General features: G+C 53.8%; 1 protein-coding gene across 2 annotated transcripts; it reads left to right on the top strand.

Moving 5' to 3' along the window:
- The first annotated feature begins 25,333 nt into the window (after nt 1-25,333).
- FHOD1 (formin homology 2 domain containing 1) lies at nt 25,334-88,727 on the top strand. Of its 2 annotated transcripts, XM_077831123.1 has the most exons (23): nt 25,334-25,528; nt 48,824-48,930; nt 49,713-49,777; nt 59,282-59,349; nt 60,934-61,039; nt 62,347-62,441; nt 64,655-64,766; nt 68,086-68,180; nt 68,439-68,582; nt 69,497-69,726; nt 70,226-70,333; nt 76,225-76,358; nt 77,008-77,124; nt 77,754-78,595; nt 79,829-79,981; nt 81,709-81,891; nt 82,405-82,524; nt 83,596-83,757; nt 83,973-84,163; nt 84,580-84,772; nt 84,861-85,023; nt 87,003-87,179; nt 87,692-88,727. In XM_077831123.1, the coding sequence occupies exons 1-23, from the start codon at nt 25,352-25,354 to the stop codon at nt 87,772-87,774; spliced, it is 3,825 nt and encodes a 1,274-aa protein (XP_077687249.1). In that variant the 5' UTR covers nt 25,334-25,351; the 3' UTR covers nt 87,775-88,727. The 2 variants fall into 2 exon arrangements, with proteins under 2 accessions (XP_077687249.1, XP_077687250.1); XM_077831124.1 differs by lacking the exons at nt 25,334-25,528; nt 48,824-48,930; nt 64,655-64,766 and having other exon boundaries at nt 49,725-49,777.
- The last annotated feature ends 13,753 nt before the right edge of the window (nt 88,728-102,480 follow it).

Raw genomic sequence — 102,480 nt, 5'->3', positions numbered from 1 at the left:
CCCCGCCCCCCCGGCTCCCGAACCCCCAGCTGCACCCCTCCCCCCCGCCCCAGCCCCTCAACCCCCCCCGCCCCCCCGGCTCCCGAACCCCCAGCTGCACCCCTCCCCCCCGCCCCAGCCCCTCAACCCCCCCCGCCCCCGCGGCTCCCGAACCCCCAGCTGCACCCCTCCCCCCCGCCCCAGCCCCTCAACCCCCCCCGCCCCCGCGGCTCCCGAACCCCCAGCTGCACCCCTCCCCCCCGCCCCAGCCCCTCAACCCCCCCCGCCCCCCCGGCTCCCGAACCCCCCGCCCCAGCCCCTCAACCCCCCCTTCCCCCCCCGGCTCCCGAACCCCCAGCTGCACCCCTCCCCCCCGCCCCAGCCCCTCAACCCCCCCTGCCCCCCCCGGCTCCCGAACCCCCAGCTGCACCCCTCCCCCCCGCCCCAGCCCCTCAACCCCCCCGCCCCCCCCGGCTCCCGAACCCCCAGCTGCAACCCCCCCGCCCCAGCCCATCAACCCCCCCTGCTCCCCCCAGCTCCCGAACCCCCAGCTGCAACCCCCCCGCCCCAGCCCCTCAACCCCACCTGCCCCCCCCGGCTCCCGAACCCCCAGCTGCAACCCCCCAGCCCCTCAACCCCCCCTGCCCCCCCCGGCTCCCGAACCCCCAGCTGCACCCCTCCCCCCCGCCCCAGCCCCTTCAACCCCCCCGCCCCCCTGGCTCCCGAACCCCCAGCTGCAACCCCCCCGCCCCAGCCCCTCAACCCCCCCTGCCCCCCCGGCTCCCGAACACCCAGCTGCACCCCTCCCCCCCGCCCCAGCCCCTTCAACCCCCCCCGCCCCCCTGGCTCCCGAACCCCCAGCTGCACCCCTCCCCCCCGCCCCAGCCCCTCAACCCCCCCGCCCCCCCCGGCTCCCGAACCCCCAGCTGCAACCCCCCCGCCCCAGCCCATCAACCCCCCCTGCTCCCCCCAGCTCCCGAACCCCCAGCTGCAACCCCCCCGCCCCAGCCCCTCAACCCCACCTGCCCCCCCCGGCTCCCGAACCCCCAGCTGCAACCCCCCAGCCCCTCAACCCCCCCTGCCCCCCCCGGCTCCCGAACCCCCAGCTGCACCCCTCCCCCCCGCCCCAGCCCCTTCAACCCCCCCGCCCCCCTGGCTCCCGAACCCCCAGCTGCACCCCCCCCACCCCAGCTCCTCAACCCCCCCTGCCCCCCCCGGCTCCCGAACCCCCAGCTGCACCCCTCCCCCCCGCCCCAGCCCCTCAACCCCCCCTGCCCCCCCAGCTCCCGAACCCCCAGCTGCAACCCCCCTGCCCCAGCCCCTCAACCCCCCCCTGCCCCCCCGGCTCCCGAACCCCCAGCTGCACCCCTCCACCCCCCAGCCCCAGCTCCTCAACCCCCCCTGCCCCCCCCAGCTCCCGAACCCCCAGCTGGACCCCTCCCCCGCTGACCCAGCCCCTCAACCCCCCCTGCCCCCCACGGCTCCCGAACCCCCGAGCTTCACCCCTCCACCCCCCGGCCCCAGCTCCTTAACCCCCCCAACCCGCCCCCGAACCCCCCAGCATCACCCCTCCCCCCCGGGCCCCAGCTCCTCAACCCCCCAGCAACCCCCCACCTGCCCCTGAACCTCTCAACTTCACCCCTCCCCCTCCACCCCCCCAATCCCAGCTCCTCAGCCCCCCCAGCTCCCCACCTGCCCCCGAACCCCCAAGCTTCACCCCTCCCCCCAAACCCAGGTCCTCAACCCCTCCAGCCCCGCACCTGCCCCCGAACCACCCAGCTTCACCCCTCCCCCCACAACCTCAGCCCCTCAACCCCCCCAGCCTCCCACCTGCTCCCGAACCCCCCAGCTGCACCCCTCCCCCTCCACCCCCCTAACCCCAGCTCCTCAACCCCCCTGCAACACCCCACCCGGTTCCCGAACCCCCCAGCTTAACCCCTCCCCCCCGGCTCTAGCTCCTCAACCCCCCAGCCCCCCACCTGCCCCCGAACCCCCCCGCTTCACCCCTCGCCCCCAACCCCAGCTCCTCAACCCCCCCGGCCCCACCTGCACCCGAACCCCCCAGCTTCACCTCTCCCCCCCGCCCCAGCTCCTCAACTCCCCCAAACCCACCCCCAGCTCCCGACCCCCCCAATTTCACCCCTCCCCCGGATCCCAGCTCCTCAACCCCCCCAGCCCCCCACCTGCTCCCGAATCCCCCCGCTTCACCCCTCCCCCTCCTCCCCGGCCCCAGCTCCTCAACCCCCCCAGTCCCCCCACCTTCCCCCGAACTCTCCAGCTTCACCCCTCCCCCCTGGCCCCAGCTCCTCAACCCACCCAGCCCCCCACCTGCCCCCGAACCCTCCCAGCTTCACCCCTCACCCCCGGCCCCAGCTTCTCAACCCCCCAGCAACCCGCCACCTTCCCCTGAACCCTTCAACTTCACCCCTCCCCCTCCACCCCCCCAACCCCAGCTCCTCAACCCCCCAGCCCCCCACCTGCCCCCGAACCCCCCAGCTTCACCCCTCCCCCCTGGCCCCAGCTCCTCAACTCCCCCAGCCCCCCACCTGCCCCCGAACCCCCCCAGCTTCACCCCTCCCCCCCAGCCCCAGCTCCTCAACCTCCCAGCAACTCCCCACCTGCCCCCGAACCCCCCAACTTCATCCCTCCCCCCCAACCCCAGCTCAACCCCCCCAGCTCCCCACCTGCTCCCGAACCCCCCAGCTTCACCCCTCCCCCTCGGCCCCAGCTCCTCAACCCCCCTAGCCCCCCACCTGCCCCCGAACCCCCCAGATTCACCCCTCCCCCTCCACCCCCCCTAACCCAAGCTCCTCAACCTCCAGTGTATCTTTTTTGAGACGGGGCGACCATATCTGCATGCAGTATTCAAGGTGTGGCTGTACCATGGATTTATAGAGAGGCAATAGGATATTTTCTGTCTTATTATCTGTCCCTTTCTTAATGATTCCCAACGTTCTGTTCGCTTTTCTGGCTGCCGCTGCACATTGAGTGGATGTTTTCAGAGAACGCTCCACAATGACTCCAAGATCTTTCTTGAGTGGGAACAGCTAATTCGGACCCCATCATTTTATATGTACAGTTGGGATTATGTTTTCCAATGTGCATTACTTTGCATTTATCAACACTGAATTTCATCTGTCATTTTATGGCCCAGTCACCCAGTTTTGAGGGATCCTTTTGTAGCTCTTCGCAGTCTGCCTGGGACTTAACTATCTTGAGTAGTTTTGTATCATCTGCAAATTTTGCCACCTCATTGTTTGCCCTTTTTTCCAGATCATTTATGAATATGTTGAATAGGACTGATCCCAGTACAGACCCCTGGGGGATACCAATAGGACTAAATCAAGAACTGCCTCTCCTCTGGTGGGTTCCAGGACTAGCTGCTCCAAGAAGCAGTCATTTAAAGTGTCAAGAAACTTTATCTCTGCATCCCGTCCTGAGGTGACATGTACCCAGTCAGTATGGGGCTAGTTGAAATCCCCCATTATTACTGGGGTTTTTATTTTAATAGCCTCTCTAATCTCTCAGAGCATTTCACAGTCACCATCACCATCCTGGTCAGGTGGTTGGTAATATATCCCTACTGCTATATTCTTATTATTAGAGCATGGAATCACTATCCATAGAGATTCTGTGGTACAGTTTGGTTCACTTAAGAGTTTTACTTCGTTTGATTCTACGCTTTCTTTCACATCTAGTGCCACTCCCCCACCAGCACAATCTGTTCTGTCCTTCTGATATATTTTGTACCCTGGTATTACTGTGTCCCATTGATTATTCTCATTCCACCAAGTTTCTGTGATGCCTATTATATCAATCTCCTCATTCAATACGAGGCACTCTAGGTCACCCATCTTATTATTTAGACTCCTAGCACTGGTATATAAACACTTTAAAAACTTGTCACTTTTTAGCTGTCTGCCATTACATGATGTAATTGAATGGGACTTTTTGCATTTGACTGTTTCTCATCAGATCCTACCCGTATTTTATTATGTTCCATCCTCTCCTCCGTATTAGGACATAGAGAATCTCCATTAGTAGATCCTACCCTAAGGGATGTCTCTGACCGAACCACGTGCACCTCCGCACCTGTCGGCTTCCCCCAGCCCTTAGTTTAAAAACTGCTCTACGACCCTTTTAATGTTAAGTGCCAGCAATCTGGTTCCATTTTGGTTTAGGTGGAGCCCGTCCTTCCTATACAGGCTCCCCCTTCCCCAAAAGTTTCCCCAGTTCCTAATAAATCTAAACCCCTACTCATCTCACCCACGCATTGAGACCCTTCAGTTCTGGCTGTCTAACTGGCCCTGCGTGTGGAACTGGGAGCATTTCAGAGAATGCTACCGTGGAGGTCCTGGATTTCAGTCTCTTTCCTAGCAGCCTAAATTTGGCCTCCAGGACGTCTCTCCTACCCTTCCCTACGTCATTGATACCTACATGTACTACAACCACCGGCTCCTCCCCAGCACAGCACATAAGTCTACCTAGATGCCTTGAGAGATCTGCAACCTTTGCACCAGGCAGGCAAGTCACCACATGGTTCTCCCGGACACCACAAACCCAGCTATCTATATTTCTAATGATCAAATTGCCCATTACTAATACCCGTCTCTTCCTAATAACTGGAGTTTCCTCCTCCGGAGAGGTATCCTCAGTGTGAGAGGATACCACAACATCATCTGGAAGGAGGGTCCCAACTATGGGATCATTTTCCTCTGCTCCAGTTGGATGCTCTCTTTCCCTGAGACTTTCATCCTCCTCAACAGCACAGCGGCTGCCAGACCTGGGGTGGAACCATTCTACTGTGTCCCGGAAAGTCTCCTCTGTGTACCTCTCTGTCTCCCTCAGCTCAGCCACTCTGGCCTCCAAAGCCCGTACCATGGTCTCTGCGGGCCAGAAACTCCTTGCACCAAATGCACACATACGCCACCGACCCATAGGGCAGGTAATCAGACATGCTGCATTCGGTGCAATAAACTGGAAAGCCCCCACTCTATTGCTGGACTTCTGCCTGCATTCTCTTTTTACTCCTGAAGCTCATTCCTTTGTTGTTGTTGTTTTTAATCAGCGGGTGGCTTTGGCTTTAAGTTTACAGATAGCCCCTTCTCAGACTTCCCCTCTGAACTCCCTCGCGAAACTCCCGTTAGCTGCTCCTGTTCGCTAGCTCACTAGGCCACCCACATACCAGGCCCCAGCGTAGAGGGCATACCTGGGGCTGGAGAAGAAGAGGGAAGGGACATAGCCAGGGTGCACTGCACTCCAAATATTCACAGCTACCCACGGCTCCTAGACCACGGCAGAAATTTAAGCGGCCCTAAGGCTCCTCTAACTTACACCGAAGCCAGGTAAACCCCGAGTGCCCCTGGGATACGGGGAGCACATGCCCAGAGGTGGCTTAAAGCTTGGTGCTTTAAGAGAAGAGCTGAGAATCGGGACCCAGGTCTCTATATATAGCTTTCAGACAGTCTTTGTGAGTGCCAGCTGCTGACTTTGCAAGGTGCTTCATCTCCTCTTGTGTCTGGGAACAGGACCCTTTGGAGGAGAGAAAGAAAGGACAGCTTTCTCCTCCGGCTTGCTACCCTCGGCCTTTCAAGCAGGTTATTGCCCCTGTGATGTGCCAGACAGCTTAGCAATGTGACAAGACCGACAGTGGATGACACTCTTCTGCTGGGATGCTGGTCAGGGAAGTTCCTGGGTTTTCTTTGCTCCCTGATTAGGCCCAATTCACTCCACTGATCAGAGGGAGCAGCAGAAATTTAACAGAAGCTGCCACCTCCCTGCCAGTTTACTCTTTTCAGGAAAAGGAAGTGTTACCCCACGGTACCTCTTCCTGTGCAATGAGGCGTGACCCATACCACAGCAGGCTGGGGTCAGGGGGAACGAAAAGCCCCATCCAACTGCAGTGCAACGTTGCGAGTGCCCATGATCCTGCTGCAGGGCACAGATAAGACTCACACCTTGGTGGCTAGAATTACTTTCACAAATACACTGTCAGTTCCTGCGGCCTGACCTTACACTTCGTGACCTCGGACCAGGCAGCATCGCCTTCATCGGGGAAAGCACGGATTTGGATCTGTTTTTCTACTTTTTTAATTGTTTCATGCATCAGACCTGAGCAAAGGCAAGAGGCTTTGCTGAAGACCTTTCTTGCCAGCGTGATGTATGATGCTTCCCTGCACACAGTGGCTCCAGCCGCCATGGGCCCCTCGACCAGTTCTGAAAAAGAAAAGGTTTGCAGACCTTCCCCCCCCACACCTGTTTATTACTGTGTCATTTTAATATGTGCTCACAACTCGTCACCATGCTGTGACCAATCACATCTGAAGTGGTAATAATGCGGCATTTAGATTTTCAAATACAGCCGTCACTGCTTAAAGTGATCAATTTGGTGCAAGAGCGATGACTTGCTAGCATGAGTTAGCATCTTCCCATCCCGCCGTGGAGGTGCCAGGGTACACCTTGTTTCTTGCCTTCTCAAGCCAATGTAAAAGGGTCTCTTAACATGCCCACTTTTCCCATCTCTTTTCGTTTTGGATGTTCCACATGCTTCAACAGACTTCCCCGTTTGTTCAAGAGTTTACAGAGAAATGGCTGAGAGATGCTGTGATGGGGCATTCACCCCATACTTGTCCTGAAAGGGTTAAGGCAGATTGATGGGGCGGGGGGGGGGGGTAGCTAACCCAGCAGGCCAGAGCTGAGAGGAATCAGGAGGCTAAGCAATCCCTTGACTGAAGGAGGCAGCCCAGCTGGAGAGGAATGAGCTGCATTGGGTTTATAAGAACAGGACATGGGTGGCAGAAGGGGGCTGATGGGAAAGGCTGCAGTCACTCCTTAGGAGAAGGGAGGTTTGTTTGGACAAGTAGTCCTTCATTATGCCCTGGGAGCGGGGAGTTAGGAGGCTGGCAAACCTGGAGAGGGCTCAGGGAAAATGGTAAGGTCTAGAAGGGAACAGACCTTGACTGCTGGCTAGAGGGTCCCTGAGCTGAAACCTAGAGGGCAGGCCTGGGTCCCCCCGTCAGCCACTGAGTAGTGATCTGACGGGAGGGCTGAGGCAGCAGAAGCTTGTGGCTTGAGAGAGGGCTGCAGACCAAGTGGGAGAGGTGGAGAGAGATGGCGTACAACTGTGGGAAGGGGAGTCGACCTGGTGAGGCAGTCCCCAGAACGGCCAGGAAGAGGCGCTGTCCTAGCAGTAAGTGGCATACTCCTGTCACAGACACCATGTCTCGCAGCAGCTTCTCATTAATGACTCCATGGATTACAACAGCTGGTGATGCTGATAAACAATAAGAGGAGAAAACTGTGTGTGGCAGGGCTGGCCTTACCATGAGGCTGCCTCAGGTGCCAGACTGGGATGGGGGGGGCACCACGAGGACCCAGAGTGTAGAAAATGGTGTCTGCAGCTGGTGCATCTGTATCCTCTCCGCTCGAGACGCACAGAGATGGGGGAGTGCTGGGCTGGAGGGAGGAGGGCACAAGAGACAGAACAGGCAGGCAGGAGAAAAGGGGAGCGGGAATAACAGAAAGCAGAAGGCACTGCAGGGAGAGAGAGGAGGAGGAGCCTCTTATGTCCCTCTCTAGCCCCCAGGAGCTAGACTGTTAACCCCAGCTTCTCAGGGAGCTTCCTGTGTCCTGCTGCTTCCCTGGACCCACTTGAGGAGAACAGGCCGTCAACTGAAGCAGCAGGAGCCAGTTAGGCCCTAAGACACTGATATCTTCCCTCACTCAGGCCCTGTTACCAGCCTGCTTATTTCTCCCCTTCAACTGAGTGTTGAGAGCCACTCTAGCTGGCACAGAACAACAGCCACAAGTGAAAGAAGAAAACGCCCCTCTGGGGCAGCATTCAGAAAAAGAAAGCAAAGGAAGCTTTTCTACCTAAGCAGGAAGGAGCTCTCCTGAGATACATAGACACAAATGTTCACGGTGAGCCTTCCGGCCCCAGGGAGGATGTGAGTGGTGAGGAGATGCCTGATCTTCCAGTCAGTCAGAGAGCGGTGACCTGGCAGCTACTGCAGCATCCATATCTCCATCTCAAGTGGATGTAACCATACACAGTCCTGAAGAGAAGTGTAGATCAGAGAAGAGTGTGGTGGAGGCACAAGAAACAGCTGCTGCTGAGTTTAGTTCCTTAAGTCTAGAGGATCCAGGACTGTGGACCCACTTGAGCAGTAGCCTGAGGGAGTTCCTTGTAGTGCATGGGCCACAGCAGTGAAAAACTTCATGTTCCCCAAAGATAATGAAAATAGAAGATTCCATCCAACACATTACTGGCGTGAAATCCCCAATGGTGACAAAGTGGAGAGGCCATGGCTTATGTTCTCAGAAACCCAGAATGCTGCATACTGTTTTTGTTGCAAACTCTGCCAGTCTAATGTTCCAGCCACATTGGGTTCTACAGGAACAAAGGACTGGAAAAATCTGGCGTGCCATGAGAAGGCAGCAGATCACCAGAGAGCATTCCACAGGTGGAAAGAGCTTGAGATGAGACTACGGTTAAAGGCCACCATAGATGATCAGCATCAAGAGAAGATTGCATCAGAATCTCTTCACTGGCAAAATGTTCTGAAAAGGCTCGTTGCCATTGTGACAATGCTTGCGACCCAAAACCTAGCCCTGTGTGGCACTGCAGATCAGCTGTATGTGCCAAACCATGGAAACGTCCGTAAAATTGTGGAGCTGATGGCTGAGGTTAATGCTGTTCTCCAGGAGCATCTAAGAAGAGTCACCACCCAAGTCGTGGTACACACACCACTACCTTGGAAAAACAATTCAAAATGAGATCATACAGTTACTGGCAACAAAAGTCAAACAGAAGATTGTGGCAGATCTGAAGTTGGCAAGCTATAATCTGTTATTCTGGACTGACTTTAATGGTGCGTTTTGTAACAACAACAGAACTGAGTGAAAATGTCCCTGCAATGGTGACTGTCAGAGAGCATTTTCTAGAGTTTATTGACATTGATGATGCTACAGGAGCTGGTATGACAAATGTGCTTCTTAAAAAGCTGGAAGATACGGGAATTGCGATAGCTGACATGGGAGGTCAGGGCTATGATAATGGTGCCAACATGAGAGGAAAGAACAGGAGTGCAGACACAGATCCGAGAGTTAAACCCTCGAGTTTTTTTTGTCCCGTGCAGTTCTCATTCATTGAACTTGGTGGCCAGTGATGCAGCATCAGCTTCTAGAGAAGCATCAGCTTCTAAATTCTGCTGAATTTTTTAATGTAATTCAAAGCATCTATGTATTTTTCTCTGCATCAACTCGTCGATGGCAAATTTTGAAGCAACATCTGGGAACATCCTCTTTGACACTGAAACCACTGAGTGCCACACGATGGGAAAGTCAAGTGAGGCGATAAAGCCTATCAAACACCAAATTGGGAAGATAGATTATGCCATAATTGCCATGATGGAGGACAATGCTATGACAGGAACTGTTCGTGGGAGAACAGTGGCAGAGGGAAATGGAATCACAAGAAACATACATAACTTCACATTTCTGTGTGGCTTAGTGTTGTGGCATGACATACTGTTTGAAATAAATGTTGTAAGCAAGAGACTTCAAGGTGTTGACCTTGATATATCTGGAGCAATGGAACAACTGGACAAAGCAAAGTCATACCTACAGTCTTACTCAGATGAAGTACCTCAGATGAAGGATTTCAAAACGTTCTGAAGAGTGCGCAGAAGTTGGCAGAGGAACTTCACACTGAAGCTATTTTCCTACCCATTCAAGAATACAAGAGTCACCGAAGAAGAAGACATTTTGATTACGAGGCACAGGATAATCCCATAAGAGACCCCAAACAACAATTCAAAGTTGAATTCTTTAACCAGGTGCTAGATTGTGCAATACAGTCAGCTGAAGAACATTTCATGCAGCTCAAGGAACACAGCAGTATATTTGGGATGTTGTAGGATATTCCAAAACTCCTCACTATACCTGAAGAAGACCTACACCAGCAATGCAGGGCACTAGAGACAGTGTTGACACATGATGACATGCGTGATATTGATGCGAGTGATTTAGGTGATGAACTGAAAGCCCTTTCAAGGTACATTTCAGCAGGATCAACTCCAAAGGCTGTTCTGGAATATATGTGGACGAATAAGATGACCACCTCTTTCCAAAATGCTTTTGTTGCTCTGCGCATATTTCTAACACTTTCTGTAACAGTTTCCAGTGGAGAACGCAGCTTCTCCAAGCTGAAGTTAATAAAAACACATCTACGCACCACAATGACACAGGAGAGGCTAGTCGGCCTTGTAACCATCTCAATAGAGCATGAGCTGGCCCAGACTGTGAACCTTCAGCAGGAAGCAGTTCAAATCTTTGCAACCAAGAAGGCAGGGAAAGCACCACTTTGATTATTCAAACAGATAAAAATGCCAGTGTTTACTGTGCAGACAAGAACGTTACATTTGCTGTTCAGGCGTTTGAAAGTGAAGTGTTACTTAACATTTTTGAACAAGGCATTTTAAGTTTAGTTCTCCTTTACTGGGGTAGGTAGCAGAGCAGTACCATGAGAGGAGTAGAACAGGAAGAAGGCAGAATTGAGACCTTTCAAAGTTTTGGCCCAAGCGAGGGGACATGGGGGCATCATTTGAGCTCTCCGCCTCAGGTGCCAAAATGTCGTGGGCCGGCCCTGGTGTGTGGTGTAGTCGTTTGCCATGTTTTTGAATGGAATATTTGAGGCTGTTTTGCAGAGGGTATGTTGAAATGACTGACAACAGTTTGAACCATAGGTGTGGTTGGCCCGTATCTTTATTTGGTTTTGATGGCAACCGATGCAGAGTATCCCTTGCCCTCAAGCCATGGCTGTCAGGGGCTCCAGCACAGCATGCCCCCAGTCAACGCCACACTTCTCAACAGACTGTTTTCAAAGATGTAAACATCTGCCGAGATTCAAGTGGCAAAGATTCCCTAGTAAGAAATCGACTGCACTGTCACATTCCTACTTTCCATACATCAACCACTGAGCAACATTCTGCACTCATCTAACGGCAGAGCGATGAAGCGGCTACATTTTGTTCTAGCCTTGAACGGTTTGATGTTTTCTAATGTTCTTTTGTTCTGCGAGAAGCCCCATTATTGATAAAGGAAGGAGGTCAAATTACTGTCGCCTTTTCTCCCAACATTGCAGACGTCATGTCATTAAGCGGGCAAAACCTGCTTTCACAGGCTAGATAAGATGCTTCCAAAGCTTTTGAATGGTCATTGCCAAAAATACAGGCAGATTTTACAGTGTGTTTTATACACCACAGCACTGCAAGCTTCCTCTGCAGAAGTGGTTGGTGGCTCTCTGATAGCACTAAAACCATTCTGCTGCAAGTTTCATCTGCAGCAGTAACAGACGTGCCTCACTGCTCTATGGACTCACCAGAGCCATGGTGCTGCGAGCTTCCTCTGCAGCAGTGACAGATGTGCTCAGCAGCTGTGGAGTCGTGCCAGGGTGCCTGTCACGGGATAGGCAGGTTTCAATATTTCACCTTTTCTGGCCTGGAAAAAAACTGTACTAATCAGCTGGTCTCTACTTTTAACAAAGCAGCAGCAGCAGCCCTCATTCTTTAAAGAATTGCTTGGTTAATTTTCAGCCAACCGATTGGCAGATTTTCCTCTGAAATCTTGACGGTTCAGGGGAAAGTAGCTTTTCCCTGCGACACACTAGTGCTAATGAGCTTGCACATTGGGCAATGTTTCCAGAGATGCTGAGTGGCTACTGCCATCAACAGGAGCTGTGGGCAGCTGCATCTCTGGAAATCAGACTCTGGGTCTTCCCCAGCCAGGCACAACCAAACCTCTCCCATAGTCGGTCTCTGCAGCTGGCCTGAAAGAGAGGTGGCTTATTCTTAGTGATGGGCTCTGGTGTTTACATCTTGCATGAAGGAACTGGTTCTAATCTGGGGATGGGAGGTGGACAGTGATGACCAAGCAGCCAGGGCAGTATTTGGGTAACACCAGGAGAGCAGAGGATGCTATTGTTTGACACTACATGGAATAGAGTTTACAAAACAAAGCCAGTGAGGGCCCCAAGGAATGACCACTGCAGCCAGGCTGACCTAATTGGGACCAGAGTGAAGGGGGCCTGTCACAGGGTGTTAGGGGGCTTATTCCTTCACCCACTTACTTCCCTGGTCCTTCTCGCATGAACAGAGAGCAACAATACCCGAAGTCCAAAGGTGCAAACAATTTGATGTTTATTGGGGTGAACTTCCAGCAAGCATGATTCCAGTTTCTTTCCTTAGTGTCCTCCTTCCCAGCTCTGACACCACAGAGCCTTACCTGTGTCCCTGTTCCCATTCCTGCCCTTAGCCAAACATGATTCCAATTTCCCCACCTCCATTCCCTGTTCCCATTTCCCCCTTTAGCAAAACATGATTCCAATTTCCTTACCTCCATTCCCTGTTCCCATCTCACCCACCCACACACCCACCCACTTCCTGATTGACTGCAGACTATATAGCAAAACTTGAGTTCTGCTTAGCTATACCTTAACCAATCATTTTCCTGAAATTTAACTAACCAATCTTAACATATTGTAACATGATTATGTAACCAATTATATCCCACCACCTTAATTAGTTTACACCCAGCAAAATTAATTATACAGCAGACAGGAACAATCACAGAACCAGACAGAGATTATACAGACAAACAATAGCAAAGTGGGAACTATAATGACAAAACAATACAGAAGTGTGGATTTCACATCCCAGCTATTGATAAGTGAGTTCTTGCCAGACAGGATGCTATCAAACTAAAAGTTTCCTTTTACATCTTCTAGGCACTTCCCTTTCTCTGGAGGTGACAGACATTATCAGGACAGGATTATATCCTAACAGCCCAAGAGCACCTTCTTTCAATGTGACTAGTTTGGAATGTGAGGAGGTGACCGGTCGCTTCCCAGCTTATGGCTGCCTCTGCTGCTTAGCCAAAGGCCTTAGCCTAAGCACAGGGCCTCAGACTGTCACAGTAAGAGAAGGCCCTTACAGCAGCAGACAGTGATTTTGATTCTTTCTTTTATACCTCTATAACTAGCCAAGTGATAAGAATACACCTAAATTCTTAGAGTATAGTATACTATATCCTAACAAAGGGTAGCTGAGAGGGGGTTCAGGCACCCAGCCAAACTGTGACAGGGTCCCAGCAACCTCAGAGGGAGGGATACGGAGGCTGACTCAGTAACCGGCTCTGCACTGGCCTCAGGGTGAATCAGGCCCACAGACCCCAAGTTGAGTTTGCAGGGCTGGTTGTCAGATCCCCACCCGCACACAGCGGACCCAGAAAAGCACCGAGTTCCACAGTGCCACTGCTAAAAAGACCCTTCGTGGAGTAGAAGTAAGAACTCTGCTTGGGCAGCATGTGCCCAACCCTCAGGCACGAGGAAGATGAGAGCTGGGATATGGCATATGCATAGGCCCCCCTATTGCCCTGTATGGGGTTAGACAGCCCTCCAGAGTATGTGAAATACAACCTCACAATGCTCTGCCCTCAGTCTTCAGGCTACTCTCACCTAGAATGAAACTTAAACTGTAGCTGCTCCATTTCCCAGACCTGAAGAAGAGCTCTGTGTAAGCTCCAAAGCTTGTTCTCTCACCAGCAGAATTTGGTCCAATAGAAGATGTCACCTCCCCTACCTTGCCTCTCCAGTATCCTGGGACCAGCCCTGCTACAACGTGACTGCACCATTATTATTTAACAGAGACAGCTCAAGGAGGAAGAGCTGTTTGGGGACAAACAGGCCAAGGCTGAATGACGAACACAGCAGATGAATGGATAGTAGGTCTGTGCACACTGAACCGTGGAATGCAGCCACTCCTCTCTGCTGTTACACTATTACCACAGTCGTTTGTGCAACAGGACCCTCCACCTGGGCTGGGGGGGAGCCTCGCAATAAGTCTTGTGAAACTTTCCAGTGGCATGTCACAGCCCCCCACAGTGACCAGCCAGCCAATTACAGGAGCCCAGCAAGGTGGGGGGTGTGTGGGTGTGTCAAGGTTTCCTGTGCCAAGTAGCAAGGGGATTAATTTGCAGAGGATTCTTTGCAGGGGGAGAAGGGCAGCTGCTGAGCTCCATTCTCTGTCTCTGAGGCTGTTGTGTTGCCAGCTGGCCCGAGGCTGTCAGCTTCCGGCCCAAGCAGCAGCAAGACACGCCTGGTCTCTGCAGACGAGGCAGGACACAGATGTGTGGAAGCATCTAGTTACCTTGGTAATGTGCAAAGGTGCAGGGCTGTGGGCTTGTTCACCTGCCACAGGCCTCCATTGATAGGTCGTTTATCTCCTCTGCTCCTTGTCCCTAGCAATGAGGTGCTGTTTCGTTCCCCTGTAGTCAGTGGCACTGGCCCAGGCCTCTGTTCACTATAATCATCCCTCCATCTTTCGAGGCTGCTCCTGGAGCTGCCCTGGGGGCCATTAACTCCCCCGTCTCCCCTTGCCCTAGGACGTGCCTGCCTTGCAGCCCCCTGCTGGAGAAACCCATCACTGCAGGCATGCCTCACCTCAGTCCCTTCGGCCTTCTTCACGCAGGCTGGGGCTGACGCCATGGCCAGGGATGTTGTTAGTGTAGGTCCGTGGGTGCAATTGCATCAACAGAAATCAGACCCCGATTAACCAGTGTGCACTTGCACAGGGCCCCCATCTCAGGTTTGGCCCAGCTGCCCCTCTGTCATGCTGGAGGGGCATCCGGGCCAAATTTGAGTGAGTGGCACTGGAAGCCGGCGCACAGGGTCACAGCGCTGCTCAGGTTTGGCACCTGCCATCGATAGCATGGGAAGCAACGGGACCAGGCCCAGATCCCACCATCACCATCGCCGGCATCATCACACCTGGTGACCCGCCAGGCGGAGAGCCAGGAGGTCGGAGTGGGACCAGAGGGACCCCTTCCATTGGCAGCTAGAGCTCAGGGAGAGGCGGCACCAGGCACAGGCCCCACCGGAAGTTGTGCACAGGGCAAATCCCCCTCATCACTGCAGTGAGGGCAGCAATCCCAAAGGCCTGGGCCTGCTCTGACTGAAAGGGGCCAGGACATAGGCAGTTTTGCCTAGTAGTCACTGCTAGGCTACGGTCTGCCCACTGGGGACAAGAGTCACTGGGCCAGAGTAGAAGGAATCGCCAGGCCAGGTCCCCCAAACGAGAGTCGGAGTCAGGCTGAGGTCAGAGAGCAGAGGCAGTACTGGGCTAGAATCGAGGTTGAAGTCAGGCTGGGAAGTCTGGCATTGCAGCAGGGCAAGTCAGTGCGGCTGCCCAGACAACTTCCTGGGGCAACCCCTGGGTTAAGTAGGGGCACTTGGCCAATCAGAGGGCTGCAGGATACTGTCGCTCTGGGTCTCTCGGCAGGTACTTCCTGTGGCACCTACTCTCCCAGTGCTCCCCGGGCTTTCCTGGTGGCACTGTGGGGATATCAGTTGCCCCAAGCTCTGTACAATGGGTTCCAGTCCTTGAGTCCAATCCTGACCTCTAACGTTGCACCCATTGACTCAGGAAGCTACATCCACCTGTGGTTTAGCCTTCCAGCTAGGTCAATAATTAAAACTTCCCTCCCTCTGGAATAACAAAGTCTAACGCCACAAAGAGTTCTTTCATCCCGCTTGGGCTCCTCTACAGCCCACCTTCTGGGCTCCTATGATGGAATGTACCCCTGTATTCACATGCTACTGTCATAATCTTTGTACAAAGTATGCCTTGGGAGGTATCATTTGAAAACTAATAACTTGCGGGTCAGTCACATCATGGTGAAATGTATCTAACATTATATGGGAAGTTATGAACATAAGCTGAAAACATGACTGACGTGTGTTTACCAGACAGGTCTAGGAAGTGGGTGAACCTGTTTTTCAAAGACCAAGGACAAGTCCAGCCAGGTGTTAACAAAGCTGGTGTGCCATTGTCTACCCCAGGGATTGGCAACCTTTGGCACGCGGCCCACCAGGGAAAGCCGCTGGCAGGCTGGGCCGGTTTGTTTACCTGCAGCGTCTGCAGGTTCGGCTGATCGCAGCTCCCACTGGCCGCGGTTCACTGTCCCCAGCCAATGGGGGCTGCGGGAATGGTGGCCAGCTCATCCCTCGGCCCGCGCCGCTTCCCGCAGCCCCCACTGGCTCGGAACGGCGAACCACGGCCAGTGGGAGCTGCAGTCGGCCAAACCTGTGGACGCTGCAGGAAAACAAACTGGCCCGGCCCGCCAGCAGCTTTCCCTGGTGGGCCACGTGCCAAAGGTTGCCGATCCAGGGTCTATCCAGTGGCTATTCTTTGAAAGGGGGCAGGAACAAAGAGATGTGATCTTAGCAAACAACAGCATAACACCTCTTCCCCACCAGACTCCATGTCTCCTTGCTCTCAGCTGGAGAGAACTTTTTCTAGGGGTCACTCTCAGGAAAATGCATTTCAAAGGGTGACTGAACTATAAAAGTGAGCGGCAAAAACATCCCAAGTTCTCTCTCCCTGTCTCTCTCTTTCACCTTAAAAAGAAAAGGAGTACTAGTGGCACCTTAGAGACTAACCAATTTATTTGAGCATGAGCTTTCGTAAGCTACAGCTCACTTCATCGGATGCATTCACCTTAGGGGACCAAAAAAACCACAACCAGTTGTTGGACATTGGGAACAGATCCTGGCCTGAGAGCTTGGTCAGCAATATTACTGGAACATGTGGTAAGGGCTTTCACCTTGAATCAAGTCTAAGTTGTTAAGTTTAGAAAGCCTTTTGTCTTTGTTTTTCCTGTAACCATTTCTGACTTCAATGCCTCATTACTTGTGCTCACTTAAAACCTCTCTGTAGTTAAATAAACTTGTTTTATGCTTTAATCAAAACTAACTCAGCATTGTGAACTGTGTGGGTAACTCTATTTAAAATGGCAAGCTGTTCCATCTTGATTCCCTTTGGGGGCCAACAGACCTAATACATCTCACCTGTCCAGGGGAGGGCCGGACAGTGCTAAACACACATTTTGGGGGAAAGATCCAGGGCTAGGAGTGTGTTGGGGTCCCTCTATAAGTAGTAACCAAGGCTGGTGGAAGCCAGAGTGTGACTGGTGTGTGCTGACAGGCTGCTGGGGTCAGAGCTGCTGGATCAGGGCTGTGGCTAGACACACATGCTCAGGGCGTGATCTGCTTGCTGGCAGGCTGATTGAGAGCGACGCAAGCTGGAAGCTACACCAGCAAAGCATTGTGAGGCACCTAAGGTTATAAGGCACGGATTACACCCCAGAATGTCATAGCTCCCTTTAAGTCTCTTTGCTTTGGGATTGAACGCTGACTACTTGGCTACTTCCCTGGAGTTTCCTGCTTGTTCTAGAACCTACTACAGGGCTTTCCACAGGAATCCAGCTCAGTCCTTGCTATTCTTCCCTCAATCTGATTTTTCTCTTGCTTTTAAAAGGCCCAGGTGTTTTATCAGGCTGTCACCTGACCCCAGTTAAACTGGGAGGGTGCTAATTATTCCACAAGTGGGGCTGATGGAAAAAGGATGGCTAGTCCAGGCCTCCTGGCCCTGCACTGGTAAAATAAGCATATCACATTGCGTACTGTCTCCCCATTTCCCATACTCACCTAGCAGCTGTGAAGAAGGGGATGCAGAGTGTTCTTCATTTTTTCTTTGGTAGATCTTGTGTGGTGCTCATTATTGATACTGTTAGGAATTCACTGACAAAAACAGCATTACTGCAGCGTTAAATTTGTCCAGTGGCATCTCGTGCCCTTCCAGAACATTGAACTACTAGGATGATCAGGGGAATGAAAGGCCTGTCTTATGAAAGGAGATTGGAAGAGTTTGGCTTGTTCAGCCTAACCAAAGGAAGGCTGAGAGGGATCGATTGCTGAGAGGGGATCAGATTACTCCCTGACGTATTCACAGAGAACAAACACCAGGGAGCGAGAACTATTGAAGCTAAAGGACAATGCTGGCACAAGAACAAATGGATATAAACTGGTCCTGACCAAATTCAGTCTGGGAATTAGAAGATTTCTAACCATCAGAAGAGTGCAGTTCTGGAACTGCCTCCCCACAGAAGTTGTGGGGCAAACAATGTAATTAGTTTTAAGAGGAAGCAGGACAAGTTTATGAGTAAAAAGAAAAGGAGGACTTGTGACACCTTAGAGACTAACAAATGTATTTGAGCATAAACTTTCATGAGCTACAGCTCACTTCATCAGATGCAAATTTATGAGTGTGATTGAATGACAGGGTTGCTTGTGATGGGTGTGTGTGTGTGTGTCAGGGTCTGGTTTATATCTTATGTTCTTAAAAGCTCATGCTTCAGGATTCCAGCTGGCCACTGGCTGGAGTCAGGAAGCGATTCCCCATCCAATGTAATATGGGGGGGCGGGGGGGAGTTGATGTACTTTTTCTGAAGCCTATGAGATGGGTGGGGCTGGAGATGGGACATTGGAGAGTGTGGGCCAGGCTCTGAGGCGGCAAACATTCTCTCTCTCAGGTGCTTGTCTGGCTCTTCTTCACATGCACAGGGTCTAACTGCCATATTATCCCCATACACTTTGTTATAGTGGGATGGGAATAATGATCATGCTTTCAAGTTTTTGGCATGTGTAGTTACCAACAGGACAAGTGAAAGAAACCTCAGCTGTGGTCTATGTCCCAAAAACTTAAGGAGGGGAGAGAAGACTGGTGTGACTCTCTCCTTCTCCACCCCTCCCTCACCAGCCCCAGCAACCTATAGCCCCCCCCCCATACACCATGTCCAGTTCACCCTCCCCTTTCCCTCCCATTCAGTACTTAGCAATTTGGTAGAATCTGAATGTCAAGAAAAGCTGTTTTATTTAGGGGGCTATATTCTGGGAACATCTCACTCACAAAGCCCCAAATTTGGATCACTAACCCTACCCTGCACCCCTATGAACCACAGCAGATTTCAAGATAAGCCGAGGAAGCATTCCAACTTTAAAGGTCTGTTCTTCCAAGTGTTCTAAACAGAAAAGTCTTCTCCATCTTAACTGTATCACAGCTGGTGCTCCACTCTAATACTGTATTAAATTAATTATCGGCAAGGGTTGGGCTATATCCAGATCCCCAGCACAGGCCAATCCTGAAAGCATAGGGGGGCTCTGGGAGGCATGAAGTGGCCCATTCATCTCAATGGTATGGTCTCCCTTGAATGAGAACAAGTGGAGAGCAATACAGCCTGAAAAAGAGCTCTGAGATATGTGAACTGCTCCATTAATCTCAGTGCGTGCCCTTATTCACCCCACCCCCTGGGGCCAGTGCTTGAAAGCCTGTGAGATGCCTGTCCTCATCTTCTGACCCCAGTCTCAGCAGTGTGTTCTTGGTGCATGTTCCCAGCATGCCTGTTCTCAGCTCCCCCTGCAGAGAGGAAGGGCTTCCCCCTTTGCCAGATCACGTGGGTGACAGGGACATGGGCTCAGATGCTTTCAGAAGGAAGAGGGCCCTCAAATCCTGGCTCACAGAGAAAAGGGCTTACACCCTCCCAGAGGGAGAGGGGATCGATCCCACATTGAGGGGTGGTCAGGGAAAGTGGCTTAGACACTCCTAGAGGGACAGGAGTCCCCAGGCCCACATGACCCAGGGGGAAGGGAGAGGGCTCAGATAATCTCAGAAGGACAGGGACCCACTGATACCTGCTCATATGAGGAGCGGGAAGGGAGAGGGGAATGGACCATGAGAATGGCAAGGCCCCCAGATCCCTGATGGTGGGGGTATGGGAAGGGGCTTAGATACCTACATGGGAGGAGTACTGCTGCTCTGCTGTAATACTAAAACACTGACTATTTTCAATTATTTCTACAATATTCCAAGTGAATACTTCAGTTGAATAGTACACCCTACTGTCCTACATTCGCAGGAGCCTTAATGTGTGAGAACTGCTGCAGTGGAACAGACCAACAGTTCACCCGGTTAAGTATCTTGTTGCCCACGTTAGAAGTGCGAGGGGAAGGTGGAAACCTCTCTCTAAATGAATCCATTCAGTATCAGACTGTTTGGGGAGATTTCTTCCTGATGCTGGTGCTGAGCAGCTCATTCCCTGACTCAGGAAGGTTGACAAGAGATACAACCCTAGTATTCCTTTAGCTTTAGGAGACAGACCTCCAGGCATCCTTCCAGAAAGGCCAGACAGGCTCCTTGTCATTCCTTACTCACACCAACCTCAGCATCTTCTCATAGATCCTGATTCTCCAGCAGCTCTATTTACCCAGCACCCTTTGGTTTTCCTTAATCACAAGGCTTTTGAGGGCTGCTTGCTACTTCTGTTCCACTTTGAGCTCTGTCCAAGCAGACTCTGTCTTAGCCACTGTAATGGAATGCTAATCTGTATTATACTGTTCAACCACTAGGTAGCACTGTATGCACTATATCTTATCTAAACCAGCCTCACCGCATCTGGCAGAACATTAAAGGAGTGTATGAACACAGCTGGAGTGTATAAGCAAGCTCTGTAGCCAGTCCACAACTGGTAGAGGAGTATGACAGGAGTCAGAAGTGAACTAAGAACAGAAACAGATGGAAAACAGCAAAGGTTGCAGATAGAAGGAACAGGATGCAGGATCTCATCAACATGCCACTCTTCAATGCCCTAGAGAACGTCAGCTTTGACAAACCTTCACGATAGACAGGCTCAAAGCAGTGTTTTGCAAGTTTTTGAATTGCAATCAAATGCCACAAAAAAAAAACCTGGTGATATACAGGTATCTAATGTATGCTATGAGGAAGCAAGGCAGAACATATCTTTAAATCCTTTGACTTTACTGAAGACAGCCACAAAGACAACTATGAAAGGGCTCTGGCTATGTTTGATGCATACTTTATATCTCAGAGAAATGAGCTTTAATGAAAGAGCATGTTTTCACCAAAGAATTCAAGAACTAGGGGGAAATGTTGAATGTTTTAAGAGCTCTGCATGCACTGGCTAAACACTGTAATTTTTAGGAATGCAAAACATGAAAATATCAGAGATGGGCTGGTTATTGGGTTAACAGATAAACCCAAAGCTACCTGACAAACCTAAAACTAGCTAAAAGTCATTATTATAAAACCCCTAAAGCAACGAGAGAGAACTCTCAGGCCAAGAGGGATAAATTCCAGCCTACATTCACAAAGTGTAGAAAAAGTCATATCCCAAGAGATGATGCATGACCAGTCAGAGGTACATGGTGTAATAAATGCCTGTAATATAGACATTTTGCAGCGCTTTGCCCCACCAAAGCAGTCAGGGAGTTGACTCATATTACAGACGAGCAAGAGCTAATGTTTCTAGGATCTATCACTTGTGATGAAAGAGCCTGACTGGAGAGTGAACTTGAATATTCACGACAAGACTATAAACTTTAAAACTGATTCAGGAGCTGATGTCATAGTCCTCTCAGATGGGACCTACCATCACCTTCAACCCCTCCCAGAGCTGAAGTCACCTGACACAGCTCTGACTAGCCCTGGAGGTATTCTGAATTGCATGGGGCAGTTCACCAAACAGCTTACAAAGACAAAAGCTTTGCATTCAGATTGCATGTGATCAAAGGACCAGAGACCAACACCCTATGATGGGCCTAGTGAGAAAGGTAGAAGAACTCGATGGAATATTTGGTGATACTGGACTTTTGACAGGAGATCCAGTACAAATAACCTTGAGACAATGCTGCAACATATAGTGTACATAAACCTCACGATTCCTCTTCCACTACTTCATAAGTGGAAACTGCATTAAAGAGAATAGAACGATTGGCATAATTGAGAAAACTGCAGAGCCAAAAGCATGATGTGCCCCAATGGTACCAGTTATAACAAAAAATGGAAAAATATGAATCCGTGTGGATCTTAAAGACAATGAAGGAATTGTAGGGAAAAAAATCCTCTTGACACTAGATGACTTGTTCCCCAAAAGTGAAAAGAGATACAGTATTCTCCAAGCTAGATGTCTCAAAGGGATTCTAGCAAATTCCTTTAACCACAGAAAGCGCTAAACTAACTCCATTTATCACACCCTTTGGGAGATTTTACATTTGAGGATTACCAGTGCACCTGAAATTTTCCAAAGAAAGAGGGCAGAACAATTAATGATCACAGGAAGCCACAGAATCTCCTTTGTGCCCTCTAGCGCCTCTTGCACCATCCAGACTTCTGTGATAAATGATTATTAAACCAAGAATCATATACATTAGGTTCTTCCAGTTCCAAAGAACCAGACACACGCTCCAGGTCAACATATACTTTAGATTTCACCCAAACCCATGCTGGTAGCCAATTCTTTAGTAACTAAAACCTAAAGGTTTATTAATATACAAAAAAGGAAGCGTTATTAAGAGGTTAAAATTAATCATACACATTACAGGTGGTTTCACAGTTTGCAGATCAGGTAAATAGCAGTGATGTTAAATCTGCCAGTTTGAAATAAGTCTCTCTGGTTCATCCCAAATATTGGGGTCCTCAGTCCATTGTTCTAAACTCTTCTTTGTCAGAAATCATAATCCAGAAATGCAGAGCAGGAAAGAGGCTAAGAAGTGATGTCACAGTCTCCACTTTTATATCCTCAGCCTATGTGCATGGAAAGTTACTAGCACAAACATGAAGTCTCGGATCACATGTCCTTACATGCCATTGCTGAGTCATGGGTCATCAGTGTCAGCCTGCCTTCTGAGACGTCCTCAGGAGGGCTCACTGAAGAGTTTATTCTCTTTCTGGGCCATCAACACATGGCTGACTAGCCTTGATGCAAATCTGTCTTGTGGGTGATATCCAGAAACACAACACATTTGAGATACAAACACATAGCAAATCTTCATAACTTCAGAGACCATGATGATACAGTGATTTAAATAGGAAAATAATACTTAGCACCTCATAACATTTTCATCGATACCTTACAAGGCATACTTGTATAAGACGGATCACAATTGTGCACCAGTGGTGACACCTTAGTGTCAACATGGTCATCTTTCTTTTTATACAATGTCACAACCACCTCAGACAAGCCCAAGCAAAGACTGGAAGTTACGGGATGGAAGCACTTGGTACACAGAGATTTCTTATGTTGATGTCAGAAGCAAGATCTGAACAGCTGGTTCTGAGGCAAACTTTGTCTTTATAGGCAAGTGTGTAATGAACAAGCTGGCGTGTATAAGCATGTACCTCTCGTAGTTCCCCTGGCTGTCATGGGCCCTGCACTGCTAACAGATAGCAGAGATTCTCCGTCAGCTCAGGCATCAGGGCCCTGTGCTTTGGTGCAGTTGATGGGGATTCTGCCCCAGCCACAGCTGTGAAGCTCTCCAAGTCTGTTGTGCGCAGCACAGGGGCACACGGCGGTTCCAACTGGCTGTGGAACTGGCATAAGAGAGCTGTACCTCCCCGAGTTACTCCTTCGCCATCCCAGTGCTCAGTGATCTGTTCAATGCAGAGAAAAGGTTGTTACAAAAACTGAAATTTGCAATCCATGTGAGAGTGACAGGGGCCATCATTTCATCAGCAGCTGTGAAAAATGTGCATTGCTAGACCCCTCCGCTGGAATTCCAGCCTGGGAATCCCCAGGTCCATGTTGCTGAGCACATGTGAGAGCTGCGGTGTGCTCGCTGCCATGTGGGGCTCTAGGGTGCCTTTCCTCCTTGCCACCACCCCATGCAGTTGTTTCAGGGTCAAAGGTTTGTCAACAGCCAAGGGGCAGAAATCAGCCTTGTGTGCGCCAAAGGCCCCAGGATTGCACCGACCTTGTGAGTGGCCTGAGCAGTGCCCTGTGGGTGTGTCAGTGCCACGTTCAGCCAGGCCTCGCAAGAGCCACGGTTGTGCCCTAAGCAGGCTGGCTCCTCAACAGAGGAACGCTGGCCAGGGAGGAGTCTGTTTAAATTCCAAACAGCCTCTAGTGGGTACATCTGGCGATTAGCAACTTTCAGGAGAGCCTTAGCCCCAGGTGCCCCTCTCTCCTACAGCCGGGAAGGGCTAGGCCCCAGGCTGGCGACACGGTTCGGCCAGGACTCAGCCCTGCACACAGGTTAGGGAACTGGGCAAAGCCAGTGGCGCATGGCGAGACAACGGGTCTGGGGAAGGCAACAGCTCCATGCTGAGCTAACCGCCCACACAGTCCCTTATGGCACAGATCCGTACAGCAGCGAGCACATTTCATGTATGCTCCACCACGTGACCCCACTGGTGCACCCCTTACCTCCTAGTGCCTATGGTGACGCTCACCTACCCCTTTCTCCCCTAACCCCTGTGCCTCCCCCCACCTTCCCACACCCCTCCTCCCCCTGCCCCCTTCTCCCCCTGCGCCCCATCTCCCTCCTCCTCTCCCACTGTGCCCCCTTCCCCGCCTCCCTTCTGTGCCCCTCCCCCTACGCCCCCGCTTCTGATGCCCCCTCCTCCCCCCTGCGCCCCCTCCCGAACCCCGCCTCCCCCTCCCATGCCCCACTTCCCCCGCTCCCTCCTCTCTCTTTGCACCCCCGCTTCCGATGCCCCTTCCCCCTCCCGAGCCCCCCCGTGTCCCCTCCCGCGCCCCCTCCTCCTCCTCCCCCCCGCGCCCCGCCTCCCCTCTCCCGCACCCCGCTTCCCCGCCCCCTCCTCTCCCTCTACACCCGCGCTTCCGATGCCCCTTCCCGAGCCCCCCCGTGTCCCCTCCCGCGCCCCCTCCTCCTCCTCCTCCTCCCCGCGCCCCCTCACGAGACCCGCCTCCCCTCTCCCGCCCCCCGCTTCCCCGCCCCCTCCTCTCCCTCTACACCCGCGCTTCCGATGCCCCTTCCCGAGCCCCCCCGTGTCCCCTCCCGCGCCCCTTCCTCCTCCTCCTCCTCCCCCCCGCGCCCCGCCTCCCCTCTCCCGCACCCCGCTTCCCCGCCCCCTCCTCTCCCTCTACACCCGCGCTTCCGATGCCCCTTCCCGAGCCCCCCCGTGTCCCCTCCCGCGCCCCCTCCTCCTCCTCCTCCTCCTCCCCGCGCCCCCTCACGAGACCCGCCTCCCCTCTCCCGCCCCCCGCTTCCCCGCCCCCTCCTCTCCCTCTGCACCCCCGCTTCCGATGCCCCTTCCCCTCACTCCTGCGCCCCGCTTCCCCCACCCCACCTCCTCCTCCTCCTCCTCCTCCTGGCACTTGGGGCGGCTGGTCCCCTACCTCCAGCAGCCGCACGTAGCTCGCCGGGCCCGGCTCCCCCTCCCCGCCAGCCGGCGCCCCGAGCCCTGCCCGCGGCTGGGACAGCCCGCCCCGACCCGGGGGGTGCGCCTGAGGCCGCTGGGCCCCGCCCCCCGCCCCGCAGCGCTGGCCAATCGGCTGCTCTGTAGTGGCCGGTCGCCCCGGTTACCGGCGAGCGATTGGCCGGGGGCCGTAGCCCCGCCCCCGGCCGGACGCGGCGCGGGCGGGGCAGCGGGCTCGGCCGGGCCCGGCGGCCGGCGCGCGGCCAGTGGCGGCGGGCGGGCGCGCGGGGAGCAGCGCGGCGCCCATGGCGGCCGGGCCCGGCGCCGCGCTCTGCCGCGTGCAGTACCTGGACGACCGCGACCCCTTCGCGTGCGCCAGCTTCCCGGAGCCGCGCCGCGCGCCCGCCCACCCGCTGCTGCAGGCGCTGCCGCTGGGGGCGCAGCTGCCCGCCCTGCACCGCCTGCTGGGCGCGCCCCTGCCGGTGAGCCGCGGCCGCGGGCCACCTGTCCTGGGGCGGGGCGGGGTCCGTGCGGCGGGGGGGGCCAGATGGAGTCGGGGTGGGCTGGGCTGGACGAAGCGGGGGTAGGGTCTGCCCCGGGGGGCTGCACAGAGGAGGGGCTGGGGCAGTGGGGCCCGCATGAGGTCGGGGGGGCTGGGCTGGAGGAAGCGGGGTACTGGCAGGCCCCGGGGGGGCTTAGTGAAGAGGGGAGGGCTGGGCAGGGGGAAGCGAGATGGTGGGGGGGGCCTGCAAAGGATCGAGGGGGTGCTGGGCTGGAGGGACCGGGGTAGTGGTGGGGCCTGCATGGAGGGAGGGGCGCTGCACGGCTGGGGGGGGGGTTCTGTGCGGGGGGAAGGAAGTGGGGTCAGGGCAGGTCCTACGTTTGGGCTGGGCTTGGTCGGTGAGAACATCCCTATCTTGCTGCCTCTGGCCCGTCCTTCGGCCCTCAGGGAAGGGTTTACAGAGTGTGTCGGCCGCGCTGGCCGGCGTACGTTTTCCCCATCCCCACGTCGCTAGGCTGGCACAGGTTTGTGCCTAGGCTCTTGGCAGGAGCAGGCCTTGGAACTGAGCCATTGCAGCGAGTTGTTTGGGCAGTACTGGGAGGGACCAGGGGCTGGGCCAGTGAGGATGGGGTGTAGGGATTTGTGCCCTGACCGCTAGGAGCTGTCTCCTAATTCATGGAGGAGTTGGTTGGCGTGTCCTTTGGTTGGTTCGAAACCTTTAGTCAGGTGAAATCCGTTCAGACTGGATTTCTCGTGGAGACCTGGCAGCGTCGGGCAACTGTACTAGTAGACTTACAACTGGGAGACATTGCTCCTCGGTGTCCAAGCTCAAATCCTTTCGATAAACCCCCCTATGCACACAGAGAATGGAAACGGTCAGCGTAAGGTCTTGTATTTAAACATAGCCTATAGCTTGCTGGTTAGGGCCTGGTTCCGCTATTCCTGTGTAGCATAAATCAGGAGCACACTGCTGGAGGGACGTTTAACAACCACAGGTTTAGCTGTGTTCTGAAACGTCCTCTCCAGTAGCACAGGGCCCCCAACACCAAGCTGATGCATTGACTGAGAACTGACTTGAAGGAAACAGTGATGTCTTCTGAGTCACCACCACTGCTTCCTGTAACATCTGGAGTTTATATAATGCTGCTTGTACAGTGAGGATTGGGAAGCTGATAACTAGAGTCTGTTAACAGTGACTGAACGGGCAAAATTAAAGGTTTCAAAGTAGCAGCCGTGTTAGTCTGTATTCTCAAAAAGAACAGGAGTACTCGTGGCACCTTAGAGACTAACCAATTTATTTGAGCATAAGCTTTCATGAGCTACAGCACACTTCATAGGATGCATGCAGTGGAAAATACAGTGGGGAGATTTATATACATAGAGAACATGAAACAGTGGGTGTTACCATGCACATTGTGATCACTTAAGGTGAGCTATTACCAGCAGGAGTGTGGGGGGGAAAAACCTTTTGTAGTGATAATCAAGGAGAGCCATTTCCAGCAGTTGACAAGAACGTCTGAGGAACAAGAAAAGGAGTACTTGTGGCACTTTAGAGACTAACCAATTTATTTAAGCATAAGCTTTCGTGAGCTACAGCTCACTTCATCAGATGCATACTGTGGAAAGTATAGAAGATCTTTTTATACACACAAACCATGAAAAAATGGATGTTTACCACTACAAAAGGTTTTCTCTCCCCCCACCCAACTGGAAATGGCCCAACTTGATTATCATACACATTGTAAGGAGAGTGATCACTTTAGATAAGCTATTACCAGCAGGAGACTGGGGTGGGGGGAGAAAAAACCTTTTGTAGTGGTAAACATCCATTTTTTCATGGTTTGTGTGTATAAAAAGATCTTCTGTACTTTCCACAGTATGCATCCGATGAAGTGAGCTATAGCTCACGAAAGCTTATGCTCAAATAAATTGGTTAGTCTCTAAGCTGCCACAAGTACTCCTTTTCTTTTTGCGAATACAGACTAACACGGCTGTTACTCTGAAACCTGTCTGAGGAACAGTGAGGGGTGGAGGGGGGGAATAAACATGGGGAAATAGTTTTACTTTGTGTAATGATCCATCCGCTCCCAGTCTCTATTCAAGCCTAAATTAATAGTATCCAGTTTGCAAATTAATTCCAATTCAGCAGTCTCTCCTTGGAGTCTGTTTCCGAAGTTTTTTTGTTGAAGAATTGCAACTTTTAGGTCTGTAATCGAGTGACCAGAGAGATTGAAGCATTCTCCAACTGGTTTTTGAATGTTATAATTCTTGATGTCTGATTTGTGTCCATTTATTCTTTTACGTAGAGACAGTCCAGTTTGACCAATGTACATGGCAGAGGGGCATTGCTGGCACATGATGGCATATATCACATTGGTAGATGAGCAGGTGAACGAGCCTCTGATAGTGTGGTTGATGTGATTAGGCCCTATGATGGTGTCCCCTGAATAGATATGTGGACACAGTTGGCAACGGGCTTGATGCATAGTGTCGGACTTTCTCAGCCGCCGCATCAGAGGAAAGTTTGGTCTTTGTATTCAAAGCGAACAGTGACATCGACCACCAGGGCTGTTTCATCTTTGACAAAAACAAGGTCTGGTTTTTGTAGTTCCTTATTGGCAGTGTACAGATGTGGTTCTTGATAAATTGTCCACTTAAGTTTACAGGCTTCTCGTGTGAGTATTCCGCTATTCATGGTGCCACAGTAGCTCTTAAACGCAGTCTGGAAAATCAGAACTGGTGTAAAGAAGAGTGAGATTGAGCAGGACTTCTGGGCTGTCCTCACTTTCTTGAATAGCGCCCTGCCATTTTTAGCTTTCCCCTGGGCACAAGTGGGAGGAAACTCCTCGGAATTATCCTACTTCTCACAGTGCAGCACCCTTTGACTATTCTTCAGTGTCAGCTGTGAGGATGAGTGTCAGCTCCTCTTTTTTTCGCATGCATCCTTAGCCATGTTGGTGCGTTAGCTGACTCATGTGGAGTTTCTATCCTGTTGACGGGATGACAAGACCCCTGAACTGCTGGCTAATGAGGCATGAGTGTTAACTCTCCTCGCGGTAGATAGCTTGACAAAGGATTGCGTGCTTCTCTGAATAACCTAGGTATTCTATGGTATGTTTCCTACAAAGTGCATCCCAAAATGGTCCAGAGCTGGATGAGGCAAAACATTGAGGATAACAGAGAGGAGGTTTATGAAGTCTTCTATGGAGGGTTTGTAAATCAAGGCAAGACTGGCCCCTGTAAGGAATGGGAACCAGCAGATGGGGTTGACGTGGTCATGCTTTGAATGTATGAGGAAATGGCAGCAGTATTCTGGAGAGCAGGAATGCTATGTGGGGGAGTGGCAGTAAGTAGATCGGCCGTCTGATGGTCCAGGGACAACTACATCGAACACCTCACTAGCCACCGGCCGTGCCAGGAGACAGTACCAGGAGAAACAGAACGACATCGTGCATCAACTATGAGAAGGGGACCGAGAGTCTTTTTCCACTGGACCATATGAACTGGAATCATAAACTCACTGAACGTTAAATCTCACCAAATGAGGGTAATTCCATCCTCCTCATCGTATCCACTCATTATACTCCACACCTGAACATAGCCATTATATGAACAACGTACCCCCATATCTCAGTGTCTGTGCTTTGACCCATTAACCTTTTACCCCAAATCAGGGATATTACAGATTATGTATTCCTTACGCCATCCGATCCTAAACCGAACTGCGCGCCCCTTGATAATCTGTACCTCATTTCCTGATAACCAGAAACTTCTATGCTTAAACTCTGTACCGTTTTCTTTTTATTTTAACATCATCTTAATAAAATTATTAAATAAGACAAAAGGTGCTGAAGGCCTAGTTGAGCCTGTTGTCAGAGGTGGAGTTGGGGATAAGCAGATTTGCAAGCTAACAGTGACTGGCATATGTGTGCACATTGAGGCTTCAGGGCAGGGGTTTCTGGAGTGATTATCTAGGCCCTTCTGCAGTGCAGGCTAAAATTAACTGGAAATTGTCTGGTTTCCTTCCTGGCACTCTTAAATGGGTTATCCGGGAGGAAGTGGACAGGCGCTTAGAATGTACTCTACTCCAGTGGGAGCAGGGCCCTGAACATGGCAGAAGGCTTTGCGCTTTTAGTGTGCAGTTATCCAGTCCAGCACTGTTCAGAGATTCCAAGGCCAGAAGGAATCATTCTAGTCATCTGGTCTGACCTTCTGTAAACAGGCCTACTGCTGGTCTGTGGGAATGAGCTGCTGGAATCTCAAATTGTCCAGCACACCATAGTTTCCATGTTCCATGGTATCTGTATTATTTGACAGGTTTCAGAGTAGCAGCCGTGTTAGTCTGTATCCGCAAAAAGAAAAGGAGGACGTGTGCCACCTTAGAGTCTAACCAATTTATTTGAGCATAAGCTTTCGTGAGCTACAGCTCACTTCATTGGATGTACCCGATGAAGTGAGCTGTAGCTCACGAAAGCTCATGCTCAAATAAATTTGTTAGTCTCTAAGGTGCCACAAGTCCTCCTTTTCTTTTTGTATAATTTTGACTAATTCTGATCTTCGGTCTGCCTCGTCTGGGCCTGGCTGCTGTAGCATTCTTCTGTTGAGGCACATCATGGCATGTGATGTGGTGTGCTACCCTGCCTTGTGTGTCTGCTGATTTAGAGAGAAATCAAATGGGTAAGAATTAAAGAACTTCAATTTTCCATAGGTCAGAGTGCAAAAGGAAATCTAGGGAAAGCTAGCTGTAGTGGAAAGATGGTAAACGTTTAATATCCATTGCATACAAGTGTCTATTCAGGGGAAACAAAGGTGTAACACAAAGGCTTAATGGCTGCAGTGCTGAAACCCCTGAGGCAGTGTTGCTTAACAGCCGGCTAGGAGCACCTAGGTAAGGCCCTTTGTTTTCAGGTTGTATTTTAAAATTTCCTGAGATTTTATCGGCGTTTGTTTAAAAACAAATTAAAAATGGGTGAAAATCGGTTAAAAAAAGAACTTCACAGTATTCTGGGTAAATACTGGGGGACAGGAGGACAAAAAACAACAACAGAGAACTATAAGAATACTTCTGACCCAGCTCCCCGCTCTGGAAGATGAGGTGGCAGCTCAGTAACCTGGGTGGCCTCGATTAGTGAGCTACTGTCTCCTTCCAAAGTGGGGAGCTGGGTTCGGGGAGGTCTGGGCACTTTGTTTTGTATTTAAGTGGTTCAAAATTGCAATGAAAATCAGTAAAAGCTGCATGATAGCCTTTGTAAAACCTGGGACATTTCTGGTAAATGCCCCACATGGAAGGGGGTTAACATGCAGGTTCAGGTAGTGTGAATAGAAAACTCTGTAACTCAAAACAGGAGACCACTTACGCTGTCCTATTCTGTACTGCTGCCCCCCTTGGCAGCAGGGAGCTGTTTATGTTCTGTTAACAAAGAAACTGCTTTGTGAGGCCAGCAGACATAGTTATCCAGGTGAAACTTATTAACCAACAACCTGCTTTCCCAAGGGCAGTGAACAGCTAAGCAGGTAGTGCCTCGTCTGCACTGTGTTGCCTTTACTTGTTGGAGAGACGCGTGCAGTTGTCTGATCCAGAGCACAGAAAGGCAGAGACGGCATTAAGTGTCTGCTAGCTTTAAGCAGTCCCATCCGCAGCGGCACCACCATGTTTTTGTGAGGAATCCTTCCTTGGGATGGATGATTGTACCATGTCTTCTCAATGTCATTGGTGTGTCTTATCAACGTATTCAAAACTCTGGGGTGAAGATGAAAAAAACATATTCAGTAAAACATCCCATAAATCCTCATGAAATCTGAGAGGTGAACTAAAGAAATAATTCTGGGAAGCGTAAATAAGTGAGGGATGGAAAACAGGGAAATTAAATGGAATCCAGCAGAAAACGATACACTGCTGATCTACTGGTGATTCTAGACTTGCAAAGGTATGGTGGGCCACCAGAACAGCTTCCTGCTGCCAGAACTAGCAGTGACTTGGCATCCCAGTTAGGGGCTGGAGGGAGATCTCGGTCCTCTTTTTCTGGACACTACCCATCTTATTTGTGGGAAAAGGTTCAGGACTGGAGACGAGAGCAAACTGCCCCATTCCAATGTGGCATTTGCTAAGGACAAAGGAATGCATCACAATGATGCATTGTTCAAAAACCAGCCAAACGCTCAAGCAGCACTAGGACATAAAGGCCAGTGAAGTGGGAGGGGGAGGGGAACCCTGCAAGGTGCAGAGTTTGGGATCAATTCAGATAAACACCCAGGCTTTAAATACTTATCTGAACTGTATTTGAAGCTCCATCCCTAAGTCAAGCTGGATGGCCATTCCTCTTCTTTCCCCATAACGCCTGGAACCATTCCATTGGAGTTGGACTTCCCCTACACTTTTTACCTGGGGGGGGGATTGGGTTTTCACTCACCTCCAATCTCATGTGGGCAGACAGCAAGCCTACTCTGCTCTCCACTGTTTTTGTGGCACTTCCACCATCTCTTCCCTTCAAAGGTTTCCCTTTCTCGCTCCTTCCACTCCAATTGCTGGTTATTTTTGTTTCCCCTGGAGGACAGATTGCCTTCCTCCTATGGCTCTAGGGTAGTTTACTTGTTGCTCCAGGGCCAGATGATACTCTTCTCCCGCCCCAAGGATGGAGCAGTGCTTTTCCGATTTTGCCTGCCTTGCAGCCAGGCTGAGTGTGGGAGGCATGCAAGGGAGGAGCAGAAGCGGCACAAGATGCGCTCAGTCAGTTGCTCTAAAGGAGAAGAGGACTCGGCCTGCTGCCCACCACCGCAGCAGCCAGCGGTAGAGGTGAGGGGAGCTTCTCAATGCAGGAGGCCGGAGTATGCAAGCAGGAAGCATGGGCCAGATACATTTGACTCCCACATGAGCTTGGCGTGTGTGGATAACAGAACTTGTTGTTAAACCTTCCTCTGAACCAGACACGTGCCCTTTCAGCCACATCTTCGTTTTTCTTGGACTGAACCAGCAGTGTCATGTCATGCGATATTTTTTCAAGGGTGACCAAGTGGAGTTAATTTGGGAACAAACAACAAAAGCGATGCCTAACGAAGCAAACAGATCTCTGGCACGGATTTTCCTCTCTGAGCCGGACTCTGTGTGTAATAAGATCTTTTATGTTGGACTGGAGGGGATGTTATAACGGTTGTGGCAGGAGAGATTTCGAGAAGGGACGTAAATCTAAGTGGGGTAAGGAAGACTTGGGAGCCTGTCAAGGCACATTAGGCTTTTGTAGAAAAATATCCCACAGGACCCTGGCAGTGATACTCTTCCCTTTGTCACACTGCCTGAAATGTTGTCCCTGTTGAGCTATCTTCCAGGGTTTCAAGTTTCATTGTCCTTAGCAAACTCTGGCGGGTGGTAGGACTCTGCTCCGTGATTGGGGTCAACTCGCGGGAGCCTCCTCATGGCCAGGCGTGGCAGCTCGCTCTCTCTGTTGGGGTCTCCTGCAGATGGCTACTCCACCTCTGCCCCAGCCTGCCTCTTCCTGTGCTCCGGCTCTCCAGCCAGGTCACTTTAAAGCCTCCCCCTTCTGGGCAGTCTGTGAACAAAAAGCAAGGGGAATTAACCCAAATAACCTGAGTTAGCCAGGGAGAGAGGGGTACGCCTCCCTCTCGGGACGTAGGGGGATCTGGCCCTCCCTGTCAGGCAGTGGTTGTTTGGGAAGCTCCTGCCTTCCCTCGGCCCTGACGGTCTGTTCTTTCCCTGCTCTTCCCATGGCAGCTGTTCTGCTCCCCTTTTACCTCCCCCGGCCCATCCAGCCTGTGCCGGCCTGGCAGGTGTGGTGGGGTGGGCCTGGCTCAGCCCAGAGCAGCTCCTTAACCCCTTGTTGACCAGTGTGGGGTTTGCATGCTCCATCACAGATTGCAACCCCTCTTTTTACCATATGCTGCCTTCACGTACTCCAGTCTTCTTAGTGTGCCCACTGGAGTTTGTACGCCCAGGGTGGACTCTTGGGCCTACTAGCTTCCAGTTTTCTGTCATTTGAGATCTTTAAGTCCTTATAGGGCTGCAGGCTTGGCCTGGAAGAGCCATCATTTGTAGAGTGGCATCTTTTTGGCAAGAAAGCATCAGGGAGAGGGTGGCCCTGGGGCACCCTCCACCTTGCCTTGGAGGACAACCAGCATTGTAAAGTGCTGGTTTGGGTCTTATCTTTAATACCATTCTGGGTGCAACACATCCCCTCTGAGCAAGAAGTATTGAAACCTCCAGTAGACTAAGCCTGCTTAATTTATTCACAGCCAAATTTTTGGGTCTCCTTTAAAAGCCTGTCTGCATTAGAGAAACGTGCACCGGTGTCATTACATCAATATCTTTACCCCAAAGTAGACTCCCAGCACCAGTGTAAAGTGGGGTTCACGCCGCTAATTTATCAGATTAAGTTGCCCAGAGGTGTCCCTGGGGAAATAGCGGGTACTAAGCATCCTCCTCTACGTTGCAGCAAAACTGGGCTATCCAGCCCCCTAGCACAAGCATTGTGGTACTGTCTTTTCACCCAAATGTAGTCCGGCTTGTACTTATCCTCTTTCAGAGACTGCTGTTGGGGAGGCAGCTGACACAGCTTAGAAGAGGAGGTTTAGGCACCTGTGTCTTGAAAACAGAAGCCGAGCTAGGGTCTGTGTATAAATCACAGATATAAACTGGATACCAAATAAGGGTCCTGTGTATTGAGACTGAAGTATGTAAGCAGGTCTGTCATTCTGATTCAGCAAATGCAAGCAAGTTGTCAACACCACCACTTGTTCCCATCTGTCAGACAGCAAAGGATAGGTTACAATAACTAGTGATGCCAGAAAAAAATACCATGGAAATGCACCAGTGTGACAATCTTAGGAGCTCTCTACTGGTGTCTGGTATTTACAGCCTTCTTTTTAAAAAACAAATGTCTAGCCTTTCTGCTTGGGTAGAAAACCACTGTGACATAAACCAGTGCAGTGCCTTCTAACTCTGCAGGTGCACAGAATAAAACAAAGCCACTGCCATCCCATTCGTCTCAGCAGGGAGTGAGTTCTGAAACCTAATAACGGCAGCTTAAATGCCAATATTTTAAACTATTTAGTGGTGGTTGGTCATAGCAGAAACATCCACTTGGATGCAGGGATTTCTTCTGAACCTGCCGGGGTGGCCAGGCACCTCACACATGGAGCAAAGGTTGTGTTCTTTGTCTCTGTCCTGCGAGCCAAGTGCTTGTGGGCATTGCTACTCTGCAATCACGGCATGGCAGACTTTGGGGATATATCAAGTGATATGTCAGAGTTTCTTTAAATGCACTGCGGGGGTTGAAAAATAAGAGCACCGGTGGGGTCATTAATAGCACGGAAGAGCTGGAAATTATTGCTAGTTACTGAAACAAATCACAGGAGGTGGAAGTGACTTCTTCACACCTGTGCAGGATAAAAAGAATATTAATGGTATGTCCATGGAGTGTGCCTTTGTGTGATAGCGAACAAGCCAAAGGAGACCAGAATTATGGTGGAAAGCAAGTATCTAGACAGAAGTGAGCAAGGCAGAGGGTAAAGACAAGGTGACGTTCTTGGTGCTAGGAGGAGTAAATGGGTGAATCATTACCTTTAATAAGTTTTGGTAATGGAAAAGTACCCGGTGCTCAGAAAACAGTGACTGTTGTTCCAGTGTTCAGGAAGAGGCTGTAGGAATACCTGTATTAGGAAAAGGTTTTTAAATATTTGGGATATTGTAGCTTACGGCTACATTTGGAAAAGTACAAGCTAATAGGTATGAGTCAGCTTGGATTTGTGAAAGACAATTCATGTCCCAGATTGCTGTCTAAAATAACTATCCTCCTGAGGTTTCTGTTCCTAGATTCCACTATATACCCCTGATACTTGTAAGAAGCTTGTTCAGATCCCTTACACACATGGTTCCAGGTTTATTTGGGGAGAGGAAAAAGAGCAGAATTAGTCATACGTTACATCGGGACTGCATCCAGCCTGGAACGCTGGGATCTGCCCTATGGACTGCAATCACTGTACATGCACCATAGTTAGGCATGAGCAGTTAGCTTTTCCTCCTGGGCCACCGAAATAGGGTAAAGAGCAAACACTTGAGCTAAAAACACCCTTGTTGTTTGGGACTGCTTAGAAAAGTTATGCCTCAATTTCCGTGTCCCATATAACTCTCCCCTTCACAGCACTGATTAACTGGGGACAGAATAAAATGACATTTTCCCAAATTTCGGGCCTTGTATACAAGAGAAAGTTGTGTCAGTTTAACTAAATGTGTGTGGTTTTATAAAAAATAAAATGGTTTAGTTAAACTGGTGCTAGCCCCTGCATAGGCACTCTTAATTTAGTTTAAGAGTGGCTGATTTTCGTTTGGCTTATGTCTATTCAATATTTCCTTTCAGAGTTTTACAGTTAGCAAAAGTGTGCTTGGAAATGCTTGCCCCAGCCACTTAGAGCTTCCTGGTGGGAGAAGGCAGCACCATTGTCCACCGTGGAGTTTCCAGGGACAATTGGGGACGCTTGAACCCCATAATCTCTACTATTGCTTTCCCTAGTAAGACACCTGTGTGTTTACAAAGTGTTAATATCCATTTGGGAAGGCGGCTGTCACTTTAAACTACCCAGGCCATCCTGTCAGACTGGTGAAAGGGCCATGGTCAGAGCTTCAGCCCTAGGACTGATCTTCCTGTATGCATCACTTGGCAGAGTCTGTGCAGTTCCCACACCCTGAGTGTCAGGTTTCAGCTATTGGGGTGGAGAGTTGGGGTTTAAAACAAGCAGGGAAGTTCTTGTATTCCCTGTAGCTTGGCTGTGTTTAACATGCAGCATCCTGTCTGTGCTCACGCTGGAGTGAAGTCTGTGTTCATCTCTGCAGAAATAACAGGCAGGGCGAGTAGCTTCATTAAGTTCTGAAACCTTTCTCTCATGGCCGACTGGAAACTTGGCATTCCATCTGCAGCTGCTGTGGGAAGACAGCGGGTGGGCTGGCTGGGAGAGGAGGCCTCACCATCCTGCACTGAGCTGCTTCTCTTGTTGCTGTCCATACCAGCAGGGCTTCGGACCCTTTATCTCCATCTCTGTTGCTGCTGACTGTAACCTTTGGTCTCCCAGCTCTCATGATCAGCTAACTGTTCCCAGGCCCCTGCTGCCTGTAGCCTGTATCTGGGGATGCGTGAACATCTTGGGATATCACCTTAACCTAGTGTGCCAGATCAGTGACCCATCGCTCCCTATCTGCCTCCCAGAAGAGGTTAGAAGATAATTCCCCTGCCAGGATGTGTGACGCTGAAGCCAGTTCAGTATTCCCTTGAATCCACGTTTAAAGTGATAGGCTATTTTAAGATTATTTCACAGATATGAGTTCTTAACAGATTTAAACTGAGCTCTCACACTGACTCAGAGTAGAGACCTGGTTCTGTCCCAGGGACTCCTCTCCCCGTTACAGCAGTGGCCCTCACCTGACTGCTTCCAGCAGTGTTACAACAGTATCTGGACTTCAGTATTTCTGGTCGGGGCTTTTGCTGTGAGTGCGTCCCAGAGCCTTGTTTGGGTGGAAGGAAAGGAACCAAACCTAGACCCTGCTGTTTTCACTGCCCTTTCATGCAGGAATTCCCTATCATGGGAACTGCCTGTAAAGGGTTCCCAGGGCAATGCAGCTCGTGAGCCGACTGGAACAGCATGTCCCTGTCCCCAAGGGTTAGCACTAGGAGACAGCAAGCGCCTGGGGTAGAATCCAAACCACGAATGCTGCGGGTGGAACTGCATTCCTGCCGCGCTCACATGAGAAACTGGCATCCAAGTTCCTGCAGCAGCCAGGAGGGCTTGGCCTCCCCAGTAGGCTGGTCCATGTAATTAGGCCCCCTGAAGCAGGCATGGACATGGATGCTGACCTGCCTGCAATTTAGCTGTTAACACACTGCAGGGCTGCTAGCGAGGCTTGAGCACTCCTGGGAGGAACTGGGGGGGGAGGCTTCCCCTGCTTACTCTGTGTCAGATGACTCCTGGGAGAGGGATGAGTTCCATGTTTAGTTACAGCCCACGGGCTGGGATGCGAACCTGGAGTCGTGTACACCCCACCGTCTGCAGCACAACTCCCATAGTGACAGGAAGAGGTTTGCACAGAGATCGAGAAGCGAATATGGCCTTTATGTAGGAAGTAAATCTCTTCATCGGCATGTCTCTGCTCAGCACCTCATTGTCATATTCTGCATCGGTCAGTGAGAAATGCCTGGCTTAGGGTGACCTTTTTGGCTATTTCTGTCCTTTATTTCTCTTCGGCCCTCCTCCCCCTCCTGCCTTTCTCAGTTACCCTCCCTCTGCCCTGGCTTTGTGTCTCAGCATTTCCTTTCATGCAGCAGCTCCCAATTTCTACCCCTCCCTTCTCCCCTGGGTTTCACTCCCAACCCCTTCTCCAGTCCTTTCTCCACTAACTTGATCAGCAAAGAACTAATTAATGTGGACATTTAATAGGTCCTCTCCAGGCATGAGAGTTACCACCCTCGTGAGACACTAGAGAGTTGTACCGCTGAGTCACTGATTCAGACAGACAGTACGGCTTTGGGTACGCTGGGTTCCCGTTTGAATGAGTGTATACATGCTTTCTGCATAACCAGGAAGGGATGGAAACATGCCTTGTTAAGTGAAAACTCAGATTCTGCAGAATCTGCATGTCGTGTGAGCCGCACCAGTATTTCAGTGCGTCAGGTGACCATGGATTAGATACCCGATGCAGAGTGAAGCCAACGCTACTTGGTTAACAGTGACAATCTTATAGCACGTTGTAAAGCATTTGGGGATCCCCTGGGGATGCAGAGTGGCATATAAACCACGTAAGAATCCCATCAGCACCCAGTAGTGACACAGCAGTATTGCCAGTCCCACGTAGTCACAGACCATTAGTCAGGCCTTAGAAATGATGAGATTGACTTAAAGGTCACAAGGCCTTTAACAATGATACATTTTGGGCTGCTTTCTTTGGCCTCTGGTTTTGAGCCTTTGAGTCGCTCTGGAGTCCTATTTTCAAGCTTTTCTCTGCAAAGAGGAGGGCAAGGAACTTACTTGCATTTTTAAATGAAAACTGAGATTGTCGTCTCATCATCTGTAATGACTCCTGGAGCTGGGGCTTAATTAAAATAACAGATGTTACAAGGATTGTGACAAAATGCCAGAGCTGGCAGCACTGCAGTTTAGGTTGGAACAAATCAGTTTGAACCGACTGGTGGAATTGAAGTTGGCAGAAGGCCCCGTCATTTGCAGTGGAATATGAGAAGGACCGGGGGCACACCCCAGAAGTGTTCAGAGGTATAGTTTTACATCACTCTAGCACTACATGAATGCATCAGTTGACAGGAGAGGAGAACAACAACTCTTGAATCTCCACCACCATGTCCTTCCACGCCCGCGTGATCCTTGGCATTGCCTCCCCAGGTACTGACCCAGCCTGATTCCTTTCAGCGGAGGGAATGGCTGAGTCACAGCTTGCAGCCAGTGGCTGCTGTTGACAGGTTACCAGATGTGACTCCTAGCCCAAGAGGGGAAGGAGTGCTCCCCGTGTGCAGATATTGTTGGGGTCTGCCAGTTGGAACATAGTCTCCAAAGAAGGGGATCAGTACTCATGAGTTCCAGCTCCTAGTCTTGTGCCCCATCCACTAGGCCATGCTTCTTCCCCTGCTCCTCCCCCACCCGCAGCTACGGGAAGCATGTTTTGGCAGAGGGCCCGTGATCCCAACTCTAGCTACATACTTCAGACAGAGTGGTGAAAAGAACAGCCATTGTTGATAGAATCATAGAGAGAGAGGGCTGGATGAGATCTTGAGAGGTCATCTCGTCCAGCCTCCTGCGATGAAACAGGACCAAGTAAACTTAGACCATCCCCGACAGATTTTTTCGACCTGTTCTTAAAAGCCTCCAATGACGAGGACTCCACAACCTCTTTTGGAAGCTATTCCAGTGCTTAACTGCCCTTAGAGTTAGATGGTCTTTCCTAGTATCTAACCCTAGCTGCAAATTAAGCCCATTACTTCTTGTCCTACCTTCAGGGAACATGGAGAACAATTGATCACCATCCTCTTTGTAACAGTTCTTAACATACTGTTATTAGGTCCCCTCTCAGTCCTCTTTTCTCAAGACTAAACATGTCCAGTGTCTTTAACTTTTCCTCATAGGTTTGGTTACCTAAACCTTTTATCATTTTTGTTGCTCTTATCTGGACTCTCTCCTCCTTGTCCCCCTCTTACCTAAAGCACGATGCCCAGAATTGGACGCAGTACTCCAGCTGAAGCCTCACAGTGCCACATAGAGCAGGACAGTAACTTCTCGTGTCTCACTCCTGTTTCATAGATACTAAGGTCAGAAGGGACCATTATGATCATCTAGTCCGACCTCCTGTACAACGCAGGCCACAGAATCTCACCCACCCACTCCTCCGAAAAACCTCTCACCTATGTCTGAGCTATTGAAGTCCTCAAATTGTGGTTTAAAGACTTCAAGGAGCAGAGAATCCTCCAGCAAGTGACCCATGCCCCATGCTACAGAGGAAGGCGAAAAACCTCCAGGGCCTCTTCCAATCTGCCCTGGAGGAAAATTCCTTCCCAACCCCAAATATGGCGATCAGCTAAACCCTGAGCATATGGGCAAGATTCACCAGCCAGATACCCAGGAAAGAATTTTCTGTAGTAACTCAGATCCCACCCCATCTAACATCCCATCACAGGCCATTGGGCCTATTTACCACGAATATTTAAAGATCAATTAATTGCCAAAATCATGTTATCCCATCATACCATCTCCTCCATAAACTTATCAAGTTTAATCTTAAAGCCAGACAGGTCATTTGCCCCCACTGCTTCCCTTGGAATGCTATTCCAAAACTTCACTCCTCTGATGATGAGAAACGTTCGTCTAATTTCAAGTCTAAACTTCCCAATGACCAGTTTATATCCATTTGTTCTTGTGTCCACATTGGTACTAAGCTTAAATAATTCCTCTCCGTCTCCGGTATTTATCCCTCTGATATATTTATAGAGAGCAATCATATCTCCCCTCAACCTTCTTTTGGTTAGGCTAAACAAGCCAAGCTCCTTGAGTCTCCTTTCATAAGACAGGTTTTCCATTCCTCAGATCATCCTAGTAGCCCTTCTCTGTACCTGTTCCAGTTTGAATTCATCCTTCTTAAACATGGGAGACCAGAACTGCACACAGTATTGCAGGTGAGGTCTCACCAGTGCCTTGTATAATGGTACTAAAACCTCCTTATCTCTACTGGAAATACCTCGCCTCATGCATCCCAAGACCACATTAGCTTTTTTCACGGCCATATCACATTGGCAGCTCATAGTCATCCTATGATCAACCAATACTCCAAGGTCCTTCTCATCCTCCGTTACTTCTAATTGATGCCTCCCCAGCTTATAACTAAAATTCTTGTTATTAATCCCTAAATGTGTGACCTTACACTTCTCACTATTAAATTTCATCCTATTACTATTACTCCAGTTTACAATGTCATCCAGATCCTCCTGTATGATATCCCGGTCCTTCTCTAAATTGGAAATACCTCCCAGCTTTGTATCATCTGCAAACTTCATTAGCACACTCCCACTTTTTGTGCCGAGGTCAGTAATAAAAAAATTAAATAAGATTGGTCCCAAAACTGATCCCTGAGGAACTCCACTAGTAACCTCCCTCCAGCCTGACAGTTCACCTTTCAGTAGGACCCGCTGTAGTCTCCCTGTTAACCAATTCCTTATTCACCTTTCACTGTTCATATTGATCCCCATCTTTTCCAATTTAACTAATAACTCCCCATGTGGCACGGTATCAAACACCTTACTGAAATCTAGGTAAATTAGATCCACTGCGTTTCCTTTGTCTAAAAAATCTGTTACTTTCTCAAAGAAGGAGATCAGGTTGGTTTGGCACGATCTACCTTTTGTAAAACCGTGTTGTATTTAGTCCCAATTACCATTGACTTCAATGTCCTTAACTAGTTTCTCCTTCAAAATTTTTTCCAAGACCTTGCATACTACAGATGTCAAACTAACAGGCCTGTAGTTACCCGGATCACGTTTTTTTCCCTTTCTTAAAAATAGGAACTATGTTAGAAATTCTCCAATCATACTGTACAACCCCTGAGTTTACAGATTCATTAAAAACTCTTGCTAATGGGCTTGCAATTTCATGTGCCAATTCCTTTAATATTCTTGGATGAAGATTATCTGGGCCCCCCGATTTAGTCCCATTAAGCTGTTTGAATTTCGCTTCTACCTCCATAGCCTTATTCCCATTTGTCATGCTACAATTATCCCTAAGATCCTCTTTAGCCTTATTAAAGACTGAGGCAAAGTATTTGTTTAGATATTGGGCCATGCCTAGATTATCCTTGACCTCCACTCCATCCTCAGTGTTTAGCGGTCCCACTTCTTTCTTTGTTTTCTTCTTATTTATATGGCTGTAGAACCTTTTACTATTGGTTTTAATTCCCTTTGCAAGGTCCAACTCTACTTGACTTTTAGCCTTTCTCACTTTATCCCTACATGTTCTGACCTCAGTAAGGTAGCTTTCCTTGCTGATCCCTTCCATCTTCCACTCCCTGTATGCTTTCTGCTTTTCCTTAATCACCTCTCTGAGATGCTTGCTCATCCAGCTTGGTCTACAACTCCTGCCTATGAATTTTTCTTCCTTTCTTGGGATGCAGGCTTCCGATAGCTTCTGCAGCTTTCACTTAAAGGAATCCCAGGCCTCCTCTGCCTTTAGAGCCATAAGTTAATACTCCTCAGAACACAGGTGGGCAAACTACGGCCCGTGGGACCCTCCTGGCCGGGGAGGTTCACCCCTGGCCCCTCCCCCGCTGTCCCCCCTTCCCGCAGCCTCACCTCGCCACCGGCACAATGCTCAGGGTGGGGGGCTGGGAACTCCTGGGGCAGTGCAGCTGCAGAGGCCAGCCTGACCCGGTCTCTGTGCTGCGGCATGGCAGCGGCAGCGTGGCCCGGCTATCGCGCTGCCAGCCACCGGTGCTCCAGGCAGCACGGCAAGGGGGCAGGGAGCAGGGGGCCTGGATAGAGGGCAGGAGAGTTCGGGGTGGTGGTCAGGGGGCGGGGGTGTGGATAGGGGTCTGGCGGTCAGAGGGCGGGGAACAGGGGGGTTGAATGGGGGCAGGGGTCCTGGGGGGCAGTCAGGAAGGAGGGGGGCGTTGGATGGGGCAGCGGGGGGGCAGTCAGGGGCAGGGGTTCCAGGGGCAGTCAGGGGACAGGGAGAAGGGTTGGTTGGATGGGGCAGGGGTCCCGGGGGGGCAGTCAGGAAGGAGGGGGGCGTTGGATGGGGCAGCGGGGGGGCAGTCAGGGGCAGGGGTTCCAGGGGCAGTCAGGGGACAGGGAGAAGGGTTGGTTGGATGGGGCAGGGGTCCCGGGGGGGCAGTCAGGAATGAGAGGAGGGGTTGGATGGGGTAGTGGGGGGCAGTTGGGGCGGGGGTCCGGAGGCAGTCAGGGGACAGGGAGCGGGGGTGTGTGGATGGGGCAGGAGTCCCAAGGGGGGCTGTCAGGGAACAGGGGGGGTTGGATGGGGCAGAAGGAGGTGGGGGCCGGGCCACGACCCCTTCCCCTAACTGCCCCTCCATACAATTTCCAAAACCCGATGCAGCCCTCAGGCCAAAAAGTTTGCCCGCCCCTGCCTCAGAATGATGTTAGCCTTTTTTGTAACTGCATCATATTGTTGACTCGTTGAATTTGTGATCCACTCTGACTAAGGCTACAATTATGTCATGGTGGCCACGGAATCCGTGACTTCCGTTGACCTCCATGTCATTTTCTGCCCTGGGGCTGGAACTCCCAGCCAGTCTCACTCACTCAGCTCCCAGCCTGGTGGGGGGACTCCGCAGCTGCCCAGCCCTGGTGGGCAGCTGCGGGGATCTGGGAGCCCCAGCAGCAGTGAGTGCTGAACCCACCTACCCCTTTTGCCACGGGTATTTTTAGTGAAAGTCAGAGACAGGTCACAGGCTTCTGTGAATGTTTGTTTATTGCCTGTAACCTGTTGTCATAGCTATAAAGGGAAGGATAACCACCTTTCTTTATTCAGTGCTATAAAATCCCTCCTGGCCAGAAGCAAAACCCTTTCACCTGTAAAGGGTTAAGAAGCTAAGGTAACCTCGCTGGCACCTGACCCAAAATGACCAATGAGGGGACAAGATACTTTCAAACCTGGAGGGGGGGGAGAAACAAAGGGTTCTGTCTGTCTGTGTGATGCTTTTGCTGGGAACAGATCAGAAATGCAAGCCTTCCAACTCCTGTTAAGTTAGTAATTAATCTAGCTAGAAAATGCATTAGATTTTCTTTTGTTTAATGGCTGGTAAAATAAGATGTGCAGGATGGAATGTATATTCCTGTTTTTGTGTCTTTTTGTAATTTAAGGTTTTGCCAAGAGGGATTCTTTATGTTTTGAATCTAATTATCCTGTAAGGTATTTACCATCCTGATTTTACAGAGGTGATTCTTTTACCTTTCCTTTAATTTAAATTCTTCTTTCAAGAACCTGATTGATTTTTCATTGTTCTTAAGATCCAAGGGTTTGGGTCTGTGTTCACCTGTACCAACTGGTGAGGATTATTATCAAGCCTTCCCCAGGGATTGGGGGGATATTTTGGAGGAAGACGTCTCCAAGTGGTCTCTTTCCCTGTTCTTTGTTTAAAACGCTTGGTGGTGGCAGCATACTGTTCAAGGACAAGGCAAAGTTTGTACCTTGGGGAAGTTTTTAAGCTCAGCTGGTAAGAATCAGCTTAGGGGCTCTTTCATGCAGGTCCCCACATCTGTACCCTAGAGTTCAGAGTGGGGAGGGAACCTTGACACCTGTCCATGACTTACTAAAAATATCCATGATAAAAACTTAGTCTTAACTATGACCCTTAGATCCTTTTAAGCAGTACTACAACCGAGTTAGATATTCCCTATTTTATTTTTCCTTCCTAAGTATAGTACTTTGCACTTGTCTTTATTGACTTTCATCTTGGTTGGAACTGAGATGCAGCCACAGATTTGCCAGCCTTATATAGGGTCATAATATAGATTAGTAGGTGTGAGGGACCAATGTGATCAACTAGTCTGACCTCCTGTATAGCATAGGCCAGAGAATGTCACCCAGTGTTCCTGCAACCAGTCCATAAAGTGCAGCTGATCTAGGGTAGGTTATGTTCAGAGAGACATCCAGTCGTGATTGAAATATCGATGGAACCACTGAGGTAGCTTGTGTCTTTGCTCTTTTTGCCACACTGCCAATAGGAAGGAAGAAGGTGAGCATGACCGGGTCCCAAATAAGCATTTAGAGCAAATGTACCAGGGCTAGCTCCATCCTTAGAGTTGCTCTGGCTAGGTTCTGGCGGTGTCTGCTGCCCACCACAGAGAACACCGCTGGAGGGCTCTGGGAGCATTTAAAGAGATACCTACCTCATTCCTGTACACTGCTGGATAGAAAAGATGCATTAAAACTGTCTGCTTTTTTAACGGAACCAGTGAACTGGGTTGGCAAGTCCTTCTCATAGTGATGACACTAACAAAGAATCAAACAGACGTGATTTGGCTTGTGACTTGGCATAGCAAGCTACCAAGGCCAATAAGGCCCTGCCTTCCAAAGGCCCAGCGCGAGGGCACGTAGCTGGATCTGTGGCATGTGGGGCTGGGCTTGCAAAGGGTCCCCTCCCTGATGTCAGTGCAGAGTGAACCTTCCAGACCACGAGAAGGAGCTGTGATGTGGGATTTCCTGTCCGAAAAGAGCCGGGATTCCAGGTTACACCCAATCCCTGCAGGCTCCCCTGTTACCCATGGATTGATTTTGGTGTGTCAGCTGAAATGGATGTTTGCCAACGGTTACTGGTTGAAATCAAATGCTGCCAAACCTACCTGTGTGTGCTGGAGCCAGAGCCCAGTGTGCTCTGCCTCCTGCTTCCCCTCGGTCGCCTGACGGTATACCAGAAGGAAGTGACTTGTATGTCACAATGTGGAGAGCTGGGGTTGAACACTCCCCTTTCTATGGAGGGTGCTTTGCCCACCCCAGCAAGGGTCTCTGTGACACGCCCTGACCCCAGAGCAAGAGTTCCTGTCACACACACACACCGAAGGAAGTATGGGCTGGATGAATGCACTATAAGCTGGGTAGAAAGCTGGCTAGATTGTCGGGCTCAACGGGTAGTGATCAATGGCTCCATGTCTAGTTGGCAGCCGGTATCAAGTGGAGTGCCCCAAGGGTCGGTCCTGGGGCCGGTTTTGTTCAATATCTTCATAAATGATCTGGAGGATGGTGTGGATTGCACTCTCAGCAAATTTGCGGATGATACTAAACTGGGAGGAGTGGTAGATACGTTGGAGGGGAGGGATAGGATACAGAAGGACCTAGACAAATTGGAGGATTGGGCCAAAAGAAATCTGATGAGGTTCAATAAGGATAAGTGCAGAGTCCTGCACTTAGGACGGAAGAATCCAATGCACCGCTACAGACTAGGGACCGAATGGCTAGGCAGCAGTTCTGCGGAAAAGGACCTAGGGGTGACAGTGGACGAGAAGCTGGATATGAGTCAGCAGTGTGCCCTTGTTGCCAAGAAGGCCAATGGCATTTTGGGATGTATAAGTAGGGGCATAGCGAGCAGATCGAGGGACGTGATCGTTCCCCTCTATTCGACATTGGCGAGGCCTCATCTGGAGTACTGTGTCCAGTTTTGGGCCCCACACTACAAGAAGGATGTGGATAAATTGGAGAGAGTCCAGCGAAGGGCAACAAAAATGATTAGGGGTCTAGAACACATGACTTATGAGGAGAGGCTGAGGGAGCTGGGATTGTTTAGCCTGCAGAAGAGAAGAATGAGGGGGGATTTGATAGCTGCTTTCAACTACCTGAAAGGGGGTTCCAAAGAGGATGGCTCTAGACTGTTCTCAATGGTAGCAGATGACAGAACGAGGAGTAATGGTCTCAAGTTGCAGTGGGGGAGGTTTAGGTTGGATATTAGGAAAAACTTTTTCACTAGGAGGGTGGTGAAACACTGGAATGTGTTACCTAGGGAGGTGGTAGAATCTCCTTCCTTAGAGGTTTTTAAGGTCAGGCTTGACAAAGCCCTGGCTGGGATGATTTAACTGGGAATTGGTCCTGCTTCGAGCAGGGGGTTGGACTAGATGACCTTCAGGGGTCCCTTCCAACCCTGATATTCTATGATTCTATGATACAGAATTCAGAACACAGGAGTGAGATAAGAAGCTGGGCCGAGGGTGAAGATGGTTCCATCTGCGTGAGGTGGGCCGTGGGAGTCGGAGGCAGAGGCAGCATCTGGGCAAGCGGCTCTAATCCTAGGCTGAACTGGCCGGGAGCTGCCCTTTTCCCTGGCACTGTTCAGTAACGGAGCCTCCTTACGGTGGCTTTTCTGACTCTCAGACTTTCCTCCACAGGGCTGACATCGCCAGTCCCTGCTTGGCACTCTCCCCATTGCCCTGCTGGAAGGGGGCATCCTCTCTTGTAGGAGAGAGGGGGGTTCTTACCACTGTCCACTGCAGAGCGTACCTGGCTTGAGGCCAGGGCCACGTGCCCGATCCCCTGGAGTGGTTGCATTGTGGCTCAGGAATGGCTGACCCTGCTTGGAGCCCTTTAGTTTGGGTTGTGAATACTGCACAGCCAGGAGGCTGTGGTTTTCATGACTTGCAGGAAGCGGCCAGGCAGCGATGAGTATGAGTCAGCGTGCCGGCTTTGTCAGGATCATGGTGGTGGGTGAGTCACCAGTGCCTGTGTGTACTCAGGGTGTGTGCACATGTCCCTTTGCCATGAGTCCAGGCTGCAGCTGGCTGCATCTCTAGGGTGTGCGTTGGAGGGATGGGTCGGGGAAAACTGCTAGCACCTAGTCGCTATTTTAGGTGCTGGCATGGTGTCCTCTTCTCTCATCTCACCCCCACTGATGAATTGTCCCTCTCCCACTGCTCCTCTCTCTAGGTTGTCTTTATTCCCCGCCCCCTTTCCTTGGGGACTCCTTTTGGGCCTCTTTCCTCACCTGCTCAGTCAGTGGGCTCTGTAGCTCCTTGCTCAAGTGCTGTAGAGATGAGGGTACCAGTGCATTTCACCCAGCTGCCGGCACAGGACTGTGATCTAGCAAGGGAAGCAGTGACTCTGAAATAGATCCGGGGGAAGGGTAGATAATCAGCTGAACGTGAGCTCCCCATGGGATGCTGTGAGCAAAAGAGATAATGTGATCCTGGGATGCATCAACAGGGGAATGGTGAGTAGGAGCAGAGAGGTGATTTTACCTCTGTATTCGGTGCTGCTGCCACCACTACTGGAATCATGTGCCCAGTTCTGGGGTCCACAATTCAAGACAAATGCTGATAAATTGAAGGGGGTTCAAAGAAGAGCCACAAGAATGATAAAAGGATTAGAAAACCTGCCTTATAGTGATAGACTCAAGGAGCTCAATCGATGTAGTTTAACAAAGCGAAGGTTAAGGGTTAACTTGATCCCAGTCTGAGTTCCTACGTGGGGAACAAATAGTTAATAATGGGCTCTTCAGTCTAGCAGAGAAAGGTCTAACATGATCCAATGGCTGGGTGTTGAATCTAGACAAATTCAGACGGAAAATAGGGCGTAAGTTTTTAACCGCGAGGGCAATTAACTATTGGAACAATTTACCAAGGGCTGTGGTGGATTCTCCATCACTGACCATTTTTAAATCAGGACTGGCTGTTTTTCTAAAGCATCTGCTCTAGGAATGATTTTGGGGCAGGTCTCTGGCTTGTGCTGTACAGGAGGTCAGACTAGATGGTCGCAGTGGTCCCTTCTGGCCTTGGACTCTCTAAATCTGGTGAGGGGAAGAGAGGACAGGAATGTGGAGAAGTGGCCTGTGGAACCCCAGCCCCCGAGCCTGGGGGATGAGACGGGACTGAATGCTATTGCTGAGGGGACGCAGAACAGGAGTTTCTGGACTCGTGGGTGACTTGCACTCTGGCCCCCTAGAGCTGAACTAAAGTGTCTCAGTTAAATCTTCAGCGAGCCATTCCCAAGGCACCTCATGGCTGTGCAAACCCCACAAAAGGGGATGGCAGCAGCTGGGTGTGAGGGAATGGCTAGGAAGTTGCATGGTTGAGAGGCGGGGGGAGGTGGTCTGGGAGTCAGGACTCCTGGGTTCTACTCTTATAGCCCTGCTGCTGACTGGCTATTTGTCCTGTACAAGTGTACAGTGGCAGTATAGTTATTGGGGTGCCTAACACTGACCCTGCTCCCCACAACCTCACTATGCATTCCTCCCTCCCATTAGCAAGCACCATCACTGATCTGTGGGGGGCCCTTGTGTTTGCAGCTGGCGGACTGTACGCTGCAGGTCTCACCATCTGGACAGTACCTGGATCTTGATCTGTCCCTGCTGGAGCAGAAAGATGAGCTGGAAGGCTTCTACGAGGAGATCAGGTGAGTTGCTGGAGTCGCAGATATACCTGTCAGAACCGAGTCAGTGGGACATGAATCACTGTTTCCACTCAGGAGACTGCCCAGCCAGACGACATGACCCTGCTTCCCCCACCTTTGCCTTCTCCAGATGTCCCCATGTGCTCTGCTCCTGTAAAACACACGGAGTGAGACTCTGGTGCAGGTTCCTCTTCTGCCTGCTCACCAGGCTAGAGCAGACAGGTGAGGGGCCTGCGGGGGAGCAAGAATGCCTGGAATTGGGGCTGGGACTTGTAGAGTCACTTGGAGGATTGACTCCTTTGCCAGCTACTTCCTGGATGTTAAACAGAGCCCGTGGGCCGAGAGCCTGGTGACAGACCAGTTTTGGTCAAACTCTAGGGCAGTCTTTGGGGAGTGAGGGACCTTGGACTTGAGGTGCCGCAGCAGAGCTGTGGGGAGAGATCAGGCCTGGAAAGCAGGAGCAGCCGCAGATCAGGGCGGAAGTACACTCGCAGAGGTGCGTGGAGGCCACAGGACAGTGCACTAAAGAACTGCCCCTCTCCCGCCCCACCTCCCCCTGTAACTGCATCGATTTGGTTTCCTGAGGGTGGCTGTGATGATCGTCAGGGGAGTGGAGGTGCTAGGGCTGGAGCTCTGGTGCTGAGTGTGGAGGCAGGCTGATGCCCATTGGTTGGCATCGGTCTGGGCCTTGCTGACTTGCAGGGGCTGCAAGCAGGCCCTGGCTGCCCACGAGTGAGGCTATTGGTGACATTCGTGGTGACTTACCTGCATTCCTCTCATTCCAGCAAAGGGAGGCGGCCAACTCTGATCCTGCGCACGCAGCTCTCCGTCCGAGTCCATGCCATCCTCGGTGAGTCCCTGATAGCCAAGGGCTCTGGGCCCAGCCCCTTCTGTATTTCCCAGGGCCTTTGCCCTTAACTGGCCCAAGGCCACTCGAGCCAGGAGCACTGTGACATGGGGCTGTGTGGGGCTTGGCTAATCTGGCCCGTGGGTCAATTGCTGAGTGCTCCTGGGGGCTGGCTCCTGACTCCCTTTCCCATGAACCTCTGAGCTCCAATGTTCTCTCTGGCTTCATCTCTGTCTGCCATGTCTGGGTTTTCCCGCTCCTGTCACTGCCACGGCTAGAGATGAGCAACTGGGCGAGGGGGGACAGACTCTAAGGTGGCATGGAGCATTCTCTCTCAGATGCTTGGCTGGCTGGTTCCTGCTCGCATGCTCAGCGTCTAGCTGGTTGCTACCACATCGGGGGTTAGGAAGGAATTTCCCCGGGTCAGATTGGGAGTGACCTGAGGAGGTTTCGCCTTCCCCTGTGGCGTGGGGTGTGGGTCACTTGCCAGGATCATCTGGGACATCTCACTTCATCCTTTCCCTGCCATGGCAGGGGCCTCAGGCACCTAGGTCCTTCCTGTTCTCTCCTTGTGGCACGTAATAACCTGGTCTCCTGTGGGCTGTGATACTTGGGTTGTTGGGTTCAGTGCGTGGGTGCTGGTGGCCTGTGCTGTATAGGAGATCAGACTGGAAGACCTGGCCTTAAATTCTGACTCGGGTCAATGTTCCTCATGTGGCTCTTGGGGCTGAAGGGGTTAATTGTTTTCAGCACGAAGAGCCCAAGTACAGTGTTTTTGCCTGTGATACTGAAAACATGCCGCTACAAATATTTCGGGTCGCTTAGGCAAGCTCTAAATATAGACTTGGAAAGTACAAACAACTGTCTCCTGTGGCCAAGTACCCCGACAGAGGGTCAGGCATCCAGTGCTGGGAACGAGCATGGCTCCTCAGAACTGGGAGTCTCTCCGTTCCTGAGCTTGGTGGGGGGATAACATATATCGCACAGGGGGTGCTGTGTTAGCGAGACCTAGAGCGGCCGCCCCTTTCCTGCAGCCTGGGGCTCTCCTGCTAGCAGCCCAAGGGGACATGGGGTGTGCTGCTCACTCTGCATGGGTCCAGCTCCTAAAATGAATTCAGTCCTTTCCTTGCATCGTTCTTCCACGTGGCCAACTGCTGCAGCTGCCCTGGGATGCAATGTGGGAGGGGAGGTAGGCCTGCACTGGGAAGACTTGAGCCCCTGCTCTAACCTGCTGTTCTGTGCAATAGGAGCCCAGGTGATAACTGCTGAGTAGGTTACCAAGGAGCTCTGTCAGCCTAGACTAGCCTTTCCCAAACGGTGGGTCCCAATCCATCGGTGGATCCCGGAAGGGTTGAGTGGGGTTGCACGTACCCTGAAGGTGCTTTTGCTTCCCCTGAGGAGCCTTTACCTGGACAGCGGGCCCAGGCCTGGGAAGGTGGAGCATCCCCCTCTGCCTTTGTGCCCGCAGTGTCTACCCTCTCCCGTCTGAGGTCAGGGCTCTGCTGTCGGGACTTCCCAGGCTCTGGCCAGGTTAGGGTCTGCTCTGCTTTGTGTCTCTGCTGCTCTGACATTCCAGCGACTGGAGGGGGCAAAGGTCACCTGAACTGCAAGTTAACCAAAAGTCCTAATCAGCGTTCCTGAAATCTTCTCGGAAGGCTGCTGCTTGCCTCGTTAGAGCTTCTGCCCAAGCCGCCTCGGGATGCTGTAGAGCTCAGCTGCATTATGCTTTAATAAGTACTTGTTAGACAGCAGGAATCAAGAGGAAACCAGCTGGATAGCTATAAAACCCCCAGCTGCATACACTATGCTGCAGGACGTCAGCCCGACACCATGTCATGGGTGCATTGAAACAGCAGCATTCGCAAGTCAGCTCTGACAGTGATCAAGTGCAGGATTCCAATCTGCGCTGGGCAGAAGCTTTCATCTTGGCCAAACCAAACACGTGAGCTGCACTGCTCTGGTGCAGCCATCCCTGTGGTCAGCGAGAGAGGAGTGTTAGCTAGAAGCCTTGCTCGCTCCAGCCACAGTTTGCAGAGGAACCTTCAGGGTCAGGGTATCAGAATCTTCCTTTCTTTAGCTGGAAACTGGACTTGTGACCTAGATGTGTCAGGCATGCAATGTGCAAATCAGGCTGCTTACAGAGCAAAAACGAGGCTTGCTGCTGTCTTTGCACACAGACTTGCTGCGGGCTGGCTGCTGGAGCCTGCTGCAGCTGTAGGGTTCCTAAACTACTTTCGGACACTGATTCATTTGCCCTCTCTTGCCCTCTTCCTGACTCGCCTTTGAAGTCTGCAGCACATCCGCTGTAATCCGATTGCTGATGAAACCTTATTTACCTGGATACATTGTGGTGTGTTTGTTGCTCTTTGGGGGAGACCTGTGACATGCAAACTATCTCCCAGACCTACCAGATGGGCTCTGGCGGAGACACCATTGAATTGGCCTTCTCTGGCTGCTGCTAGCAAGGGTTATTTGCGTGGTGTCTGCAGCAGGCTTGGTGCTGCCGGCACAGGAAGTCATGTTCATTTTTCCTGTCCCTGACACATGCGGAAGGATGTGTCTGAACACCAAGTGCCTCCTTCACGTTCCTGCAGAAAGATGAGATTTGCCCACAGCTCTAACCCAGCAGGCCTGGCGAGAGAACATGCTAACTCTTGGATTAGTGGGGGTCCCCCTAAATTTGGTAAACTTTTATTTTGCCAGCTTGGGCAGTGGCATGACCTGACTGTCTTCTCGGTGTCTCCAGACCTTCGTCCCTGGCATCTGCCTTGCTTCCAAGTTTTCCATTAGATCAGCAGGCATGGCATGGCCCCCACCTCCTCAGACTGCTGGGGAATGCAGCATTTCCATTAGCTCCTGGCTGCTGGGTAGTCAGCTGTGGGGCAGGCCCTCGCCCCATAAGCTTTCTTCAGCCTCTTTTTATTCCCTGAGGTTGTGTTTGTCGAGTCACTATGTTTGCTGCACAGCTGGAGCCCCTCCATAGAAGGGTGCCATTGTCTTTAATGGTACTCGGCCCCTCTGAGCTAGCAGCAGACCCCTCAGCTCTCACTGGCATGTGGCTGTGGCCCCATTCATTTAAATAAGAGCTTTCCGGCAGGGGCTAGCTTCAGACCTAAAAATTAGTGAGGAAGCCCCCACAGAGAAAGGATGGAGTCCTGGCACAAAATAAAAATGGATTCTCCATTAAGAGGCTGTTAGGTGACTGGCAGCTACTCAGAGCTGGGGGATTTGGAGTGGGCAGGTCCGAGGTCGCTGTTGGGTGCAGGCTTCGCTGCTCGTTGGCGGGGATGGGGATGGGTGAAGTTTGCTGCTAGCCCTACGCTGTTTGCTTACAGTAGCAGGGACGTAGCTGCCCTGGTGGCCCGTGGTGAAATAAAGCTGTTCAGGCCAGAAAGACCAAGGTTACCGATCCTTGGGTAGCGCCGTCCCCTCCGACCGAACCCTGACCTACGCGGGACACGGCAGGCTGCCTGCCATGTGCAAGTCCGCAGGGTGACCCTCCCTCCTATCCCCATACCCAGGGGTGTGAGAGGGGATAGGGGAGTGTGTGGACATGGGCCCTGCAGAACCTCTCGCTCAGCCCCCTCCGACTCCACCCATGTCAAGCCCGAGCAGGCCTAGCCATCTGGTAGTTGCTGCTTCAAGATGATGCAGTGAGCCGTAGCTCACAAAAGCTTATGCTCAGATAAATTGGTTAGTCTCTAAGGTGCCACAAGTCCTCCTTTTCTTTTTGCGAATACAGACTAACACGGCTGCTACTCTGAAAGATGATGTATGTAAACTCCACCCAGCTCTCTAGCCCCTCTTACGCCCTGCTGGGTGTGTGACGGAAGCAGGCCTGGCTCTGGGGGGGGGAGGGGGGGGGAGGAAAGGCTGGTTCTCGGTGTCAACAGATTTGGGCTGTTTTCTGTTCCCCTTTATTGCTCCCTCTGTGCTGTTTGAACACCTCCTGTGGCCCAGGGCAGTGCTGCTCCCCTGTCTCTGGAGGCCCCTGCAAGTTGAGCCCTTTTGTGCACCGGGTGTGGTCAGGGCTGTGCTTAGGGTTTATGAAAAGGAGGACTTGTGGCACCTTAGAGAGGTGCATACTGATGAAGTGAGCTGTAGCTCACGAAAGCTTATGCTCAGATAAATTGGTTAGTCTCTAAGGTGCCACAAGTCCTCCTTTTCTTTTTGCGGATACAGACTAACACGGCTGCTACTCTGAAACTTAGGGTTTTTGGGGCCCTGTGCAGTATTATGAAACGGGTGCTCCTATGCCCGGTGGCAGCCCGGGCTTGCATGCGTATTTTAGATAAGGGTGGACTTTTGAAGGATTTATTTAAAAAACGATATGTCTGAAGATCCAAGCATTTAAGGCTAAAGATGAATACTCAGATTGTGCATCTACAAATCTGTGCAAGGATTTTTTAGAGATGTGATTTTTATCATCTTCACCAACACACTAATCAATATTTTTAAAGCAAATATTTAACTAATGTCCTGTAGGCTAACATGTTCTGAGTAAATATGACAGTAATGCACAACTGGTTTTGTCAGTAACTTCAGACAGTATATACCTGGGGGTTGGCAAATGCCTGTTAAATGGCTTCATTACCACTTGAATGGCTCTCAATGGTTTCAATGTTGTGCTAATCGGTCTGGCAGGCTGGAACGCTTTTTTCCCTTTTAAGTACTAGATCCCCTCCGGAGGAAGACTCGAGGCTGCAGCAGCCAGCTATGGTGGGAGCCTGCAGGAAGGGTCAGAACAGGGATAGGAAAAGGTGGAAGGGTGGACGCTAAGACCCAGGGGTGCCCCAAATACTGCGTATGCCTAAGGACAGCCCTGGGTGGGGTGCAGAGGGGAGATAGATGCTTTCTGCCAATGCATGTTACCTTGGATATACCTGTCTGCCATCATCTGACCCAACCCCCAGTGTGTCCAGAACTAGCTGGGGTTCCTCCCACTCTGACTGACTTCAGGAAGGAGACATTTCACCTAGGTCCCTAGTTTGTCTCACAGCTGTGTAATGACAGCAGCGGATCTCAGAGGGAGAAGGGGCCAGGGGTGGGAAAGTCGCCTCTTGGGGGTGAGAATCAGAGGACTCTTGCTCAGGAAGGGCTATCTGGGGCGCTCTCTTGCAGGGACTCTAGAAGAACGGGGTGAAGGGGAGTGCTCCTTCCTCTTGGAGTACAGAAAGCACTGTCCAGGGACTCGCTCCATAGGACATGCAGATCTGCATCTGTTGTTCCTGTGTTCTGATCTCCATAAGACATTGAGCCTTGTGCCACTGATCTGTCCCTCTGGGAGCTAAGAGGGATAATCAGATCTCATGCTGCAGGACATCAGCTGATTGTGCCAAGGGTCAGGAAGGAATCTGCCCCATGTACAGAACTGTACAGCTTGCCAGGTGCGGCAGGAGCGGTTTTCACCTTTCTTGGACACATCAGTCGCTGATCGCTCTTGGAGGTGGGATAGCGGACCAAACGGAGCAGTGTCTGACATGATGTGGCGGATCCGGTGCTGCCTGGATTTACGTGTCTGCACTTTCCACCTGTGTCCCGCAACAATGCCATGGACCCTCTATGTTGAGAGCAGACTAGTGCTTGATTTTCTGCAGTGCCTTCCATCTGCGGGAGTGGGCAAAGTGCTTTGCTCAGCAGAGACTGTGCCGGCAAAGCACTTGTGCTGGGCAGGCTGGCCCCTGGCACAGCCCAAGACACTAAGCCCTGACGTGCGGTCAGTCAGGATTCTGCCATTGTGTCCCAGGAGTGTCACCTTTCACCTGGATGGAAAGAGCCACCAAGTCTGTCCTAGGAATGGCCCTCGGACTGCCCCAGGGGGAAGCCAGTGGGGGCGAGCTACCTTGGGCTCCTGGCCAGGGGAGAGAAAGAGGCCATGCTTCTCATCGGAGTTCCTGTTTCTTCTCTGCGTAGGAAGCCAGGGGAGATATTTATAGCCTTGTTATGCAAAAAGAAAAAAAGAAAGAAAACAGGAAATTGGCAAGTTCCAGATAACCCGCCATTGCCGGGCTGTAGCTGCTCCCTGGCTGCTTCCCCCAGACCCCAAGGCTGACAGCAGGCCCTGAGGGCCACAGGCTCCTCTTAGTGCTCGGGGGAGGAGCCGCAGCAGGGGCTGCCTGCAGCCAGTGGCTCCAGGAGCTTAGCTGGGCCTTCCCAAACAGAGCAAACTCACCTGAGGGCTGAGACTGAGCAGCGACCTTTCAGCCCCAGGAGACTTTTCCACACTTACTCCGAGCTGAAAGTGGCGGTTGAGACTGGAGGGAGGTAGCTCTTGTCTTAGCATCCCTGCAGTTCCCTGGTTGGGAGCCGAGGGGGAGGATGTGCACCGCTATGGGGCAGATGGGGCAATATGTCGCTCAAGTGCAGCTTGCGGCTGGGGGAAGGATCTTGGACTCTGCCTTAGAGCCCTGCGCAGGACTATTGTTTTTAATCCCACTCCCGGGTTGTTTCTTCCATTTTCATGCCTCTCCCACCTGAAAAAATCTTAGATCCCTCAAGAGAGACAGATTTCCCCCCCATGCGACTAAAGAAAAGTCCATTAACATATTACAGGGGTGGCCAAACTGTGGCTCGCGAGCCGGATGTGGCCCTTTTACAGTTAAGGCGCAGAGCCCCCTATTCTCCCCCCCGCATTCTCCACCTAGCAGACTGAGGGGAAAGCTCAGGGCTTCTGCTCTGAAGCTGGGTGGTGGGGCTAGGGGCTTCTGCCAGAGACGACTGGTGCCTGCTGAGAGTGGCGGGTACAATTTAAAGGTTTGCCCCCCCACCCCAACAGCTTGATTCACCCCCCCCCCCAGCACCCTCCCATTACCCGCAGCGGCCGTGCAAGGAGGAGGCCTGGCGACACCATGTGACTGAGTAGGACCAGCAAACCTTGGCAAAAATCTGCGGGGGGCACATGACCCCACATGCCCCTCCGCCATGTGTCATCTTTGGCTTCTGCCCCGTGGCTTTAGGCCTGCAGGGAGCTGAAGCCCTGAGCCCTGGCTGGCACCTCCCATGGGGTTGAAGCCCCGAGACCCCCCTCCCTGCGTGGCTGAAGCCCTGAGCCCTGGCAGGCGCCTCCCATGGGACTGAGGTCCCAAGCCCCGGCAGGCGTGCCCTAGCTCTTGAACTTCTGAAGATTGCCATATGCGGCTCGGGCAGTCAGTAACTTTGGCCACCCCTGACATATTGTCGATATAAACGGAATTCAAACACAATTTTTACCACGAAAAGAATAAAACAAATCTTGCTTTACACCATGTTAAAAAAATACTTCAACTCCTGTTATAATAGACATCAAATCTCATTCTATCCCTCCCTTAAATTTAAGTATTAAAACCTTTATTTAAAAGAAAAGGAAAGAAAAACGTGCTTTACGTCACTGCAATTCTGTGTATGACAAACTGCTGCTGTGTATGTCCCACCGAATGTCAAAACAGATTGCACCACCATTGTGCCTTCACGGTACAGGTGTTTTTAAAGGTTATACTCATTACGTTTCAGAGTAGCAGCCATGTTGGTCTATATTCGCAAAAAGAGAAGGAGGACGTGTTAGTCTCTAAGGTGCCACAAGTCCTCCTGTTCTTTTTGCGAATCGTTAAGTTGTTTAAAAATGTTGTAAACTGCATAAGCATCGCTTTTAGAACTCTGAAACTTACCTTCCAAGTTATTTGTCTGTCAGGGTTATTACTACTTTTTGGGAAACGTTTAATGGAAAAACTGCTCACAGCCTAGGGTTTTGATAGTTTGAGCCTCTTTTTAAACTTTATTTCTAAGTGATTAAATTAAACTGCAAGTGTACTGGCGTGGAGTCTGTGGGCTGGAGCCCAGGGAGTGGGTACAGGGAACGCAGGGCTCGGGGGAGGTGGTGGCTCTGGAGCTTATGGGGACAGTTCAGTTCTTAGGTGGTTGTGATGTCGGGTGCTTTCTGGCTGCGGGCCCTTGCCAGGGGGAGAGCACAGCGTAGCTTCTCCTTGCACACCCTCTCAGCTATGGGGTGGAGGGCACTGTCTGCACAAGCCACTCTGTAAGCTGTCGGGGCGGGAGCACCCTCAGACTCCTGAGCAGGAGTGCCGTGTCTGCATCAGTCTCCTCAAAGCATCCACTGCAGCTGGCAGGCTCAGGAAGTGCTTGTTAGCCCTGGTTTTCCGATTGGGTAATTTCCTACGTACGGTGTCTAGCTCTGTCCTGCTGCCCTGGGCTGGCACTTAGCTCATCCCGTTCGTGTCTGGCTGCCCCCAGGAGCAGGGTGGGTGGTCTCGTGGTGGTGCTTGGCCTGAATGTGTGTCGTTCTGCAGGGGTTCATAGAATCATAGAATATCAGGGTTGGAAGGGACCTCAGGAGGTCATCTAGTCCAACCCCCTGCTCAAAGCAGGACCAAACCCCAATTTTTGCCCCGGATCCCAAATGGCCCCCTCAAGGATTGAACTCACAACCCTGGGTTTAGCAGGCCAATGCTCAAACCACTGAGCTATCCCTCTCCCCATGGCAGGTTCTCGCATGGCAGGTGCTACCCTGACTCCAGAGGGCTGCAGCATACACAGAGCAGAGCACCTCCCTTACCGGGGCGTGGGGAATGGACCGGCTCAGGGAGCAGGACACAGGCCTTGCGCCGTGGGATGGAGAATGGGATCCAGAGCCTTCCCCTGGCAGGAACTGGTTCCAAGCCGGCCCCAGCTGGGTCACTTGAAGGTTCTTGAGCCCTGTGCTAACGGGAGGCCTGTGATGCCCTGGGGGCGCCCCTCCTGGTGCGAATGGCACTGCCTAGGTTTCGGACTCGGCACAAACCCGCTGGGCTGGGAGATGAGGGGTTACCACAGCATGCAGACCTCAGCAGGGAGAGGCTAAGGAACCTGGCCCCATCCCCTCCCAACCTCCTCCCTGCTGCAGCACCCTGGGGCCCAGCCGGTGGGCTTCTCTTGCCACCACCCCGAGGGGAAGAGATGGGTGCATGGGACCCCTTGGGAGTCAGCTGAGGGGCGCCTGCCTGTGCTGGGGGGGCCTCTGGGTTCTGCAAACGGGAGGAGCCGGCCGTTGCGGTAGGTGGCAGGCGCCGGGGTAGGCCAGGAAGCAGGACTGTCCCGCTGGGCAGAGCCGGGCAGCCTCCCAGCTGGAGCCCTCGAAGCCACATTGCAGCACGGGTGGCCCTCGGCCCCTGGCTGGTTCAGTCCCGGGCATAGCGGCCTCTGGCCTGCACGTAAGTATGGGCAGCCAGCTTCGCAGGCGCAGTGCCCCAGCCCGTCTGTGTCACACCCCTTCCTTGCGGGGTGGATGTCTCCAGCTTTGATCCCTGCCCCAAGGTGAAAGTCACGTCAATGGCACCAGCCACCCTCCGTCCCCTCTCAAAGGGAGAGAGAGCCCTGCTGATCCCTGCTGGGCGTGGAGCCTGGCCAGCGTGTGCTCTCCCCCTCTGCTCCGGCTGCAGCAGGGAGGGTTCGTTGTTTTCCCCATTGCTGGGGGATGCTCCAGGGTCCGTGTCCCCACCCCCCGTAATGCAGCAGCTGCGTCTTCTTCCTTTCCAGAGAAGCTGTACAACTCTCAAGGGCCGGAGCTGAGGCGCTCCCTCTTCTCCCTCAAGCAGCTCTTTCAGGTACGTTCCCCCAGCCCCACTGTGAGGCATCGTCCCACCCCGCAGCCCAGTGACCTCAGGCCCTGTGGGTCTGTGCCCAGGGCCATGTGTGGTGCAGGGCTCCAGGGGGGCAGCTGGTCATTCTGGGACAGTATGGGGGGCCTGTGGCATTAGGGGATGCTGGGGGATCCCATCAGACGAGCCCCCAAGTGCTGGAAAGTGATACGTGCCCCCATGTATCCTGCCTTTCCGAATGCCTGATTCCTGGTGTCCCCAATTCCACACCGAGGGAGCTGCAGGGCATAGTGCCTGGGGAGTGGGGGCTCTGGCAGTATGGGTTTGTTAACCCAGCCCCTGCCCCCAGGGTGGCTGCAGATTTGGGCTGGTGCCTTGAACCGCACCTGTCAATGCCTGCAACACCCCGCTGTCCCACTGCTTCTCACCCAGCAGTAACCAGTGGGGTACAGCGCAGGGACCGCCAGGACTGGTCCCTTCTCCCCCCACCCACAGGGTATAGCTAAGCTCCTTTGTTTTCCGTTTTAAGTCGATTTTTACTGAAAAATTCCCACATTTTACAAAAAGTCGTATTCATTTTTTTCTGATTTTCACCCTACTTTTGTATCCTTCAAATGTATAAAAAATAACTTGTTTTATTAGGAAAATACACATCTTATTAAATGTATTGTATCACGATAATACATTAGTCTGTGCGTATATGCAAAGCTGCCTGGTGAAGGAAGGCTCTGTATTTGTCTAGAAGATACACACAATAAGCAAACAGGCAAGTTCTGAAGTGCGTGTGCGTCTGTATGTGCTGATGAATCTCATGCCCACCACGTACACATTTCAAGCTGTTAGCAGATAATGGTTTAAAGATTTGACATGCTAAAATGGGAAGAAAAGAGAAATCTGTATCAGAACATGGTTCAGAAGACAAGGAAGTATTAGAAAATAATAAATAAAAAACAAAACAAAAACAGGAGAAAAGGGTGACGTTGAGTGTATGCACTGCAAATGGTGTGGCTCAATGTCTAAATGTAAATATTTATAGGCTAATAGTTCTAAGTGTACACCAGTAAACTGTTTATTCAGAGCAAAAGTTTTATTTAGGGATTAGAGATATTATTTTCTTAAACTCCGAGGTGGCACTGTGTTCTGAGTTCGGTCTTCGTTCTGCAGCAAACCACATTGATGAACGGAATTCAAAGCATTCATCTGCTGAATACTTTTTTCCGGTCTTTCTGTCTACCAAAATAAACCCTGATATTTACCCAGAAAAACGAATAGGTTTTTTTGCACTGATTTTCACCTGATTTTGTAAATTCCCGAGGAAAATTAAGTAAAATAAAAACTGAGAACATAGGGCCCTAGGTACAACACAGCCACAGCCGGCATTGGCCCCTTGTCGGACCACACCACCCCTAGCTGTCGGGTATGGGCAGCCCTTGGGCTCTCCTTCTCTATCAGTCTTGCCCTGTCTGCTCCATCCCTGCCTTAGTGGGGGTACGACTAGGGCCTGTTTGAGCCTCCTGTCCCCCTGGAGCCGTGACTGTGGGGTCTGGACCCCTGGGGGTGGATCAGTGTGATCTCTGGTTTGTGCTGCAGGAGGATAAAGACCTGGTGCCAGAGTTCGTGAACTTGGAGGGGCTGACATGCTTAATCAAAGTGGGGGCCGAGGCCGACCAGAACTACCAGAACTACATCCTGCGAGGTTGGTGACAGGACTGGCCCTCTGGCCTGCCCCCCGGTAGGGCCCAGATCCACTCGCCTGCCTATCTGGAGCCCTCTGGTTTGGAGGGAGGGGAGATTTTGGGCCTTGAGCCCCCAATGGCCCAGAGACACACATGCTGGGTGTGGGAGTCCCAGCCGGAGAGGGAGGACTGCTCGGGGGAGGTGGCAGGCATTGTAAGCTCTGTCCCTCTCTGAGCCGTGTCTCTGCACCAGGCCCAGCCTGCCGGTGAGCTCTGACCAGGAGCTGTGCGAGACGGCCCCCTGCACCGCGTGGCAAGGCGGGTGCTGAGCCCTGCTGAGCCTTGCCTCCTACTGCTTGTGACCGGGGTCCTAGTGGGGGCCAGCTGTGGTCACTCAGTTAGGGTGAATGGAATGGGACAGACAATCCCCAAAAAGCTGGTGGATATTCCAATACTTAGATTACCAAGACGGCATAAAACAGCTTCTTTATTACCTCACTGGTTACTCAGAAGTCCAAACAACACAGTTCCCTTAAAGTGATCCAGCCTCAGGCCTCCATCCAGGTACCCACGTCAAATATGATGATTTCTGAAAATCTTATTTCATCGTATAAAAGAAAAGGGTCTACCAATCCTGAAGGGTCGGACACATCACCTTCCAGTTTACTGAATGTTTCAGATCTTACCCAAATACACGCTCCAGACAATTCTTATTAACTACACTAAAATTTATTAAAACACAGCAGAAAGAGAGTATGGTTAAAAGATCAATATACAGACAGACTTGAGTTCAATTCATTGAGGATCAGATTCATAGCAGAGATGGTGAGCTTCGCAGTTGCAAAGAGTTTCTCTAGAATTCAGTTCATAGGTTACAATCCAGTGTCCAAATCTCATATTCAGGGTGTAACAGTATAACTGGGACCTCAGTCTTGCGACTCAGACTTCCCTGATGAAGTCTAAGCAGATCTGAGATGAGAGAATCAGGACCTTAGGATCTTTTATACAATTTCATGTCCCCTTTGGCAAGTTCAGAGTTCCTCGAGGAACAAAAGGTAATTAGGATGACACAGGACATTTCAAAGAGAGATGAATACCGAGATACCTGTGTTTACAATTCAGTTAAATGCTAGGATCTTCTTTTGATCTCTGAATTATCAGAATACAACATAGACAGGGACTGTTGATTACATTATCCACCCTACTCATACACATGTAAATACCCAAAAACACAAACCTGATCTCCTCACTGTCTTTTGAGGGATATTTGTTTTGCAGGATGTTTACCCCTTTCTAGCCGCGCGTCACACTGCTCTTTCCCTCACAGCGCTGAGCCAGATCATGCTGTTTGTGGACGGGATGCTGGGCGTGATCGCGCACAGCGAGACTGTACAGTGGCTCTACACGCTCTGCGGAAGCATGGTGAGTGACACCGAGAGCACGCCCCGCGATTGCTGCCTACTCCCAGCCTCCACTCCCTCTGCTTTATTGCAGCTGGGATTTGTCCAGGGGAGGGCTTTCCGTGCACTGGCCTTGCACTTTCCATGAGGAGCGTGCTAGGGGGTGGGGCTGCTGAGTGCTTTTGCACTCCCTGCCCTGAATCCTCTCCGTGTGGGTAACCTGCCTGCTCGGTCACCCCCAGTGCCAGGCCTGTGCCTCACTCCCTGTCCAGCTGGGCTCTGCACGCGCTTGCTGAGGGCAGGTTAAGCAGTGCTCTGCCCCGGGCTATGTTTGGTGGCTTATTATCTAGATACCTGCAGAGCTCAGACCTTGTGCTGTGGGGGCTGTGCGCACATGTATTCCAGAGCAGTCCTCCTTTGAACGATGGTCCCTAGGTGTATTCCACATGTGGGCACGCGTGCGCCATGCACCTGAGTCCGGCATTTCTTCAAAGCGGTGTCCGTAGACTCGCCTCGTGCTCCCGACCGACGGTACAAGAGGCAGTGCAGGTCGACACCTCTCCAGTTCCTTCTTACTGCCGCAGGGCCTGAGTCCCAGGATTCAAGAACTGCGTCTGCTGCCCTCGCTCCTTCTCCATCAGCAATGAGCATCACTGGTGCCTGTGCTGTCTGGATGAGGCACGTATCTCTGCCAAGTGCAGGATCTGTAAATCCTTCCTGCCCAGAACTGGAGGCCTAAGAGCTCCGACTGAAGAAGCTCCTGATGGAGGAGGCTATGAGGCCCCGCGGTGACCCGGGCGTCATTGTCGGTACCAGCTTATCTATGCAAAGACCATCCGGCTACGTCAGGCAAACCGGGCCCTTCAGGGACTTCTACTGGAACACTTTGGATTCCGGGTCCTATGGAGACCTTTGTAACGTCGGAGGATATCTTCCTCCCCTACCTGCAGTCTCCACTCCTAACCCAAAGCAGGAAGGATTCTACTAGACGCTGCTACCTGGCTAAATGGTGGCCGTTTTAGCATCCCCACCAGCATGCGCTTGATACTGTGGACACTCGATTTATCCATGGCAGGAAGGTTGTGGGGACAAGCCATATCCTCACCAAGGGTTTCTAAGTCAGTTTCAGAATGCATCTGAGAATGCTACAACATATCAAAGTTCCCCCCCCCGGGTGTTTCACAACTTGGCACAAGCTGCCTCCCCAGCATCCTTATTGGATGTCTGCAGGGTGGCGACGTGGATTTCAGTCTACGCTTTCGCTTCGCACTGTGTTCAAACTGTCAGCAAGAGCGGAGGCAGCCATAGGGATGGCAGCACCTCTGCTGCCAGCTTCCTCGCACCCTCCTCCGGTCTGAGTCCTGCTTGACAGTCACCCGCATGTGCAATACACCTAGAGACCAGCCCTCGAACTAGTCGTGTTGGTTACTTACTGTAACTGGAGCTTCTTTGAGCAGTGTGGTCCCTATCTGTATTCCACCCCTGCACTCCGTCCCCTCTGCTTTGCATCCGGCCGGAGCAGCATCGACCTGCCCTGCCTCTTACACCCCGGGGCGGGAGCGCGAGGAGAATTACTGCACACGTGTGGGTCAACGGCCAGGGCTTTGAAGACGTTCCGGACTTGGGTGCAGGGCACTCGCGTACCCATGTGTGGGATACCGATAGGGACCCCATGTCTCGAAGAACCTCCAGTTACAGCCAGTAACTTCCATTACCTCAGTTGGCGTGTTTGAAGACGTGCCCAGGAGGGCTCGCTGGCACTCGGTGCGTTTCCTACCTGCCTAAAGGGATCCTGGTAAAGGGGGTCCCTTTGGGGGCCTTTCTCATTGAACCAGAAGCTGTAGAGCCGCCCGCATGTCCTGCTGCAAGTGGAGTTTGACACTTCAGGGACAAAATGTGCCCAGCCGCAGGCAGACGTGGGCTGTGAACAAGGTGGCCTCCCCCAGTGCACTTGGCGGAGCTGCCTGGCCTGACGGAGACGCGGCAAGGACTAGAAATGCAAGCTCGGTCTGGGGGCTGCCTCTGCTTTGGCCGGCACCAGCCCTCAGAGTCTGTTCTCTGTGCAGCACAGCTTGCTGGCTGAAGTGCGGCCCTGATCCTGACCAGGAGTCGCCCGTCCGGCACCAAGAGCATTGTGTGCTAGGACCTGACCTCTCCCCTCTGCACTGAGGACCAGGGCAGCTGCTGCGAGCTCCTCACACCCCACCCCTTTAATATGCCCCTCTGCCTCCCCAGTACCGCCTGGTGGTGAAAACGGCGCTGAAGCTGCTGCTGGTGTTTGTGGAGTATACGGAGTCCAATGCCCAGCTCCTCATCCAGGCTGTCAACACAGTGGAGCAGGCTAGAGGTGAGCACGGCAACCCCCCGGTGCCTGGGGGAAGCTGGCTGGCAGGCTGTGAGCTGCAGTGCGCAAACACTCGGGATTGAAATAGGGGTGCCCTGGATGGGTCCCCTCATTGGGTCCCCCCACAGGCCCCCCTTTCACAGTAACAGCACACACGCGCGTCAGACTCAGTCGCACTCAGGCCCTACACACTGCCCGGGTCAGCACTGCGGGGCATGCCGGGCGCACAAGGCATTGCTGGTAACTGAACCCTCATGCTCCTGAGGCAGGGATTTGGGCGCATGCGATTCAAAAGGCTCGGCTATAAACGTCCCATCGTGCTGCATGCCAGCTGAGCTGGTAGAGGAGCCCAGGGTGCCCCCAGGAGCCCCAGCTGGCCGCACGGCGCTCCGATGTTCTGGAGGCTCAGCAGCAGCTCTGTGCTTCAGATGGTAACTTGCTGCCCTCCCACCGTGCCCTCCCCGTCCTCAGCCCGGTCTGCTGCCCTGTCTCAGGGTGCTCTGTGCTGATGCCCCGGCCTGCGAGCTCCCCATCCAGCCTGAGCCTTGGCGTGCCCGGGGGCTGGGTTGTTCATTGAGAAGATAGCTGCCACGGGACAGGAAACCTGCCACCTTAACTCTCCAGCCTCCTGCCTGCCTGCCATGAGAGCCGTCTGTTCCCGGGGCACGCCGCTTTCTCCAGCAACGCGCACCCATGCGGCTGCTGCAGCTGGCCCCCGCCCTGGCGAGCCGTGCCCAGGCTCTGGGTAGGACTGTGAGCCCCAAGGAGAGCGGGATGGTCCTGTGGGAGGGAAGAGATTAAAGTGCCGCCCAGTCGCATCCTGCAGAGGGTGACTGGCCAGGGATGCCCCAGGCTAGGGGCAGTGTCTCAGGCTGGAAAGGAAGCTGCCAGCGCCCTGTGGGGTTTACAGGGAGACCCGCTGTACTGGGAGGAAGAGGGTGTGCGGGTCTCGCCGGGTGGCCTGGGTCCTGATCTCGGGGCCCTGCGTGAGCCTGGTGCTCCGGCTCAGAGAGCCGCTGGGCCGTGCTGGCCTGCGCGTGGTGCTACAGCGGCCTCTGGTGGCCGGTCGGGGTGTTGAAGTGTCTGTCCTAGTGGTGAGTGCCCTGCGATCCCCAGGCTGCACAGCCAGGCTCCAGTTACCCAGTCCGCACTGGGGCCGCACTCGCCTGTGTGGCCCTGGGACTTCTGGGGCACGTCCCCGGCTGCTTGGTGCTGCGGAGAGCGGAGGTGTTCCGCCCCAGGGAATTGTGGGGGAACTTGTCTGTCCTGGGCACGTGGGAGGAATTGCGGGAAAGCAGTGGAGGACTGTCAGCCGTCGAGTGGCTGAGCCAGGGTCCTCTCTGTGAAGTTGGGCCTGTGACCAGCCCGAGCGAAGGCAGAGTTTGAGCTCTAGCTACAGTTGCAGCCAGGCCAGCTAGCCTGGGTTTAAAGCAGCAGCACACTGAAGCGAGCGGGGGATGAGAGGGGGGCGACTCCCGGGTCGGAGCCCGGGTTAACTCTGCCGTGAAGACGGAGAAGGAGGGGAGTAAAGCTCGTGCAGGGATCCTCCTTCTGCATGAGGTATCGCCATGGTGCAGGCTGTGCTGGGCCTCTGGTAACAGGTGGTGCCTGGGCGCCTCCGTCACACCAGGGCCGTGCATGCCCTGAAGGGGGCAGATGGAGTGCAGGGCCATCCCAGAGAACACCTCGCTCTGGACTGGCTGTCAGAGAGCCAGGTTCCAGCCTGGTGCGTCATGCTGCCTTGGGCGGGCCTGCTGCAGGGGCTGGCAGCTCCCAGGGGGCTCGCGGCCATTCTCAGGCCAGCCCCACGGAGAGCACGCTGCAGTGCCAAGCTGGATGTCTCTGCTGCCGTTCCCCCTTGGTCCACTGGGCTCTCTGTACTCGTCTGCACCAGACGCTGGGGAGGAAAGCCGAGCCCTCGCGGCCAGGGTCCAGGGCGCAGGATGGAGGCTGCCGTGGCAGCAGCAGCCTCCCGCACAGACGGAGCCCTGAGCATGGAGAATAGCTCCCAAAGCTGCCCTGCGCTCTCGGAGGGGAAGGAGCGGAGCAGTGCCGCTCCAGCCCCACGCTCCGCAGCAGCGAGGTCTGTGAGCCCCCAGCGCTGTGAGAGCGGGGAGGGCGGGCGTCAGCTTGAGGAACCTGGCTGGAATAGGAGAGCTTCTTCCTCTGTTACACGTGTGCCCCTGGGCTCCCCGTCATGGAGCCGTAGGAGTGATATAGCACCCCAGCTTTTAATCAGTCCCTAGGAGTAACCCCCTCCGTGTGCCAGACCCCCAGGGGTCCCTGCAAGGGCAGGCCACGCAGCCTCTGTGGCTTCCCCCTTGAGCTCTGCCTGGCAATGCCAGCTGAGATAGGTGCCTGGTCAGAGACTTGCACCCTCCTCAGCATTCGAAGCACCTCAGCCAGTGTTTGCAGTGACACCAGGCAGCCGGGTCTATGGTCATGCAGAAGACAGCACGGGGAAGCCCTTAGGTTAGCAGAGAGAAGCAAAGGTTAAGATGTAGTCCATCCTGGCCGGCCCTGGGCCTCCCTTGAGCCATGCTGCTCTGGGAACCATCTTGGTTTTCTTTCTCCTTCTCTGTTCCTTTTTGTCTCAGTCCCAGGTGAGAGCCCAGTTCTTAAGCACCCCCTGCTGCCACCTCCTCCCATTGTCCACCTGCTGCAGGACCTTGCGGAGTGCACCCGTGAGCCAGCCAGCCAAGCCGAGAGCCTCCCACTGACAGGGGTCGATGGTTCAGTCACTGGGGTTTCCATTGTCTCTGTCAAATCTTCCATTGATGTGGGTTGATCCCAGCCAGGCCTTAGTGACCCCATTCTTGTCACCCCAGACAGCTCCCTGCTGTCTCCTGTGCATTACACTCAGCACACAGTGGTACAAAGCACAGAGGGAAACTGAGGCACACAAGACTCATAAAAGTATTACCAGAATTCCCACATTCGTCACTCTCCCCAGCACGTGGTGCATGGTGTGCTGGCTGGACCAGTGGGCCCAGATATTATCCTCACATGGCATTAAGCCCCACTCGGAGGCTCTCGGTGGATGTGTTAACATAGGATCCTCTTTCGGAGCTCCCACCTCCCTGGGCACAAACAGACTGTAGCTCTGAGTCCTGGGTCTCAGGTGACAAAACTCTCCATGGGACACACAGTGCTGTGTAATAAGCTGGTGGGGGCTCTGCCCCCTGACACTTCCTTGTGGGGGGAATGGGGAGTCCAGAAGTGGCTGATCTGGTTGCCTGGACTGCGGGGCCCACCGGTCACGAGGAGGAGGCTTGCCCTGCTCGGGGACCCTGTTTGCCAGGCTTGTGGTGCTGTTTCCTAGGTGCATATCCATGGTCCAACCTGGTTGCAATCTTAGAGGAGCGCAATGGGGCTGACACGGAGCTGCTGGTGTTTGCGATGACGCTTATCAACAAGGTCAGTACTGTGGGGCAGAGCGGCCGCAGCCCGGCACATCCTGCCAACCCCCGGCTGCTCAGAGGGAAAAGAACAAGCAGCTGGCGGCTGTGGGGTGGGGTGGAGCATGTTCCTGGGAGTGGCCCCCGTGTTTCTCCTCCCCCCCACCCTTCACCTGTGCAGTCCTGCTCTGGCACCTGGGCTGGGGGGTGTGGGCAAGAGGCCTGCTAGCCCCTGCGGTGCGGGCTGGCCTGACTGCGTCCCCGCGGTGTCGCTCAGACGCTGGCGGCCCTCCCGGACCAGGACTCGTTCTACGATGTGACGGACTGCCTGGAGCAGCAGGGGATGGAGAGCATTGTGCAGCACCACATGCACGGCAAAGGCCTGGATCCGGACGTGAAGCAGCAGTTCGCAGTCTACGAAGTGAGTGCATTTCCCCTCTCCCCATGGGCCGCAGCCCCCTGCCCCTCCAACGTGCTGCCCCTTGAGAGCTCCACCTCCCCTGCCCTCGGGTGCAGGCCAGGGGCTTGGAAGGACCCTCCCCCCCTTACGCTGGGGGATCTGGGATTGCCCTGGCCACACCTACCGGAGCATCCTGCCTGCAGGGAAATGCCCTGGAGGTTGGACAGGAAGGTGAGGGCCTGCCAGGTACTGATACGCAGATGCTCCAGCCGCACCGGGCCTGGGCAGGTCACTGGGCTGTTGGGACAGGCCTAGCGCTGCCGACCCCCAGCATGCCCAAGGCTCCAAGCACTTAGGCTCCTGAATGGCCTGGTGGAAATCTCACTGCTTCCCGGTGAGCCTGGGGTCGCTGCCCCACACAGCAATGGTGTATCTCCCACCAGCCGGGCATGATGCCAGCCCCCTCCCCAGCGCGCAGAAGGGATGGAGAAGGTCTCTGGGTCACAGAGGGGTTGTGCTGGGGCAGCCATCGCTAAACTCTCCCCTGTGTCACACTTGGCATCCCGTGGCTAGACGTCCGTTGCCCCGCAGCGAGGCTGACGAGTGCTGGGGGCGCTCACGCCTCTTGGAGCCATTGGTTCAGGCTGTCAGCAGGCTCGGGCAGAGGAGGCAGCCTTGGCTCACATGTGTTTGAAGCTGGGAGGTTATTTCCGTAGCCGTGAGGGCTAGAAGTCTGCCGTGTGGTTAAAAGGAGAGCATCAGCGCCGTGGAGACGGTGTAGGTCAGATGGGCAGAGGCAGCCGGGGCAGGCAGGCAACACCTGCGCCCAGTGGGCAGAGGGAGCCCCATGACAGTGTGGGGTAACAGGGCCCGACAGCACTGGGAGGCAGCCCAGTGTGTCCTGGCACGCTCTGCCCATGCACTGCTCTCCGCAGAGCTCGCTCAAACACGAAGACGGAGTCGAAGAGCTGCCGCCGGGGGCACGCAAGGAGCGGAGGAAAACAGACGAGAACCGGCGGGGCCGGCGCTCCCTGGGTGGCAACGTGGATGCTGGAGCCGGTGCAAGCTCCCCAAGCCCAGCCGTGGAGGACAACAAGCTGCCTGAGCCCTCCAGCCCCCCGAGGGAACCCACTGCCGAGGTGGTGCTGGAGAGCAGCCCAGCTCCGTGAGTACCAGGCGTCCAGCAGGGATAGGCAGGCTGGTCAGTCGCTGGGCTGGGTGCGGTGTGCGGGAACCAAGCTGGGTTCTGGTGCCCACCACGAGGCCTTGGGTGTTTGGTGCAGGACTGTTCTGCGCTGATGGAGGGCGTGGTGGTCCTGCAGAGGCTGGGCACAGCTGAGGCAGTGGGCTGGGCATGCCCAGCCAGGGATCTGCTCCGTCTCCCACTCCTCAGGGCTGGCTTAGCCAGGCTGGACCTGCAGGGCTCCTGTCCGGGTGCTTGGCCTGTGGGCACCCTGGATGAAGTGTCTGCGGCGAGGCCCTGAGTCTCCGTGTGCACCCCCGCAGGTGAATGATGGGGTGCTGTGTGTGATTCATTGAAACGTAACAGCAGGAGCCCCTCTCGGCGCGTGCCAGGCTGCACGCCTCGCTGGCCCACGCCGCACGGCTGCTACGGGGAGCTGGCTCGTGGAGCGTGGGTTGAGTCTGTACTGCTGCCGTTTCAGGCCCTGCTTCGAGAGTGTTTACAACAGCATGTCCAACGTGCGGCTCTCTGCGCTGGCCTCCCCGGAGGAGAGGGAGCACCCCAGCCTGGGGGAGAGGAGCGTTTTCAAGTGAGTTGCCTCAACTTGGCGGGAACTGAGGAGCGTGTGCTGGCCCTGGGGAACCCTTCCTGCTGGGGCACGGCGCGAGACAGGCCTGGGGGAGGCTCAGGGCAGGACTACGGGAGCGTGACTCTGAGGGGGGGCCAGAGGGACTGAGGCAAGGAGGCACCTGGCAGAGACACCTCTTCCCTCCCCATTCCCCTCCCCCCCGTCTCAGCAGAGATACCCCAGAGTGCGTCTACACAGCAAAATAAATAAATAAACCACTGCAGCAATGAGTCTGAGAGCCCAAATCAAGTAACTCCGGCTGGCGCTGTGGGGCTGAAAACAGCAGAGTGGATTTTCCCGCACGGGCTCTGAGACCCTCCCCGCTCGCCGGGTCTCAGACTGGGTGCCAGGGGTTTCCTTTGCAGTGTTGATGTCCCCGCAGTGACCTGAACTGGGGCCTGTTCATGGTCTCATGTGCTCTTGAGAGTGTTTCAGGCTGTGGGTCGGTGGCGCTGCTTAGCCCCAGGACCCCTCCTGTGGGGAACCAGGGGAACCCATCGACAGCCCATTCTTCTGGGGATGCCTGGGGCCCTGGCCTGCGCAAGAAGGGCTGTGTGGGACAGGGGAGGCCGGTGGGAGATCCCGAATGGTTCCTAGGGCTCGGGAGCCAGCCCCCCCCGTGGAGGAGCGGCGGTTCCTTGGGAGCTCCAGGTGACGATGGGAAGGGAGTGGCGTGGAGGGAAGCTGTCCTGGTGTGCAGGAGGGTTGTGTAGCGGATGGGCTGGCAGGAGGGGGCCGCACTGCGCTAGAGGGACCCAGCCGGCACTGTCCACGCTCGGGGGGCGGGCGCTCTAGAAATTGCTGTGCTCTGGAGTCAGCATGCTGACGTAAACTGTGGAGAGAGCACGCTGGCAGGGGGGTCCCAGCTCAGCTGGGTGGAGGCGTCTGGTGGGTGATCCGTACCCTCCCAGAGGGGGAAAAGGGGAAGGCCCTCCAGCATGCAGCCCCAGCATCATCCCCCCGCAGAGTGGGGTCTCTGCGAGTACCGGGATCCCAGCCAGCGCCATGGGAATGGCCGGCCCGCTCCTCTGCAGCTGCTGCCCCTAGGGCTCCGCTCCAGCGGCTCTCCCCCCGTGGATGGGCAGCGTCTCTAACTCCAGCTCTCACGCTCTCTGCTCCTTCTCTCGGCACTGATTCTCCTCTGCCTAAACTTCCTTTCCTTTTTTCAGACTTCACCAAACTGCCCCTGTTTGGTAAGTGACACGGAGGCTGCGTGTGTGTGCATGTGACCCTTCCCGGCGTGCTGCTGGCTAGTTGCCTCTCCCTGCCTGCGGCTGCTCTGTCCAGGCTGCCTCTCCCTGCACTCCATTCGTCTGGAGTGTGGGTGCTGCACTGGGGTTTGCTCGTTCGAGGCTGCAGCTGCTGCTGCTTCCCGGCGTGGGTCTCCTCTAGTGCTGGCCACGCGATTCTGTCCCCATTACATGCTTCGTGTTGCCGGGAAGCACTTCCTGCAGCTCCTTCGCTGGGCTGGGATCTACATTCCACTCAGCAATCAAGGGCCAATCTTTTCTGATCACTGACCCCTGAGCCTGCTACACTAGGCATTATCCTAGACTGGGGCCAGAGACCTCCTCTCGGGGCTGAGCTCGTCCAGACACCTCCACAGCGATGCAGGAACCCTACTGCTTGTCTCTGCAGCGCTTCCCCCCTCTGCTCCGTCCTCTCTCTGCAACACCGAGGGCCAGCGGAGCACCGTGCAGCCTTCCCCTCACCAGCACGCTGGTTCTTAGGCAGACGTAACCCCAGACGCAGTGCACAGAGCACGCAGAGAGCAACCAGCTAGCCCGCTGCTGGGGAGTGCGGAGCGGCCTGGTGCAGGCCCATGTCTGAGTGAGACCTGAGCCGCTGCACTCTGACTGCTGGACTGGCAGCGCCATCCTCGGGGTTGGGGTCTCTGTATAAGAGTCCCTCGTGCTGTTCATTTGGGCTGGCCCCTTGTACTGCCTTTGGATGGAGAGGAGCAGGAAGCTGCCTGGTTATGGCCGGGTGCCCTTGAGGGTTCCAGCACCTGGTTCAGCAGCTGGGCCTGCCCCAGGGCATCACTAGAATCCGCTTTCCAGGGGCTGCTGTGCGTGGCTGGAGGCTGGCTGTGCTAACTGGCAGCTTGTTTGCTGTGGGTCCCAAACTGGGTGTGAAAATGGCTGCCGGGATGCCCTCTGGAAGCATGGTGGGTGTGGGAAGGGTGGCAGCCCCCCCACACCTCCATGAGCCCTTGTGAACGACTGATCCGTGCATGGAACCCCATTCCTTGCCCCAGTGACCTTCGCCAAGGCTGCTCCTATAACCGGGGGGGGCCCTCTGCTGAGGGAGGGAGTGACTGGACTGATGGTGGCAGCCTGTTGAGTGACCAGCATGTACTATGCCCAGGGGGCTGTTGGCTGGCCTAGGGGGCAGGAGGAGCACGCAGGGTGCTGAGCCCCTCGTCTCTGAGTGCAAATGGCAGTTTGTCCCATTGTTAGTGGATCTCGCTTCTCCAGACGGGAGCTCTCAGCAGAGCCTGGGAATGTACGCTGGGCTGGACAAGAGGCTATGCTCAGAGCAGCGGGAGGGAGCCCCATCTGTGGTGGCAGATGGAGGATGTGTCTACACTGCAGTGTTAGCCCAGGGTCAGTAGAACATGACATAGCAGAGCTGGGATTTGCTAACCTAGGGCTTGTGTCTACACTCATTGATTAGGAAAGGTTGGGTCCCAAGCTGGGGCTCCAGTGACTTGACTGCACTACGCAGGCCTGAGTCCAACCACCCCTATCCCAGACTTCCTAGCGCCCTCCCAGCATGGGACTGCTCTAGCCCTTTGGTCATGGTGCAGTGCTGGGAAAACCTGACTGTCCACCAAACTTGACTGCCAAGAAGACAAGGAAAGTCGGGACATGGGATGGTGGGATATTTTTGGCAGATGCCCAGAGCACGAGTCCAGTGGGGCTGCATCTACACTGCAAAGCAATAGGGCTCAGACCCTGGGTCCTGGCTTGGACTCTGCCCCCTTATGGGACCCTGGGTTTGCTCGGTTTGCGTGTAGGTGGAAGGCGGTTTCAGCTGGAGCCTGAGTTCAGACCCGGGGCTTACCTTGCAGTGTAGACATCCCCTTAGGGTAAGTCCACACTGGAGCTGGGGGTGTGATTCCCCGGTCCCAGCGCTAGCTCTGATAGGCTAGAGTGCAAAAACTAGCATAGCCATGACCAGCGGGAGGGGCTGTGTGCCCCAGTCCAGTGGCAGCCCAGATACTCTGCACGTAGCTGGGTAGCTTGCCCCTCACGCTGCTCGCCTCGCCCTGTCTCCGCTTCTGCTCCTAGCGCTCTAGCTGGGTCAGAACTGGTGCTGGTGTGACGTCTCCGGCCCAGGCGTGCCCTTAGATGGATTGGCCTGGAGAGCGCCGGGGAGAGCCGGGGCTGGCAGCACAGGAGGGGCAGGGCCGTTTGCTCTGGGGCGTGCTTTCCCGTTTGTGCTCAGGCTCGGGGCTGTCCTGACACAGGGCGCCGGCTGAGTGGAGCTGAGAGGCGGCTGCCGTGTGGAAAGCATGCGGAAAGCATGGGCCGTGCTGCGCCGGGCAGCGGTGCTAACTGCTCTTTTCTCTCAGGCGAGAGGAGAGCCCCCCTTTGTGTGGGGACAAGCCCGTTCTGAGGAAGTTTGAGTAAGTACAGATGTGTGCTCGTCTTCAGATGTGCCCTGGGTCCCGCTGGAGCCAGGCCTGGGCGCCCCCAGAGCAGAGCAGGGCTCGGGGTGGTGGTCTCTAGGGTAAATGTCACATGGGTCATGGAAGCTGGGGGCAGATTGGCTCCCACGCATCTGCCTCCCCTAGATGTGTGTGGCTGCACTTCCCTTTGCCGAGCTGGGGGGCAGCGCCCGTCAGAGCCTGGCTTGGGCAGAGCGATGCCAGGGCAGGGGCTGTATCCACCAGAGCAGAGAGGTTGGGCTGTGGGAAGAGGGGAGATTGGTTTCCTTGGCTACCTCCAGCGTGCTTTGTGGGTAACTCAGCCCCCACGGCGAGCACTAGACACACACCTGGTCCCAGCCCTAGGAGGACTCTCCAGCCCTGCCTAGTTCCTTAGCGCACTCTAGCTTGGGAAGCCACGAGCTTCAAGCCCAACGTGTGCTGGAAGATTTTTAGTGTTTCAACCTTTCTGAGTGTCTGGGCTTCCTGGGCAGTGCCAGAAGCCAGTGGCTTTCGGAGCTAGAACTCTACGAAGTTCGACAGGGGCCCTTACCTGTCTGAGGCGCCTGGCTGCAGACCCGAGTCTGCGAGAGCCTCTGCCGGGGAAGGTGCTTGCCTGGCAGGTCTCCAGAGCTTTGGGGGAGCCAGAAGCCTGCCCCTGTAGTGGGCAAGCCGCACCGCAAGGGCTGGAGCACCGCGCTGGGAATAGATGGTATCCCTTCGCATTGCCTTTGAGGATCGCATCAGGCGGCTCTCGTGGTGCGAGCAGAAACCGACCTGCTGACTAGTAGGGACAGCTGGCGCGGGCGTCCAGCCAGCCGGGCACAGGCGCGGCGGCGAGGCCCCTGGGCCCTGTTGTGCTGCCGGCTGCGGCATCGCGGTGGCTTCCTTTCCGTGGCAGACGTCAGACTGTCATGAATTGCATCCGGCAGGGAGTCGATTGGTCAGGCCAGCAGCCCCTGGGCTGTTCATTTTGCCTGGCCACCCCGTTTCCCACTTGGAGTGTGCTGCGGAGGTTTCCCTAACAGCATAGGAGCCAGGCGTTGTCCGGGAAGCTGGAGACGATGGTCGCCGCTTTGGGCACCAGCGAGTCAGTTTGGGACTGAGGGACGCACGCATTAGCTGGGTATCTCTTGCTAATACGATCAGCAGTAAAGTAGTTAACTCTGAGCCCTAACGATGATGGTTTAATTGTTAGCCCTGCAGTGAGGGGAAGGGCTGTCTCCCCAGCCTGAGCAGCTGTTTCAGGCTGAGGGCAGACTGGGGAGACAGCAATGCAGCTGCACCCGTTTTCCAGATCTCAGGGTGATGTCATGGCCACTAGGGCTGGTGGGGGCAGCTTCTTACCCTGAAATGAAAGCTGGATTCCTGGAGCGTCATTCTGCGGCGAGCGGCCCGTTTCCCAGTGAGTTCTGAGGCTACAGGATCCCCCAGGCCCTGTGGGAACTGGCTCCCCTGTTTTCAGGTAGCCTGTGCCCTGGGTTTTGTTGCATTCCCAGCTACCCCCAAGGCTGAGAGTTAAAGCAAACCCATGTACTCAGGCACCTTAACTTGAGCCCTTCCCGTCTACCCACTGGCCTCTCGCATGCCTGCTTTCCCCACGGCCAGAATGCGACCGCCTCTACATAGCAGCCTGGCACGTGGGGGGAAGGGAACAAAGGCAGCACGGTCTCAGCTGGGAACTGCAGTGTGACCCCGGCCCTGGGGATCACTCGAATCCCTAGGCAGGAAGACTGGATTGGCGTGTTGGCAGCTTTCGGGGGTGCTGCCCGTCGTGTGATGGGGCTGGGAGTGTCAGATGTGGCGAGTCCACTGGGCCTCAGAGGGGGCAGTGTGGTGATTTACAGGGTGTTTCAGAGCTGAGCGGGATGCCTGGGTTTTCTCTGCTCCGATGTGGGAAGAAGGAGCTGGGGACACCGGGGCTTCCTCATGCGCAGGAGCTTGGATGTCTGGCCATGCCGTCCCGGCAGCGGGAGGGGAAGGCTGCTGGACCTGGGTGGTTGTAGGCGGCTGCTGGCCTGAGACACCCATGGCTCTGCGTACTGTATGGTGGGGTGTGTGCTCTGACTGAGGGGCGGAGGGTGCCAGGCATGCCAGCAGTCCTGTCCCGGGACACAGCTGCCCCTGCTAGACATGTGCACCGTGGTCCTGTGCCCTGCCTGCATGTGGCTGGTCGCAGACATTGGACTCTCTTTTGCAGAGCTCGCTTCTTGGAAAACCTGGCTTCATCCCAAAAGGAGAGGCTGTCTGCGATGTCCAAGGGGCGGCTTGACATCCTCGCTGAAGCCATTCCAGGGGGCGGCCAGCTCAGCCTAGAGCCACCCCCAGCAGCAGGTACGCAGGTCCCGTGTGCCCGGTGAGTGCCATGCAGCCCAGAGGGGCAGTGTGTCACCCCCAGCCAGACAGTGCCACCTGAGAAGGCAGCAAACTTGCTGTCACTGCCTGGTCATTTCCAGCCCCTCCCTTCCCAAGTGACTGGGAGCCGGGCTGCAAGGTCTCATCTCAGCCCCCTCCTTCCTGGGGCCTTTGAGCATGTGGGGGGCAGGGATCCAACTCCAATCCTGCTGTGGGCCTTGGCCCACTGCCACAATAGACATACTGGTTCCCTGCGGGGTGGGGGTGCTCCGGACAGCTTGCAGGACGGCAGGGCCTGGGCAAGACACACTCAGACACGCAGCGCATGGGATGTGGGGCTGGCTGTACAGGTGCCAGTCAGGCCAGTGGCACCTCCCTCCGTGTCTGCGTGAGCAGCCGCCAGATGCAGGGAGCCCCCTCTCCGCGAGAGGAGCGGAACCCGACCACTAGGAAACGCCCCACCATTGCGAGGACTACACACGTGCACTGGCTATGTGCAGCCCTGGCGTGGGTGGGGCGTGGGGTGTGTGACGACCCAGGCCACAGGGGCCAGCCCGCACTCCCTCCCTTGCCCCTGCCCTGCCCGCAGGCGCCAGGCTGCCTAATGACTGCTGTGTCCGGGCTGCAGGGAGGCTGGCGCTGAGCGAGGAGAAGGAGCGGAATGAGACGGCGAACAAGCAGGAGCCCCACGTGCCATCAGTCGGGATCGCTCCGGGGAGGGACGAGAAAGGAGACGGCACATCAGGCAAGGACTTTCCCTGGGACACCCTGTGGCCAGATGCTCCTGCAACCTCCATGACCCCCTGCTCCCCTCCCCAAAACACACCTGCTTCTGTGACTAGGGACCCAACCCCCACACCACCTTGAACTGCCTGGCGCCTCCCAGATCCCCCTGCCGCTCGCCATGGCTCTAGCCAAGCGGCTGCCTGAACTGCCACCCCAGAGAGTCGCATCTAGTGCCGGGGGAGCACTTCGCTGCAGCAGGAGTGCACTGACCTCGGGGGGCCCTGGGCCAAGGCTGTGGCAGTCAGTGAGAGCCGGGAGCTGGGGGAGCGTAGTGTAACTCCCTGGCTGCAGAGTTGAGCTCTCAGACTCAGAACAGCTGCTATGGAGGTGGCTGTCTGGCCTGAACTCTGCCTGGGGGCAGGTTTTCCATGACTCCTTCCCCGCCCCTTGTCCAGCAGTGGGCCTCGCAGTGCAGGAGACCTGTGCCTCTGAGCCGGGACAGTGTGCAGGGAGAGGTCGCCAGGCCAGCGATGGCCTGACGTCTAGGGAAGCAGAGGTGAAGAGTGCTGGGTTGCAGGGAGGCAATGGCACTGTGCCCATGGGAGGGTGAATGCCCTGGACACGCTCTGTCCTCTGGTTCCTCCACAGGGCGCTGTGTCCCCCAGCGGGAGAGCGCTGATCCCTGCAGCACCATCTCCTCTGACAAGAAGCTGATCCATGACATGCTGTTTGCCAATAGCCAAGTGGCGCCGGAGCGGGACCTGCTCTTCCCTGAGGCGTCAGCCTCTGCCCAGCACCAACGAGTGGCTGGGGACCAGCCGAGCCAGGCAGAGCTGCAAGGCGGTCGGGACCTGGAGAACGCTGGGCCCCATGGCAAGGCCCCTGACAGACAGGTCTCTGGCGCCCGGATCCGGCTCCCATGCACCCAGTCCAGCGTCGAGGCAGAAGCCAACGCTCAGAGCATGGGGCGGGCCCTCCTGAGCCCATTTAAAAAGGACTCTGAGTTCATGTGGGATCGTCTGGAGCCCAGCCCCATGCTGCTGAGGATCAAAGACCTGGACTTCTCAGACCTGGGGGAAGAGGAAGACTTTGATGCCTTCGAGCAAAAGGCAGTAGGAAATGACTCTTTCCATGTACCTCCCCCACCACCTCCTGGCACTGGAGCACTGGCTATGGGAGGCCTCATGGCTCCCCCACCACCACCCCCTCCCCCCGGTTGCCCTCCGCCCCCACCACCCCCTGTTCCTGGCTGCCCACCCCCACCCCCTCCTGAGTTGCTGGGCTCCCCTGCGCCAGATGGCCGCTCCCCTGCCAAGAAGAAGAAGACAGTGAAGCTCTTCTGGAAGGAGCTGAAACACCACAGTTCCCACGCTGGGGCTGGCCGGTTTGGCCGGGGCACCATGTGGGCGTCCCTGGAGAGAGTAGAGATTGATGCGGCCAAGCTGGAGCATCTCTTTGAGTCCAGAGCGAAGGAAGTGCTGAGTTCCAAGGTACGCAGCAGGTTGGGGGCCAGCAGGCCAGTCCTGGCGGCCTGCAGTGGGTGGCGGGGCACTGTGGGGTGTGGTCCGAGAGCTGGCTGCCATAGCATGTCCGCTGAAGCAGTCCGCGCCCCTCTCCCTGCCGCTCTGTTGCTTAGAGAAGGTTATTACAGCTATTTCGCTGTCTTCACTGAGCAGCACGCAGGGCTCTCTGGGACTGGTGGGTGTCTCGAGCCCACAGAGGAATATTGCTGGAGCATGCGGGATGCTCCGTGTGGAGCAAAGGCCCTGGATTAGCTGGGTTTTCTTTGTCACTCCCTTTCTTGTCGCGTCAAGAGGAGGGTGGTCCTGCTGGACTTCCCGGAGCCTGGGCGGGTGACAGTCCTGGGCCTGCAGTCTGAGCAATGCTCAGACACTGCACCTCTGGAGTGGTTCTTTTAGTTAGGTGCATCGAACGTCGTAGGAAAGCACCCTCCGGGGTCATCGATCCAGTCCCTGCTGGCACACGCAGCCTGTGGACTAGTAGCCCTTTGGGAGGAAAGTGGAATGAATTCAGCTTCTCGGAGGAGCGTAATACACAACAAGAGGAGAGGATGAAATTCAGCTCTGCTGGAAGTGAGCTAGTGGATCCAGGCTGCCCTGCACAGACAGATCCTGGCTCCGCAGGACCCATTACAGGAGAAGTTTCTGTAGCAGACAGTCTGTTTGGGGTGCATGCCGCTCTTTCTTGGTAACTGACCCCAGAGAGGGGATCCACTCCTCTTCCTCAGGGCCAGTCGAGCAAGAGAGCCTGGGCGCTTTAGTGTCCCCTCTCTGGAGAGAGAAGGGGCCCAGTCTCTCCAGGTGCAGCTCGTTTTGCACCTGGCATGGCCAATGGCATCTCTGCCAACTTGAGCCAGAGGAGGTGCTGGAGACGCTGGCAATAGTGGAAGTGCCAGAGCTCTGCCGTGACCCCTACCAGCGTGCAAGGCTGTGCTCTGAAATGGCAGGTGCTGTGGGGTAATCTCCTCACCCGCGGGGGTCAGGAAAGGCCTTACTTCTCCTGGGGGTAGCACTGCAGGATGCCCTGGGTGCATGGGAGAGTGGGGAGGTGGAGCTGCCTTCGCCAGATCCTCTGTGTTGACACTGATTGGAATAGCTCGGGGGCCTGCTGGGGAAATGTGGCTGTTTCAGGGTAGCCCGTGCGCTCCTAACCTGCCTTTCAGCCCCTTTTCTTCCGTTTCCCATTGCCCCCCCCCCCCGAAGAAGGCTGCTGACGGGAAGAAGTGCACGGTGGTCCTCGACCCCAAGAGAAGCAATGCCATTAACATCGGCCTGACGGTGCTGCCACCCGCTCACATCATCAAGACGGCCATTCTCAGCTTCGACGAGTTTGCCATTAACAAAGAAGGAATTGAGGTGAGCTGCAGCCATTCCTCCCACGAGCCGTTTCTTGGTAGTAAACGTTTCCGAGTAAAGAGCAGATGAACTCCTGCCCCAGAAGGTCACCCTGCCCGAAGCCTGTCCCAGGCCGTACTGTGTTTCTCCTCAGCACCCCTGTGTGTGGGGCAGGGCTGTTGGCCCTGCCATGCACAGAGAGGCTAAGGGACTGGCCCAAGGCTGTCTGTGGCAGAGCAGGGCATTGAACCCGTGTCCATTAGTGCCCTGGCGCTGGACTGGCTCCTGTAGAGGCCAGCAGCACTCCCTGCCTGCAGTGTTCTCCGACAGCACTCCGGCTCTAGGCCTGTGCGTCCCACGCAGGTTTTCACGGAGCCTAGATTAGATCGTCTAGTCTGACCAAGCCAGAGCATTTCACTGTGTGGTTCTGCCTGCCCCAGCACCCTCTGGAGCACAGCTCTTAGAAAGAGAGGCCCAGTCTTGATTTAAAGACTGCAAGGGACAGGGAATCTGCCCCAGAGCTAGGTCACCTGTTCCAGTGCCTCGTTATCTTCATTGCTAAAAAGGTGCACCTGATTCTGGTCTGAATTCTGTTGGCCAGCTTCCAACCACTGGCTCTCCTTCGGTTTTTATCTGCTCTGCTAAAGAGCCCTTGAGTGTCAGAAATCTTCTCCCCATTGGCCCAGGAAGCCACCCATCCAACATTCTGCTAGAGGAGCCTTAAATAATTATCCTGTCATTCCTTAGGGACATAGGCAGGGGTGGCTCCCAGGCTCAGTCCCCAGCTCGGGTTCCCCGTAGTGCATTACCGACGCGGGAGGAGATTTCTGGGGAGAAGCAGCTGCTGTTAGGAGCGTGGGAGCTGGTGCGTTGTCTTCCCCAGCCTGTGGATGCTGCTATGTTGGAGAGTGAGAGTCCAGCACGGGCCCTGCGTTGTTCTTTCCTGACATCCTTGTGTGACAGTCGCTGCATCTAGATGGTGGTTGAGCAGCCCCAGCATGGAGCCGGGTATTTGTGGGTTCCTTGCAAACAATGTCTACCCCAGGCTGGCTGACTAGTCTCTCCAAGCCCTTCTCCAGCTCCAGAGTTCATCACATCTCATTGCATTTTGGTTTTGCCCTGGGCTTGGTCCGTGGATGCCTGTGGTTTGGGGAGGATGAGTGGGTGCGTTTCTCTGGTTCCCCCACACACTCTGTCCTTTGCTGCCATGTGGTTTAGTTTTGCAGGAGGGGTGCTTGACTGATTGCTCCCTGGTTCCCCACTAACAACTAACAGTCCCTTGAAGGAGAGCCCTGCGTCCAAGCCCTTGTGAAGGCAGACTGGAGATGGCTGGAGAATGCTGTAAGACTGCATCCCCGTCCCCTTTGCTCACAGCAGTGCTCGCTCCCAGCCAAGCCCCACTCCCGGCTCTGCCGGTCCTTGTGTTCCCTTCTGGCCAGAGTGAGCAGAAAAGCACCCGTGCACCCCCAGGGTATCGGCACTCCAGAGAGTTATTCTGCTGAGACCAAGAGTGTGCAGGCCTGAAGGCTGTTTGGTTGTCCCATGCCCTGTTGATGCTCGTCCTGGTGTGGGGTGGGGAGGTGTCAGTACTCTCCCAGGTGGGCATAGCTAGTCCAATGAACCATGATGTGTGACCCTTTAAGGCTACCACTGAGACCAGCTTGACACAGAACTACTGGTACTGCTCTCTGTTTGGGCAGCTAGTCCTGACCTGCTGCCTCGGATGTGCGGCTCCTTGTGTCTTACAGAAAATCCTGAGCATGGTTCCCACTGACGAAGAGAAGCAGAAGATCCAGGAGGCGCAGCTCACCAATCCTGATGTCCCCCTGGGCTCAGCCGAGCAGTTCCTGCTCACCCTCTCCTCCATTAGCGAGCTCACGGCTCGGCTCCAGCTGTGGGCCTTCAAGCTGGACTATGAGAGCATGGAGCAGGTAATGGGGCAAACCCCAGCCCACTGACCGTTTCCCTGGCAAACCGGTTGGACCGTGAACATCCCTGACCTTTGGGTTTGGTAATGCAGATTCCCCTGGGCATTCCCACTGGATCTCTGCACCCCCCTGCCGTGCCTGGGGACCTCGGCCGCATACATGTATCCTGTGGCACTTCAGTGCCTGCCTGGTTTGGATAAGGGCATGGTACAGCCACGCTCAGCAGCTGTAGGCCAAGGGCCCGGTCCTGCCCTGCAGGGGCCGGCACCCTGGCTTTCCAGGTGTGGGGATTCCCCTGGCTCGGGTGAGTTCCGCGTCTTTCATGCTGAATCCAAGGCCAGTGAGCCCATGCGGCGCTGCCCTCTGTCCCAGGGCGGAGCGGAACCCGGGTTGGCCGTGGCTAGTCCCTGGCTCCCCAACAGAGTGGTGAGTGCTGCCGTGAGGTGGGATGTACGCGGGCTGGAGCTGGGCATTGGTGATTTACCAGTCACAGCAGCTGCACCTTTCCCTGTTCAGGAGATCGCGGAGCCTCTGTTTGACCTGAAATTGGGGATGGAACAGCTGGCCAAAAACCAGACCTTCAGGTGTATCCTGGCTACTCTGCTGGCCATGGGGAACGTCCTCAACGGGTCCCAGGTGAGGGGTAGAGGGAGGGGCCTGGGATCTCCTGCAGCTGCCAGCGCAGAGCTCCTGCGGGACGAGGTGGCTGCCAGCCGGGGCTTAGAAAGAGACACAGAGTCCCCAGCTGATGGGAGTTCCCGGGCTGCCAGCGCAGCTGTGTGCCCAGACCTGCAGCTGTGCGTAAGGCAATGCGTGCAGCAAGGAACTTAGCACCCGGGGCTAAGGTGCCAAGCTAGGTGGGAAATGCTGGGGGGGGCTGGCTGCTGAGGGGGCCGGTGCATGGCAGCAGGGGGGCCTGCAGGGTCGCGCCCGGTGGGCTGATGGGGCTCAGTGCGGGGGGCTGGTCTGTTGCTTTGCTGCAGAACACACCAAGATCTTGTCAAGTGAAAATCCATGCAGGGAGGTGTAAGGGAGAGCAGATCGGAGGATGGAGTCCGCTCAGTCGGACTGGAAGAAACTACTAAGGGGAATGGTTATCTGTGGAATGATGGTGCTAGGGCCCATCTGGGATTGTGCCAGGCGCTGTACGAACACATTGTGAGAGGCAAACCCTGCCTCCAAGAGCTCATGGGCTAAACAGACAAGGCGTGGGAGGGGAAACCGAGGCAGAGAGGGGATAGCCACGCAGCAGGTCGGCGGCTGTGCTCCCAGTCAGCACTGTACCCGCTGGACTACACGCTGGTGTCCAGGGAAAACAAAGTGGGAGTAGACTGTGTGCAAGGCAGCAGTGCCAAGCTGTGGGTGGTCCAGCTGGGATGCTGGGCCATAGCCGAGCTGGGAGGAAGGGGGTACAGAGAATGTCTGGAAGGACGTGGGGTGGGGTTAATCAGATCAAATAGCTTCAGCCTCCAGAGGAGCAAATGGTGTAGACACAGTGCTTGTGCATCACCCCTGACGGGGAAGGCCACGGGCCTGGGACTGCAGCTGTGAAACTCAGCCGGAGCTAGCAGCGCAGCAAGTGGGAGCCCAGCGGGAGAGGCCTGGGGCAGCATCAGCTGCTGGGAGAGGGCAGTGGACTCCAGGAAGCAGCAGGGAGAGGTGACCCGGGCTCCTTTGGCTCTGGCTGAGCCTGCGTTTGGGTTTCAGAGCCGGGGCTTCGAGCTGAGTTACCTGGAGAAGGTCTCGGAGGTGAAGGACACCGTGCACCGGCAGTCCCTGCTGCACCACCTGTGCCACACGGTGGTGGAGAGGTTCCCCCAAACCAGCGACCTCTACTCGGAGATCGCAGCCATCACCCGCTCAGCCAAGGTCAGACGCTTGTCGGAACCAGCAGATATTCCAGCTCCCCCGCCACTGCCCCCAGCCCTGCCGACCCAGGGAGCGACACCTGTGTCTGGCGAGGCTGCGTGGCTTCTGCAGGCTCCGGGGGGGACGGACGGACATGGGGGTCATGTGGGGACGCAGGGCAGCGAGGGGATCCCGAGCGCAGCACGGCCACGGGTGCATCTTCACTCCTTCCTCAGGTTGACTTTGATGAGCTGGCAGAAAGCCTGAAGCAGCTGGAGCGACGGTGCAAAGCATCATGGGACAGCCTGAAGGCCATCGCCAAGCACGAGACCAAACCGGGCCTGAAGAGCAAGCTGACGGACTTCCTGAAGGACAGCTCCCGGAAGATCCACATTCTGAAGGTGGTGCACAGACGCGTACTCCACAGGTCGGTCTGCCTGCTGGGCGCAGACCCCCTGGTCCTTGTCAGGCTGCCCTGGCAGGGCAGGGGTCCAATGGGGGTGGGCGGAGCAGAATTTGGCAGGGGGGAAGGGGTGAACAGGGGTGACAGGGAAGAAGGCTGGGGGGAGCAGGGAGCATTTGACTGGGTGGAGGGGAAATGTTCCTTATTCCCAGTGGAGTTGAGAGTTCCCTGGGGGGGGCAGGGAAGCGGAAGTGGAGGGGGGGGCTGGCAGAGCAGGAGGGGGAGGGGTGGGGGAATCCGGGCTGGTTCTAAGACTCCCCCTCCCTTCTGGCAGTGGTTGTCAGGGCGGCCTGAGGCGGCTCCAGGTGCAGGAGGGATCGGGGCTGGGTCGTGAGCCCCCATGTCCTCCCCTCGCCCCCAGCTGCTCCGTCTCTCGGCAGGTTCCGCTCCTTCCTGCTGTTCCTGGGCTACCCGCCTGCGGCCGCACGGGACACAAAGGCAACGGGGTTCTGCCGGCTCCTGCGGGAGTTCGCCCTGGAGTACCGCACCTGCCGAGAGCGCGTCCTGCAGCAGCAGCGCAAACGGGCCGCGCACCGCGAGAGGAACAAGACCCGGGGCCGGATGATCACGGAGGTACGGGGCTGCCCTGGAGGACCAGGGCGGGGCTGCTGAGCCCGATGCCTCCCCCTCCCCTCATGCTGGCCGTCTCCTCTCTCCGCAGATGGAGCGATTCTCTGGCATGGCCAACAGCCCTGAGGCAAGCCCCTCTCCAGCCATCGGGTCTGCCAGCCCGGAGCAGCAGGTGGATTCAGGCCACGAGACCATGAAGAGCGTGTTGAGCTCGGCTGCGGAGCCCCACAGCCGGCGCAGCAGGGCCAGCCGAGGTAGGGGTGTGCGGCCAGCCCGGTGACTCTGCACCTGCCCCGTGGCGGTGCCGAAGGGCGCGCCGGGCAGCCGCTGGCATGACCCTGACTGCATCTCTGTGGCTCTCTGTGCAGGCCCCAGGCAGCGGCTCAGCTGGGAGCGTGCCAGGGCCCCGCACTGTACAGAGCAGAGCCCGGCTCCCTCAGGGCACTGGGCTGTGGGCGCGGATCCCACCCCACGCAGCTGGGAGCGTGCCAGGGCCCCGCACTGTACAGAGCCCGGCTCCCTCAGGGCACTGGGCTGTGGGCGCGGATCCCACCCCACGCAGCTGGGAGCGTGCCAGGGCCCCGCATTGTACAGAGCCCGGCTCCCTCAGGGCACTGGGCTGTGGGCGCGGATCCCACCCCACGCAGCTGGGAGCATGCCAGGGCCCCGCACTGTACAGAGCAGAGCCCAGCTCCCCCAGGGCACTGGGCTGTGGGTGCGGATCCCACCCCACGCAGCTGGGAGCGTGCCAGGGCCCCGCACTGTACAGAGCCCGGCTCCCTCAGGGCACTGGGCTGTGGGCGCAGATCCCACCCCACGCAGCTGGGAGCGTGCCAGGGCCCCGCACTGTACAGAGCCCGGCTCCTCCAGCACACTGGGCTGTGGGCGCAGATCCCACCCCACATCTGGGAGCGTGCCAGGGCCCCGCACTGTACAGAGCAGAGCCCAGCTCCCTCAGGGTACTGGGCTGTGGGCGCAGATCCCACCCCACGCAGCTGGGAGTGTGCCAGGGCCCCACACTGTACAGAGCCCGGCTCCTCCAGCACACTGGGCTGTGGGTGCAGATCCCACCCCACACATCTGGGAGCGTGCCAGGGCCCCGCACTGTACAGAACAGGACCCGGCTCCCCCAGCGCACTGGGCTGTGGGCACGGATCCCACCCCATTCCGCTGGCTCTCTGCTCAGCGTGGTCTGTTCTGCAGCTGCTCCCGGGCCTTGCTGTATTTGTGGGGCCTCAGGCTCACTCCTGCCCATGCCCCAGTGCCTTGGTGCTGGTCTGTGAGCAGCCAGGGACCCTACAGGAACGAAAGGCCCTGTGACACGAACTGCCGAAACACCCCCTTTCAATGGAAGACGTGCCCCTGGGGGTCCTGCCATCCTGCACCCTCCACACAGCTTCTAGAGGACAGGATGCTGGGGGCCCGGCCGGTCCTTCCTCTCTGGGGCCCTGGCTGACTGCTGGCTCGCTGCCCCGCTCAGCGCTGCTGGGCTGCCCCATTTGTGGGGCCCCTTGGGATCGGGGAGATGGAGCTCGATTACTGCTGGGCCAGCTCCCTCTGCCTGCAGCGGGGCTCACTTTGGGAGAGGTGGGGTGCAGGATGCTCCCCAGCCAGGTACGGCCCCACACCCTATGGGCCCCAGAGCACTGGCCTGAAGTCGGGGACACCACGCGGTCCAGTCCCCAGCTGCAGGGCACCTGGGCATTTGGTGGGAGCATGGGGTGTGGGAGGGATAAACAGGTGGGGAGCCAGTGCGGGGACGGGTTGATGGGGTGCAGAGGAGAAGCTGTTGGGGGGAGGAATAGCTCAGTGGTTTGAGCATTGGCCTGCTAAACCCAGAGTTGTGAGTTCAATCCTTGAGGGGACCATTTAGGGATCTGGGGCAAAAATTGGGGATTGGTCCTGCTTTGAGCAGGGGGTTGGACTAGATGACCCTCTGAGGTCCCTTCCAGCCCTGATATTCTATGATTCTGTGACTCTTGGGGATGACAAGAATTCGACAGTGAAGGGAGGAGGTGGTTGCTGCGGGGTTAGCTGATGGGTTTGGTAGTTGGGGGGTGTGGGGGGTGGGAGCTGGCAGCTGCGGGAAGGGAAGCAGCCAAGTGGCCATGGGCAGATGCTCTGGCTGTAGCAGAGGGTTTGGCTGGGAGAAGGCTGAGCTTGGCAGGGGGATTGGCTGCCCCACACCAGCTGCTCCAATTCCCTGGCTGATGTTCCTGTTCTCCCTGGGCAGGCATGGGCCGGTCAAGCCCCTCCAGTGGCTCCGTGCCCCAGGAGGACAGCTCTGGCTCCGTGGCCGATGTCTCGGACGAAATCATGGATCGCCTTGTGCAGTCTGTCACGCACAGCACCGGCCCGCGGTCGGGCGCCGCCAAGGAGCGCAAGAGGTCACGTGTCAGCCGGAAGTCCCGTAAGTGCCATCCCCAGGCCGAGCCTGCCACGGGGCCAGGGCCGAGCTGTGCCATGGCACTGCTGGGCAGGAGAAGCTCTGCCAGCCAGGGCGACTGCTGGGAAACTGGCGTCATGGTGTCTGGTCTGACCCGCTGGGCCAACAGTCTTCACATGCAAAGCCTGTGGGAGGCAGAGCCAGGAGCTGTGCAGGGCCTGGTGTGGGCACTGTCCCGGTGCTGCTGCCAGCCCGTGCGGGGGAGCGTGCAGGGGGCAGACCCCAGGGCTCCCACCATTGGCCCCAGCTGGCTGGTGCTGTGGGGCTGTGCAGGCTGGAGGCTGTCCCATTCCTGCAGAGCACGGTGTGGCTGGCCCAGAGCCCACAGAGCAGGCGGGGGCCCCTGGCGGCTGGGCTGAGCATGTGGCCATGTCGCAGTTTGGGCTGGCTTGATGGAGCCTCCCCCTGTTGCTGTTCAGAGCAGGGATGTCCTGTGATGTCGGCAGCAGGGCCCTAATTCTTGCCTTTTCCCCCAGTGAGGCGGACTCTGAAGAGCGGCCTGAGCGACGACTTGGTGCAGGCCCTGGGCCTGGCGCAAGCTCCCGGCTTGGAAGTGTGACGGTTGCCGTGGCCAGCGGAGCCTGCCTAGAGCCCGCGATGTCCCACTCCCAGAGCGAGCGGGGCTGTGCGCGCCCTGAGCGGGAGCCCGGCCGGCCCAGGACAGCGCTCTGTGGCCTGGAGGAAGGCACTTGCCGGGCAGGGCCAGTGCTTGGGGAGCCCCGAGCCCCTGCCCTGGGGCTGCAGCCCAGCTCGCCTGGCACCGCTGGAGCCCCTCTGAAGCCTCGCCTGCTGGTGCCACGGGATGGGCACTCCCACTACAGTGGCTATTGCTTCTCCCCACCCCCACCATGGGTCTCCCTGCGTCCTGTCCCCCGCACCCTGCCCCATGGGCCCCCCGCCGTCTGTCCGTCCTGTTTTCCTGCCGTGGGGCCGTGCGCTGAGCAGATTTGCTCTGGGGAGGCTGGCATTGGAGCCCTCTGCGGGGAGCTGGCGAGTGGGACTCGTGCTGTGGGTTAGTTCGGCTGGGCCCTGCAAAGAGACGCGCCGGCTGCAGCAGGGGCTCGGGCATGGATGCGCTGCATGGCACTGCCATCGCAACCACTCCCAGCTCCCGGCCAGCCGCTCCTGGGTGCCACCCCATCTCCTTGGGTTTGCCTCCTGCCCCTCCTGCCTTTCCCCCTCAGGTCGCTGGGTTCCCGGGCTTCTCCGAGACTTCCCAGGGTCCCGCTAGGAAGTGAGTAGCATTTCCCTGGTGGTTGACCCCTGCGTCCTCCCAGGGCTCCCGGCCCTTCCCGGGCGCTGGTGATGGGAGGCGGCTCTGGGCGGGGTCTGCGTGTGCACTCGCTGAGCAGTTCATGGAAGCCCCCGTCTCCTGGGGGAGTCGCACCCGTTACAGTGAGTCGGGTCGCGTGTGTGCTCTAGTCGCCCTCCAGCAGCACGTGGGTTGTGAAGGGCCCAGTGCAGTGGCTGGGGACGGTGCCAACTGGACTGAATAAAGACGCCTGCTGTTCACTTTTGCTCCACGGTCTCTTTTCAGTCCGGCCGGGCAGGAGCCCAGCTCTCCTCTTCCCTGCCCCTCCCAGCTGTGTCCAAGGCCAGCGGCCCACCGTGTGCAGGGAGCTCCTCCTCCCGCCCCTGTGTTTCGGCCCCTGGGCTCGTTGGCGTGGGTGCTGTGGTGTGGTCCGGGGAGGGCAGGTGCTGCGACGAAGGGCGTGGGGAAGGCCAGGGCGAGGGGGGATGTGCTCCAGCGGTGCCTGCTCCAAGCCAGCGGGGTGTGCAGCGTGTGGTACTGTCCCCCGCCCCCAGGAAAAGCCTCCTCCAGGCTGCCCCTGTTCCCTGCAGAGCCCGGCCTGGCGCGGCAGAGGGGCTGGAGGTAGGTTCTGGGTGGCAGGCTCATAGCCTGACTCCTGGGCTCATTTGAATGGTTCTGTCAGGCCCCAGAGAGAAGGTCTGTCCCTGCCTCGCTGTCTGCTGGTCCCGGGGCCCGGTGATGCTCGGGAAGTGCAGTCGTTATCCCAGCAAGGCCAGGTGCTCTTCCCGTTCCCCCCGGCCAGCTGGGGGGGAGTGTGCAGCCCTCCAGCAGCCAGACCACAAGGTTACGCGCACAGCCCAGCTGGAAACCATGGGGGGATGAAGTCTGGTGAAGAGGTAGGGCCCTCCAATGCACCTGTCTGGGCCAGGCTGTGCCGCTGAGGCGGGCCGGGGATCCTTCCTGACCCTTCTCCCACTGGTGACCAGCTGTGCACTGAAGCCCAAGGTGGGGAGACCCTTTCAGTTTTTACCTGAGTGCCTCAGTTGGTCACTTGGGCAGGAGGCACCCAGTGGGTAGCACTGCAAAATACAGAGAGAAACTGAGGCACACACAGAATTTATAAAAATATTTCAGAAAATTCCCACTGCCATACGGAGCAGGCCGAGCGTTCAGTCATAGGAAACAGAAGAGGGCGCTCGTGGACATGGAACTTAACTAGCAGCGCCAGGACAGTGACCTAATTCTCAGGAACGTGTCCACAGGCTCTTTAATGCTCACAAGTGAGGCCCACAGTGCTACGCCTCAGCTATAAGGCATCTCAGCTCCATCCCTGCTCAGACATCACGGAGGTGGCCGTTGTCTGCGGGAGAAAAGTAAAGGGGTTTGGCTGGGTGGCCTAGTGGGTCATGTCCTGGGAGTAAAAACACTGCATACAGTAAAGTAGGAGGGATGTACAATGGAGGCACGCTTCCATGCTGGAAGCCAGGTAATAAACAAGGAATTAGGCTCAGTTGTGAAAAGAAATTGGCTATGATTTTGACCCCTGCCCCTGGTGGGAGGAGTCACGTGACGGGGATGTTACAGTCACTGGATACACCCTGGTCAGGAAGGACAGAGTGAGCAGAAGGGGCCTGGCCTGGACATGACAGATCCTGTCCCCTGCGCTAGTGACTGACCGTTCAGTTCAGAGGGGCAGGACTATTAACTGGGTCAATGTTTTAATGATGTGTCACAAGGCAGGATACTGGGTGGCGTCTGTTACAGAGACCAGTCGGACAAGGGAGCAGAATGAGCAGCTGCTTAAACATCCGCCCCAATGTGTAGAAAGAAAGACCGTGTTATTGGGGGGCGATTTCATTGTCCGGGGGGGAGGCATGCTGGAGCTTTCATGCTGCCACTAGTAAGATATCCTTGAAAGATTCTAAAAATTATAGACTGTTTTCTGACACAAGAATTGGGGTCATTCCTCTTTCTGATAGATACGACTGAATTGATCATAGAACTAACTTTGATGGTTGTGTAGGTATAAGCGATCGTGACAATTTCATTTACTAGGTGCAAACAATATAGTCAAGTCCAGGAATATAGATACTTGATGCTTCAAAAGGGCCAACTTCCCCAAAGTGAAAACAACCATGAGCAAAACTGAAGGGGAGGAAATAATTAAACATGCAAATATGAATGGTAATTGGGAATGGTTTAAGAATGCTTTATTAGATGCAAAAACACAACAAACACTCACTGTTCTGCAATCACAAAAGAAGGCTTTTTCATTAATTTAAAAAAAGTCCTAGTGAAGAGGAGAGGTGAAAGAAGCAATAAAAATATACATATAACAAATGGGAAAATGGGGAAGCTGATACCGTGGAGTACATATCAGCAGGTAAGAAATGCAGACAATTGAAAAGGGAAGCTAAAAGTATCAGTGAAAAATCTGTGGCAGGGAGAATTTTCAAAAGCGGCTAAACGACTTACGAGCCTGAATCCCATTTTCAAAAGTGACTTAGGTTACTAGGGTCCTGAGAAGGTGTGTGATCTGGAAGGCTCTTAAGCTGCACCATTACCATGAGAGGCAGGAGAAAAAGGCCAGCTCAGGGATAGGGCTGGGCTCTCTACAGATACCCAGCATTTAACAATGCCATAAAGCAAGGCTTGTGGCAGCTTAGCACACCTATGTCCAGCCAGATCCCTCGCTCCACATAGCGTCTCCCTCCTTGGAGTCTCTGTGGTGCCTGCTGGGGAGTTGCTCTCTGTCCCACTCATCCTTGTTGCGATGACACTTTCCTCCAGTATCTAGTCTGTGTTCCCTGGCACAGCTTGGTGCCATTGCAGCATGTTGCCTGAGCCCATCCCTGTTCTTTGGGCACTGGGAAGCCACATGACGCCTTCTCTTTCCCCCAAACGGTAAGTAATTACCATCTTTAACACCACTGGGTGTGAGTGTGGGGGGGTTCTTTCTGAAGAACAACAAGGAGTCCGATGGCACTTTAAAGACTAATAGATTTATTTGTGCATAAGCTTTCGTGGGTAAAAAACCCACTTCTTCAGATGCATCTTCAAATGCACCTGAAGAAGTGGGTTTTTTACCCATGAAAGCTTATGCACAAATAGATCTGTTAGTCTTTAAAGTGCCATCGGACTCCTTGTTGTTTTTGTGGATACAGACGAACACGGCTACCCGCCAATACTTTCTAAAGACCCTCTCCAGCTAACAGGAAAGGGAACGAGGCCTGTTGTTACAAGGAAAGCCTGACATTGCAAATGCTTGAATTTTTCCTTCTCTTCTGTATCTTTTAATAAAAGGTTAAGAGGATTGTCAATGGTGTGTTTGCTGTGGGACTAAGCAGGCTGAGGTCTCTGTGTGCCAAGCCCCAAACAGGGCCGGGTTACCACCTTTGACTCTCTGGGACCATGTATTTCATAGACATTAACACAGCAGGGGCCTGCGACTGCACATGAGTGTAGAACGGGATCCTATGCTGCTTTCCCAGTCTCTCTGGGAGAAGAAGGGGAGCCTCACGCAGCCTCAATCTCATGGGGATGTTACAAGAACAGCCATGCAGGGTCAGCCCAATGGTCCAGCTAGCTCAGTGTCCTGTCTTCTGACAGGGGCCAATGCCAGGTGCTTCCAAGGGAATGAACAGAACAGAACAATCACTGAGTGATCCATCCCCTGTCATCCAGACCTAGCTTCTGGCAGTCAGAGGCTTAGGGACACCAGAGCACAGGGTTGCACTCCTGACCATCTTGGCTAATGGCCATTGCTGGACCTATCCTCCAGGAACTTATGGTCTTTTTTCCATCCAGTTATAGTTTTGGCCTTCACAACATCCTCTGGCAACAAGTTCCACAGGTTGACTGTGTGTTGTGTGAAGAAATACTTCCTTTTGTTTGTTTTTAATCCTGCTGCCTGTTAATTTTACTGGCTGACCCCTGGTTCGTGTGTTATGAGAAGGAGTAAATAACACTTTCTTATTCACTTTCTGCACACCAGTCATTTTATAGCCCTCTATCATATCCCCTCTTAGTCATCTCTTTTCCAAGCTGAAAAGTTCCAGTCTTAATCTCTTCTCATACAGAAGCTGTTCCATACCGTTAATCTTTTGTTGCCCTTCTCTCCACCTTTTCCATGTCTGACATACCGTTTTTGAGATGGGGCAAACAGAACTGCACACAGTATTCAAGCTGTGGGCGTACCATGGATTTATATAGTGGTATTCTGATATTTTTTGTCTTACTATCTATCCCTTTCTTAATGGTTCCTAACAATCCATTAGCTTTTTTGACTGCCACTACACATTGTGTGGATGTTTTCAGGGAACTATCCACAATGACTCCAAGATCTTTCGTGAGTGGTAACAGCTAATTTAGACCCCCATCATTTCATATGTATAGTTGGGATTATGTTTTCCAATGTGCATTAATTTGCACTTATCAAACTTGAGTTTCATCTGCCATTTTGTTGCTCACTCACCCAGTTTTGTGAGATCCCTTTGTAACTCTTTGCAGTCTGCTTTGGACTTAACTATCGAGTAATTTTGTATCTTCTGCAAACTTTGCCAACTCACAGTTTACCCTTTTCCCCAGATCATGTATGAAGATGTTGAATAGGACTGGTCCCAGTACAGATCCCTGGGAAACACCACTATTTACCTCTCTCCATTCTGAAAACTGACCATTTATTCCTACCCTTTGTTTCCTACCTTTTAACCAGTTACTGACCCATCTTGTACCATGACTGCTTAATTTGCTTAATGGCTATTGGTGATGGACCTTGCCAAAGGCTTTCTGAAAGTCCAAGTTCACTATATCCTCTGGATCATTCTTGTCCACATGCTTGTTGATGCTCTCAAAGAATTCTAATATATTGGTGAGACATGATTTCCCTTTACAAATGCTGTGTTTACACTTTCTCAACAAATCATATTAATCTGTGTGTCTGATAATTCTGTTCTTTACTATAGTTTCCACCAGTTTGCCTGGTCCTGAAGTTGGCCTGTAATTGCCAGGATCACCTCTGATGTCTTTTAAAAACATTGGCATCACATTTGCTGTTCTCCAGGCATCTGTCACAGAAACTGATTTAAGTGACAGGTCACATACCACAGGTAGTAATTCTGCAATTTCACATTTGAGTTCCTTCAGAACTCTTGGGTGAATCCCATCTGGTCCAGGTGACATAATACTGTTTAATTTATCAGTTTGTTCCAAAAATCTCTATTGACACCTCAATCTGGGTCAGTTCCTCAGGTTTGTCACCTAAAAAGAATAAATTGTGTGGGATTTTCCCTCTCATCCTCTGCACTGAAGACCAATGCAAAGAGCTCATGTAGCTTCTCTGCAACAGCCTTGTCCTCTCTGAGTGCTCCTTTAATGCCTCCGTCACCCACTGCTTGGCTGGCAGATTTCCTGCTTCTGTGATGTACTTAACCATTTTTCTTTATGTACTTATTTATTTATTTATTGCTGTTCGGTTTTGTGTCTTTTGCTAGTTGCTCTTCAAATTCTTTTTTGGCCTGTCTAGTTATACTTGACTTGCTGGAGTTTGCTTCTTTCTATTTTCCTCAGTAGGAGTTGACTTCCAATTTTTAAAGGATGCCTTTTTGCCTCTGACCACTTTTTACTCTGTTGTCTAGCCATCATTTAGTAAACTATATGAAGATTTATTGAACAGGAAAAGGACATTAGAGAGTTATTTACAAGGTTAAAGCAAGCCAGCATAAGCATACAAATGAGTTAGTCTTAGGTTTCAAAAGGTAATATACGTTTCTGTCATCAGCAAGCTCTATTTGTCCCTTAGGGCTAACCCAGGCTAAGCAGCTGGGGATCTCTTGCTTATGCCTAGGAACACCTCCCCTCCCCCCCCCAGCCCCCAGAGTACAAGCAGCACAGAGATACCTAGTTCCTTTGGTCTGGGGTTCTCCGGCCATGTGCTCTGAGCTGCAAGCTCAGCTGATAGGAGGAGTTAACTTGCATAACTCATTTTCACATGGAGAAGAGCAGAACAATGAGTCTTTAGTCCTTTAGCTGACGATTCATCAATCCAGAAGTGGGGAGTGTCCAGTTGTATGATCCAACCACAGCCTGTCTGGTATCAAAGGGTCTCCTCTTTCAGAGGGGGCCTAACAATTTCTGTAGAACAGCTCTTCCCACTAACGTACGTCCTGCCAGGAGTGCAGGGGACTGGACTAGATGACCTCTCAAGGTCCCTTCCAGTCCTGTGATTCTAACGTCCTTCTCCTGTATGGCGATCCATGTGCGGTCACAGTACAACTGCCCAGGTACTACATTACAATGTGGAATACAGATATTGCAAGTAAGATCAGTGCAGGCAGCAACTTACAAGCATTTAGTAGAGCCCAGACACTCCAAACTTTCTTATAATTCTAATATCTACCATATTAGTATTAATCTACAAGTGAGCCAGATTCCAGCTATGTATCTGTTCGTGTCCAGTTGAGACCTGGGGATCTTGGCGTGAGCTGGCACCTGGCCTGCCAGCGTCACAATATTGTACTGAATATTTCATATGGTAAGGTTTGACACTATTGAAATGAAATGTTTCAGTGGTCCTGATTCAATAGTTTTTGACATTTCCGTTCCCCAGAAGATTTTGAAATGTTGGCTTTCTGTTCCAGTTCGCAATTCATAATTTATTTATTTATTTATTTTAGAAATATCGGGCTTTCTGTGGAACGGGAGTTCCATTTTCCAACCATCTTTACCTATCACCAGAGCATCTAAGGCAGGGTAGTCAATAGGCGGCCTATGGGCCAAATCGGGACCACCAGATGCTTTTGAACAGACTGTGAAATCTTTTTATTATTATTATTAGTATTCTTATTATTGTATTATTTTCTCTGGAGTCTGGACCTTGACTATACCTTGACCAAGAAATTTGGACCTTGACAAAAAAATAATTGACTACCCCGATTTAGGCTATGTGAACAGAGATTTTCTTTGCCTGTTTTTGCCTCATGTCAGTGCAAGATGAATTCCAGAGCAAGACTCCTGAGCCACATGAGGGACTCAATGGAGCTACAGACACTGCTGATGGCATCTTGCTATCAGTATGTTCAAAGGAAAAACACTGTGCAAACTTTTGCACCATGCTCTAGAAGTCCTGCAGAACTGGTGCCTGCCTCATCCTACTGCACAGGTCAGCCTGAGTCAGTAAGGTATGTGGCTACGGTGAGAGGGATCAAATTAGATACAGCTTAAGTGAGTATGAAACAGAAAGAGTGGTAGGCCCATGTAGAGCTGGAGAGAGCCCTGGACATCTTGACCTGCCTGTCCTGAATGTACCCCATGCTGGGAACTCCCAAAGCACGAGAGTGGAAGTACTCAAGCAGATTTCAAGATGCTCAAGGCTCCCAGCATTCTCTGAGTGAATCCCGTGTGGGTAGAATGTGCCGGTGTGAAAGGGTTGGACGCTGATACCCTCTGGCCACAGAACAGCTTCTGCAAAGCAGCTGCAGGGCCCCTGGGGCCTGAAGACATCCCCACCTCTAAAGGAGAGAGGATGAGTCTGTTTCCATGGACTGTTCTCTGCTGAGTGGCCAACAAGGGGCTCCGTAATGCCAAGGTGATGGCTCCAGCTAGGAACCAGACAAAGTTGACCGCCTCATTGATCAGGAGTGGGTGGGTGAGATTCTGTGGCCTGCATTGTGCAGGAGGTCGGACTAGATGATCATAATGGTCCCTTCTGACCTTAATATCTATGAATCAGGGGGCCAAACAGCCTTCAGACAGGAACAGCTTCCAGTCGTTCCTGACTGGGCCTGGACTCCATCTGGGGAGCTGTTGGTGAATGGAACAGGACAGGGGACTCTTACCTGAGCTCCAGCTTTACTTGAGCAGGTCACCTGTGGCTCAATGCACCCATGAAGGCCTCAGTTAGTGATCCACTGACCAACACAGTGTGTCCGGGGTCCCCAAGGGGCCACACTGAGATTGCTTGATCAGGGCAAACCGCAAAGAATGGGGCAGAAAATCCCCAAAGCTGGTGGTTATTTCTAATACTTAGATTCACTAAGCCAGCTACAGAATAGCTTCTTCAATCCCTTACTCCTTACCCAGAAGCCAGAAACACAGTACCTTAAAGCAACCCAGCCCTGGGCTTCCACCCAGAGACCCTAGTCAAATATGATGAGGATTACCGAAAATCTTGTTAATCATATGAAAAGTTCTACCAATCCCAAAGGATCGGACACATGACCCACCAGGTTAAAGAATATCTCAAGCTCTTACCTAAATACACGCTTACAGCCCATTCTTATTAACTAAACTAAAATTTATTTTGAAAAGAAAATAGAGTATTGGTTAACAGATCATTATACATACAGCTATGAATAGAGTCCTTAGGTCAGTTTCATAGTCAAGATGGTGAGCTTTGGAGTTGCAAGAGTCCATTCAGAATTAGTCCTTAGGTTGCCATCCAATGTCCAATATCAGGGTGATCCAGATAGAACTGGAGACCTCAGTCTTGAGGCTCAAGCTTCCCCTGATGAAGCTTAAGCAGATTTGAGATGAAAGGATCAGGGCCCAGAGTTTTTATAGAGATTATTGGCAGGCTATGATAACCTCTTGACAGCATGTAGTCCTTGGGTGAACAATAGGCAATTATCCTAGCTTTGAAGTAGACCTCCTGTTTCCTAAGCATCACCGGTAATTAGCTACATGGATTAACATAAGGCAATTGCCTGTCTCTTGCCATTTGCAGGTGATTTACCACAAGCTTTGAGGAGGAGTTAAGACAGTGATATCACTGCATTTGCAGTTCATTTAAATGTTAACATCTTTTTTTGATCTCTGAATTAACGGAATACAGTGATAGTCAGGAACTGTTTGGTTACATTGTTAACCTCTAACAATATAAATGTAAACACACAAAACCACAAACATTATCTACTAATGTGTCTCTGAAGGTTGAATCTGGGTCAGTTAGCCTGCTAGTTGTGTAACCCCTTCTGGCCCCTTCTTGGCTTTCTCAGCTTGTGAACCAGGAACTCTACAGTCTCCTCTTAACCTTAGAGATAGTCCCTCCAGCGTAGGGTGAACGCATGGTGGTAGGCGATAGAGGGGCAGGTCATTGATGGGGGCAGGGTCAAATGGATTTGCTTTAAAAAGTGCCTCTGAAGTTGTTTCCTCTGTCTGCAGCTGCTCGGTCAGCCTGTGACCCTGCAGTGGTGGCTGGTTTGCTAGGTAGGAAGGAGCTGGTGGGACAAGTGCCATGATTGAGTGCGGTTGCGTGTGCGTATCTATATGGGGGAGGGGACAGGAGCTGTGTGTAGTCGCAGCTCCCTTATGGGGACGCTAGCCCAGGAGGGTTTCCCCTGAGTCCTTCCTGTGGCTGTGGCCCTGTCCCCAGAGTGTGCCGGTGCCCAGCCCAGTGCAAGCCCCTCTCCCAGCTCTGGGCTGGAGACCGCACTGCCGTGGAGACTTGGAGAGGGTAAAGTTGCCTTGGGATGGCAGCCAGAGTTCACGTCTGGCTCCAGCACAGCCAGGTAGGGCTGCGGATGGATGGCAGCCAAGAGTCCGTCCTGCCCGCTCCCCCTGCTCATCACTGCTTGGCGAAGATGGATCTCTGCACACCAGCGGTGGTGCCCACCTGGCATGGCACTGGCAGCACCTCGCGGTGGGAACCAAGCCGTGGATTGTGCCGGGTTCCTGGCCAGGATTTCTCACCCTGGGAACTGTGAAGGTACATTTGTTTTCCTACCTGTTTTGTTTCCTCACTGTCAGAGAGGGGCTGGCACCGCTCAGGCACCTTTATTGCTCTTGGCTCCCCGTCAGTTCCTGTGGTGCCTATGGGTTGAGTAGGCTCATGCCAGAGGAGAAACCAGCTGCTTGGCCTGCAATCCGCCCATGAGCCATGTGTCTTGGAGCCAGCAAGGCAGAGGCAGGTGCCAGCCCTTGCCGGGAGGAGCTCCTGCTTGGTTAGCCTAGCTTGGAGCTCCCAGGCCTAGGGGAGCTTCATTAACCCCCTGAGCATCATCACTCAGCAAAGCCAAGCCTCGCAGCCCTCAGGGGGCCTCCTGGCCCACTACCATGTGCACCCAGCATGCCCTCACTTTCACTGGGTGTGCTCAGCCACAGGTCTCCTGGCTGACCCGGTGTGATGTTCTGGGGTGCAACCCCGAGCAGTGAGAGGTTGTGTCACCATCTGCCCTGTAACCCTGGGTGCTGTAAATGCTCTGCTGCTGTGGCTCCCAGCCAGGACACCAGCAGACAAGCATGCAGGTCACACCCTGAGTGTCCTTGTGCAGCCCTGGCTCAGTGCTCTGAGCCCAGCAGCCTGCCTACAACACAACAGCCCCACCCTAGTCTCCACCAGCCTGGGTTACTGCTTGCAGGTTGACCCCAGCACACCCCCAGTCCCGACTGTCTCTAAAACTGTCTGTCCTGCAATGTCCAGCCCTCTCCTGGCCCACTCACAGACCTTATGAAGTTTGCTGTTCCCTTTAAAGGAACAGTAGAACTGCCATGTAATGCTCTGTTTTATTCGAAGCACTGGATTGGTTTCTAGTCAAAAGTATAGCATGTTTATTGAACAAAAGTCCTAGGTTAAATGATCCTCCTCATCCTCGCTGTTCACACCAGGGGTCTGAGTCTTGGGTTCCTTGGAAGTACCCATGGTGGTGTGTAGCGGGGGGGGCATTGTGGGACAGCTGCTGGAGGACTATTAGGGACAACATCAGTAATTCAGTCTTTACACTCATGCTGCGTCGACCTCAGTACATCAACCATGGCTCTGTGCCACTCGGGGAGGTGATGTTACACCATTGGCATAACAGGGCGCTTATATTGGTGAGAGACAAATTTAAGCATAGACGCATGCCCATCTAGGTCGACGCAAGGCGGCGTACGTCTACCTACCTTTGCAGTGTAGACCAGGCCTGACAAATACATGGCTGGGATTAGCCTGGGTCACCTGTGAATTAGTATTGTTAAAATAGGTATTTGGGTTGTGTTTAGCTGTTTAGCTGTTACGGAATGCTTGTGAATTGCTTCCTGCAGTAATCTGACTTGTAACAGCTGTATCCCACACTGTACGGTAATAGATGAGCGGTTCCATTGTGAGCCTCTGTACCTGTGTAAATCACCAGACAGGAGAGAGACATTAACTATTGTGAAGGGCTGATCTCCAGCAGAGGGAGTTACTTTCTGCCTCACAGGGAAGGTTCAACAATGCCAGATAGACTATTGTGGAACATTAAAGAGGACAGAAGACATTTGTTGTTTTGCTCTCCCCAGTCTCCTGTGAAGATGAGTCATGCAAGTGAATTCTTCCCGTCAGCTGAGTTTGCAGTGAGGAGGGGGATAAAAACCCCTGACAAGAAGGAGCTGTATCTTGATGCTGCTTGGACTCTGGGGCAAGGTTTTCTAGGCATAAGCAAAAGATCCCCATCTGCTTAGCCTGGGTTAGCCCTAAAGGACATATACAGCTTGCTTATCACAGAAGCGTCTATTACCTTTTGGAACTCATTTGTGTATCTCTTACCTACTTTTACCTTGTAAATAACTCTTGATTCCTTTTCCTATTTAATACATCTGTAGATGGTTTGTTATAGGATTGGCTTCAAGCATTGTCTTTGATGTGAGATATACGGTGCAATTGACCTAGGGTAAGCGACTGGTCCTTTGGGACTGGAAGTAACCTGAATATTGCTGCGATCTTTGGTGTAAGAGACCATCTATCACGCAGGCAGGCTCCCCTGGGTGGCAAGGCAGACGGAGCACCCCTGGGGACTGTCTGGGACTCCACGTTAACGCTGTTACAGCGCCTGAGGAGTTCACGCGTGATACTTGGGTGATGCAACCTAAATATAGAGCTCACCGCCAGGGTGGGGTTTGTGCCCTGCTTCGTAACAGTCCGCCCTGAGGCTGGTACCCGTGCTCTCGAGCCGCTGCAGGGCAGCTGAACAGTCCTGAAGTTGCCCATGCTCATAAGCCTGTACTGCAATGGTGCCTGCTGACGTTCTCGCCAGCTGGCGGGGAAAGCGTCCTACCGCAGAGGAAGAAATAAGGCTGCCGTCCCAGCAAACCTTTGGCGGAGGACTGCAGAGAACCTCCATGAAAGTTTCATCAGCATCTCTCAAGGTGATTCCAGGGACATCCCGGGGTACATGAGCAAACTGCTCCATGTGCTACCACTTGCCTAACTTTACAGGGGAACGCAAAGCAGATGATAACTCTCCCTCTCTTTGCTGCACCACTCCTTCTTCTGGGACGAGTAAATTATTGGGAAGTCGATCGCTGTGTTCTGCTACGTTGGGGGCACCAGCAGGACATCACTGCAATGAGCAATACTTTTACATGCTCACCCAAGGTTCCTTCCCCTGCGTCAGGCTGGCCCGTGCTTGAGGGCTGGGACTGACAGGATCGCAGTGGAGTCTCAAACAGGCCCTGCTCGCAGCGTAGCTGGACCCCTGGTCACATGTTCCCCATCCTCCTCTTCCTCCTCCTCCACCTCCTCATCCTCATTGTTCAGGCCAGATGTCCGCGTCTCCGATTCCATGGTGCTTCTGGGGTCTCTGCCAAGCTTGGCATGCAGCTCTTTGTAAAAGTGGGTCAGTGTCAGGCATTGCTGGGCAGCTCCTGGAGGACTGTTAGGGTCAATAGAGGTATGACAGTGTCTACACTTGCATTGCGTTGACCTCAGTACGTCATGGCTCAACGCCGCTCAGAGAGTTGGTGTTACTGCGTCAACATAACAGGGCGCTGACTTTGGTGGGAGACAAATTTAAGTGTAGACACAGTGCAAGTAGGTTGACTCATGGCGGCTTACGTCGACCTCGCTTCGTAGTGTAGACCAGGCCTTATTTCCATCAGGAGCCACACCACTGGAACGAGGCTGCAGGGTTGTCTCTCTGCACTGCTCTGCCGGGGAGAAGCCAAGGGTTTGTCGCTAGATTCTTACCGGGATCACGTTTTAGTGGGGAGCAGAGCAATCAATCCTGTGTTAAATGACGGAAACGATGTTTTCCGTGAGCACCGAGAAGAAGCTGCCAGAGCAACTCGAGAGGGACGGCCCTCCAGGAGAGAGAACCCTGCAGCGCAAATGGACTCTCTTGTGCAGCCTCTGGCTGGGCTTGGTTAAAGATCAACGCTCTGAGAACTAGCCCTGTTACTAACTCTAAATACAATAAATACCCAGTGAAAAGGCCTGGGCTCATACCTTTGCTAACCAATTAGCTCAAAGCAAAGCAGCAAGAAGAGCTGCACTTTAGTGCCAATCAGCTACACGGAGAAAGTTTACTAAAAGTTCCTGGGAGAGGAGCTAGCCAGAGCCTGTAAAGCTGTTTCCCACGTACTGGGGTGATGGGAATCTTACATACGTCAGCAATCAGACTGCACCAACCAATACTCAGACGCTCAGCTTCCCGAGCAGAGACCGAGATGAAATATGGGCCTCCTGCCTTCCACCACGCCCCAGAAAATCACTTGCACACTTTCAGGGCTGATTCCCCACTCTGGCACTTCGAGTGCAGAAGCTGGGGGCCCGCAAGGATTGTACAAATTCTTACTGGCCACTCCAGGCTGGTATTAAACTCCCAAGATTACAGCTGTTTTTTGACATTGGAGGGGTAGATGCTGCCACTACCCAAGTGCATAAAAAACTCGGTGAGACCCCAAGAAGGTGCACGTGGGAATTCCTTCCTGCGGGGTACCCTCAAGTCCTTTCACCCACACCCACCCCCAGGAAGAGCTGAGAAAGAAAACCAAGGAAATCAGCTGTGGCCACCAGCTAATCAAACAACATCTGCACAAACCTCTTAAGACATAAAAAGCCAATCCTGTTCTTAAAAAAGGTAAATTTTATTAAAAACAAAAAGAGAGAAAATATATCTGGAATTTAGGCTTACAAGCAAAACAAACGCACCTGAGGTTAGCACAGAGGAATCCACAAGCCAATAAGAAATAAAAGAGAGAAACCTAATGTGTCTTCCTAGACATTCCCTGATCTACTTACATAGCTGGGGTTTCAAATGAGTAGTTTCTAGGTATGCT

Source organism: Eretmochelys imbricata, chromosome 12, assembly GCF_965152235.1.
Source record: "Eretmochelys imbricata isolate rEreImb1 chromosome 12, rEreImb1.hap1, whole genome shotgun sequence".
NCBI lineage: Eukaryota > Metazoa > Chordata > Testudines > Cheloniidae > Eretmochelys > Eretmochelys imbricata.
This window is presented reverse-complemented; position numbering and strand designations above follow the sequence as displayed.

Bases quoted from the DNA above. Each gene is read 5' to 3' on its own strand.
- FHOD1 (XM_077831123.1), top strand. From the start codon at position 25,352: ATGGCGGCCGGGCCCGGCGCCGCGCTCTGCCGCGTGCAGTACCTGGAC. The intron at 69,727-70,225 runs GTGAGTACCAGG...CTGCCGTTTCAG, and splicing joins CTGGAGAGCAGCCCAGCTCC to GCCCTGCTTCGAGAGTGTTT. The intron at 85,024-87,002 runs GTAGGGGTGTGC...CTCCCTGGGCAG, and splicing joins GCGCAGCAGGGCCAGCCGAG to GCATGGGCCGGTCAAGCCCC.